This window comes from Notothenia rossii, assembly GCF_949606895.1.
Source record: "Notothenia rossii genome assembly, chromosome: 2".
In the NCBI taxonomy this organism is placed as follows: Eukaryota; Metazoa; Chordata; class Actinopteri; order Perciformes; family Nototheniidae; genus Notothenia; species Notothenia rossii.
Genome location: NC_136904.1, coordinates 50,320,626 through 50,464,804, shown reverse-complemented (window position 1 = coordinate 50,464,804; position 144,179 = coordinate 50,320,626). Strand labels below are relative to the sequence as shown.

The window sequence follows — 144,179 nt, the reverse complement described above, 5'->3', positions numbered from 1 at the left end:
TTTGTAAAACATTAATAAAGTAAATTAAAAGATACAAATTATGCAATTTTTTAAATCAGAAATGTTAAAAATAAAAATTGTACAGTGTATGGTTTTGACTTTGAAATATGAAAATAGAAATCTGGTGAAAATCTAAATCTACTGTGTACAGTGCATACCGAAGTGTATGAAATTATGCAAATGTCACAACTTGTGTTAGCTTCAATAAATTGGTGTTTGAATATTCTACAGTCTAGTTTGAAAGACTATTATGTAAAGTTTCTCATCTTATAATTAGAAACCACTTTGCAACTCTATCTTGGCGATGAAGCATGTGTTCATTTATAACACTTAAAATCAAGCTTCAGAATGTTATAATATCTTTCCCTAAGAGGTGTTTCCTCTATCTGTGTAATAATTCTGTATTACCAGCAGAGTGCACTGTTGTAATTTCCAGCTCAATCCACTAGGGATAGCTGTTGCAAAACTGACCTCTATTTAACAAGAAGAAGCTTATTTTCCTTAAAAATGGGAAGAAAATAACACTATGGTTAAACAACACAGCACAAAACACATTTGCAAACAACAATTTTTCAAAAACCGCCAATACACACTTGCAAACAAGAATATTTCAAAAACCCCCAATACACACTTGCAAGCCGAAATACTTCCAAAATCAGATTGGATTTTTAGGAAATACAATATTCCTTCCTTACAAATACCAAACTTCCAACGGTAAGATAACCTGACTATTTTCTAGTTCCAACTCTGACAAGAAGTATGATGTTCCTCACAAGATGGAATGCCTAGAAAAATGCCTCATCTCCTGCAACCAGCTGCATAAGAACAAACAAAGGAGTGCTTTGAATTTGCATTTCACAAAATGGCGACTGCCCTGTGTTTGTTTATCAACATGTGCGGTGTAAACAAGATGGCACCCGATTATATCGAATTCTGACCTGTAGACAAAGAGACCATGTGGCTCTCAGAGAGGAGTTTAAATAATGGCGGGGTGATCTTTAAACAAACTGTAACAAAGGAGACCACTGGTGAAGTGAGTTATAGTCTTAGTATGCGAGCCAAAACAACACTTATTTTAAAATAATAACATTTCTATCTAGTTTACTATGAAAAATTGGCTTTATCTTATTGATATCCTCTCTTAAAATTAGGAACCCTTACGCATAAGCCATAAACCTATCTACGTAAAATTTGACTTTTAAAAGCCACTATTGGTTATCTGTTGCTATTTAGACACGTTGAGACTTACCAGAGACAATTAACTGACCGTCGTCAAAAGTTAACGTAATGCTGCTGTAACTCTGATTTCCGTAATCCACAAACAATAGCTTGGTTGAAAACAGAACAGTATAACCACTGATAAAGGCTTACACCTTAATCAAGCCGTTTCCTCAAAAATGACTTTTTTAAAACAGTTCTCAACTGTTTTCGACTAGCACTTCCTCCACTTACTCAACCCCGAGTTGACTCGCTGTGCCTTGTTGGTTTTCACTTACTCAGTGCTTAACTGACTCGCTGTGTCTCATAGATCTTAAGAAAAATTGTTAAATGGGCATATATACCCTTACGTCATAGGCTAACTAACTACTAACGTAAGAGACACCTACATGAAAACGCAACACGACACCTACATGACGTAAAATGTCCATACAAGCCCTCTCCTCTACTCCCTGTTCATTCATGACTGCGTGGCCACACGCAGCTCCAACACCATCGTGAAGTTTGCTGACGACACAACCGTCATCGGCCAGATCACAGACGGCGACGAGATGGCGTACAGAGAGGAGGTCGAAAACCTGACATCTTGGTGACAGGATAACAACCTCCATCTCAACGTCAGCAAAAACAAGGAGCTGATTGTGGATTACAGGAAGCAGCAGAGAGAGGGACACACCCCCATCGCCATCAATGGGACTACGGTAGAGAGTCAGCAGCTTCAGGTTCCTCGGTGTCCACATCACTGAGGACCTGACATGGACTCTTCACACTACCACCATCACCAAGAAAGCTCGACAGCGGCACTCCTTCCTCCGCAGGCTGAGGAGGTTCAACATGGACTCCAGGATACTCTGCAATTTATAATCTACAGGTGCTCCATAGAGAGGATCCTGACCTTCTACAGGTGCACCATAGAGAGGATCCTGACCTTCTACAGGTGCACCATAGAGAGGATCCTGACTGGCTGCATCACAGCCTGGTACGGCAGCTGCACCGCCCTCAATCGTAAGACTTTACAGAGGGTGGTGAAAACTGCACAGCACATCACCAGGACTGAGCTGCCATCCATGGAGGACCTTTACTCCCAGCGGCTCAGGAAGAAAGCCCTCAGGATTATAAAAGACCCCCATCCCCCCAGCAACAAACTTTTCAGTCTGCTGCCGTCTGGCAGGCGGTACCGCAGCATCCGGACTAAAACCACCAGACTCAGGGACAGTTTCATCCAACAGGCAATAAGACTGTTAAACACCTTCACTTTTGAAACAACATCTGTTAAACACCTGAAACTGTTGAAACAACATCCATAACATTAATCTGGCTGCTATTTAGAAATTATTTATCTATTCATCTAATATATCATTCGAATAACTTGCATATAGACTCTTATTGCACTATTTCACTATTTCACTTTTAAAAACTATTTTCTTTTTGTATTTACGTTTTACTTGCACTATATTTTTCTGTTTACCTGTTTTATTGTGTTGCACTGTTGGAGGAGCCTGTGACCTAAGATTTTCATCATCATAACTACATTGTAGCTATGTTCGTATGACCAAAATAAAAACCTTGAACCTTGAACCTTGGATAGTGCTCAATAAAGGGATGCTTGGGATGCAACTTGTTATCAGGGAAAACTGTTAGCATCTGTCTGTGATCTGATATTTTTGATTGTAAATAACAAAGAGAGTCTGAAGTGAAATTATAGTTTAACAATAACTCCACCAAGTCTTTGAGCTCAAGGACTAATTCCCATGTCCTATCACCTTCTGGAACACGGTGACCGATGATAAGTGGAAAGAAACGAAAAAGACTCCAATTTTCGTGTCCATTGCCTCCTATAATCTTGATGCGTTGAAAAGTTGATGGAAGCTTCTGTGGGCAATTTGTTCTATCAGAGAATTTAAAAGGAAAGTGTTGTATTTCTATACTATTTAGCTCTTCTAATTTGAAATACTTATTGGAAATGAAATCAGCAAGACGTTAGGCTTGTTTGAGATGAGCTGAGGCTCGCCTCGAAAGTAGACGAGAATAGCCGATTGCAGCCGGGGGAGGTCTCAAAAAGCTTGCCTGAAGTCGGACAGGTCGGAGTCGGCTTGACTCAGTTTGCAAAGGCGGAAATTGCCTTGGCGTTCTACGTTGTAGATTAAGTGGATGCAATAGAAATCCCACAATTATTATATCATTACAAATGAATGACTCAAGTGTCTGTTCATTTTAAAACAAATCAAAACAAGGGGGGTTGAATCCTACGTGTAAAAGACAGAACCACTTATTACTTTTCAAAACTACTTCCGTCAGTGGTCTTGAGCAGTTTGCATTTATAAAGAATGCACAAATGTGTTTAATCATTAATGTCAGATATGTACTAAGTAAGACATTTGTTCCTGCTCAAGATTAGATTCAACTTTATTGTTAATGCACAGATTACAGGTACTGAGACAACGAAATGCAGTTTAGCTTCTAACCAGGAGTGCAAAAAGCAGTAAAGTGAAAAGTAATGTACAGAATCTACAGAATAAAAGATAGAATGAATTGAATGATGAATAAACAGTGAGGGGTAGGAATACACTAGATACACACAGCAGCCTGAGAGCAGTATGAACAGTGTGTATGAATACACTAGATATACACAGCAGCCTGTGAGCAGTATGAACAGTGTGTATGAATACACTAGATATACACAGCAGCCTGTGAGCAGTATGAACAGTGTGTATGAATATGTTAAGATATATAAAGTATAAAAACGGTAAGCAGTGCAAGTGTAGTATAACATATATAGATATTAATTGCATGATGATAAACATTGTGGAACAATGAAGACAAATGTGAATGGAAGTGGCAACGTAAAACTGACACAAAACAACAACAAACTTTTGCCGAGCCAATTGGAGAGTTTCATCAGCAGCACGTGGTAAAAACCACCAATGAGCGCTCAGCTCGAGATACCAGCGAGTCGTTTCCCATCAAGCATTTCGCTTCCGCAGCCCGTGGGGAGAAACTGCTCCGCCTCGCTCTCAAGGCTTCTTTGTCCCGCGAGATTTCAACGTCTGATGCAGTCGAGCCTCCAGAGTCGGACAAAATTACTAGCCATCATGCGACGCACTAGCAAGGCGGCGGTCGCAATTGCGCAGGTCTGCGTCGGTCTCGCTCATCTCAAACGAGCCTACTGACTTAGTTCTACAGGTACAATGCCTTCTAGAACATCATGTAGGAAATCAGGTAGGAAGCCTTTGCATGCATGAAAACCTGTCAATATGTTAAGAGGACATTCTCATTTTATACCATCAACAGACAGACATTCAGTCTGCTTCAAAACCTTAACAGCTTCATCATACAACTCTGGTGTCCTAAAAACAAAGTTCCCACCACTAACATCACATTTCTGTATATCTTCGCGGCTAATCAGACAAAACCTACAACGCTTCTCCACATTGAAGGACTCTTGGAATCCACCTAAGGAGTGTGCAGCCAAATTGTCAGCAGCCACATACAAGATTGTCCCTTTTACATTACAAGCAAGTTTCTCTATGAAAACACCAACTGTTTCTAGATATTGAATATCTTTAATCAGTGACTCCAAAACCTTTTTATACCCGTATAGTTTGATATGATTAGTCTTGCACAGTAAAGCAAGGTAGATTGAAGAAATCAATGATATTTTTGGCACATTTGTAAGAATCCAATACACAGCACAGACTTTGTGTTTTTTTCTCGATGTGCCCAAAGGGTTTCACACTTCAAAATCGTCAATGTACAATATTAGGGATAAAGTGATATTTTCACTTGAGAGAATTGGATTTTCTTTAAAATAGTCTGCATCCACATATGACCTGCAGTGACCGGACTGTTCAAATGGTTTGTTTATCTCCAATACTTGCAAAACCTTGTCTTTTTTCAATACTTCAGAGAGAAGTTTTAGAATAGGTATATAAACAACAGTATGCTTTTCTTTGTTCAAAAGATATTCAACAGGTTCAATGACAACAAAATATTTTTTATAAAAGAATTGTCTTTTATACTCTGTGCCTAAAGGCCCTTCTCTTGAAAACTAATTAAGTGGGTTTGCACTCTGTCATGCTTCAGTCAATGATGATATTAGTGATGTGTCGGTCGCGAACGAGCCGATTCTTTTGAACGGCTTTTTGGTACAAACGAGGGGAACCGAGTCGTACTTGGTGAGAGCCGTTCTTGTTATCGTTCAATCGTTGGTCCGCACTCACTGCCTGTCAAAATCCACTCGCCTTTTAAAAAGCTTGAATTTGTTCCCCAAACGTATTCTGTGAAGACCCGCCCCTACTCTTACTGGTAGGTTTCAGCACGAGGAGTGAGATAGGGTGGGTCTTAGCGGAATATGCGAGAGTGATAAGACATAACAAGTGGTACAGGATAGGTAGACGACGTGTTTTTCGGATGGAAAATGAGCCAAACGCGAAAACGCAGCAGGATTTGGATGCACTCAGGGCCACCCCTCCCTACAGGACAATCACGCAGGCTGCATGGTGCCCCGCCTTGTGCAGGGGGCCCCGCCCAGAGGGCCTCAGCTGCTGCGCGCAGTTCTCTGCTCAGTTCTCCGCGCACCCCCCACGAGAGTGAGAGGTGACTAGGGGAGCACGTCTGTAACCCGACACCGTTGCAATGAATCGACATCTGACCAATCACGGCTTTAATAGGGCCACTAGTGCAGGTGAAGAGATGTCGGTGAAAAGACAGTTTCAGTCTGGCGCAAAAAAGAAAACATGAAGAAACTAGAGCATCACTCGAAGGTGGGTTATTGTATGAGTCAAATGTACAACTTGCGAATGTTGTATAAGTCAAATTGCCAATTGCCATATTAAATAATCAGCTGCAATTCACAACATGAAGAAGGCAGTCTCTACATAGCATATAGGCTAATGGAGATGCAGTTATTTCCAGCATTCTTTATTTACCATTCATTCAAGTATGTTATGCCTTGTATCTGCTAATGTACAGGAGGAAGAGTGATAAACTGTCTGTCTAGTTGGCTTACATAACAGTTAAAATGTACAGCCTAAAAAACATGGAGCATTTTTTCCCCTTTTATTCATTTTTATGTCAATTTGCACATTTCATGGTGATGCTCAGCCTCGCCCCTTAACTCCTAACAGTCATCATCATGTCAACCACAACACAGAGAAATACTGATAGAAATGTGTGTGTAGTTGTTGATACATTGCTGACAGAGGGAACTACATTTGAATACAGATACACTCACTGTACGGAGGCTCAGTCACTGGTACACTTTTATCTATAAAGCTATGTTGGGCAAACTCCCGTATTATATCTGTTCATTGATAAAGCAGAAAGTTGCAAGCAGCTATTGTCTGCGATCGCAGGATATAGTCTTGTTAGATGTACCAAGAGTAAGGACTGTCTTAGGTAAGACAGCTTTTATGTGCGCAGCTCCACTTGCTTGGAACAGTCTACAGGCAAAATTGAAATTGAGCATTTTTATTTCTCTGAATGTATTTAAGGCACGTCTAAATGAAATGCTTTCTGACACTCTGGGTATTTGTAAATGTTGAATATGTAAATATGATATCCTCTGTTGTTTGTTTGTATGTTGTTTTTATTTTTCATGTGGAACTAAATGATGCAGGTCTCCCTTGTAAATGAGATCGATGATCTCAAGGGACCAATCTGTCTAAATAAAGGTTTGAAATGAAATGAATTTAAGAAATATCAGTTTTTGAGCATGTCATAAGCATGTTTTTCCTATATATTACAACTACATTATAATAAAACAATATAGTATTTGTATTAATGAATTGATTATGATTATCATGATTAGTAGAAGTAGTTTATTTGCATTAATTATATTTTAATCTTTACTTTTACTTAAGTACAAGATATGAGTACTTCTTACCCCACTGCCGATACGACCTATGATTGTGTGCTGCAGGATTAGCCAGTAAAAAAAAGCTAGTATTTGGCAGGAAATGCAGACGTATTCACCTGTAAATGCATACATTACACTACATTACATTACATTGCATTTAGCTGACACTTTTATCCAAAGCGACTTACAATAAGTGTATTCGACCAACAAGATACAAACTTGAAGAAAACAGAATCCTATAAGTACATCAGGTTTCAGTTTTCAGTATGCACCAGAAGATGTGTAAGCTTTCTGCTGTCCTGATTTCAATGGGGAGCTCATTCCGATTCCACTACAAGACTATCGTTCGACTCCTTCTGGATCCAAAGCCTTGATTACAAGTCTCATTGTTTCTTGTGAAACAACAAATCCCCTTTGAACAGCTTGTAGATGTAACCAACAATAGCCTTGTAGTCGGCCAGAACCAGCTATTTCTTCCTGCAGATAGGAGACAATCTTCTCAAAGTCTGTTTGGTTCTTTCTTCGAAATAATAGACATAGTTTATTGCACAACCTATTCAAAGTTCTAATACTTATGATAATCTGATGCTGATGTGCCAAAAGATTAAGTATTTAGTTATTTCGCACATCTTCCGGGGGAGACTGAAAACTCATCTCTTTCGACTCCACTTCGAGCGATAGAATTACTAACAAAGAATTATTAACAAAGCACTTATATACTAATAAAGGACAGGCTTATCTAAAGCCAGTTGAGTAGCACTTGAAATGTTTTAGCTCTATGAAACCTGATGTACTACTTATATGATTCTGTTTTCTTCAAGTTTGTATCTTGTTGGTCGAACGCACTTATTGTCAATCGCTTTGGATAAAAGCGTCAGCTAAATGCAATGTAATGTAATGTAATTTGAGAAACCTAAACTAAATTTGTACTGCTTCACAAGATGCTCCACATTCCTCATTATATTGCAGGACGCTGCTGTTGTCTCCTTCTCAAGTCACTTATGAAACTACGACTTTAATCCCGTAATTATGACTTTATTCTCGTAGCATTACGACTTTATTCTCGTAACTATGACTTTGTTCTCCTATTATTACGACTTTATTCTCGAAATCTCTCTGTGTTTTTTTTCAAAGTGTGGCCCTAATACTCCGTCGTACTTTATATCAACTGAGGTAGCAGCAGAAAACCTACTGACATAAGTCCTCCTGCTCGAGAAAAAAGAAAAAGTCAGTCCGAGCAACAATAACAAGGGCCAAATGGTTGAATTAAAGGGCATTCAGTGCACAACACCTGGCTAACTCAACAGTGCTTGTTGAGAAAAATCAGCATATCAGCCTTTTCTGGTAGTATGTGTGATCTTTCTGGGCAAATTGTATCTCCAGCAGTGGAGAAACCCTTCTCACTAGGGGTTGAGGAAGCCTGCACACACAAATATGAAAAGGCCACCTCTGAGAGCAAAGGATAAATGGTTCTGTTGTTCCACCACCAGCCAGGGTCATCAGATGTCATTGTTGGTGGCATGTCTTGGTACATCTTCAGCTCTCTGTCAGTCTGGTGCTGGGTGGACATGGTGCTGGTTGATAAGTTCTTTATCTTCAGGCTGTGTTCAGCAGCAAAAAGCTCCTCAAGCGGAGTCATTTTAGCCCTCTTGCTGCTGCAGGAAGGTGGCTGTTCCTGGTCTTCCTCACTCTCCTCTCCATCTTCTTCCTCCTCATTCTCTCTTTGAGTGAGAGACTGCTGCTGTGTTACACCATCTTCACCACGGTCCTGTTCTGTTGGCTGTTCAGACTCAGTCAGCTTACTTCAACCTTCTCCTTGACCCGGTCCCAGACAGTGCTGTCCTCCACATGGTGTTTGAAACGAGGGTCTAATGCAGTGGCCTCTTCAAGAAAGTTTCTGATGCCATCAGTTTGGTTCAGCTTGGAAAAGTTTCCCCAGACAGCCTGCTTCAGGCTGGGCACCAACGCTGCGTCTCCCTCTTCAACAGTGAAATGCTTCTCAAGCTTTCGGAGAATTGGAAGGCAAGTGGGGCTCTTTCAGAGGAAACACAGAGTGTGGTTGTGTATAAGACTTTCATCAGATGGATGAATTCCTCTGCCCTTCTAAAATCGTCCTCTGTCAGTCGCACAAGTCGGTCCCTCTCCATTGGCTTTCTCAGACGCTGATCGAGGCTGGCTGCTTGAATGGCAGGATATTGCTCAAGGAATCGTTCCAACATCATGTAGAGGGAATTCCAATGAGTTCTCACATCAAGAATTAGAGAGTGTTTTGAAAGATCTATAACACAAACCAGAAAATCTGATTGAGAAATAAGATTATTTTTGAACAGTTTTATTTATATTCTACGTGTGTGTGTTTAAATTAGGGCTGTCAAACGATTAACATTTTTAATCAGATTAATCACAGCTTAAAAATTAATTAATCATGATTAATCACCATTCGAACTACACTGAACAAAAATATAAATGCAACACTTTTGTTTTTGCTCCCATTTTTCATGAGATGAACTCAAAGATCTAAAACATTTTTCTATATACACAAAATAACCATTTCTCTCAAATATTGTTCACAAATCTGAAAAAATCTGTGATAGTGAGCACTTCTCCTTTGCCGAGATAATCCATCCCACCTCAAAGGTATGGCATATCAAGATGCTGATTAGACAGCATGATTATTGCACGGGTGTGCCTTAGGCTGGCCACAATAAAAGGCCACTCTGAAACGTGCAGTTTTGCTTTATTGGGGGGGTCTGGGGGGGTCCGATAACAGGCTGGGGGGGTCCCATAACAGGCTGTAATAACAGTTTGACCCGTGGGTCCAAGCCCTTATTGCTGGGTATAAAATCCACGTGCATCTCTCTGGTAGTCTGAGGCCCTAAGAGCAGCGACTCTGCTGTTTTTAACCTGCTTGTCCATTTGGCCATTCAAATGTTAACGGACGGACTTCTGTGCACATCAGTGGCTGTCGGATTAAAACAGTTTAGTGCACTTTTAACACTCATGTACCCAGGATTCCTGCTCCTGGATCTCTGCATCTGTGTGTGCCTGTGAGTCTGAGGCCCTGAGAGCAGCGACTCTGCCGTTTTTACCTGCTTGTCGATTTGGCTATTCAAATGTTAACGAAACGGACGGATTTCCGTCCATTTGGCTATTCAAATGTTAACGAAATGGACAGACTTCCGTGCACATCAGCGGCTGTCGGATTAAAACAGTGTAATGCACTTTTAACACATGTAGCCAGGATTCCTGCACCTTTCCTGGGTAACACAGTGAGCCTGTCCTCTGGGTGCACTCTGTGGGGGGGGTTCTCACAGAGCCGCTCCCTCCTCTCTGGCTGCTGCTGCGCCGCTCTCCATTCACACACACTACTGTTCCCCCCCCGCCTTTCATATAAAAACTAGTGTCCACAAAGCTGACACAAGATACCTGCATATAAGCACTGATCTGATGGGTAAAATAATCATCATTCTTTATAAATATGTTTGTCAATATCGTGTACATCTCATGATAAGTTGGGGTCCACAAAGCTGACACAAGATACCCGCATATAAGCAATGATCTGATGGGTACAATTATCATCATTCTGTATATAATCAGATTGTTTCAGCTTGCTTTCCATCAGCACCTGGAAATGATTTCAAACGGAGAGTGACTATGGAGGGGGGGGGGGGGGGCTGCAATAACATCTTCCCCGCCTTTCATATACCTATGTCTGGGTATAAAAGCCATGTGTATCGCCCTGGATCTCTTCATGTGTGTGTGCCTGTGAGTCTGAGGCCCTAACAGCAGCGACTCTGCTGCTTTTACCTGCTTGTCCATTTGGCCATTCAAATGTTAACGAAATGGACAGATTTCCGTCCATTTGGCAATTCAAATGTTAACGGAATGGACAGATCCACAGTTTTCCCCCTAAAAATGATTTTTTATCATTATCTTTGCATTTAAATGATTTATGTTATCGTTAATATGGTTCCTTAACACAATGCACATAGTCTGGAGCTCACTGGGGTCCTGCATATGCTTTAATCAGGCTTGTCCATTTGGCCATTCAAATGTTAACGAAATGGACAGATCCACAGTTTTCCCCCTAAAAATTATTTTTAATCATTATCTTTGCATTTAAATGATTTATGTTATCATTAATATGGTTCCTTAACACAATGCACATAGTCTGGAGCTCACTGGGGTCCTGCATATGCTTTAATCAGGAGTTTTAACACCTTTTCCCACGAAAATGATTTTTAATCACTTTTATGGGGCTATATAAATCAAATTCCGGGTAATGCGCAGCACAATTGTACCTTTTACTATTTTTATTTATTTGTATTATATATCTTTGGGCTATAAAAGTCACTTTTTTGGATGACTTTGTCAGTTTATGGAGTTTATCCCACAAATCCTGGAGGTTCCAGGCCATATGCAAGGGGAGTTGTCAGGGGACTCTTGCGGGCATATGAGGCACTATTTTCGGATACACTTTAACCATTTTGACCCTTTTTTATGGTTCTCCAAAAAGTTAACTCAGATTTTTTCTGAGTCTGGAGGAATATAAGGGATGTTGTCAGGAGACCCCCCAATCATGGTTCTTACTCAACTTTAAGTATTTGAACTGGTCTCTGGAGGAATGCAATGGGAGTTTGCTGGGACTCTACCTGCATTATGAGACACTATTTTCGATCGAATGGCAAACGTGACCCGCCATCGGAGGGCCTCCGCCGGCCCGGCCTTGTGTCGGTGCTCCTGGGAACTGCGGATTCGACTCTGATGGCCGGGAGTGTGTGCTGTGAGGGGGCAACCCTGCGTTTCACTTCCCTCCCGGGCCGACCGATATGAAGCGTGACCAAGACGAACCTTCTGACTCAGGGGTCCCACCATGGGTCCCGCAGCGGGGTGGATGTTCCGGGCTGGAACCTCCCCACCTCCGCCCCGGTGCGCCCGGCAAACACTGTTGTTTCTCGAACCCTCCACTGTTGCACAGCGGCCTTTGTCGGCTGCAGCATTCAGCAATTGGCCTTGCTCCGGGCACCGGTTCCCCCGGGGACCAGTGTTCGGTGGCTTCACATGATATAGGGTCGACCCTACTTCATCACAGGCTACCTGGTTGATCCTGCGTAAACACATATGCTTGTCTCAAAGGGATAACGGCCTGGTCCAGCTCGGGTGTTTCTCTACAGCTTGTCCAGCCTTAAAGGCCCAGTGAAGTGCATGTTTTTGCACCAAAATGAAATGGCAGTTTCATTCCTTACATATCATTGTGCCTGTTCATGGCTAAAATAATTTTTAATAATTCATAATTAATGAATTAATGAATTATTAATTTTGCCGTCTGAGCCTAACGGAAGTTGCAGACGATAGTGGCTGTGACGTCACAAGATGTACCCAGTTGCGATTGTAAACATGGCGGAGACTCTGGAAAGTGATACTAGTGTGAGAGAAATGATTGATTTGGACAGCTTTTCGGACAGGATAGATGAGGAAAGTGATCAATCTGGTGCACTTTGAGGGCAACATTAAGAGATTTATGGATACAGCTCTCAACACTCATATGAAACATATATTTCAATAATCAAAAAACATTGGAAGGATTTCTTAACCTATTTTATACAACTAATATTACATAGATGGAAATATTTGTTTACATAGATGACCAAACCCACTGAGATAACTTAGGCTACAGTTTACCTCCCTGAGCTGACGTTATCTCTCTCAGTCCCACAGGAGAGCACTCTCCCTCTCCTTATTGTTGAAACAGCTAATCTCCGTTAGCTCCGAGCTAGCACCAGATGCTAACAACAACCCTGTAACTCTCTCAGTCTCTCTTTCTCTCTCTCTCGAATCGACCAGTGGCCTTTATTTATCATGATCAATCAAAGAATCTACGAAACAATGACACCAGCCAGGCTCACCTTCATCTTTTGGGAACAGAAAAATCGCCACTTCGGCAGACTTGACATTACTACAGCCAGCGGCAATGCATTGTTTCCCCTGTGTTTTTCATCCCTCTTTCTTCACTGTCGCCTCCATTGTCAGGTTTTCTCGATTGGCAATCACTTCCAGTCGACTCCGACACACTTTCCAGGAAAATACTAGCTCAAAAACGTTGAGAAATTGGACTTTGAAAAAGAGAAAAAATGAACGGTGGTGAATGTAAACAGTGCGGCGGCGTCCATCTCGTGACGTAACGCAGTAGATCGCAAGCCACGCCCACGAAGGCGAAGGTCGACTGCAGATTTCCCCGGAAAATTCAAAACTCGTCAAATTCTTTGCTATTCCAACATCTTTTGATATGGGTTCCAATGGACAATTTTGGTCATTACTATACGTATTAGCATAACAGATCATGCACAGGTGCACACTTCACAGGGTCTTTAAGCTCTGATATGAGCAATTGGTTCTGCGGGAGCTGAAGATGACAGCAAACTGAAACTTAAAGGAATTAACGGAAACAAACCACCAGGAGTGGAGCCTACGTGGGTGTCGTTTGGGGAGAGATGGGGTGCCAGCGGAGGTTGGGTCTGGTCCGAGACCCACTCTAACGCCACAGCGGAGCACCAGACTCATGGGGAAGCTGTGAGCCTCTCGGTGCGTGCTGGGCGAGCCACGTAGTGTCGTCCCCCGGAGCGGCTCTGAAAGGAATAACGACCTGGTCCTGCCTGGGTTATTTCTCTACAATTTGTCCAGCCTTAAGCTCTGATATGAGCAATTGGTCCTGCGGGAGCTGAATATGACAGCAATCTGAAACTTAAAGGAATTGACAGACCACCATGAGTGGAGCCTAAGGCTTAATTTGACACAACACGGGCAGCATCACCCAGCCCGGACACTGAAAGGATTGACAGACATTCTCTATCACAGACACTGCTTCAAATGATACTTCAGGACGCGCTGACCGCCAGTCCACCACAAAAAAAAAGCTGAAACGGCTCTCTGATATTCTGGATGAACCTATTCCTCTAAATGCACTCTGGCTCGGATACAATTGTCGCCTGGAGACCCCCCAGCATGGTTGGGAAAGAAGTCCCAACTGGTCTCCGGAGGAACATAAGCAGAGTTGACAGATGACTCTGCCCAGTGCTTGTTGACCGAATGAGGGGTGTGTTTGAGAGGGGAGGGCTCTGGCTGTTTCTGCAGCCTCTGCTTCTACCTTCTCTCTCCCCCCCCCCCCAGGCCAGCTTGTGCCTCTGCTTGCCTAGCAGACATCTCTCGGTGGATGTCTGCTCATCACCTCAAGCTCAACCTTGACAAGACTGAACTGCTTTTCCTTCCGGGAAAAGATTGTCCCACTCTTGACCTAACAATCAACATCGGCACCTCTGTTGTTTCCCCGACTCAGACTGCTAGGAATCTGGGTGTGATCCTAGATAACAAACTGTCCTTCACTTCAAACATTGCTGCTACAACCCGCTGCTGCAGATACACGCTTTACAACATCAGGAGGATACGTCCCCAGCTGACCCAGACATCAGCGCAGGTTCTGGTCCAGGCTCTCGTCATCTCACGCCTAGACTACTGCAACTCCCTCCTGGCTGGTCTACCTGCATGTGCCATCCGACCTTTGCAGCTCATCCAGAATGCAGCGGCTCGTCTGGTCTTCAACCTTCCAAAATTCTCCCACACCACGCCGCTCCTCCGCTCCCTTCACTGGCTTCCGGTAACTGCTAGAATCCACTTCAAGACACTGGTACTTGCGTACCATGCTGCGAATGGATCTGACCCTTCCTACATCCAGGACATGGTTAAACCGTACACCCCAGCACGTGCACTCCGCTCTGCATCAGCCAAACAGCTCGCTGCACCCGCACTGCGAGGGGGACCCAAGTTCCCATCAGCAAAAACACGTGGGTTTGCTATCCTGGCTCCAAAATGGTGGAATGAGCTCCCCATTGAAATCAGGACAGCAGAAAGCTTACACATCTTCCGGCGATGACTGAAAACTCATCTCTTTAGACTCCACTTCGAGTAATTGAATTACTAACAAAGCACTTATATACTAATAAAGGGCTGGCTTTTCTAAAGCCAGTTGAGTAGCACTTGAAATGTTTGGCTTCATGAAACCTGATGTACTTATATGATTCTGTTTTCTTCAAGGTTGTATCTTTCTGGTTCGAATGCACTTATTGTAAGTCGCTTTGGATAAAAGCGTCAGCTAAATGCAATGTAATGTAATGTGCCTGCTGTAAAAGGCAGGTGCACAGGCTCTCACTTCCACTAACTCTGAGCCTGGCTCCCGAGCAGCACGTTCTCCCCGGCAGTCCGCCAGCAGATGAAAAACACCCACCTCTCCGCCTCTTCCGAGGGAACCGCGGAACCGCGGTCTGCTGGAGGCTCCTGCCGGGTGCTCCGTGCTGCGTTTCACCAGGACCTGGCTCGAAAAACTCGGAACCCTGACTCCAGTGCGGTGTGTCGGCCTCGCCCTGGCCGTCCACCGTTCGCCTCCGGGATGGAGCGCCCGGAGGTACTGTTGTCCCCACGTTACCATGTTGTCTGGAGGATAGCACCGATAGATGACAGGGATCTCTCTCGAGTCCCTAAATGGGACACCTTTCGCACAATGATTGCTGGAAACTGGAGAGATTTGACATGCGGTCTCTCCAGTTTGCTGATTGCTATTTTCTTGAATCTTTTCACGTTTCCTTCTCTGTCCCTGTTTCCATTCATTCCTTTTATCTGGTACACCTCCCTGTACTGAGTGTCCACAGATGGCCCGATTATCCACACACACATTGGCACAATGCTCCTGAGGAAACGACCGAGATATAACAGTTATCTCTGCCCGCCTAACGAGTGCCTAAATGGGACACCTTTCGCATGATGATGACAATTAAAAGAGACTGGAGAGATTTGACATGGGGTCTCTCTAATTTGTTGAGTGCTATTTTCTTGAGTCTTTTCACATTTCCTTCTTTGTCCCCCCCCCCCCGGGTTCTACTGGGTACCCGGTACCGAAATGCTATGCCTCGTGCCCGTGGTGTGACTCTGATCACTGGAGCCCCCCACCTCCACGCTATATATATAACCCTGGTGTGACTCTGATCACTGGGTACTATGAACTGAGACCTGTGGTCCTTTGTTGGAATGAAGGTGGAGCCCCCCACCGACGCGATATACAGATGTAGCGTTTCATTTCAGACGCCTACCTGTGCGGCTCCGTGATCTGCACAGGGTGGGCCCCTGCTGAAGAGGAAAACCCCCCCGCAGGACTTGATACGCCCCCTTGATAAATAAATGTAATTTTAGTGAAACCAGCTGCAATGGATCATGGATCCACCGTGATCAGGTGTGTGTTTACCAGTGTTGGGACTAACGTGTTACAAACTAACGCACACAACTACCTTTTGCAGTAACTAATAACGTGACTAGTTAACTATTCCCATTCAGTAACGGCGTTATAGTTACTGTGATTTAAATGGGTGCGACTGCGTTACATTATGTGATCCAACTGAACCGAATCTCCCTGCGGATGTAATTTACAGACGAATACAGCGATGTCCTCTCACAGAACCATGGAAAAGAGAAAGTGACCAGAGAGGAGTGATGATTGGTTAACGCGGTAACATTTCAGGGTAAGCCAATCAGAGACAGAGTTGGGCGGGTCTTGCCTTATGGGGAAAATACAGACACACAAACACTTGCTAAGGCTAACACACACACATACACGGCAACGCCCACCACCAGCACACACACTATGGCAGATGCAAGTATCAGCGAGAGCAGCAGCGCATTTACAACTTGGAGATATAACCACTATTTTCAATTTTTGGGGATAAAGGACGCAAAAAAATATTACGGTCAAATGTAAACTGTGTGCAGGACAGAAAGCATTGTCCACATCGAATAACAGCAATGCCGATCTCCTGAAGTCGCCAAAGACCACCCCACCGTCTCAACCACCGGCAGTGACCCAGATGGAGCAACACCATCTAAACATCCAAAAAACGATTTGTTTAAATCGCCACATGTCACCCAGAGTCAATTAAACAGATTAAGTGCTGAAAATAGTTTGTTTATCTTCAGTGTCAGTCTGACCCTTTATTATTTATCTAATTGTTACTGCCAAAAGAGTGTAGTTCTTGTTTAATTGTTACACTGCCAAAATAGTGTAGTTGTTGTTAATGTGTACACTGTGGTGATTGACATTATTCACCCACGGATCTATGGGTTGGGGTATTGTTCTGCACGGATATTTTAGTGAACCGGACTTCCTGTTTCCGCCGGTCTTCGCTTCCCGTAAACATTCAGCCACGTGACATGTCCTTGTACGTCACCGGCAGTTACCCCTACATTTTTCCGCCCCCATCACCTAGCAACCAGCTGCAGTCACAATTGCCGGTAATAATTTCTGACACTAGGCAAAATATTTTACAAAACTGTTTTCAAACTGTTTTCAAAACTGTTCATGATGGAGTCAGATCTAGCTGTACTTATTTTGGTGTCATATAATATGTTTAAATTATTTTCCCGAGGTCGCATCAGGCCCCCCTGAAGAGGGCTTAATTCTCCCCGCGCATCTGGATAAATTGCGCAGTCTGCTCCTTGCTCCCTATCAAAACAAAATTGTTGCAGTAAGATTTGTAGAACAAAAACAGTTAAATAAATAAATTAGCTTTATAATGCATCCCAACAATATGAAAACCAAACAGGGTTTAGAAATATTTTCACTTCATATTATTTTCTGTATGTAATAAAAAGAAGACATCTCCAATTGTCCGTATATTTAAATACACAAATTAAATAGGTTTACTTGTCTTTCATGTCGTTTACTATTTGGGTGAGTACATTTAAAAACGAATCCAGCTGAAACCGTTGTAGCCGTTGATGGGACGTTACAAGCCATATTTAAAAAAAAAAACTCATTAGTCACCGTCACCCGTTGCATCCTGGGATATGGTACACCGAGGAGTGTACATCAGATGTATCCTCTAAATCTGGGGAAAGAAGCCTGCATATGCGGGCCACATTCGGAGGAGTCTTGTCTTTTTTTTAAATTGGGACAGCCTTTGTTTGGTGGAAGTGACGTATGGGGTCTCCGAATGCATCCTCAGGAGGATGCGGCAGCTGAATTGGGACACAGCGTCTATCGTTGAAGAGAACCGCAGTGACGCGTCGTAAAACCCGGAAGTAAGTTAGCATTTTTAGCACTTCCGGTTCCTTCCTCAAAAAGCAATGCATTTTTTCCATAGGGTTTTGGAAAATAGCTCGAAATAAGGTCTGTGGTTGACACAAATTTAAGAGATGAATCACGTTTTGTTCTACGACATTAAATACATCAGCAGTGACCCCACTGGGGATTTTTGAAGAGTTTACGTGTCTGAAAAACGATGGTTGTTACCGAGTGGCTGAATAGGACTACAGAAATTGTCGAAGCCGTTGTACGTCATTACGCCGAACACGTAAACACTCCCGCTAAGTTTGTTTTCCCCTGTGTTCTGCTTGAAAGCAAGTACCTGCCTATCTTTAGTATCTGTATATCTGACCATTAGAATCTGTATCTTTGAAATTGTCGTTTTTAACACCGTAGTTTTACAAATTATAGAATAATTAATTACCAGTGTTTTCCAATTTTAGTCGGCAGTTCGTTTCGTTAGCTAACGTTAGCTAAAGCTAGCGCTACTAGTTAGCTACGCAATGGTTTGTTGCTTTGCTCCGGGTTGCAGCCACAGGTCTTCGCATGAAACGTGCTTGTTCTATCGTTTCCCAGCCAATGTTTTCCAAACGAGAGTCTGGATTCGTGCCATGAGGTAAGCTGACGTTACATTTTTGTCCATGTCACGGTGAAATGTAAATGATGGGTAGTGACTGTATCCCCGTTTTAGAGATGGCGCTGATGAAAAGACCGCAACATAATAAAAGATAATGAATACATCCTATTAAAACCTGTGTGGCTTATATGATAAGTCTAATTAGTATAAGTCAAGCAGCATAACGTTTCACCATGTAACTAAATATTGTAGTCAGGGAAATCAGTTGGACATATTGAACTAATAACAAATCACCTCTGGCTGGCAGAGAACTCTCTGCTCCATAGCTTCTCTTGGACGTAAAATCACATGTACATTTTACATTTATATTCAATTTAATATTCCATCCCTCACATACTTTTGTATATATAATAACTTATATTTTGTTTTTCTTGTTAAGCTGCTGCAACACAAACATTTCCCAAATTGGGATCAATACAGTAATATCTTATCTTAATTAATTAAGAAATATAACTATTATAATTAGTGTAGCAGCTGACACCTATTTTCAATATGGATTAATCTACCATTTATTTCTTTAGTTCAATTTTCATCTATAAAAATGTCAAAATAGTGAAAATGTTCACGAGACTTATCAAAGTGCAAGGTTATATCTTTAGATGTTTTGTTTTAGCCTATGTACTGTATGTCTTAATGCTCTTACAGTATATGTGAAGGTGTGACTTCCATGAAACTAATATTTTATATCTTCCCAACAGACGAGCTGACAGGAAACCTAACACTCTAACAACCACAACATTGCAAAGGCGAGTAAATGTAAATTAAAAACAATTCACAATTTTTTTAATTCTTCTTCCTTGCAGTGAGGTGAAGCTGACCTTGCACTTGGTGCCAGTAAGGATGTTCCTCACACAGGCTGAATGTTTCTCCTTCCGTATGTTAAATATGTTCTTTATTCTCGCGCCCAGGAGAGAAGCTTTAAAATGAGACTAAATGGAGTCTCTGAAAAGATTCAAATGGGATACTTTAATTAAAAAAGGCGCGGTAGTGTTACAGACAGAATATTGTTCCGGCAGAAAACAGCTGTGATCTGGCTCTCCTGAGCAAAAAGAGAAGCCCGAATCCCCCGTTCGGTGCCGTTATATATCCTTGATTGATTGATTGAATGAAACGTTTATTAACAGCTTGTATATTGGGTACAGTACAGTACAGCTCAAACCATCCTCTGCTGGCTCCTCCCCGCCAGCCGGCTCGCCTCGCCTCTAATGTCCGTTGTTGCATTTAAACAGAGGATTGGTACTTTTCACCTTCAATATATGCTTAACCCGCCTTTTCTCCTCATATTCTCTTTCATCACTTTTCATGTAACACATTCTAAACGCTGTAATCAATACTCTAAAACATACAGAAAATGCTTCACGGCTGGTTTGGTTTCCCTTCATTCCGGATGTTGTCACATGCTACTCTCGTCTGTAAACAATAATGTATTCAAATAAACTGTACTTTCATTTAATATTCAGCATGGTAGTATCTCGACATCTATAGTTGTAGTGTTAAATCAGTAGGTTTCGGTTTTCACCACACCACGTCATTTCGCTACTCAATTCACCTCTTTAGGAAATCGTATATTAGCCACATGCTAAATGCTAACCGTAGATGAAGGATTTTCAGAATAAAAGCTTAACTGCTTGTGCACAAGAATTTCTGGTTTTTCAGTAAAAGAGCATTTAACTTGACAGTATGTTTAAACTACATTATAGAATCAAAACATTGATTTTAAATTTCTAACAGTCCCTCCTTACACACCTAAAAGGTGTGTATAATACTGAAATCAATGAGTTCTTCATCTGAACTTCGCATAGTACATATCTCATATTACAAACATGAAATCTAAATGGAATGGTTCAACAGGCTTAACTTGACAGAAATACAAAATAAATTATTTGCCTGTGCTCACACCTAAAAGTTTCCCCTTGTGTATAACTTCTAGTGTTTGCATTCAATATCATTCTTCAAAATAGCAGCAATGGATTGGTATCAGAACATTTCTTCCTCCCTCCTTTCACAGAAACCGTTCTCATACCACGCTCAGTGTTAAGGCACTTGTTTTTACAAAGTGAAAAGAAACAAACCATTTCAGAATAGCAATGATTTATACAACATGAAATCTACCATATTAGAATAGTATAAAATAATAAAGTCAAATAAAATGGACTATCTTAGAATAGTGTAAAATTAATTGGAATAATAAAAATAAACTACATTGGAATAGTATGAAGTAAATTGAAATGGATTCACTCCATTTTAGCATTTTAATTTTGCTCACTTCTTCACATGATATCATTTAAAGAATCACATCGGCTGGACATTCATTGATCAATCTCATCTCCGAACATCCATATCATTTAAACTAACTCATCATTGTCATCAACATCTGTATACGGGGGTTGGTCGTCTTGTTCTGCTAGCATTTGTAACTGTCTCCTCATGAGAAATTTACCCTCCCTCCTTTCATACCATTTAAGGTATGAAAGTAATATGTTCTCTAGAAGGGGCCGTTGTGCGTTCTACTCTGGGGTACGGCATTCTAGACAGTCATTTCTGGGAGAAGATTTTGGTCAGTTACAACAGTTGTAGAATTTCATCACTTAAAAGTTCCTACTCAGTAACTTTGGGTGGTCTGTTCTAATGCAGTGATAAAGTCCCTGAAATGGTGTGAGAACCGGTGGAATATCAATAACTCATTATACTAATTTATTTTCAATTCTGGTCTACTTAAATAGCTATGCTAACCCCTTTTACAGTGTGTGGAACCTTGGGTAGCCGAGCATGTGATAATTACTTCCTCCTTTAACAAGGATTTTAAAAACAGAAGTAATTTCATTAATGGTTTGTAGTTTAATTCAGGAATTTACACTTATGGCATATATGTTTTTCCTTTAAATAACATCTCTAAATGTCAGGTCATCTGGTGAATGGATGACCATTAGGAGCTGGTGGCGCTTGTCTTTTAAAACTCATATTCTGGTGCCGTGCGCTCCCTGTGAAGCTGCAAGTAAGATTTAAAACATCTGCAGGGTGGGTCGAGCGACCCCTTCTCCCTGAACGATATTTGTTGTAACAAATATGCACCATCACAATGAGTGATCCAAGGTCCTGCATGTATTACTCCCAATGATATTAGTTTTAAAAAAATGTGACTTTGCTATCGCTCTTTGCCCAGTGTCTTTTTAAAACTACATCTTGGACGACAAACAAATGTTATTTCCTCCTTAACAGTTATCCTGTGGTAATAACCATGCTACAATGGAGAAATCAATACTTTAGATTGGAATACTATCTTTGGCTTGGTACTAGCTCTACCTTTAACATTTTCCATACAAATAAAGATTTGTCTGCTTTTATAGAGTGGTTACTAAAACCATCCCTTTAAACTGTAGGTCTATACTGTAACAAATTAAATCATCCCCGAATTCATACATGAATAAAAAATCTCTTAAAGAATAATTTGTTCATATGATGAAAAGATTGAATAATATGTTCTACCCTCAGTGTGTTTTTAGGGTTATTTAATAGTTTCCTCTTTATAAATTCAGCAATTGATTAATTCATGGCTAATAAATATTTTTCTTTACGTATTTCTCGTTGGTGAATAAGTGTGTTTATGTGTAAACTCACTCACTCCCGTTTTCCTTCTCTCCCCCTCTTGTTGTCCAGCCACGACCCCCTCACGTTCTGCCGGACCATGCCAACTCCTCCGTCCTGTTCTCAGGGTTCTTACACCTTTTCCAAAGTCAAATTCAAGCACTTTCCAAGCATTTTCAAGGTGCATTCTCAAGCTTTTCAAGCATCTTACAGCTGTTGTAAATTACATATTTACATACACATACTCAAATGATTATTTCCCTACCTCACATTAAATCAGATTATCTTTATGCTATAAACAACCAAATGTGTGTTTCGTGATAGCATTCTATATGAGGATGAAAAATTAAAGAAAAGCAAACTAAGTTTAATATTTCAAAATGAGTGGCCCATCTGTACGTAGACTGGGCCTCCCATATAACCTGGCTGAGCCAATATAAAACAATCAGCCAAATAACTTTTCAATACATTATTGATTACTATTTTTTAGGTACTTTTAGGTTGGCAGTAAACACAAGTCAGAGGTAAATGGTGTACTTTTCCTCCTCTACATGCATTTAATACCTTCAGTTACTTTACAGATGTGGATGAATGATGTGAAATATAATCAAGTGTTAAATCAGACTTTAGTTCCACCTGGAGTAAATCCACAAGCTACCCTGCAGTATACAAAGTCATTCAAACTAGCTGCACCTTTACCAGCTTTGAGAACACTTTCATGATCAATCATTATAAAACATATCATATCTATTATTCTGAAATGGACCAATCTGCACAATGACTACTTTTGCTGTCGCTACTTTCACTAGATTTTGATGAGAATACTTTTCTACTTTCACTTGAGGAACATTTTGAATACAGGGCTTTTACTGTAACAGAGTATTCCTACACTCTGGTACTTCTACTTTTACTCAAGTACAACATCTGAGTACTTCTACTTTTACTCAAGTACCAGATCTGAGTACTTCTACTTTCACTACAAGATCTGAGTACTTGTACTTTTACTCAAGTACAATATATGAGTACTTATTCCACCTCTGGTAGCGTATTAGCCTGAATTGTAGCCACAAAATCACGCAGAGCTGCATAAAAATAGACTTACAATGGTAACAAGTGGAAAATAATATTTACAAATGTGTACAATGATTTGTAGGTAATTTTGACTACTCAAGACACCTGACTTATACATATTCAAAGGAAGACTGTGTTCATTCTACAATTACATGGGATTAACACTAGCACCGCCATCGGGTCAATTTCACCCACAGCTGTTTTTTTATTGTATGTAACTTTTTTTCAATAAAATATTAAAGTCTCCCAGTCCGCGACTTTTCCTGAAAGTGTGTTATGTAGCACCCTCTGTTGTTAAAAAATGTCAATATGAAGTCAGATTGAAGAAATCGCCCAAAAAATTGCCATTTATACCTATTTCCGCCAGCGGGTCATATTGACCCCACCCCTTTTCACGCTATTGATTTCGCGTGTAAACCATAGGTGTAAACCTATGGTGTAAACATAAACATGACGTGTTGCTATAGCAACACCCTTTGTCTCCTGCGGTTCCTTATAGATTGAGAGATAGATTGAGAGAGAGGGAGAGAGAGAGAGATATAAAGATAGATATATATAGATAGATAGATAGATAGATAGATAGATAGATAGATATATATTGATAGTGACAGTCTGTAGTGAAGGAGCGCGCTGCGCAGCAAACAGCTGTTTGCTTTTCACCCAACAACGACAACCGCCTCACGAAACGCTATGTTGTAGTGTTAATAAACGAAACAATTTAACAACATTGCTTGTCAAAATACCAATACCACAGGACCATTTTTTTTTTAAAGCAATATTTTTTTAGTGGCCCGAGCGGGCAAATTGAAATTACGTTATGCTGGCCGGGGTGTCTAAATAGTGCTTCCGGGACAGCGGGCCATTTATAATGTCGAGCCCTGTATATCATATGAAAAGCTGAGAGTCCACAGATTCTATTGGTATACGTTTCATCCCTGTGCGATCAAAAGAATATTAAACTTGTTTCGGCAAATTCAGATGATAAATACAACTTTGAAGCTTCAGGGTTCTTACACCTTTTCCAAAGTCAAATTCAAGCACTTTTCAAGCATTTTCAAGGTGCATTTTCAAGTTTTTCAAGCAGCGTACAGCTGTTGTAAATTACATATTTATATGCACATACTTATACTCAAATTATTATTTCCCTACCTCACATTAAATCAGATGTTCTTTATGCTATAAACAACCAAATGTGTGTTTCCTAATAGCATTCTACATAAGGATGAAAAATGAAAGATAAGAAAACAAAGTTTGATATTGTAAAATGAGTGACCCATATCATATATAGTAGACTGGGCATCCCATATAACCTGGCTGAGCCAATATAAAACAATCAGCCAACTAACTTTTCAATAAATTCTTTATTAAGATTTTTAACATTTTTGAGGTCCTTTTAGGGTGGCAGTAAACATAAGGCTCTCCAAGGTTAGGACAAAACCATTGAAACACAATGCTGATATAAAAAAAAGCGTGTGCAGAGATCCTCTTTCTGTGTAAGGGTTTTGGAGGTTTCCAGGGAATTTTTTTCAGAATATGATACTTTTATTGCCAAAATCTCCCGATAAATACATGTTTGAAGCTTGTAAAGGGAAGATGACAGCTCTCCCTCCACTAATGCTTTTACGTAGCGAGGCTCCCCCCTCCCTCCCGCTGACAGTATGAATGTATGGCGTATAGCGGGGGTCGGCAACCTTTTGATATGAAGTGCCATTTAAAAAAAAAACTGTTATCAGCGTGCCAACGATCGATAATTATCAACGGGGGGGGAGGGGGGGGGTGAGGAGCTTGACGCTCGTCAACTATCAGCTGGAGGGCGGGGGAGCTCGCTGCGGGGAAGCAGTGTGTGGACCTGTCAGCTCAACTTACATGATGCCGAATTTAACAAACACATTTAAATAATTGGTTTAAACGGCATAATAATAAGGACGATCGTCCGTTCTGTGATTCTCCAGAACACACAAGTTATGATATTAGGGTCATGCAGAGTGAGATGAGATCGCTGTCCCTTTAAGAGAGAGAGAGAGGGGTGCGGCTTGTGCATGTGTGTTTGTGAATGGTAGAGCGACAGTGAGGGAACGTGTATATGTTTCTGGAAGTGAAACGGGAAAGCAGAAAAACAGAGGTCTGTGATGTATTTTGTGAAACAGAAGAACAGCTAAATAAATGCAACGTCCTCCCAAGAAGAGCTCGCCTCTCTCCAGTCATTTAAGCTAAAGTGGGTTATTGAACCTGAAGCTTGTTGCTTCTGCCCTCCTCGACTACGGTCTGGGAGCCGACAGGAAAGTTCAACACACAGATGGCCAGTCCGCCCCTTTGTAGCATATTATTTCGATGAGAGATGAGCAGATCGCCACTGGGCTTTCAACTAAATAGACACAGCCACGCAAACACTGCGTCATTTGTACAGCTCATTATGGGTACTGCAATTAGTGAAGTGCTTTCCTCCGTGGTGAAACGATCAGCACTGCACCACGGAGGAAAGCGGCAGAAAGTCAACTGGTGATAAAGAGAGCGGGGCTGCGTTGCGTGCATGGCTTCCTTCTGCAGGTAACGGGGAGACGAGCTCTGGCGGCGGTCCCGCGTTCAGGATCCGAAAATTAATTTAAATATTTTTGCACACTTATTCCACTTATTCCTAGTGTGCCACTGGTTATGCCAATGCTGGCACGCGTGCCAGGGGTTGCCGACCCCTGGCGTATAGTAATCATAGATAACACGGCAGGGTCCGTTACAGTTTGTTTTCATCTGATTTCAAATAAACAAAATCTTGGCTTTCAGAATATTAAACTTGTTTCGGCAAATTCAGATGATAAATACAACTTTGAAGCTTGTAACGGCATAATTACAAGCGGAGAACGGAGTAACTTTACGTCAAAGCAGGCATAACAACAGCCGATGTTTCTCGTGAGTGTTTTCCCCGGGAAACTAACACAATACACACAAACGCAAAAATACACAAACACACAAACACACACTCGCGAGCTTCCCCCAGACCAGTAATACAAACGAAAATATGTTTCCTCCGTTAGAAAGCTAGGAACATCCTCTTTCCAACAGTGTATAACTCAAAATGTGTCTTCGGGTCAATGTGACTGATTTCGATGGAGCAAGTTTAGGCACGAAAAATACTACCAGTAGAAATACATTGCTTTTATGTGCTTCATCCTCTGAAAACCACAGGATGGCGACTGTCGCACTGACATAGGTACGCTCCTTTTTATTATTGTCACCTGCATAAGCAATTATCCCACATCGAGTTCGCTAACGTTACTAGCTTAAACAAACGTAACATGCAACGTTAGCCTAATCCAAAATGCTCTACTACGGCTTACCTTTCATATTGCTCGTCAGCGCAGACTCTCCCATCGCGAATAATTGAAATTCTTTGTGGCAAACTGTGCAGAAGGCGAATCGTTGGGTTGATCCTCGTTTTAGCCACAGCTTGTATTTCTTTTCGGATAGCCAACGCTTGTTAAAACAGCAACCTCCTGGCATACTGTCATTCTCTCATTAGAATGCCCAAGTCACACAAATAAAACACTTGCAGGTCGCGCGCATAGCGCGGGAAGGCCGGAGCGGAGCTGTTTTATGTAGAAGCGAAGCAACTAAGCGCGCTCTGACTTCTTCATTTTCTTTTAATCTAAAAAGCGAACTATTCAGTCAGACAGCAATTTATTGTAAAAGTAAAGCATTTACAATTTCAAGCACTTTATCTCAAATCCAAGCACCATTCCCAAAATTCAAGCACTTTTCAAGTCATGAAAACACCTCGTAAAAATTCAAGCATTTTCAAGGATTTCAAGCACCCGTACGAACCCTGAAGCTTGTAAAGGCATAATTAGAAGCGGAGAACGGAGTAATTTAACGTCACAGCAAGCGTAACAACAGCCGGTGTTTCTTGTGAGTGTTTCCCCGGTACACAAACACAATACACACAAACGCAAAAATACACAAACACACACACACTCGCGAGCTTCCCCCAGACCAGTAATACAAACTCAAATGTGTCTTCGGGTCAATGTGACTGATTTCGATAGAGCAAGTCACATTTGGTTTAGGCACGAAACATACTACCAGTAGAAATACATTGCTTTTAAAATCGTTCTGTGTCGAATCAATAGATTATATTTTGTGACTATAACACAAAATGCCGTGAGACTGGGTTGAATTACAAGTGAGTGCTTCATCCTCTGAACACCACAGAATGGCGACTGTAACGCACATAACATAGGTACGCTCCTCTGAAATGATTGTCCCCTGCAATTATTATCCCTCATTCAGCTTGCTAACGTTAGCTTAAACAAACGTAACATGCAACGTTAGCCTAATCTAAAATGCTCTACTACGGCGTACCTTTCATGTGGCTCGTCAGCGCCGACTCTCCCATCGTTATTTTTTGCAAACTTTGCAGGAGGCTACTCGTGGGCTTGACCCTCGTCTTATCCATGGCTTGTATTTTTCTTCTTCTAGCCAACGCTCGTTGAAACTGCAACCTCCTGGCATACTGTCATCTATCACTTATCAGAATGCCCAGGTCACACACCTAACAAAAACACTTGCAGGTCGCGCGCATAGCGCGGGAAGGCCGGAGCGGAGCTGTTTTATGTAAAAGCGAAGCAATTAAGCTGGCTCCGACTTCTTTATTTTCTTTTAATCTAAAATGCGAAGTAAAGCATTTACATTTTCAAGCACTTTATCCCAAATTCAAGCACCATTCCCAAAATTCAAGCACTTTCCCAACCTTTAAAACACCACGTCAAATTTCAAGCATTTTCAAGGATTTCAAGCACCGTACGAACCCTGTGTCCTCTTTTCCGTCCACCTTCTCCTCAGTCCATCCGCTCTTGGATCCTTCCGCTGTAACTCTCTTCAGTGGCCCAACTGCTTTGCATTTCATCTCCTCCTTTACAGTCTCTACTGGTTGCATGGAGGGCGTATTCCGCTCTCATGTCCCACACTCTGCTGTTGTGTCCAAATCTTGTGGCTCAGCTTGGAACTTCATGTCCTGTGGGGGACCGATGAGAGTGTGCCTTTTTATGTAACCTGTAGTTCTGGATTCCTCAGGTGGAGATGGTTCAGCTCTGCTTCTCTGTCTGTTCGATGGAGGAGGAGGAGTCTTCCGTGGTGAGGTCTTTTGTCTGCTTGGAAGTTGGGGTCGTAGCGTTCTGACAGGTGGAGAGAGAGAGAGAGAGAGAGATCTCTGGACGCATTATCTATAGTTAATTCTAACACACTGAGGTACAAAAAATCCAATCTTTTCCACTCTATTTTCCTAATCTTACTATCCATTTTAGTTGTTAAATGTCATCTAAACACAATTCATGTCTACTAATAATTTTACCATATCCCTAAACATTGCTTTCACCCACTGTAACATGTTTACTCCAATTAACTCTTTCAGGAAACCATTTTTTTCTATAAATTTAAATACCTACATGTTTCAAGCACCACATATTTCACACACTATAAAAAACGTCTCCATATTTTCTCCATCACTTTAATCCCACTGTTATTTAGAACCGTAGTAACTTTTGTGACTGGACATATCTGCAATGTCGCCACTATCTGCTGGGGAATCTTGTTCATAGAGTTTGTACGTACAAAGCTGTACTTGTGGGTTAGTAGCCTGTGTCTAACAATCATTTTCAATAATAGTGCTCAGGTCACCGGTCGGTTGTTCATAGCTTAACAGGGGGTGTTTCTGGTACAGACTAAAACATGGATCCAGTATATTTGGAGATTCCCCTAATCTGTAAATCCCTATCGCTTATATATCCCGATCACTTAAACCCGTCTCACCATTTGATACAAGAACTGCATATAGGGGGGGTGAATCATCTTGATTATAACCGCCTCTTGTTTGGGACCGAGTATTTCTAACTCCTCCTCTTGTTGCTCAGCTGATCTTTTGGCTCTGGGGATAAGTGAAAGTCTCTGAAACACAGCTGGAGTCTTGTTAGTGATGTGGTCATTCTCTATGAGTGAACTAATGGTTCTATGTTTTACTTGATATTGTACTCCCCGTCCAACCAACAAGGTGCCAAGTGTAATGAGCACAATCAACAATGCTATTCTGATTCTTATCCCTAGGGGACCCCACAATTGGTTTGGCTTTGTTCTTGTCATCATCTCTATTTTATCCCTGGTTGTGTCCGTTACAGAATTTAAATAATGAGTACAAAAATAACATACACAAAAAATTGGACTCTTTTTCAGATGTAAAACAAAAAATAGGTTTTCACATGAATGTACAATCTATACAAATCTATAGACAATTTGTCTTTTGAGCTGTTTCTATCTTTATCTTATTTCTATTTATTGTTTTGTTCCAGCTCTGCCAAATCAGTCCTAACTCCCAATAATGTTCTGGAAGTTGCCAGTGAAGGGTGACAATGTGTGAGGTGGTGTCAATTTGCTCCTTTTTCTTTACCTTTAAACCGGAGCGCGTGTGAAGTTTGTTACAACTTTTCACGCTTTCGTCCACCGGGGATCAGCCCACTGTCTTTTGTGAACTTTCACCCTCACCCAATCACCTGGCCGAACAGGAGTCTCTTCTGGTGTCTCGTCTGGTATCTCTGTAGTTTTCCTAGCCTGCTGTGTAGACAAAACTTGCATAATATTACTCAGAGTTCTGACATATTCATCCACTTCTATTTGTCTAATATCTAAAACTGGACCACTCCCTCCTTGGGGAAGGCCCAAGCTTCGGCATACCTCTTGTTGTTATGAAACCTATTGTTGACTACATTTTATTATTTATTAACTACAACGTAGCTGAAATCAACATATATGTATAATCATGACACTCCCTCCTTTGAGCATAAAATGCTCAATTAATATTGCAATGATTACCGTATTATGAACAGGACATGTAAAACCCATAACGTTGCATTAAATAAATATAAATTCTCCGTGTACCCACAAGGCGTACAAAAATATCATATGATGTATGGCTTTCTGATGGCATAAATGCATATTCACAAAACATTTCCCATTAGCACTTTCAATAGTTTACTTGTTTCAATAATGGCTTTTGTCATGGTATTATGCATCATCGTTGCTGCAAAAAACAATAACCCTGGTGTCGCTAATGCGTCTCAATAATTCTAGGATTAGAGGATTGGTTGACACTGCTGAACTAACATATAATAAAATAATCTTTCTCCAAACTGGAGGGAAAATATGAACTATTCTCACAGAGGGTGACCTGCATGAAGGGCTGGTGCCCCTCACTCAAATGAGATATTGCCTTACGCACTACACTATAAATCAGTATAGTTACTCAAGAATAAATAAATAAAGACTGATTCTTGAAACTGTTGTAAAAACCCTACAACTTCTTCATCCAAACTCTCAATCAGTGTTATGTTATTTAATCTGCAGCTCACGCCTTAAAACAGATACTTCAGACCGATTATAAAATTGTGTTTATGAGAAAAATGTAATCTGACTCCATAAATCACATAATTGTTTGATTAAAAACTGCACTTCTGGCTAACAATAAATGAAGTTCCCCTTTAAACACAGCCCCGGTCTAATGACGGGGTCTATCTATGTACTGGCTGGAAAATGTTGGGCCAGTCTCTGTCGCTCCGTCACTGTTCTCCCGCTAACAGTCACTCTCTAGTTCAGCTGGGTTCTTGTTGACTTCTTCACTGGTTTGAGACAAGCGACCCTATCGGACACCTCCCTTTGTAGCCAGACTTCACCACAGCAGAATCGAGTTTCTGTTTTCAGGTCTGGACAGCTTCACGTCAGGTATATCGCCGCCCCTTGCATATTTTGGGTGGAAGCCCGTCTTCTTGACCTCACTAGTTGTGTGGACACAATAGTTTTCTGTGCGGGGGAACAACATCACTCGTAATGTATTTTCCTTCTCATAATTACAAAAATAGTCTGCTAAATGTTCTACTCTGCTACTTCTAATCTGTGGATGCTCTGTGTAAATGCAATATTCTACTCACTATCTTTTAAATAACATTCAACCTCTCCCTCCTGTGGTGACATATGTGGCTCTATGTAGCTGGATTTCAAAATACTCTAGTGCTGAAGATGCATCACCTGATGGTCTGGTCCTCTAAGCTTCCTCATTGTTGTGGTTGATACCAGGCTGTCTGTGGCATTTGGTTCATGTTTGGAAATCCTGTACGTCTTTGACATCTCTGGGACCCCCTGCCTCTGTCGTCATCATGGAAACTGCATGGTGGGCCGTTGTTTGGTGCATGTGGTGGGCATTTCATTTGTTGTTGTGGACAATCTCTAGCCCAATGGCCCAGCTGATTGCATATGTAGCATCCCTCGAACCGGAGAACTTTTCCTCTGCCTCTGCCTCCTCAGAAACCTCCTGGTTGTTGGTTCTCCATCTGATTCTCTGGCACTATCTGAGATTCAACTGTTTGAGATGTCTGCCCTGCATTCTCTGGTTCTTCCTGAGCTTGAATTGTTGGAGGAATCTGCCCTGCCTTCTCTGATGTAGCTGCCATTTGCCTTGCCGCTTTCTTGTTTTTATTAGCTTCGGTATCTTTCTCAGCCATTTGTATCTTCAAGAGTCTTAGTTGTAATGTTTTAATTTCTTCTTCTTTTTCCCTCTGGGTTGCTTGGTATTTCATATCGTGGTAAATGAGATGTTGTCTCCATTCTTTAATGGGTATAGCGTCTAATGCCACGACATCTCCCAGGCTTGCCTGCACTGATTGGGGAAGGGCGTTAATGACCGCGTTCTTCCACAGCATTACGACAGACGGTGAAACGTCATGTCGTTCTCCAGTGCAGTCCTCCCACACTCCTTCACATCTCTTCAGGAAGGCATACATGTCTTCCCCCGGTTCTTTTCTCAGGCTGTTGAGGGCATGTAAACTCCGTGTTGTTGGGTAGATTTGAGGAATGGCAGCCCAATACCTCTACCTGACTTTGTTGAAGAAAATGTAATCTGGAGAGTTGGTGCATTTGGCCTTGGAATCCACTGCTCTTGCCTCTAGTCTTCCTTCTATCCGTCCAAGCAGTGCCCTCATGTCTCCCAAGCACAGGTGGTCTTGGACTGTGTATTTCTCCAGATCATTCACCCACTTCTGACCTCCTTGTGTAAGTGGAGGTAGTTTTGCCGCTAATGCTTCCATGTCTCTGTGAGTCCATGATTGGTATTTCAATCCTCCTTCTCCAGCCGCTATCACCGGTAGCGTGAGTGTTGAGCAGTTCTTGAGTCTTCCAGCTTCAGTTAGTCTTCAGGTGTCTGGAGAACATTCGCCTTCTCTTCTCTTGAGTTGTGCTTCCATACTTTTTCTGAGGTCTTCCATCTTTCTGTTGAGCTCTTCTTCCATCTTTCTGTTGAGCTCACCAGATAGGAGTTTTACCTCATACTCCAAGTCTTTGACACGTGTAGCTGTGGGGAGACCGTCCAACTCCAATACTCCTCCTAAAACACCTAGAGTTGGAGCTTGTATTGGGGGTTGAAAGAAACTGTATTCTTCTGTCATGTAGGGAGGAGGCGCATCTGTCAGGCTTGGAAGGAGCTTTAAAGGTTGGATTACTGGAGCTTCTTCTGTCTTTTCTTTCTTATCTTCCTTTGCTGTGAGCTCTGCTCCTTGAGCCACATACATGCTGTTCGTTGATTCTTGGCTGACATATTTTAGATGGAGTACCAGACTTGTAACTCTAGATTTGATTTTTTCAGCTCTGTTTATAGCGCTTTTAGCAGGTCCATACCAAGGGGGTTGTCCGGCTTTGATCCATGCTTTTTCCTGTTGTAGGTATTCAGCATTCTCATGTTCAACTACAGCTTTTCTATGGGCTTTCGTTGGTCCAGGCTGATCATCTGCTGGAAACAGTCCTCTCGTTTGCCACTGTTCCAACAGTTTCTCCATGTGGTTCCATGTCTTTTGTCTAAGATTTGTAACTGTTATAGCATCTGATCTGATTTTTATCCTTCCCTTGATATCTGCTGTTGAGCCTGGCTCTGCGTCTAGTCTCAACTTAGTTTGTTTTGGTGACATGTTCTCTAATTATTTATTAACTTATCAAAGATGAAGCACTAATCTTCTGACTAGCACCTTCGTTGCTGTTCGTCCGAACTTTAAATTGTTTTTTTGTTTTTTTGCTCAAGGTTTTATTAATTTATTTTTAATTATAGATTTTTTTAAGTTTAAGGTAAAATATTAATAAAGTTAATTAATATATAAAAAATATGCAAAATTAAAATATGAAATGTTAAAATAAAGTTGTACCGTGTATGGTTTTGACTTTGAAATATGAATATGGTTCAAATCCAAATCTCCTGTGTACAGTGCATACCGAAATGTATGAAATTATGCTAATGTCACTACTTGTGTTAGCTTCAATAAATTGATGTTTGAAAAAGTATTATGTAAAGTTTCTTCTCTTATAATTAGAAACCACTTGCAATTCTATCTCGGCGATCAAGCATGTGTTTATTTATAACACTTACAATTATACTTCACAATGTTATGGTGTTTCTTCTATTGGTGTAATAATTCTGTACTACCACCAGAGTGCGCTATTTTAATTTCCAGCTTAATCCACTAGGGCAGGGGTTCCCAACCTTTTTCACCCAGGGCCCCCCTAAATGACTCCTGTTGGAATTTGCGACCCCCCAAAACTTTGAAACTTTAATTATCGCTGTTGCCGATCTGCCCCCCTGCCCGATCTGTACTGTGCATGTGCGAGATGGTCTGCCATACTGGACAACTCCGTACGGCAACCCAACTAGGACACTTGACACAGTGGCGTTTGCCAAAGCACAAAAAGAAAATGGATTTAACTTCTGTTTGGCAGTTATCATACTGAATAAATATTTACTGTGAATGTATGCAAAAATGTATGGCATATAGCTGTCTCACTTATTCTGACAATGTACTTAACCCCAAATAAAAGAACCCAATAAAAAGAGTTGTTAAATAAAAGTGAAGTCACGTTGTCATAACAATAACTCATCTCTCCCGGGTTTTTTTTGTTCTTTTTCTGCTTTGCCAAACGCCACTGTGTGAAGTGTCCTATTACAGTTGCCGTATGTAGTTGTCCAGTATGGCGGACCATCCCGCACATGCGCAGTACAGATCGGGCAGGGGGGCAGATCGGGTAGTGACAGCCGTGCCTGGTAACAGCGGAAAGTTTAAAAGTCTCAAAAATGCTACAACTACTGTCACAAACTGGATGAATGTGAAGTATTTCATTAAAGGAGGATGAAAGCGTAATGAAGGAGCACTATTGGAGTGACTTTATTGGTTATTGGACTCAGGATTAATGCATTTGGATGCCCGCTGTATCAAGAAATTAAAGGACGGCGCAAGTGGAAACAATTCACAAAGGGATTCAACTGTTTAAAACACATGCTCAAAGTAAGCCGGATTTTGGCGATGTGTTTATGTGGATTAAAAAATCGTAAATAATCTACAAAATGGAGGAGACCGATCTGATCGGAGCAACTGTGACAAATAATCCAACTGAAACCGGCACTTTACGCGCAGAAGAAACATTTATATTAAAGAAAAAATGATACATTTCTGTCTTTGTATGCTTTTATTAGCTACTAACTTGCAAATGTATGCATCATATTTATTTCAAATGTCGAAGAACAGGACACTTCAAAAGAATATACTATGTCTCATAAATAAATGGTAATATGTTTGCATAGGCCTATATACATTTTTTTTAAAGACTGGCATATTAAACAGGTAAATCAAATGCTTGTCTGCCATGGAACAGGTAGCAGAGAGAAGACGAGGTTCAAGTAGGTTCATTAATGTGAACCTTGGGCTTGCACGCCCACAGCCAGGGATGGAATGTCCTTTGTAATGTGAGTGACAGCCAGTCTAAAGTCGTTGTGAACGTCCAGTGTGTTGCGTGCTTTTGTCTTGATGGCAACAAGTGCGCTGAAGGCTGTTTCTGATAGATATGTCGTACTGAATGGGAGTATAATCCTGGTCGTGGCATGCAGTGTGATCTTTGGAGCGAGGCTTGGTCCTTTGAGAATCCCAAACTTTTTGAATCCTTTTTCCTGGAAGTATTTCTTTGACAGCGAGTCAGCTTGGATGTCGGTGAGCTCATCTTCGCAATCCAGGTATTCCACATCCTCAACTTTGGCAATAAAGGGATCTAAAACCCACAATTCCTTGGAGACATACTCGTCTATGTCAGCGAACCGTGATTGCATTTCCGTTTGCAGTGCGTTCATATGGCGGATGAACTCGCGACGTACAGACACAGGCACCGTTTCAGGATTGTTTTGGGATTGTTTCAGCAGTAGTGGAAACTGTTGCAGCTCCCCCCTCTCCATTTTCCCGACCCTGTACTCCAGTTTGCGCACAAATGCATCATTGGAGAATGTTGGACTCCACGCCTTGCAGACGCTTGTTTCTTTCATTGTAGAGACTGAAGATGTCGGCCAGGTATGCTGTTTTAATCCAGAATGATTCAGTCACTTGCTCTGACAGTGCGCGGTTACGAGTTTGTAGAAACTCTTCAATTTTTTCCTTCAGTTCTACAAAGCATGCCAGCACTCGGCCGCGTGAGAGCCAGCGCACCTCGGTGTGCAGGAGGAGGGTTTGGTGCGCTTCATCCTCGCACAAGTCTGCGAATAGACGCTTGTTGGTGGGGCGACCTTTGATGAAATTTACTATTTTAATAACAGTTGAGAGTGTTTCGCTGAGGTCTTCTGACAGTTTCTTGCTGGCCAGGGCCTGGCGATGTATCACACAGTGAAATATTGTGCAGTGTGGGGCCTTTTCTTTCAAGCGACTGTTAAATCTCTTGTTTTTCCCCATCATTGAGGCAGCTCCGTCTGTGCAACATGCAACTAAATTCTCATAGGGAAGCTTGTGGGATGAGAGGTAAGAATCCACTGCAGTAAAAATTTCCTCACCCCGGGTGGTATTGGTAAGGTTGACTGACATAAGAATGTCCTGCTTCAAATCTTCCCTATCGATATATTGCACAAAAACGATCAGCACAGCCTCGTCGGCTACAGTTGTGGTTTCATCAAGTTGTATGGCAAATGGCCCTTTTCCAAGCTTTTCGAGCAGCTGCAACTCGCAGTTACTTGCCATCTTCTCAATTCTGTCTTTCACCGTATTGTTTGACAGTGGTACAGTCTTTAGCTTCTCCGCCACCTGCGGGCCGCACAGTTTCTCAACCATCTTAATGCAAGCTGGCTTAATGAGCTGCTCGCCAATGTTGTGCGGTTTCTTTGCCTTTGCTATTAAAAGTGCACATTCAAAAGAGGCCTCGCTGCCAGCCCTAACAAACGCTGTTCTAATATCCATTGGCTTGTTTGCCTTTGCAAGGTGTTGTTTCTTTATGAAAAAGTCCCGATCACGCCCGACTGTTTCTGGGTGCATGGTCTGTTGGTGTCTCTTCATTTTGCTGGGTTTCATGCTTTCGTTGGCTAGCTTCTCTCTGCATATCACACACTCTGGGCGGGTTTTGTCCGTTCCCTCCATGAAACCGAAGTTAAGATAGCTCTCTAGGTAGGTCATCATTTTCTTTTTGATTGCAGATGAGCTTTACGTTTTTCAGACATTTTAAGACAAAAATATTCACCTTATGAAGTCGGTCGCTAGCTAGCAAGCGCAGCAAACTGTTATTATTATGAAAGCTGACACAGTAACGTCAATGTTGGCGCCAATCGGAGGAGTATCAGATTAATTTTTTGAATTTTAATTTTAGTTAATCAATTAATTTCTATATTTTATTGTAATGTAGACAAGGCTTTTAGCGCCAATCATGTATTGCGTTACAATATGTAAAAAAAAATGATATTTAAAAAAAAATTATATGTACATTCTTTTTTTTTTTTTATTCTAAATATGATATTAGGCCTCAAATCATCTGAGGTCTGGCGGCCCCCCTGCGATCTTTGGCGACCCCCCAAGGGGGTCGCGACCCCCAGGTTGGGAACCACTGCACTAGGGAATAGCTGTTGCAAAACTGACTTGTTTTTAACAAGGTGAAACTTATTTTCCTGTGAAAATATCTTTAAAATAGGAAGAACATTACACTATGGTTAAACACAGCACATAACCGCCAAAACACATTTGCAAACAAGAATATTCACAAAACCGCCAATACACATTTACCAGCAGAAGTACTTCCAATAGTTCTAACTCTAACAAGAAGTATGATGTTCTTTAGAAGATGGAATGCCTAGCCTCAGTGTGTTAAAGCAAACAGAGTACTTCAATTAGCATTTCATTAAATGGCGACTGCCGTGTGGTTCACTGTGAACATGAGGTCAAGACAAGATGGCAACTGGTTTTCCAACCTTTGACCTGAAGAACAGGGATTTGAGAAAACACCTGGAGTTGAAATAATGGTGGGGTGATATTTTGTCTAGTAAATTCAACACACATCACTGTAGTTTAAAATAACATTTCTATTTAGTTTACAATGATAAATTGGCCTTATACCCTTACGTAATAGCCCTCTACCCATGTACGTAAATGTTTTGACTTTAAGAGCCAGTATGGTCATCTCTTCTGTTTAAACACGCTATTTATGGGACAAAATGGGACGCTATCCAAACACAATCAGAAGAATATCGTCTATCTAACGCACGAATGTCGCACTTCCTGCCGTAATCCACAACGCAATGTCTTTTTGAAAACAGAAATAAGGTAACCACTGAAAGCTTCAAACTCCTCAGGCCTTTTCCTTGAAAAATGACTTTTTAAAAAAAGCCTTACACTCTTGTTAACACAAAACACTCACTCCAATAACCTTAGCTTCAAACTTTGGCTGTGTCTTTGCCTCAAGCAGTCCCGACTGCTTAATGGCCTAAAACCATTCACGTTAACTTAAACCCAACAAAAGACACTTATAGAAGTGATTGGCCTCTAGCCGACATGTAATAACAGACAAACGAATAGCATGCAGGGTTAAATAGAACAAAAGAAATTGAACTCACCCTGCCTGTGACAAAGCAACGCCACGTGTGGTAGGATACCAATGTTTATCAATTTAGGCTTGTTTTAACTTAAATTTAGGCAGTCTTTCTCAGGAGTCCAACTTACCAGACAGACACACACTCCTATTGTTTACTATGTAATCTATTGAAGATTTTGAATAAACAGGTACTTCTTTACCTTTCTGTACGGGCCCGAGTGTATGTCTGCCAGCATTGTTCAAGCTCCTTTGAAAACTGCAACTGCTCTCCCGGTGGTTCGAGATCACGTCCGGGTCCCCAATTGTTAAATATGTTATTTATTCTCGCGTCCAGGAGAGAAGCTATAAAATGAGACTAAATGGAGTCTCTGAAAAGATTCAAATGGGATACTTTAATTAAAAAAGGCGCGGTAGTGTTACAGACAGAATATTGTTCCGGCAGAAAACAGCTGTGTTCTGGCTCTCCTGAGCAAGAAGAGAAGCCCGAATCCCCCGTTCGGTGCCGTTATATATCCTCTGCTGGCTCCTCCCCGCCAGCCGGCTCGCCTCGCCTCTAATGTCCGTTGTTGCATTTAAACAGAGGATTGGTACTTTTCACCTTCAATATATGCTTAACCCGCCTTTTCTCCTCATATTCTCTTTCATCACTTTTCATGTAACACATTCTAAACGCTGTAATCAATACTCTAAAACATACAGAAAATGCCTCACGGCTGGTTTGGTTTCCGGTCATTCCGGATGTTGTCACATGCTACTCTCGTCTGTAAACAATAGTGTATTCAAATAAACTGTACTTTCATTTAATATTCAGCATGGTAGTATCTCGACATCTATAGTTGTAGTGTTAAATCAGTAGGTTTCGGTTTTCACCACACCACGTCATTTCGCTACTCAATTCACCTCTTTAGGAAATCGTATATTAGCCACATGCTAAATGCTAACCGTAGATGAAGGATTTTCAGAACAAAAGCTTAACTGCTTGTGCACAAGAATTTCTGGTTTTTCAGTATAAAAGAGCATTTAACTTGACAGTATGTTTAAACTACATTATACCATCAAAACATTGATTTTACATTTCTAACAATTGACACAGAAGCCCTTGAAGCCCGAAATCTGAATCTGACCAGCAAAATACCGTCCTTATAAACGCTGCATAATATACAATATAATAGTGCTTCTTTGTCAATATGACTGACGAGTGACGACCACACTTATGCCGTGCTGAGGTAATGTTAATTCATCATTTAATGTTAATTCCTGATGGATATAAGAGGGATACATTAGCAAACATCTGTATATACAGCCTAAATATAATGTTTCGTTTTTTTGTTTGTCATGTAACATGTTAACGTTTATTTAATATTTTTATAGACATTTATAATATGTTATCAATGTCTATTTTAACATTGATAACATATTAACGTTTTGCCATGTAAAAATGAAATGTTGGGACATTTATAAAAATGTATTCCTTTACATAAAAGTGCTTTTCAGAGGTGTAAGAAGTGATAAGATCTTGGACTTGAGTAAAGATACAAGACGAGATCATTGCGATCATGGCACATGTGTGTAAGTAACAAGTATGCTGTATAATCCGCAACAACTGTCAGGCGGTGGTATTGATTATCTTTGCAAAAGAGCCCCCACCAATATTGATTTTGAAAATATCTTTTAATTGAAATATGGGAGCAAAAACAAAAGGGTAGAATTGATCATACCATATTATGTTATTATTGCAACTGTTTTTATTATATTGTGTTGTTTTGTTTATATATATGTATGTGTGTGTGTACAAATTAATTAATATAAAGTGTATATATGTGAGTGTGTGTGTATAAATGAATGAATACATCTGTGTGTATAAATGAATAAATACACGTGTGAGTACAGATAAGTGTGTGTTTATATATATATGTTTATAAATGAATAAATGTGTGTATATATATATATATATAAAATAGTATCATTAAATAATGCTGTGTGTGTATAAATGAATGAATACATCTGTGTGTATAAATGAATAAATACATGTGTGAGTACATATAAGTGTGTGTTTTTATATATATATATATATATATATATATGTTTATAAATGAATAAATGTGTGTATATATATATATATATATATAAAATAGTATAATTAAATAATGCTGTCAGATAAATGAAGTAGGCTACACAGTAATAGTCAAGGTTATATTCAATATTCTGCACTTACACCAGCGGAGATGATAAAACACCAGTAATACAATCTCAGGACTCTGGATCGTTTACTTTCAGTCAACAAATCCTTTGGAAATACAAAAAACAACTATTCCATATCCTGCTTTACACCGCGACCGCTATAACTGCTGAAGATGATGTCTATGACGCTAAAGCTACGTTCTTGCGTAATGCGGAAGTGGGCGTGGTTAAATCAAAACTGGGTTGGAATTACGATAGACGCTCCCGGGCATGAAGTTGTTTACAATGATTTTCAGATGCTAAATAAAAGTCTAGCTTTTACCTTTGATACCCCGCCTCCGACTCCCATCTCTCGGCACCACAACACTGCCAAAAGAGTGTAGTTGTTTTTATTTCATATTGCACTACTTAGAACTTGATTGTTGAGGCCACTATAAAGATGCCTGCTTTATTGTTATTGCACAGATTACAGGTACTGAGACAACGAAATGCAGTTTAGCTTCTAACGGTGCAACAAGCATTAAAGTGAAAAGTAATGTACACAATCTACAGAATAAAATATAGAATTAATTGAATGATGAATAAACAGTGAGGGGTATGAATACAATAGATATACACAGCAGCCTGTGAGCAGTATTAACAGTGTGTATGAATATGCTAAGATATATAAAGTATGAAAACGGTAAGCAGTGCAAGTATAGCATACATGCCAACCTTTCCAAATCCAAAAGAGGTAGGTTTGCGCGTGGCAAATGTGCACGCCCAAATTAGGTAATCAGAAGAAATGGAACCCCAGTAATTACATGTAATAATAATAATAATAACAAATGGGATTTATATAGCGCTTTTCTAGACCCAACAACGCTTTACATTATGAGTCAGGTCGACAAACAAAACAAGAACAAAAACACAAACAAAAACAAAACAAAAACAGAAAAGCAGTCAGGAGGATGTTGGTTCAGAGGGGGGAGGGGCGGGTTTAAGGATAAGCAGAGTTGAAGAGGTGGGTTTTGAGACGGGACTGGAACAGGGTGAGGGAATCAGACTCACGGAGGTCTTGGGGGAGGGAGTTCCAGAGCTTCGGGGCTGCCACAGAGAAGGCTCTGTCCCCGAAGCTCCGGAGTTTGGCCTTGGGGATTGAGAGCAAACCGGCTGAGGTGGATCTGAGGGACCGGGCTGGTTGGTAGAGGATGAGGAGGTCAGTGAGGTAGGGGGGGGGGGCCAGATGGTGGAGGGCTTTATAGGTGAGGACCAGGAGTTTGTAGTGAATGCGGTGTGAGACGGGAAGCCATTGGAGTTCTTTGAGGACCGGGGTGATGTGATGCCATGATTTGGTGTGGGTGAGGAGTCTGGCGGCTGCGTTCTGGACACGCTGGAGTCTGTTGAGGGATGTTGTGCTGATGCCGAAGAGGAGTGAGTTGCAATAGTCAAGGCGGGAGGAGATGAAGGCGTGAATGAGTCGCTCAGCTGCGGGGCGGGTGAGAGAGGGACGGAGTTTGGCGATATTGCGGAGGTGGAAAAATGAGGTTTTTACAACTTGACGGATGTGGGGGTCGAGGGAGAGGGTGGGGTCGAATATCACGCCAAGGCTGCGTGCCTGGGTCGAGGGGGAAACAGGGGTGCCATCGATGGTCAGTGTCAGGTTGGGGGTTTTGCTGAGGGTGGATTTGGAGCCGATGAGGAGGAGTTCAGTTTTATTGCTGTTGAGTTTGAGGAAGTTGTGTCGCATCCAGGATTTTATTGCAGTCAGACAGGATTCGATGTGTGTGAGAGGGGGGTTGTGGGGGGATTTGGTGCTGAGGTAGATCTGCGTGTCGTCAGCATAGCAGTGAAAGTCCAGGTTGTGATGGCGGAGAATCTGACCAAGGGGGAGGATGTAGATGATGAAGAGGAGGGGGCCGAGTACTGAACCTTGGGGAACACCTTGGGTGACTGAAGCTGTGGTAGAGGAGTGATTGTTGAGGGAGATGAAGTGGGATCTGTCGGAGAGGTAGGACTGGAGCCACCTGAGTGCAGTACCTTCGATAGCGATATCCCGGAGTCGGGTAAGCAGGATGGTGTGGCTCACGGTATCGAAGGCTGCACTCAGGTCAAGGAGGATGAGGATGTTGAGGGAACCGGTGTCAGCAGAGGTGAGGAGGGAATTGAGGACTTTGATGAGTGCCGTTTCTGTGCTGTGGTGAGGACGAAAACCAGACTGAAGGGGTTCAAAAAGGTAATTTCTTTGGAGATGGCGGTGGAGTTGTTTGGAGATGATGCGTTCTATTGTTTTAGAGAGAAAGGGGAGGTTGGAGATGGGGCGGTAATTACTGAGGGAGGAGGGATCCAGACCGGGTTTCTTGAGGATGGGAGTGACAGCAGCAGTTTTGAAGGCAGAGGGAACGGTTCCTTGGGACAGGGAGGAGTTGAAAAGGTTGACAATGTAGGGGCAGAGGACGGGGAGGCAGGACTTCAGAAGAGGGGTGGGTAGAGGATCAAGCGAGCAGGTTGTGGGTTTGGAGGAGCTGATCAGTTGGAGTATTTCAGGGGGGGTAACCAGAGTGAACTGGGAGAGAATGCCGTGGGGAGGAGGGCTCGGGAGGTCAAGGGAGATGGAGGGAGGAATTGTGGCGGTGGATGTTGGGGGAGATGTTTGTGTGTCAGATGCAGCGGATAGGGAGTGATTAATGGCAGTGACTTTGTCAGAGAAAAACTGGAGGAATGAACTGCATGTGGAAGTGGAGGAAGAGAGGGTGTCAGCACGGGGTTTGAGGAGCTTGTTGACGGTGGAGAAGAGGGTCCTGGGGTTACAGGAGGAGTCGATGAAGATGGTGGAGAGGTAAGCAGATTTTGCGGCATTGAGGGCGTCTCTGTAGGTAGTGAGATGGAGTTTGTAGGAATCATGGTGAACTGTGAGGGATGATTTCATGGTTAGGTCGTTCAAGCTGGCGGCCGGTTTGCTTCAGTTTACGGAGTGCAGGGGTGAACCAGGGTGAGGAGGTTTTAAAAGTGACATTTAAAGTGATGTTCCTGGATGGGGGGGGGGGGGGGGGGCGGCGGACGGGGGAGGCGGTGGTGAACTGTATGAATTTGTGGTCAGAGAGGGGAAAGGGGCAGGGGTGGAGGTCGAGTACTGTGAGGTTGGTGGAACAGACAAGGTCAAGGATGTGTCCTTTATCGTGGGTGGGGAAGGTGACATGTTGTGTAAATGAGAAATTGTCCAGAAGGGAGGAAAATTCAGAAGCGTGTTTGCAGGTGGTGGAGTCCATGTGGATGTTAAGGTCGCCGAGGAGTAACAGACGTGGGGAGAGGGATGAAGCAATGGTTAGGAGTTCAGTGAGATCAGAGAGGAAGGAGGGGTGTGGTTTAGGGGGGCGGTAAATGAGGATAACTGTCAGTGAGGGAGGGGTTTTGAAGGCAAGAAATTCGATGGATGGTACTGAGGGGAGGGTGAGTTCTGTAGTCCGGATGTTCTGGTTGTAGATGACAGCCAGCCCACCACCACGGCTTGAGGGGCGGGGTTTAGTGATGTAATTAAAACCAGGGGGGGATGTTTGATTGAGCGAGAAGAAGTCATTGGGTTGTTGCCAGGTTTCAGTGAGCAGAAGGAAGTCGATGGATTTGTCCAGGATGAGTTCGTGAAGGATGTGGGCTTTATTGTTGAGTGACCGTATATTTAGAAGGGCAAAATTGGTCAAGTGGGTGGTTGGAGGGGTGGTGGCAGGCTGGAGAGGTATGAGGTTGTCTAGGTTAGCAGCGCAGGGGTGGGCATGAGAGGGGGGGCAGTGGAGCAGAGGAGGGGGGCTTGATGGTGGGGAGAAATGGCTTGTTATATGTGTTGGGAGGCGGAGGGGAGTGGGATCCGCTCCAGGTATTCCGTGCAGCTGGGAGTGTAGGTGAGCGGGGGAGAATGTAACAGGAGCAGTAGGAGTTGCGTTCTGATGACGCGTCAGTTGTGCGACAGTGCGTTGCGTGGAGCAGATGGATGCAATGGATTGTCCGTGCTGAAGGTAAACAAAACTGCGGCGGGTGCTTCGGTGAATGTAGCGGGGTCGACGAAGGAGTCCAAGATGTCTGATGACTGAGATGGAAAACGGAGTGGAGGAGTTGGTCAATGACAGCAGCTGTGAGATGGAGTATTTCAGCATGATGACAGGCGGAATGGCTGGGAGCAGTGTGATGGCAGCGATAGCAGCTAGCGGGCTAGGTTCACAGAGATGGAGGATTGTTGTGGACGAGGATGTGAGCAGCGGGACGGGACAGATGCACCCCAGAGATGAAGGCAGGAGGCAGAGAGAGTCCACGGTTGTTGCGTGGGACGGAGACAGACAGTAGGCGATGTAGCAGATAGCAATAGCCACCCGGCACGTTGATGGCTACGTGAGGACAGCCGGCTACAGCCAGCAACGGAGGCAGAAGTCCAAAATAAGTAAAACATTTAAAAACAATGTGCATTGCATTAAAGATGTGTAAATGCAGGGCAGTGGTCCAATTTGAAAGATTGAAGAACGAATGGTAGCTGAGGGTGATAGAGGGTGACAGAGGTGGAGAAGCGGCGAACAGTCAACGCCAGCGTCTTCTCCAGCAGCGAAGCTCGATTCATGTAAAAACCATGTATTTAACATATATTGCATCATTTTATGCATTTTTCAGAAAAAGTGGTAGATATGTCTGGTCTGTAAAATGCCCGAAAAGTAAAAGAATGGGAGATAAATATCCCAAAGTCTCCACATTTTATTATATTTTTAATGTGTTTCTGGTCCTCTTTCAGTTGAGACAGTGTAGATGAAGGATGTGTCAGGATGTAGAACTCTTGCGTGAACATTGGATAAAGCCAGGTTCATATTCTTGTTTCATGTTGTTGACATATTAGAGTCAAAGGTTTGCACAGAGCGAAATATCTTTGTGTTGCGCCATAAATCAGAAAATACTGCATTAAAAAAGTCATTTCCTGCATTTTTATACTGATAAAGTGTGATATAAATAATGTACAGGCTTTCAGATTGCTGTAGTTCACTAAACACATTAACGACATGTTTGGTGTTGAAAATGTCAGAAAAAGTGAAAGAATGGGAGATAAATATCCCCAAATCTCAAAATTGCATTATATTTTGTGTGTGTTTGTGGTCCTCTTTCAGTTGAGACACTGTAGGATGCTTCCGAAAAACACCAAACACTGGATGTCTTTCAGTCGCCAACATGTGTTTACGAGACACTGATAATAACGGGGAAATCCTGCAGGACTCAAAGGCAGCATTACCCCCGGTCTGCACGTTGTTTCTCTTTCAGAAACACAGAGGACTACTGTTTGTATGATGCGATCACGCTGCAAACGGTGTCCACCAAAATTCGAGTCCAGTGTCTTTGGAGTGTCATTTTTATTTGTTATAGTTTGGGAAGATTGAAAATCGGTAGGGAAAGCCAGCTAAGGCGGTAGGCGGTAGAAACATCTCAAAAGCGGTAGACTACCGCCCAAATCGGTAGGGTTGGCATGTAGTATAGTATAAAATATATGGATATTAATTTCATGATAAACATTGTGGAACAATGATGAAAAATGTGAATGGAAGTGGCGACGTAAAACTGACACAAAACAACAACAAACTTTTGCAGAGCCAATGGAGAGTTTCATCAGCAGCGGGTACAAACCACCAATGAGCGCTCAGCTCGAGATACCAGCGAGTCGAGAGAGTGAATTATATCTGCATTTTCTCTTTTGAGAAGCCCCCAACCCCCATGTTGCAAACTCTTTGTTTAAAGCTAATTGGCCATCGGAATGTGTGGAGTAAGTCTCCCAAGGGGGATGCTCACATTCCACAGCTCACCCCCCCCTCCTGTGATCTCCCAACCCCCAGTCTGTAAGTTTGTGTTCGCTGCAGCATGTCTGTTAGGCCCCGCCACCCGGCACACAGAGAGTCACAGGGAGACCGCTCTTCTGGAGTGAAGAGAGCGGAAATAAGGATATTGCAAGTTAGAAACGTAAGATGCTTTTTGACAGACAAGATGGCCAGTCCGCCACTGCACCCGGCCCAGCCCACGTAAACTGTCAACGGGGGGAGCCTCCCTGCTGGGGGAACGGTGGACCTAGTGTCCCGATCGGAGTGGGAATAATAATAATAATAATCCGTGCATTTTATCCATTAATTTCACCAACATTGTGGTAAAAACACCACACGTTTAATCCATGTTGGTGTACTACAACTACAAAAAGCATCGGTTTGTTATCTGATCAGGAAATGCAGACCGGCTCAAACAAACAATTTTTAAATCATCATCCTCACGATCATTTAATGTATCATATTTTCGCCGAATTGACATGAAAGCACTAATAAATGTAGTTTCATCCACTTGAGTTTACAACTACAAAAATAATCGATTTGTTTTTATATCACATCCTACGGGAGGAAATTCAGCAGCTCTCACTTCCGATTTTTAATCCTAATTTAATCATCATTTTCACCACGATCATTTATATTTATGTTCGCCGAATTGACATGAAAGCACTGACTTTGAATATACTGTAGTCAACTTCATTAAAACGTTATTAACGTGCCTAAACTCAGTAATTCACCTTTTCTACGCATGACAACACACTTTGTCCATGTTTGGTTCTCTCGCCGCACAGTGAAGCGTTCCCGCATTGATGTCACTTCCGGCTTCCCCCAAAACTTCAAAATGAGTCGAAGGAATTTCCCCGCAATGTTCGAAATTATTGATATTTATCGGAACGGTATCGCACCTTCTTTTTTAAACTGACGGTTCGAGATGACTAGTAGCCCAATATTTCATTGCACAACAGTTGTTGGGATGCTGTTACAGGCTCTTTAAACTGTCGCACTTTCTGTTGTTTCTATCGCGCATTGCCGGTATGAAAGGGTCTTTGCCGGAAATATCAAACATTTAATAAAAGTAAAAAACAATGAACAAGACTTAACGTATTAATAATAATTAATTATATTTATTCCGTTTGGATATAGGATTTTTGACTTTGTTTAGAGCAGCAGTGATCTTCAGCAGAGAGCTAAGCAAGCGCTGTCAGACCGGACTTAACCCTGAAAAGTATTATCATCTGAAATTAATCATTATGTTATTCATATTAAATACATATTGTATTTTTACAACTTGTATTTAGAAATACTCTGTTGTAATTATTGATGCATAAATGTGTTCATCCATTCAATGTGGCATCTGCTATAATGGGGTTAATGTATGATATTACTTAATAATACAATACATTATAATATATGATATGATAATTATATTTTAGTTTTATTCATTTCTTATTTCATAGTTTCTCATTATTATTATTTGTATCGTTCATCTTATTTTTGATTTTATTTATCTGTGTGAATCTGTGCTATCCTGTTTTTCACTCTTACCCTGTTACTGTTTGAACTACTGAATTTCCCCATAGGGATTAATAAAGGTCCAGCTTATTTTATCTTAATGTATAAATTGATTTACTTCAATCTACTGTACTGTGTAAAAACACCCCAACAATATTACAAAAAATATACTGCATAAAGCAAACTATATACTTTATTTGATCTAAAATATTGATGTTTTTTTATTATAGTAGCCTGTGAAAACCATAACAAATAAGTGATTAAATGCTACAGTATTCAGCAAACACAACTGCAGAGCTGCAAACGTTGCAAACAGAATAAGTTCTAAGACACCCAGTTGTCTTTGTGTATTTGTGAATGAAGCGCCATCTCATGGTTAAATCCTGTAATTGAACAAATGGGGAAATTTGGCAAAGCCCTCTAGCAATTTGGCAACACCCCCAGCCACTGGGATCCGCTGGGCTTTTGACTGGGACACACCCATGTGAGTCCTATCTGGAGTGCTACATCTGTACATCAACTGCATATATTCAATGGATTAAACAAACAATACGTTTCATCCATACAGATAGAATGGCGAGCGATTGCCCGATCTGTAAGAGTTCCTACCGTGCCCTGACCAAGCACCTGCAGAGGAATCATAGTGTGCGTAACGCAGAAGAAAGAAAAATTCTGCTGCTGATGGCAAATGGGCGGACAAATATTAGGCTCCATCCCTGCATCATTGCGGGATGTGAGTACATCGGGACAAGGCTGGACCGCTACTTGGACACAGAACATGTTGAGCTGTCCCGGGAGAAAATACATGTGGCTGTTAACGCAGTCAAGCTGACAGTGGCAAAAAAGGAGCTTTGTGCACTCCGCCTGACAAACCCCAGAGTAGCAATGATTTCCTCTTTCAATGTGGACACTGATGATGATGGGGTCCTGGAACAACCTCCACCCTTGTCACCGGTGCAAGAATGTGACAACCCGGACTGTAAGGAATGGAGGATGGAGGCAAACACAATGAGGGCTCAGAGGGACAAATATGCTGCTGAGGTGAAATCCCTGCGCTGCAAACTGCAGCAGAGGATAAAAAAGAAGCGACGACGTATGAGGGAACAGAGGGCCGAGGACATGCATGAGTTCAATGAAGAGGATGGGGAGGAACAAGAGCGGGTGTTTCTAAGGAAACGACCCCGGACAGAGTCAACACCAAAGAGGCAGTCCAAGTCCCCCGGTCGTTCCTGCAGCCAGTCCCCCGGTCCCTCCTGCAGCAAGTCCCCCGGTCCCTCCTGCAGCAAAAACTCTCAGACACAGACACATATGTCCAGCTCCTCAGAACCATCCAGAGATACCGACGACTCGTCAACCTCCCCTCCCATACATTCCCCCTGGTTCTGCGGCAGGGGCAGGGGGAATATAATGCGGGACATCACATTCCCACGCATCATTGGTAAGGGTGTTGAATATGTCACAAATACAGTTTCTGTAACACACAATGTGTGATGTTGTCATTAAAGTACTGTATTATGTTTCACAGAGGAGTATCTGCAAGGCTACCGGAAGCATTATGAAGGCATCGACCCTACAGTGAGGCTCCAAGAAAACGCAGTCTCCAAGATAAGCAGAGTGAAATCGTTCCTAGTCTTCATGGCACACAGTTTCAAGTGCCTGTCTGACTGGCTCTTTCTGAGAGATTTGAAGAGGATACGTTGGTGAGTAACATCAATTACTGTCCATGATGTCAGTATCATTGTGTGTGTTCTCCACATTGAAGCGAATACGATATACTGATGCGTTTTCCTTTGTCAACAGCTGGTCCCGGAGCCTGATAAAGTCGAGCCTACAGGTCACGACCTCTGACTTTTGTATAAAGAACATAGCGCACTTTGTCAGATACATGACAGCCACACCATACAAGGGGAGCAGGCTCAACCAAAACGACATGTTCTCAATCACACGGGAAATTAGTGCCATCCTGAAGTCCCTGAAGAAGAAGGTGGTTATCCACCAGATGCAGGTGAAGCGGGACAAGATGGAAGGTCTGCCGAGCCACAAAGACATCATCGCATGTTTGACTGCTGCCAAAACCCGCATCCCTCAGCTCCTGGACGTGATGGCCAGCACTCCGACTACCTCAACCCGTCTATTGCTCTATGGGTACCTGACCCTCCATTGGAGCTGCATTTATGGCCACCGTCCGGGGGTCTACTCCAACATGACCAACGCCGAGGTCCGAAAGGCGGAGACAACTGGCACTGCCTTTGGCTACCTCATCCACGTGAGTGCTATTAAAAAAAAATTGTTTATTCTGGCAGTGATAAACATGTTGTGCATGATGGATGATTGATACTTGTATTGGCGCTCTCTACCTCTGTCATAACAGGTAAGCCACCACAAGACGGCCAACGCGTTCGGCGAAGCGCAGCTGTACCTCACCATAGAAGAGTTTGGATGGATGAAGAGGTGGCTGGATATCAAGGGGAAGCTGACCTGCAACCAGAACCGCTACTTCCTATACACAGCGGGGAAGAACCCGTCGAGGAACCTTGCCTACTTCCTGAGGTTGGCATGGGCTGATGTGGGACAACAAGGTTCCATTAACTTGACCGACCTCCACGCATTCCACGCAGATAATGCGAAGAAGTTTCAGGATACAGGCAACCGCAAAAGAGTGAGTGATTTTATGTGTCACAACACTGCAACAGCGGACACATTTTATGCCAAGAATCCTTCTTTGAAGGAGGCTGCGGACATACGGCTGCTCTTCACTGAGTCACTGCAAGCAGCGGCAGCAGCAGAACATGAAGAAGGGGGGAGTGAAGATGATTTTAGGGACATTGACATTGACAGCTCTGGAGAGGAGCATATCCCCACAGACATGGGTGAAGAGAGGGTGCCAGACTCTGCACCAATTTCACCCGATACGGAAATTGGTACAAGCCATTGACCAACTTGTACAATGTGTTGTTCAAATCAGTCCCCTTGTCTTGGATGATTGGATAATATAATAAAGTGTCAATGTATATATATATATATTTCTGTGAATAAAGTTTGTTAAAATTAGTGACTTGGTCCTGTCCTCTTTTTTAAAAACCCACCAACAACTGCAAACACATGTTACTATATATTGCTGAATGTTATCCTAATATTACACCATAGTTGAGTTGGAACCGGATGGGAGTGGAAAATGATGAGTTGGAACCGGATGATGGGCGTGGAGAAGGACGAGTTGGAAACGGATAATGGGGATGGAACAAGTGGAACATGTGGCAATAGTGAGCAGCATGAGAGGGGAGGTAAATTGGTGCGGACATCTCTATGCTGAACATCTGGGTGTTCCCCCCTTTAAGATTTCTTTAAGGTCCCCAGGGGCACGAGGTTCTGGTGGTGTGCATGGAGGGGTTTAGTCCGAGTGAGGAATGCTCAAGTGTTGGAGGATGTGCAAGGCAGAGGAGGGTAAAAAAAAGTTAAAGTGTGAACCTCCAGCAGGGCAGGTGGTGCTGTGAAGAAGGACGAATATTGATGCTGGTGGGCGGGCGGTTGAGCACCACACAATGCACCCCCTTTATGTGTTACCATGGCCATGAGAACATCCTCCACAGTGCACAAAGTGCTCGCACCTCCATGCGCACCGGGACAGGGGCAGGGACCCAAACTTAAGCACACATCCTCTGACAAAAACCCAAAATGAATGACTTCCATACAAATATGCCCCTGGTCACCTAGAAGTGTCTGAATGTCTGGTAGTCACGTGTCCTCTGTAGGAAGCTTAAGGGCGGACGATAAAGCACTGCAAAATCCACCCCCCCTTTAAGGTTCCCAGGGGCATGAGGTTCTTGAGGGTGTGATAATCTGGGTTTATTCCGTGGGGGAGTGCTTAAGTCCGGGGGCCCGGGCACCCATGGTGCGCGAGGTTATGGAAGTGCCACTGTTGCCGGAGGTCCTGAGTCCGTCCTTTGGGGCTCTGTGAGGGGCTACAGAGAGGTGGTCTTCCCGGTCTCTCTCCTGGAGGTGTGAAATAATCAGAGTTCAATGTCAAGTGCACATGCTGGGGGTCATTAGTCCGTCCTTTGGGGCTCTGTGAGGGGCTACATAGAGGTGGTCTTCCTGGTCCCTCTCCTGGAGGTGTGAAATAATCAGAGTTCAATGTCAAGTGCACATGCTGGAGGTCATTAGTCCGTCCTTTGGGGCTCTGTGAGGGGCTACATAGAGGTGGTCTTCCCGGTCCCTCTCCTGGAGGTGTGAAATAATCAGAGTTCAATGTCAAGTGCACATGCTGGAGCTACTTAGTCCGTCCTTCGGGGCAACAGAGAGGTGGTTTTCCCGGTCTATTTCTTGGAAGTCTGACATGAACAGAGTGCACATGTGATGGAGACATGCTGGAGCTACTTAGTCCATCCTTCGGGGGTCCTTTGGTCATATTTTAAACACTTATTTGCAATGTCCATTTCATGGACATCACTTTATGCATTAATGTACGTGAAAATGACAAATGATCTTGTACACTTTATGGACAATGAGGTCCACTCAGTGTACATTACGCCTCCTGGTGAAATTGTCCTGAATTACACAAGAGACCCCAAAACTTTAACATTTTATATCTCTGCGGGGAAAGCTCGTCCGTCTCCGGTTCTTTTTCCACGTGGAAGGTCCCTGCACTGGCTATCCATGTAGCACCCTTGCATATTTCCATTACACTCTGGAGCCGAGCCGCATGTCTGTCCACTTGGAGTACCGCGACCTGTAGTAAATGTCCACAAAGTGTACACCAATGTTCCTAATGTGTGTTAGGGTTAGGGTTAGGGTTAAACCCTAAAACATTCTTTAATGTGTCAGTTGGTGACATGTTAGGGTTAGGGTTAAACCTGACTGGTTTTCGGACCCCCCCAGACCCCCCCAATAAAGCAAAACTGCACGTTTCAGAGTGGCCTTTTATTGTGGCCAGCCTAAGGCACACCTGTGCAATAATCATGCTGTCTAATCAGCATCTTGATATGCCACACCTGTGAGGTGGGATGGATTATCTCGGCAAAGGAGAAGTGCTCACTATCACAGATTTTTTCAGATTTGTGAACAATATTTGAGAGAAATGGTTATTTTGTGTATACAGATGTAGTGATTCATTTCAGACAGTTTGAAACGCGAGGGCCGTGATTGGTACGTGATCTGCCCTCGCTCAAGGGAAAACCTCCAGCTTGACTTGAGACCGCCCCCGTGATAGATAAATGTAATTATAATGAAGCCAACTGCAATGGATCATTGATCCACCAGGGGGTGCAGTGGAGTTCCACACTGGAGCTCATGTGAAATAAAGTCAGATGCAGTACGCTGGATGCACAGCGGAACTTTGTTAAGATCCATATGTCACGGATATCATACTCTGTGCTAAATAAGAGACATGTAATCATTTACAAAACATCACCATGTTGTTATTTAACAAAATAATGTTGTTTAGTCGAAAAAAACCGAACAGGAGGAAATGCAGCCCGGCTCTCAATTTTTAATCCTAATTTATTCATCATCTTCACCACGATCATTTATGTTTATGTTCGCCGAATTGACATGAAATCACTGACACATATGAATATACTGTATTCAACTTCATTAAAACGTTATTAACGTGCCTAAAGTCAGTAATTCACTACAAATATTTATATAATAATGGAGCCTTGTCGGCAGATCAGGATCCCAAAGCGTGGCGGAGGGATCCTGATCTGCATGACGGGTGCTATTTTCCCCATAAGGAACAAGTCGCTGCAAATTATCCCGCTTATTACACGTCCACATTCTCAACAAAGTAATGACATGACTCCCAGTATTAATTGAAATGCTTTTATGGATTTAGAAAATGTTTTTATTGATTTAAAAAATAGTTGTATGTATTGATTTAAATTGACATGCATCCGCTAAGAAAAATTGTCCGTTGTTACCGTTTTTTAAACAGTCTGAATGAAACGGCAGCTCTCAGCTGTGTATTTACACAACTAATGGCCCATCAACCACAGCTCTCTCCCCCCCTGATCTTTCTTCTCCAGCAGCTAAATTAACTGTAGGTTACTCTGAGTGACCATAGACTGTATGTGACAATCTTACAGTTAGTGACGTAAAAACACCATAAAAGCTGGTGGGTTGAAAGCAATACGGGAGGTAAAAATAACTTGAATAATTGTGATTCATTTATTGTGGCTTTTATGTTTTCAGGTATCAAATGTTAGGTAATTCAGGCTTATAGTTCACCCTTCTCTAAAAGCCTTAAACAATGACAATATTCATTGTAATTTAATAAATCCTTCCAACACACATTGTAAAAAATAGCCTACTGTAAGTTAAGAAATCATTCCAATATGTACATCTTCTGATGTAACAACAATAACATTATAAATAGTAACATAGCTGAACATGGTATTGCACATTTAGCTTTGAGTGTTACTGACCTGAGATGATTTTATTACATGAATTAAGGTGACTAACATACAGGGATGCAAACTCATCAGGTATGAAAAAGGTGACAATGATCCGAGCCCCCGGCTCCCCCACCCCACAGAATATCGGCTTTAAAATGAGGAATAGCAGAGGATATTAGCAGAACAACTAAAGCAGCAGTTTTAATAATAACAGAAACGCCAAAGAGTCACATCTAATAGAAATATATAAAAGCATTTATTTTAAATTGTGTAGCAGTCAGTTTATAATTTTGGCAGCACTGTTGAGCATTTTGAAAATGTATTTTCATGCCTCTGTGCAAGGCTTAAGTCTTTTTATCTTTATAGCCACATGGTGTAAAGTAACTAAGTTCATAAACTCAACAAGTACTATACTTGGGCACAATTTTGAGATACTTGTACTTTATTTAAGAATTTCAATGTTTTGCTACTTTGTTCTTCTACCCCACTACAGTTCAGAGGTACATGGTGTACTTCTACTCCCCTCAATGTATTTAATACCTTTAGTTACTTTACAGATGTGGATGAATGATGTGAAATATAATCAAGTGTTAAATCAGACTTTAGTTCCACCTGGAGCAAATCCACAAGCTACCCTGCAGTATACAAAGTCATTCAAACTAGCTGCACCTTTACCAGCTTTGAGAACACTTTCATGATCAATCATTATAAAACATATCATATATATTATTCTGAAATGGACCAATCTGCACAATGACTTCTTTTACTGTCGCTACTTTCACTATATTTTGATGAGAATACTTTTCTACTTTTACTTGAGGAACATTTAGAATGCAGAGTATTCCTACACTCTGGTACTTCTACTTTTACTCAAGTACAAGATCTGAGTACTTTTACTTTTACTCTAGTACAAGATCTGAGTACTTCTACTTTTACTCAAGTACAAGATCTGTGTGCTTCTACTTTTAGTCAAATACAAGACCTGAGTGCTTCTACTTTTACTCAAGTACAAGATCTATGTGCTTCTACTTTACTCAAGTACAAGATCTGAGTACTTCTACTTTTATTCAAGTACAATATATATATATACTTATACCACCTCTGTTTATAGCCTTTGAAACAAACTATTAGAAATAGAAGGCTAAAGCTAACGTTAGCAGATAGTGACAATGTATGCTAGCCAGCTAGCTCAACGATTCCTTAAATAATATTGCCACAGAAAAACTTTTCAGTTCGCATCATGCTATGCCGCTCCAACAGGGAGCTCTGCTCTGAACACCTGAACGGCCCGTTCTAACAGCTGTTCACCAACGGTCCAGTCTGTGCCACAGTGACTCCGGACGCACAGTTAATATTAACGAACGCACCCGTCTCTGCTGAAGCTAGACCATCATGTCGGAGCAGCAGAGCCTTATTAGATATCCACCATGAGCAGAGCCGACAGGCAGGAAGACTCGAGCACACAGCTCGCACTTCATTATAATATATATAAAAAAGAACACCATGCGTGTCATGATGGCACATAACAGCTCACGGCCGCAGATTACTCCGGGTCCCAGACCCCCCCATACCCCAAAAATATTTTTATTGCAGATCTACATGAATCACACAAACGACCTATTTTGGATTCAAAACAGCGAATTTCACCGAAAGGTGACAAGTTTGCATCACTGAACATAGACAGAGCACAACTGAAAAGTAACATATGAAACGATGTAACAACATAATACACTTGTGGGGATGCAGCTTGGGATGTGAGGAGTGAGGGACACGGCTTAGAACCATAGACTGTATGCTTAGAACGGGCGTGTCGCCTGGCAGGACAGGAGAGTGTGTGCACCAGTCTGCCTTGATCTATGAATTCATGTCTGTGACACTCACTGCTGCCCACAGCTGTTTTATAGAAGGAAAACCTCCTTCACTTCATGAAAGTGTTTTAACCACACACACCTCTACACACACACGACGGGTGTTATTTTCCCCATAAGGAACAAGTCGCTGCAAATGATCCCGCTTATTACATGGCCACATTCTCAACAAAGTAACGACATGACTCCCAATATTAATTTAAATGCTTTTATGGATTTAGAAAATGTTTTTATTGATTTAAAAAATAGTTGTATTGATTTAAAAAATAGTTGTATGTATTGATTTAAATTGACATGCATCCGCTAAGAAAAATAGTCCGTTGTTACCGTTTTTTAAACAGTCTGAATGAAACGGCAGCTCTCAGCTGTGTATTTACACAACTAATGGCCCATCAAACACAGCTATCTCCCCCCCTCCCCCCCTGATCTTTCTTCTCCAGCAGCTAAATTAACTGTAGGTTACTCTGAGTGACAAGCTTACAGTTAGACACAACACTGTCATTGCAAGTGACCCTCAGTTAGTTGACTTTTATGTTCAACTGCTAAATTCGTTACTGATAAAAAAGGGCTTCTACTGTACCTAATTACCTTAACACTAGAACCACCAGAGGTTTTTGTATAGGCCTACCTAAACCTGTCAAATCCCGCTATTAGAATGCAATTTTTAACAACATAGGGTGCTACATAACACACTTTCAGGAAAAGTCACGGACTGGGAGACTTTAATATTTTATTGAAAAAAGTTACATTGCACACACACAACACACATCACACAAATTGACCCGATTGGCGGTTCTAGTGTTAAATAAACTCACTAATTAATGAAACCAGTTCAATACGCATTATTCTTATTCTTATCATTCTTTATGAGCGCTGAAGTAGTCTTAAAATCCGATCTGTTTTTTAAAGGACATCTGACGGCAGGCAGTTAGCTCTGATCACCTATGATAAATGCGCCACACCTAATCGCTGGCCATTCAGCCACAGAGGTCCCTCTATACAAATCAAACTGTAGACGGTGTGAAAGCACCTATTGTTTTAAATAATGGTCGGAATGTGACCTGTGAGCCTTCGGAATTACCGTGGGACAGCACATTCTAAACTAAAATGTTCAATCAATAAAGTAACATCTTATCTTATCTTAATAATATCTTCATATTAATAATAATAATAAATCATACAGTATGTGTCCAAAAGGGAGCAGGAGGAAGCAAACACAAAAATAGACAAAAAATATACTGCATATTAAAGCAAACAATTGTAAAGTTAAAAGTATGAGCATAACAAATAAAGAAGTGTAATGTAAACATTTACTTTATAATTATGATTATTTAATATATAAAGACTATATATTATTGAATCACAAGATTAGATATACTTACTAGTTGATCTAAAATATTGATGTGTTCAAATGCTCTTCAAAACACAACTGAAAGTCCATAAAACTTGTCTTTCTGTATTTGTGAATGAAGCGCCATCTCCTGGTTAAAACCTGAAATAGAAAATCTGGCAACGCCCTCTTGGAAAATAGTGGGAGGGCTTAACATTCCTCTATACTGGTCTTAGGCAGGTCGTAGGCAGGAAGCTGTAAGCTGGAGTCTGAAATTCAGTGCTACATCTGTATAGAAAATGTTTTAGATCTTTGAGTTCATCTCATGAAAAATGGGAGCAAAAACAATTGTTCAGTGTATGTCCAAAATATGCCATTTCTTTATGTACAGTATATTGTTGTGGGAATGGAAAGATAGATGAAAGAAGGCGGATATATCCATTTAAAGGTGACCTATCATGCAAAATGCACTTTTGTATGTCTTTTATACATGAATATGTGTCCCTGGTGTTCCAGGGAACTCACCAAGTGTCAGAAAACACAACCCTCTCTATTTTCCTCCATACCCAAATCTCTTAAAAAGGGGCTGCAACGGATCTGATACAGACTGATCCAGATTTGAACACTTCTATGACATCACAGAATAGGCACTACCGCTATTGGGCCAACTCCACCAATCAGGAGGAGACAGCCACGGACATTGCCGTTCGAAAGCGCTGGAGACGCTGTAGTAAATATGCCAGGCCTCTAGATGGTGCTGTTCTCATAGAATCAGCCCATGCAAAGACAGTGTTAAATTGAGCGAAATGAGGAATGGCTAAAATGCATGATCTGTTTGGTATTTTGAAAAATAAACAGTATAAATATGCCTTATATAGGTATGGTCCTACACTATATTATTCAAATATAGCATAATAGGTCCACTTTAACATACAGTATGTATGTTTATTATAAAAAAATTCTGTGTGTCAAAATGAAAGACAGCCCACACACCTATCAATCATCAAACCGTGGGGTCTCAATTCATTACGTGTTGATTTCTATCAACGGGGGATCACTTCAGGAAAGTCGAAGGGGTGGGGGCTAGTGGAGTACTTCGTGACCACAGAGTGTGAACGTTGTGATCAGCTGTTTTAGCGCAGTTCTCCAGTGAAGGGGGGGGAGTCTCCTTACGCAGCCGGTTGGCGTAGTTTTGGCACAATTCCGTTGTAAAGACCGACATTAACAGCAGCCATGTCTGTGCACACGGAGGCCGACTCTGTCGTCCGGTGATCTAACCGCCTTCTGGAAAAGCTTCACAAGTACGTCGGTACGCAAATGCGCTTTGTGACACAAGTGACGGTACGCATTTCAGATTACGCACATAACCTGCGTACCAGTTATGTCACCTAACGTGGTGTTATTGCAGGAAGTCCCGATTGAGAATACTTTTGCTGTAGTACAGGGGTGCACATAATGTGCACCCCTGTACTACAGCAAAAGTATTCTCCGTCGGGACTTCCTGCAACAACACCACGCCGTTATCTTGATTCTGATTGGCCAGAAGACATTATCAAAGATGTTCTATTGAGAAGACGATCACTACGTGACAAAAGTTTTCAAAACCGTTTCTGGTCTTCGGTATTTCCAGACAAGGGGCTACTGAAATCAATCTTAATAACTGCTGTCTCTGCAATTCTCGGCGCGAGTTGGCAGACTTTATTTTGCTTACTTTAACATCATTTTTCATCGTGGGGCTAAGCCATTTCTTGGTATGGGTGTAGCCTACCCCAGCCATACCCTGGCGCTGCCACTGGTGGGATGTATGGGGCGGGCCATTCTTCACATGCGTTAAATGCGTTAAATATATTTAATGCAATTAATTAAAAAAAATTATAACGCGATAATTTTGACAGCATTAGTTTAAAGAGCAACTTCCAGGTTTTTTTTTTACTACATTTATGCTCAACCTTGCCTGAAAATTACAATTAAAAATGTTAATGCAAGATTTGATATGTTTTACAAGACATAAGGGCAGGAATTCAGAGGAAAAGGAGCCGTTTTGAGCTCTGCTACTAAAAACAGCTTTTTTTTTTACGTCAAACACGTCATATTACGTCACATGGGGGAGCAACTTTCTCGGACTCGTTCTCTGCTCAATCCGCGGTAGTAGTTTGTAGTTGGTTTGAGCGGTTGTGATTTAGTCAGCTGGTATTTTTTCGGTAATTTTACATTGCATTTCACCATTTGTAATCATGGTGAGCTGCAGGTTGCACAAACTCCAGCCTTTCAGGACATCGAGTCCACAGTTTCCCTCACGGGAAAAGGACCGGAGCTAGCTTTCGTTCCTGGGTGCGTTGTGCATCCACCTCCCTGCAGCACATACTCTCCACAGCTTTAGCAGGAAACCGTATTACATCTCTCTCCCCCCCTTCGCTGCTCTCTCTCTCTCCCCTCCGGTACACAGCACCGTAAGACTAGTGTGGAGTTGCATTAGGTAACGCTGTGGTGGCTGTACTGCTCCAGCCGTCTACTTTGTGTTTGTTTCCCCCTGTCTGTGTTGTTTGTGTGGATGTGGTGCAGTGGTGTAGTGGTCCCTGGAGAAGTGGGTATACTCTTAGTTTTGCAATTTTTTTTAAGCAGCCCATAGTGCAAAGGATTATCGCCCTGTTTTATAGTGACATACTCTATTTAGTTCACCCCAAAAATATTAACCCAGTATAGTTACTCAGTATTACTTACACACAGTGGTGGACAGTAACAAAGTAAATGTAATTCGTTACTGTACTTAAGTACTTTTTTGAAGTATCTGTACTTTACTTAAGTATTTCCATTTTGGGGGACTTTTTACTTTTACTCCACTACATTTCAAAGTAAAATATCTTACTTTTACTCCACTACATTACGGGACATCTGTCGTTCCTTCTCATGAGTGAATTATTTGTTATATAAATAAGCAGAGCGTTCTACAAGGTTTAGGAGTGTGTTTATGGGAATTTTTTACCATTCTTCCAGAAGCGCATTTGTGAGGTAATTTAACCAAGAGATTTTGGACAATTCCATACTCCCAACTTTGAAAACAGTTTGGGAATGGCCCCTTCATGTTCCAACATGACCGTGCACCAGTGCACAAAGCAAGGTCCATAAAGACATGGATGACAGAGTTTGGTGTGGATGAACTTGACTGGCCTGCACAGAGTCCTGACCTCAAACCAATAGAACACCCTTGGGATGAATTAGGAGCACAGCCTGAGAGCCAGTCTCTTCATCCAACTTCAGTTGCCGCTTCTGGAAGAATGGTCAAATATTTCCATAAACACACTCCTAAACCTGGTGGAAAGCCTTCCCATAAGAGTTGAAGCTGTTATAGATGCAAAGGGTGGACCGACGTCATATGAAACCCTATGGATTAAGAATGGGATGTCACTTAAGTTCATATGCACATCAAGGCAGGTGACCCAATACTTTTGGCAATATAGTGTATATATATATATAAATAAATATCACCACAAATATTGAATATCATCATTCAAATAATTCAACAATAAATTCAAAACGATATGTTACAAAACAACAATATATAGTTAACAATGAACAAAAATATATACATTTTACAACATATCCATGAAAACCAAAGTGACTCTCTCAACCCAGTGCTGGGTTTCTAAGTAAGTGCTCATATTACAGTATTTTCCAGACAGACTTGCTTTCTGCAGGAGTTTTCACACCGCATTGCCTTGAACGCATAGAAGTGGCAGCACGGTGTCTCTTCAACCAGGTCCTCATATACTTTTGAGGATCAAACATAGAAGTAGGGGGGCCGTTGATATTAATCATCATCAAGTTTGATATGTTTGAGATCAGTAGTACAGCCCTTTTGTCTGAGCTTATATTGTTCATAAGGCTAAAGTTCCTCTCACACTCTGCTGTGCTGACAGGGAATGTCTTCATACAGTTCATGAGTGGTTTTAGGTCCTTGGGCTCACTATTGGGCTCTTCCAGTAGGTCTCGCATCCCATTCAGTGCTTGGTCTGTGCACAAGTGAAATCGCTTGCACAGTCGCTTAACCTGGTCTTCACCATGGCGAATGCTGGGGTTTGATGGCCATTTACTCTGATCAAGGATGCTGAAGTCCTTGATGACCGCATCTTCGAAAGACAAGCGTTGCTCAAGATTGTTCACAAGGCTTTGTAAGAACTGGCCTGGATTGATTGACTTCAGCTTTGCATTTCCTACTAGAGCTATAGAGCGATACTCCCCAGCCTCTTTTGCCTCTAAAGCCTCACAGTATTTTTCACCTGGACTCTCTTTGAAAGACTGTATCACTCTGAATGAGCGTTTCAGCAGATGCTCTGCTCTGAGGAGAGTTATAGAATGAGCTTGAAGCTCCAGTGACAGGTGTTAGAAATTAAAATCAATGTTTTGATGGTATAATGTAGCTTAAACATACCGTCAGTTTAAACGCTCTTTTATACTGAAAAACCAGAAATTCTTGTGCACAAGCAGTTAAGCTTTTATTCTGAAAATCCTACATCTCCGGTTAGCATGTAGCATGTGGCTAATATACGATTTCCTAAAGAGGTGAATTGAGGAGCGAAATGACTTGGTGTGGTGAAAACCGAAACCTACTGATTTAACACTACAACGATAGATGTCGAGATACTACCATGTTGAATATTAAATGAAAGTACAGTTTATTTGAATACATTATTGTTTACAGACGAGAGTAGCATGTGACAACATCCGGAATGACCGGCAACCAAACGAGCCAAGAAGTATTGTTTAGAGTATTGATTACAGCGTTTAGAATGTGTTAAATGAAAAGTGATGAAAGAGAATATGAGGAGAAACGGCGTGTTAAGCATATATTGAATGTGAAAAGAACCTATCCTCTGTTTAAATGCAATAACGGACATTGGAGACGAGGTGAGCCGGCTGGCGGGGAGGAGCCAGCAGAGGATATATATAGCAGCGCCGGGGGAGAGATCCGCTGTCTTCTTGCTCAGGAGAACCAGATCACAGCTGTTTGTCTGACGGAACAATATTCTGTCTGTAACACTACCGCGCCTTTTTTAATTAAAGTATCCCATTTGAATCTTTTCAGAGACTCCATTTAGTCTCATTTTAAAGCTTCTCTCCTGGACGCGAGAATAAAGAACATATTTAACAATTGGCGAGCCAGCCCAGGATCTCGCAAAACCGGGAGAGACTACAGCAGGCTGCTTGCTGGACCCGCTGGCATCCGTTCAGCACACAGAGAGCTCAAATCAACTAGGTATGGAGAAACCTGTTATATCGAATTCTTCAAGAGTTAATGTAGGACAATGTTAGTTCTGTGTGTTTGACGGCGGCCAGCGGATCCTGAAAATAGCTGTGCAATTTAAGTTAAAACAAGCCTAAATTGATAAATATTGGTAGCATTACCACGTGGCGTTGCTTTGTTACAGGCAGGGTGAGTTCAATTTCTTTTTTTCTATTTAACCCTGCATGCTATTCGTTTGTCTGTTAGTACATGTCGGCTAGAGGCCAATCACTATATGTGTCTTTTGTGGCGTTTTACGTTTTACGTGAATGGTTTTAGGCCATTAAGCAGTCGGGACTGCTTGAGGCAAAGACACAGCCAAAGTTTGAAGCTAAGGTTATTGGAGTGAGTGTTTTGTGTAACAACAGCGTGAGGCTGTTTTAAAAAAGTCCTATTTCAAGGGAAAGGCCTGAGTAGTTTGAAGCTCTCAGTGGTTACACCATTCTGTTTTTCAAGACATTGCGTTGTGGATTACGGCAGGAAGTGCGACATTCGTGCGTTAGATAGACGATATTCTTCTAATTGTGTTTGCTTAGCGTCCTATTTGTCCCATAAATAGCGTGTTTAAACAGAAGAAATGACCATACTGGCTCTTAAAGTCAAAACATTTACGTACATGGGTAGAGGGCTATGACGTAAGGGTATGAGGCCCATTTATCATTGTAAACTAAATAGAAATGTTATTTTAAACTACAGTGTTGTGTGTTGAATTTACTAGACAAAATATCACCTCACCAATTTCAACTCCAGGTTTTTTCTCAAATCCCTTTGTTCTTCAGGTCAAAGGTTGGAAAACCAGTTGCCATCTTGTCTTGACCTCATGTTCACGGTGAGCCACACGGCAGTCACCATTTCATGAAATGCTAATTGAAGTACTCTGTTTGCTTTAACACACTGAGGGTAGGCATTCCATCTTCTAAAGAACATCATACTTCTTGTTAGAGTTAGAACTATTGGAAGTACTTCTGCTGGTAAATGTGTATTGGCGGTTTTGTGAATATTCTTCTTTGCAAATGTGTTTTGGCGCTTATGTGCTCTGTTGTTTAACCATAGTGTAAATTCCTATTTTAAAGATATTTTTGAGGAAACTAAGTTTCTCCTTTGTTAAAAACGAGTCAGTTTTGAAACAGCTATTCCCTAGTGGATTAAGCTGGAATTTAAAATAGCGCACTCTGGTGGTAGTACAGAATTATTACCCAAATAGCGGAAACACCATAACATTGTGAATATTCTTCTTTGCAAATGTGTTTTGGCGGTTATGTGTTGTGTTGTTTAACCATAGTGTAAATTCCTATTTTAAAGATATTTTTGAGGAAACTAAGTTTCTCCTGTGTTAAAAACGAGTCAGTTTTGAAACAGCTATTCCCTAGTGGATTAAGCTGGAATTTAAAATAGCGCACTCTGGTGGTAGTACAGAATTATTACCCAAATAGCGGAAACACCATAACATTGTGATTTGGTTAAAAATAATAAAACTTTGAGCAAAAAAAAAAAAAAAAATTTTTAAAGTTCGGACGAACAGCAACGAAGGTGCTAGTCAGAAGATTAGTGCTTCATCTTTGATAGGTTAATACATAATTAGAGAACATGTCACCAAAACAAACTAAGTTGAGACTAGACGCAGGGCCAGGCTCAACTGCAGATATCAAGGAAAGGGTAAAAATCAGATCAGATGCCATAACAGCTCCAAATCTTAGACAAAAAACATGGAACCACATGGAGAAACTGTTGGAACAATGGCAAACAAGAGGACTGTATCCAGCTGATGATCAACCAGCACCAACGAAAGCCCATAGAAAAGCAGTAATTGACCATGAAAATGGAGAATACCTGCGAGAACAACAAGCATGGATCAAAGCCGGACAACCCTCTTGGTATGGACCTGAAAACATTGCTATGAACAGAGCTGAAAAAAGAAAAGCTATGGTTGCAAGTCTGGTATTCCATCTGGAAGATGCCAGCCAAGGATTGACAAACAGCTTACATGTGGTAGAACTCAGCAGAAGAATGGAAGAGGAGACCAACAGAAGAATGGAAGAACTCAGCAGAAGAATGGAAGCAGAACTCTGCAGAAGAGAGGAAGAATCCAACAGAAGAATAGAAGAACTCGGCAGAAGAATGGAAAAGGAACTCAACAGAAGAATGGAAGAGCAGCTCAACAGAGGAATGGAAGAGAGACGAAAAGCAGATGAAGCCCACAATAACATTATTGAAAAGAGACAAAAGGCAGTTGAAGCCCATAATGACATTATTGCCGAAAGACAAAGGGAGGTGTCCGATAGGGTCGCTTGTCTCAAACCAGTGAAGAAGTCAACAAGAACCCAGCTGAACTAGAGTGACTGTTAACGGGAGAACAGTGACGGAGCGACGGAGACTGGCCCAACATTTTCCAGCCAGTACATAAATGGACCCCGACAAAAGACCGGGGCTGTGTTTAAAGGGGAACTTCATTTATTGTTAGCCAGAAGTGCAGTTTTTAATCAAACAATTATGTGATTTATGGAGTCAGATTACATTTTTCTCATAAACACAATTTTATAATCGGTCTGAAGTATCTGTTTTAAGGCGTGAGCTGCAGATTAAATAACATAACACTGATTGAGAGCTTGGATGAAGAAGTTGTAGGGTTTTTACAACAGTTTCAAGAATCAGTCTTTATTTATTCTTGAGTAACTTTACTGATTTATAGTGTTGTGTGTAAGGCAATATCTCATTTGAGTGAGGGGCACCAGCCCTTCATGCAGGTCACTCTCTGAGAGAATAGTTCATATTTTCCCTCCAGTTTGGAGAAATATTATTTTATCATATGTTAGTTCAGCAGTGTCAACCAATCCTCTAATCCTAGAATTATTGAGACGCATTAGCGACACCAGGGGTATTGTTTTTCGCAGCAACGATGATGCATAATACCATGACAAAAGCCATTATTGAAACAAGTAAACTATTAGAAGTGCTAATTGCTGATTTTTTTTATAGTGAATATGCATTTATACCATCAGAAAACCATAAATCATACGATATTTTTGTACCCCTTGTGGGTACACGGAGAAGTTATATTTCTTTAATGCAACGTTATGGGTTTTACATGTCCTGTTCAGAATAGGGTAATCATTGCAATATTAATTGAGCATTTTATGCTCAAAGGAGGGAGTGTCATGATTATACAGAGATGTTGATTTCAGTGACGTTGTAGTTAATAAATAATAACATGTAGTCAACAAGAGGTATGCCGAAGCTCGGGCCTTCTCCAAGGAGGGAGTGGTCCAGTTTGAGATATTAGACAAATAGAAGTGGATGAATATGTCAGAACTCTGAGTAATATTATGCAAGTTTTGTCTACACAGCAGGCTAGGAAAACTACAGAGATACCAGACGAGACACCAGAAGAGACTCCTGTTCGGCCAGGTGATTGGGTGAGGGTGAAAGTTCACAAAAGACAGTGGGCTGATCCCCGGTGGACGGAAGCGTGAAAGGTTGTAACAAACTTCACACGCGCTCCGGTTTAAAGGTAAAGAAAAAGGAGCAAATTGACACCACCTCACACATTGTCACCCTTCACTGGCAACTTCCAGAACATTATTGGGAGTTAGGACTGATTTAACAGAGCTGGAACAAAACAATAAATAGAAATAAGATAAAGATAGAAACAGCTCAAAAGACAAATTGTCTATAGATTTTTATAGATTGTACATTAATGTGAATACCTATTTTTGTTTTACATCTGTAAAAAGAGTCCAATTTGTTATGTTATTTTTGTACTCATTATTTAAATTCTGTAACGGACACAACCAGGTTTAAAATAGAGATGATGAGAACAAAGCCAAACCAATTGTGGGGTCCCCTAGGGATAAGAGTCAGAATAGCATTGTTGATTGTGCTCATTACACTTGGCACCTTTCTGGTTGGAAGGGGAGTACAATATTATGTAAGACATGGATCCATTAGTTCACTCATAGAATGCCCACATCACTAACAAGACTCCAGCTGTGTTTCAGAGACTTTCACTTATCCCCAGAGCCAAAAGATCAGCTGAGCAACAAGAGGAGGAGTTAGAAATACTCGGTCCCAAACAAGAGGCGGTTATAATCAAGATGATTCACCCCCTTATATGCAGTTCTTGTATCAAATGATGAGATGGGTTTAAGTGATTGGGATATGTAAGTGATGGGGATTTACAGATTAGGGGAATCTCTAAATACACTGGATCCATGTTTTAGTCTGTACCAGAAACACCCCCTGTTAAGCTATGAACAACCGATCGGTGACCTGAGCACAATTATTGAAAATGATTGTTAGACACAGGCTACTAACCCACAAGTACAGCTTTGTACGTACAAACTCTATGAACAAGATTCCCCAGCAGATAGTGGCGACATTGCAGATATGTCCAGTCACAAAAGTTACTACGGTTCTAAATAACAGTGAGATTTAAAGTGATGGAGAAAATATGGAGACGTTCTTTTATAGTGTGTGAAATATGTGGTGCTTGAAACATCTAGGTATTTAAGAAAATGGTTTCCTGAAAGAGTTAATTGGAATAAACATGTTACAGTGGGTGAAGGCAATGTTTAGGGATATGGTAAAATTATTAGTAGACATGAATTGTGTTTAGATGGCATTTAACAACTAAGATGGATAGTAAGATTAGGAAAATAGAGTGGAAAAGGTTGGATTTATTTTACCTCAGTGTGTTAGAATTTAACTATACGTAATGCCTCCCGAGATCTCTCTCTCTCTCTCTCTCTCCGCCTGTCAGACCGCTACGACCCCATCGTCCAAGCAGACAAAAGACCTCACCACGGAAGACTCCTCCTCCTCCATAGAACAGACAGAGAACCAGAGCTGAACCAACAACTCCAACGTTGCATCCAGAACTATCTCCACCTGAGGCACCAAGAACCAAAACCAGGTGACATAAAAAGGCACACTCTCATCGGTCCCCCACAGGACATGAAGTTCCAAGCTGAGCCACAAGATTTGGGCACAAGAGCAGAGTGTGGGACATGAGAGCGGAATACGCCCTCCATGCAACAAAGTAGAGACTGTAAAGGAGGAGATGAAAAGCAAAGCAGATGGGACACTGAAGAGAGTTACAGCGGAAGGATCCAAGAGCAGATGGACTGAGGAGAAGGTGGACGGAGGAGAGGAAAGAACGGAGGAGTTGGCATGGTCCGGCAGAATGTGAGGGGGTCGTGGCTTGACAACCAGAGGGGGAGAGAAGGAAAACGGGAGTGAGTGAGTTTACACATAAACACACTTATTCACCAACGAGAAATACGTAAAGAAAAAGATTTATCAGCCATGAATTAATAAATTGGTGAATTTATAAAGAAAAAAGAGGAAACTATTAAATAACCCTAAAAACACACTGAGGGTAGAACATATTATTCAATCTTTTCATCATATGAACAAATTATTCTTTAAGAGATTTTTTATTCATGTGTGAATTTGGGGAAGATTGAACTTGTTACAGTATAGACCTACAGTTTAAAGGAATGGTTTTAGTAACCACTCTATAAAAGCAGACAAATCTTTATTTGTATGGAAAATGTTAAAGGTAGAGCTAGTACCAAGCCAAAGATGGTGTTCCAATCTAGAGTATTGATTTCTCCATTGTAGCATGGTTATTACCTCAGGAGGGAAGATTAAGGTGGAAATAACATTTGTTTTTCGTCCAAGATGTAGAGTTTTAAAATGACACTGGGCAAAGAGCGAAAGCAAAGTTTAATTTAAAAAAAAAACTAATGTAGTTGGGAGTAATACATGCGGGGCCTTGGATCACTCATTGTGATGGTACATATTTGTTACAACAAACATCGTTTAGGGAGAAGGGGTCGCTCAACCCACCCTGCAGATGTTTTAAATCTTACTTGCAGCTTCAGAGGGAGCGCACGGCACCAGAGTATGAGTTTTAAAAGACAAGCGCCACCAGCTCCTAAAGGTCATCCATTCACCAGATGACCTGACATTTAGAGATGTTATTTAAAGGAGAAACATATCTGCCATAGGTGTAAATTCCTGAATTAAACTACAAACCATTAATGAAATGACTTCTGTTTTTAAAATCCTTGTTAAAGGAGGGAGTAATTATCACATGCTCGGGCACCCAAGGTTCCACACACTGTAAAAGGGGTTAGCATAGTTATTTAAGTAGACCATAATTGAAAATAAATTGGTATAATGAGTTATTGATATTCCACCGGTTTTCACACCATTTCAGGGACTTTATCACTGCATTAGAACAGACCACCCAAAGGTACTGAGTAGGAACTTTTAAGTGATGAAACTCTACAACTGTTGTAACTGACCAAAATCTTCTCCCAGAAATGACTGTCTAGAATGCCGTACCCCAGAGTAGAACGCACAACGGCCCCTTCTAGAGAACATATTACTTTCATACCTTAAATGGTATGAAAGGAGGGAGGGTAAATTTCTCAGGAGGAGACAGTTACAAATGCTAGCAGAACAAGACGACCCACCCCGTATACAGATGTGGATGACAATGATGAGTTAGTTTAAATGATATGGATGTTCGGAGATGAGATTGATCAATGAATGTCCAGCCGATGTGATTCTTTAAATGATGAAATCATGTGAAGAAGTGAGCAAAATTAAAATGGAGTGAATCCATTTCAATTTACTTCATACTATTCCAAGATAGTATACTTTTATTATTCCAATTAATTTTACACTATTCTAAGATAGTCCATTGTATTTGACATTATTATTTTATACTATTCTAATATGGTAGATTTCATGTTGTATCAATCATTGCTATTCTAAAATGGTTTGTTTCTTTTCACTTTGTAAAAACAAGTGCCTTAACACTGAGCGTGGTATGAGAACGGTTTCTGTGAAAGGAGGGAGGAAGAAATGTTCTGATACCAAGCCATTGCTGCTATTTTGAAGAATGATATTGAATGTAAACACTAGAAGTTATACACAAGGGAAAACTTTTATGTTTGAACACAGACAAGAATTTATTTTGTATTTTTGTAAAGCCGGCTGTGAAACCATTCCATTTGATTGTATGTTTGTTAATATGAGATATGTAATATGCAAAGTTCAGATGAAGAACTCATTGATTTCAGTATTATACACACCTTTTAGGTGTGTAAGGAGGGACTGTTAGAAATTAAAATCAATGTTTTGATGGTATAATGTAGCTTAAACATACCGTCAGTTTAAACGCTCTTTTATACTGAAAAACCAGAAATTCTTGTGCACAAGCAGTTAAGCTTTTATTCTGAAAATCCTACATCTCCGGTTAGCATGTAGCATGTGGCTAATATACGATTTCCTAAAGAGGTGAATTGAGGAGCGAAATGACTTGGTGTGGTGAAAACCGAAACCTACTGATTTAACACTACAACGATAGATGTCGAGATACTACCATGTTGAATATTAAATGAAAGTACAGTTTATTTGAATACATTATTGTTTACAGACGAGAGTAGCATGTGACAACATCCGGAATGACCGGCAACCAAACGAGCCGAGAAGTATTGTTTAGAGTATTGATTACAGCGTTTAGAATGTGTTAAATGAAAAGTGATGAAAGAGAATATGAGGAGAAACGGCGTGTTAAGCATATATTGAATGTGAAAAGAACCTATCCTCTGTTTAAATGCAATAACGGACATTGGAGACGAGGTGAGCCGGCTGGCGGGGAGGAGCCAGCAGAGGATATATATAGCAGCGCCGGGGGAGAGATCCGCTGTCTTCTTGCTCAGGAGAACCAGATCACAGCTGTTTGTCTGACGGAACAATATTCTGTCTGTAACACTACCGCGCCTTTTTTAATTAAAGTATCCCATTTGAATCTTTTCAGAGACTCCATTTAGTCTCATTTTAAAGCTTCTCTCCTGGACGCGAGAATAAAGAACATATTTAACACAGGACACTTAGTTCATGGCAGCCTGTCCTCCTACAAAAAACGACCAAATAGGTCGATTGTTTAAGCAGTGTTGATCACGATATTACGACCCATAGCCACGTAGCTTTCCCATTATTCATTTCTAGCAGCAGTTTATTACAACCTTTTGTCACGTTTTGTCACGATCGTAATCCCGTGAACTTTAACCTTGCGCATCAATAAAAGTGCGACGAGCCAAGAAGATGAAGATGAAGAAGAAGATGAAGAAGAAGAAGGATTGTTAAAGAGCGTCAGAGCTTTACAAGTGGTAAATCTGATTTCTGTATTTCATTTGATTTGTTTACGCTTTTAATTAATCCTGTCGTTTTTCTACTAAGCATGTTTAACCACGATATTTCAGTTTTACGTTTTAGGGCTGGCCCGTGGCATAGGCAGTATAGGCGAATGCATGTTGTTAGCAATAGCATGGCTGTAAAGGTTAGCGCTTAGCGCTTAGCTTATATGCGCTAACGGATATGTATTGCAATATAAGAAGGTTCGTCTACAACAAGTTGTAGGGAGAGTTTTCTCCTTCGCACAAAAGGAGCTAAAATCTTGCCTAAAAACAAAACCCTTGGTAGCACGTGACATAACACATAACAATGGCAAAAGTATGTATATTCAGCTTACCAGACCAGGACATGATATGAACGTAAACAATGCGAAAGGAAATGGCACTTTAATAATAATAATAATAATAGTTGACATTTACATGGCGCTTTTTATAATGCACACACTTTTTCTTTCTTCGAAATGTCACCTAACATGTTGCATTAATGATAGTTAGGGTAAGTTCAACACTTGAATATCATCAGGTCATAGTTGTTTTACTACTTTAAACATTCGCTAATTCAACTTAAGTTTTGTGAAAGCATCACATCTAGTTAAAAAGAGAAATATATTTCCCTGTAATTACTGATTTACCTGGGACTTGATTGATTTTGGTGCCTGTAGTTTTATTTTGGCGAATGCTTATTTATGAAGCAACAATTAAATTACATGGTAGCACAGCTAATCTGAGTTCATCTGTTTGGTTTTTTTCAGGTCATCTATCAATTCAATTATATGAAGTAGCCTATTATCATAAAAAAATCAACGGTTCTTTTCAGAGCCATATTCCTCTTCCTACTCTCTTTCACCCCTCTCGTTTTCTTGTCTTTTGTTTTGTTTTTCTCCCTCCCTGTATGTCAGTTCATCCTTTGTTTGTTGTTGCCCTTTTTATCCTCACTTAAAAATGGCATCCAAGCAACTGAATGAATGGCTAGAGATAGGGAATGCCCTCGCAGATGAGTTGGCAAATAAGGCAAGTACAACATTATCCAAAAATGTATTATAACATTTACTCAAATGATAACAGACACACACATTACAAAGATGTGTGTGCAACAATTAAGGGAAATATATAATCTCTTTTATATATTTATATATTAAGATACCAAAGAAACCAAAGAAACCGAAGATACAGAAGATACCAAAGAAAATAACGCAAGGATCAAATGTTTCCTGGAGGAAGAGGGACCTGGATGGGAACATTATAGCCCAACATTGGAATAAGAATCGATCTGGTCTGTAAAATATAATCTAGTTCTAGTGTTTCATTAAGTTTTAATGTCGTTGGTCGGTCCTCAATAATGTTTCCCATAAATTCGTACTTTGTTTTATGCAGTTAAACCTTCCAGCTCTCAGAAGTCCCCAGAGGTCGAGGAGACACATGAGATTCCTCTACAGGTCCCAAGTCTTGGTATGCACAATGAATTCTTAAATTATCCTTCAACTTGAAATGTAGGTAATTGTTTGTAGTATGTAATAGCTTTGTTCATGATACATTGTAAAGTGAAAAGCCATGTATGGAATATCTTTTTTAAATTAAACTAAATTCCATGATTTGTTTTATATTTTGTTATTTTAGATCAACATCTTCAGACACTGAGAAACCTGTTGGGTTCTCTCACTGTCCCTGCATCATCAGAAGAAACACCCACTGCATCAACATGGACCCAAAGACAGTTGAAACGTGAACAAAAATTCAGAGCTGCAATGCCAGAGCTCCTTAATTTGAAATTGGCTGCAGAGATTGTCACTACACGTTCCTGTCTCCAATGCAAAACTGCTGATGCTGTGGTCCGGTGCTTGGACTGTGTTCCACCAGGAACTCCCTTTCTTTGTCCGGCATGTGACCCTATTATCCATGGTAAACATGTCTTCCATGACAGGGAAGCCATGTTTGATGGGTTTTACAGACCTATTCCTCCCACATCCTTAGTGGTTGTGGATGAAAGTGGCCAATATGGACTCTGTGAACAAGGTGGGTTCAAATAAGGTATTACATATTCCCTTACCATGGTTTCCTAATGTGCACTACATATACAGCGGCATCATTTTCACCATGTCGGAAGTTTGCTTTAACAGTTAAAATGTCTCAATTTGTATTGACTACATTTCCTAACATGTCCTAACATGCATATGAATCTCTGAAATTGTCTTTGCTGCAGTGTGTCTGCTTCCAATTCCTCCGCCATCCCAAATCTGCTTCTGTGGTCCAAGCCAAGATTTCACCATCATCCCAGGAAAGCAGACCGTGTTGGTGACTATCAATGGTTTGTTGCCACCAGAAGACGATCAAGCAGAAATACAGGATTACTATTATACTTTTGTCCTACATTGCATAGATAGCTGTCAAATTGCACATTTATATTTTTTCTCAGGTCCATACAACGTTCGTCTGCCTTCTGTGTGCTGCCCAATTTGTTCCGCCAAATGGTCCCCGAGCATAGGTGACTTGCTGGGATACAAATACTGGCCAGCAACCGACAGCTGCAAAATTATTTTTAACTTTGATGTGTTCACATCATTCGAGCAAATGAAATTGGCCAGCCCAGCATTATCCCAGCAAGTATTTATAAAAATGCTTGAACATCGATCGTTTTCCACAGGAAGGGTAAGAATAAAATGTGGTTTTCAAGATTTTTGAATACCAAACTTTTAATTAACCAAATGAATACCATTCTTTTTTCCAGACAGGCAGAATCTGTAGCGATATCTTCCACAGAGTCTTTCGGGAGTTTGCCTTCTGTAATTACAGACAAGAAGATCTATGCCTGATGGAGCCCTTTAAATGCCCAGCATGCACACCTGACATGCTGGCTATTGCTGTAGATGGCAATAGAAAGCATTATCGCTTCAAGAAGTCCAGAGGGTCAGTGAAATCATATTCTCATTTTAGTTGTTGTTTTATTGACTAAGCTGAATGTCTTTGCTGAAATGTCTAACTTTCCCCAACTCTGCAATTTCTTTTTCCAAAGTTTGTAGACCATCAGAAAACAATAGTTGGTTTGAAATTACACATAATTATATAAATCCAATTCATAAAAATTATTATATATGACGCCTGTAAAGTTAACTCAACTTTAAAATGTTAAATGGTTGACGTTAGTTGGATATGTTGGAGCTAAGAACCAGTTTTGGATATAATCGCTTCATGAAAAATGTATTAAATTGCCCAGGAACCTTTTTCTATGCCTTCCTCTGCCCTATTCCATGCCCATCAATATAAAGGATGTACTTTTCTTTTTACCTTTTTACAAGAAGTCAGTAAACTTTTCACTAATGTTAAATAATGGTGGCAAAAGACTTTACACAGAATTACAGATCAAATTCACAAAGACCTTTTCCACATTTATGAAAATGTTATGGCAAAAGCAAATTGGCCACATTAAATAGAGGACACAATCAAACTTATGTATGTATGATAATGTTGCTTACAATGTCTTTCTCGAATTTCGCAGGACAGATGAACCGTCTCTATTTGATGGACTGTTCATTGCCCAGGACAGTAAAGTGTCTGCCTTTGTCGACAAAATCAGGAGCCAGATGACGATTGTAAGAATCTATTCAATCCCTTAACCCTTTATTTATTTTTCTTAGCACAGGGTTAAATGTAACAGATTGTGTCTATTTCAGAAAAGTGGTCGTGATGTTTGTGGACCGGCAACATTCACAGCTTGCAGAGAAACCTCACACAAGTCCAGGGCCAAGGTGGATGAGGAAGGACTGCAAATAGCTGTGTGCAGACATGGCATCTTACTACAAGGCCTAAATCACTACCGTGGTGAAATATATGCCTACCCAATGTTCCTGCAGAAGGAGCTGGCTGAAGTTGCGAATGCAACATTCTTTTGTATGGATGTTGCCTGCAGGTAGTTATAACTATTGCAAAATTGGAAGTGTTTGTGGGAAACGTGTTATCTATTTAATTCTTGCACATCCAGTAGATGTAAAGCAAAAAAAACATTCATTTGGATAAATGCTGATGTTGGTTACAAGGATTGTACTGGTAATTTTAAGGACCTGGTTTATCTTTTTACTATTATGCCATCATGCAACTGGAAAAGCTAATTGATTTTGTCATTACAGGTACTGGCCTTATTTGGAGAAGATGGCAGCAAAGTTGCCTGAGCTCCAACCACTTACAGAGATGAAACCTTTTCTCTCTGTAATGCACGCCAAGGCCCACACAGGCAAATGCGAGGTACAGTATGCAAGTTAAACATTTGTGTCACTAGATTCAAATGTTTTAGAAATTGTAGTGCACATAAGAATATCATGTAGTATATTCTATTCAAGCCTGTGGAATAATTGTAATAGTTACAAATGTTGACAAAATTGTTACAAAACAGACTGTCACAAGGATAGGCTTCCAAAACCCATTATGTTTATTTTAGTAAATATATCCGCACTGTAGAAATAATGAATGAATAGAGCTTCAAATAACTGCAGTTGTGACATTGTAGTTCAAAGCATAATTCAATATCAGAACATTTTAACTTTCTGAAATTGCTCCTGACACTGATGATAACTAAAGATGTACAGTACAAGAAATTATAATATTGAACTAAATAGCTAGATCTCATTGTTTATGATTCTGAGCAGGTGAAGTGGGGTGGCAGAAGCCAGGAAGGTGCTGGAAATACTGTCGGCGAGGAAGTGGAACAGGTTAACAGCTTCCTCTCAAGGGCAGCTCTGACAACAAAATACATGACCAAATCAGGTTGGTAGAGGAAAACAAATAGTTTTAAGTAGTGCCACATTGTAAAGCTCATATGAATTTTCATGTTTTTGTGTTTACAGCTAGAGCAGATATGATAACTGTGCTGGCTATGCAATGGAACCACAGGAAGGTGGAGAATCTCCACAAGACACTCTCAAAGAGATTTGTCAAAGTAAGACGTCCATGCTGCATTTCAAAATGTATATTAAGACTATCCGAGTTTGTTGTTGTAGTAATTTAACACCATCCTTAGCTACATGTTGTTGAATTGAATGTATTCTGCAATCATTTCATTATGATGGTGCTGCCATGGCACACTGTTCTGCCAAGAGAGTCTCTGTTCTGTTTGTTTTTAATAAAGCACTATAGGTTGATTCATCTGAATTTCTGGATAATAATAATAATAATAATAATAATAATAATAATAATAATAATAATAATAATAATAATGTTAATCCTGCTTGATCTTGAAAAAAAAGGGAAACTAAGGTGATACTTGCCAACCTTGAAGAGAAGGTGTTTAGCATTTCATGTTGTTGTCTGGTCAGTTAATGTGCATAAAGGAATTCAGTAAAAAACAACCTTCTCAACCAACTGGAACGCATATTCACTTTTTCCTTTTAAACATTCTAACCAGACTACACAGAGAGCACAAACTGAAGTGGACAATCTTGAGAGTCTCAAGCAAGAGCTGAACATCTCCCTGGAGGACACGGAGCAGTGGGTGTTGGAGGTCAAGCAATGGGCAGCCACTGGTATGTTATATGATCACTGTGGTATAGATTTGGTTCCATATTTCCAAACATTTGGCTTCATGTTTTATGATTACACCTTGTTGTTTCTGTTTTCAAGAGAAACATGGAGCCCAGAGTAGCCAAGAGGAGCTCCAGAGAGAAATAGATGAAATTATTTATTCCCTCCGAAGAAAGAAAGAAACACGACCTCTATCGACAAAATGGTATTTATTATTACGTTATCTAGAAACAATATTTGTTTCTTGTTGTTGTTGTTTGTATTATTAATATTAGTTTATTTGTATTTTGTTTTACTTTACAGACAGCAACCAAACAAGGCAACACAAACGGAGAAGACTGACAGAGCTCAAGAAGAAACTCAGAGAGAGGATACTGCAGTACAACACCATTGATGCCTGTTCAGAGAAAATTGACACAGAAGCAGCATGCGGTCTGTCTGAGGATGTCATTCTGCCCTGAGAGGCGCAAGGAGATGGTAAGAAACAACTTGTTTTTGTTTGCCCTAGATATTCCATAAATTCAGTTGAAGTACTAGAATACAATCACCAATGTAACACAGAGCTATCAACATAGGTGTCACAAATCATCATGATCACAACAAATCATTTTAAAATAATTATATTGAAAGGTCTGTATGATGTTGCCCTATCAAGTCTTAATAGTCTAGTCTCACTGGGACAGGCATATCTATGGAAACAGTAAAACCCTTCCTGACCACCCTGACCTGCATACTAATGTTGAATCTCAAGACATACTGAATGTAATTCTGCCAACATAGACAGAATTGAAAAAATTCAGCAAGCGGCGAGGTTGAATTTTTTTTTACCAGATTTTAAGGTTTTGGTCAATTTAAGTTAAAAAGATTGAATACAAACTGATATTATTTGTTTTATTAGCCTTACCATTGTGGTTGTTATATTTTGTGTTTTTTCCATTATAGTGGTGAACCTGCGCACAAAGAGGCGACTTTTTGACCAGGTTATGCTGGTCAGGCGTATGGAAGAGGAGAAAGTCATCATTGTGAAGGAGATGACCCAGCATTGTCAAAATCTGAGGCAGGCACTGGACAAACTGGACCGCCTCCTTCATCAGACAAAAGACGACATCAGAAACCAAAGTATGTTCCACAAATACCGATTTATAACATTTGCCACTGCCCCCCTCCCAGTGTCAAATGTCTATCACTGAATAGCATCTGTAATGATTGCATTTTTTCTGAATCACAAATCTTTTTAGCTAATATACAGCCTCGGAGTTAAACATTCAAATTGCTTATATGGAACCAACATCAATGCTAACTAAAAGTTGCCTTACATAGACTGTCATTTTGTCTTTTTATTTTAGTTTCTCCAAGCGATATAACAGAAGAGGGATACAGGGGACTGCACTGCTGTATTTTACACCATCAATATCTTCTGGAGCAGAAACTGAGCAGAGTCACCAGCACCTACAGCTGTATTGGCTCGGACTCGTCTTTTCTCATGATGGAGGAAGACATTGAAGACGGTAATGAGGACGACGAACAGGACGGTGATGAGGACGGTGGTGAGGACAACGAACAAGACGGTGATGAGGACGGTGATGAGGACAACGAACAAGACGGTGATGAGGACGGTGATGAGGAAAACTAACAGGACGGTGATAAGGACAACAAACAGGACAACGAACAGGACTTAACAAGTCTATTGTGTTGTATGCATGTCAACGTATTAAAACGAGTATTACGATTAAATGGCTTGTTTATTACCTTTTTTTTTATATGATCCTGCTTTGCATTTACTATGTCTGGTATTCAAGTAAATGCCATTAGCAGTTATCAGTCACCTTCAGATCCGAGTTACCTCGAGGGCCAGAGGTTCCCCACCCCTGGTATAAGGTTTTGGTGATCACCCTTATTATCATCATGTCATTTAATCATGATCTGTTTAATTAGCCAATGCTTACATCCAAAGAATGTGTCTAGACTTTACTCCTACAGACACACACTAACAATACAAATTGAGCTAAGTAATACACTCACGAGCCACTTAATTAGGTACACCTTGCTAGGATGGGTTGGACCCCCATCTGCTTTCAGAACTGCGTTAAGTCTTCATGGCATAGATTAAACAAGGTACTGGAAGCATTCCTCAGAGATTTCACTCAATATTGACCTGATCGCATCACACAGTTGCTGCAGATTTGTCGGCTGCACATCCATGACGCAAATCTCTCGTTCACCATATCCCAATGGTGCACTGTAGGATTTGGATCTGATGACTGGACTGTGACATTTGAGTAAAATTCATTGTCATGTTCAAGAAACCAGTTGGAGAATATTTGAGCTTTGTGACACGGTGAGTTATCCTGCTGGAAGTAGCCATCAGAAGATTGGTACACTGTTGTCATAAAGGCATGGACATGGTCAGCACAACCCGGTATCACGGCAAGACGTGAACATGTGACGATTTACCATGATGGGAGACGTGAAGCTGTCACGATTTCGTCCCTTCAAACGTGACAATTACACAGTATTGTTAACGTGGCCCAACCAGTGGAGATATACCCGGAAATGCCAAGCAAATGCTACCCCGACGGTCGGTTGTTATTATTATCAATATTAATATAATAATGATTTCATTTGTAATAGTCACACTCAATTTCGCCAATTTTCTGTTGCCCCAGCTGGTCGGCACCTCTTTTAGCAGATACAAAGGCTATAGAGCTCCTGCGGATGATGTCACATATGCTGGTCACGTGACGAGAAACGAAGGGGGCAGCCATTTTGGCAGTAATCGCGTCAGTAAATTCATTGGCAGGCACTGGCAGACTGTCGAGGATGGTGGATAACTGCTGTGCACCAGGTTGCACAAATAGGCGTGGGAAGAAGAAAGGTGTATCTTATTATCGCATTCCAAAAGACGCGGAGAGGAGGGAAAAGTGGATCGCAGCGATTAAAAGAGCCAGGAGCCGTCTGAACAAGACTGAAAGATGGGACCCCCCGGCCGTTTGCTTTCGCTTATGCAGTGATCACTTCATATCAGGTGGGTGAAGGAATACAGTACAATGCTACAAAAAGTTTTCAAAAAGCAAAAATACAAACTAGTTTCAGACGCACTGCAGTAGCTATCCAAGCTAATAAACAAACATGCTAACGTGACACTGCCGTAGCTAGACAAGCTAACAAACAAACAATGCTAACGTGACACTGCCTATCAAACTGGAATAATTTAATACTTACCCTTGCAGTGATGATGCCGAAGTTTTTGGATGTAAGACTCCACAGTTGAATGTTGTTTACGAAGCCGGACTGACACCATTTGTAAGCCTCCAAGCTTTTGTAAGCTCTGAGGGAGTCTCCTGAGTACACTGATGGAAAGCTTACAAGATAGCTGTGGATGTCCGCGTAGCGCAAGTCGGGTACATCGTCTTCAGAGCAGGAGGTTATGCTCTTGAAAAGCACACCGGGTGCATTCTATGGGTCGCTTATATTTAATCTTTCTAATTTTGTACTATAAAGCCGAATTTCACTTGAATTAAAATGAGATGTATACTCGCACGGTAGGAAAACGCTGGCGCCGGTCGTCATGTTTACTGCCAAAATGGTGGCTGATAACCAAAAGTCACGTGACCGCAGGAGCTCTATATTCATTTATTAAATCGATGTGTGTGGATGTGGAATTAACGGACGTGACGTTGCACGATTGCGTTACCAGGCAACAGCTTCGGTTCATGTTAATTTATAAACTCTTCAACTCGAACCGTAGTTATATTTTAAAACATTTTAGAAAGCCTCATGAAATATTTTAATGTACATTTTAATTTAAATGTGAAGGAATGTGTGTATAACAAAATACATCCGTCAAAAACAATACCGGAAACAGACGTAGGCAAGATCCTCGGTTATGGCTAGAAAGGATCCTTCTATTGTAAATATGACGTCACGTTCTCGTTGTAACTCTCGTTGTAATCGGAGCGGCTCGGAAACACATCTACAGCAGTAACATGATGCAACATACACATTAATGCAGCAGCAATATTAATAGAGAAACATCAGACATAATAGTAAAACACTGCAAGGGAACATTTTATTGCACCAGGAGCTATCTTGGGACTTTTACTGCGACAACGTTGACTTGCCTGTGAATAAAAAATAAACCATAGTGTTGGTGATCTACAGTGTTGTCATTCTTCTTTGAACACCAGCAAGACCGCTTTTCAACGATCACACTCCCTGTCATTGACATAATTAATAGATAGTTTAGCTTCTCACCATCATTTGCTGTGGCCAACTGATGTTAACGATCCTAACTGAAAGGCTGCCTGCCAAACGTAAACATTCAGCCACGTGACATTCAGCCGAACTCTCGCGAGAGTTTTACACAAGACGGATCCTTTCTAGCCATAACCAAGATCCTCAGCTCGGTGATTCATGGTTTAGCCGCAATGCACGTTGGGAAATGGTGTTTATGCGATGTGAAATCCGAAAACATTTAAAAAAATAATAATAATACTTTATTCCGAGTTTGCTTGCTTTTCTCTTTGGAGCTAATCACATAACGGCATTGTAATACATGGTTCGGCTGCATTACATATTACATATCTGCCGTAGTTATCTATTTATAGAGCCCTGATGAGAAGACTTCTATACAAACAGGAAGAACTGCCGCCAAAACTGAAAACGTGACGTGGATCACAAATATATCAGCCATTTAACAACATCTTAGATTTATTTTCACACAATATGTCTCCTTGCAATATCAACAGTAATTCGGCTGACTTTTATATTGGATCCAATTGGTAGATAGGCAGTATTTACACCATAACGGTGCACAGCTGATAAACGGGCACCTAGTGGTTAAAGCATGTTATTGAATTTTATTATTATTATTAACTAACAGAATAAGAGACCTGACAGGTGATGGTCAGACGTTGACCTGGCTGCACAGTCACAGAGGCTGGCTGTGTCAGCTGTTCACACTTCACACCTGTACAAATACAAAAAAAAGTTATATGACAGATTATCCTGTTAAACAGCAGTATAATAAGTGTTGACTCACTTCCAGCTGCCAGCAGCAGCAGCAGCAGCAGCAGAGAGAACATGATGATGATGACTCTCATTTCATTTAATTTCAAACCTTTATTTATACAGGTGTATCCCATTGAGATCATTGATTTCTTTTTCAAGGGAGACCTGCTCAAGTAGGTTCCACACGAAACATAAAAACATAAACAGAACAACAAAAGGACATCATACAGCACCATTTACATAACTATCCACATAAACAGGTACCAATAGCTTCCGATTGAGTAGCATCCAACCGAGCTTTAAAAACATTTAGTGGCACCAGATTGCTCAGTTTCCATTTAATTTGCAGACTATTCCAAGACAGAGGAGCTGCGCATCTAAAAGCTGTCTTCCCTAAGACAGTCCTAGCAGTTGGCACATTTAATAAAACCACAGCATTCGATCTCAGGCAGTAGCCACTTACAATTTTCCGTGAGATCAGGGAGCAGATATAAGATGGAAGTTTCCCTAACATGGCTTTGTATATAAAAATGTACCAGTGACTGAGCCTCCGTACAGTTAGTGAAAGCAAACCAGCCCTTGCATACAGGGTACAGTGATGGGTTAATGCTTTACAGTTTGTCACAAATCTCAGTGCACTGTGATACGCAGCATCTAACTTGACCAGGCAATTGGCAGGTGCATTCATATAGATCAAATCACCATAGTCCAGCACAGGTCAAAAGGTCACAGTGACTAGCCTTTTCCTGGCCTCAAGCAGAGAAACAGGGCTTGTTCCTGTAGAAGAAACCTAGGCTAACCCTCAGCTTTTTAAGCAGGTTATTGACATGAAGTTTAGAAATGTGAGACAATCATCAAGCCAGATACCAAGGACTCTGAGAAGACGTGAGCTCCTGATCCCCTTTAATCTCCACTGACAGTCTCTTGTGAAGGCCTTATAACTGTATCACAATGGATATTACTGAGTTTGCATAGAACCAAACGTGTTCACGTGTGAATGTGAACATTAATAGAATATCACCTCCCATCTTCAGAGCAATCTGACTATTATAACATTAGCGTTAAGAAAGCTTAATTAAATATCTGCCACAACATAAGTAACTGGATCAAAGTAACAGTACAGTCCGCGGCATCACATCATAATGTATCATATATCTCCTTATCTGAGTCAGCTGAGCCGTATCTGGCCGTGCAACACTTACAGTGTCACATACTGTATGCAGAAGTATTATTTTAAGCAACACATTACGAAACACTCGAGTCAAATGTAATTAAAGTCAGATCGTGTCTTAGACGGGGCATATCATAAACCTGTTAATGTACGCATTCAAACACTTTTTCTTTTACCAGCTGTGTTCACCTTGCAGGTGCAGCTATGTGGCTTTTATCCTGGATAAAGTGTTTGAGTCATGGATGTTTAAAGTCTTCATATTTGTCTAATTATATAGTTGACTTTTCATTCAGGAAGTATACGCGCTGCGCTGTCAGTACGCTTCTCCATGTTTGTGATTGGTCGAATGCTCCAAATACTACCCCTTTTATGTGAACGCGCACCTAACTAGATAGGCACGGCTGGCTTGAGCGATCCACTTGATAACCCGTGTCGTAGTGCCGTTTAGCGAGAGGGCGTATGTTTTGGATTAGGCCAACCGGCTAACTCAAACATATCCAGGTTAGGTTGAACCAGTTTCGTGGTATACCCCCCAGGTCTTGTCCTGACTGAGCACAGGCACCTGTAGCCTTGGCTACTGTGCTCTCAGTGTTTTGTCTCCCTGTTCCTGCCTATTGGCGTCAGCTGATAGAGGTGTTGGTTTTATCTTGTTATGCACAATGTTGATTCTTCTCTCAGAACTAGCTAAATATGGGTCTGGGGTAGAGATCTTCAGAATTGGTTTGGCATCTTTTGTGTCAATTCGTGGCACACAACATGTCTTGTGAATAAACCATCAGTTTGCCATCAAAGTTCCTGCTCTCCTCGTGTCTCTCTGACTCCTGTTTCCATTGCTTCAGAAGTTTCCATCGCATATGAAAGATTTTCACATGTTTGTAAATTATTTTGGTTTCAGTGTGTGTGTTTCACATGGGTGAACAGTATATTTATATGTTATGGAATGAAATACAATGTCAGATTAGGGGAAAGTTAGGGGAGTGCATGTTAATGTGTCTGGAGGTGGCGTGTTCCAAAAGTGTTTGGGTTTGTCTGCCGTGTGTGGGCTGCGTTCCATTTCAAATTGCCGCCTGTACAATGTATGCACCAGTCTGTGATATGCCGATGTGCAGGCCCGCCCCTCCATACACGCCGATCACACAGACTGCGTCTGCCTCTCGCCCTCATCTTGTGGAGGGAGCCTCATCTGATGCGCAAATGCGGCGCAATTGAGCGCGCCACAGTTTCTGCTGCGAGGCTCCACTAGCTGTAATCGGCTTGGTGTGTCCAGGGTTTACACACCACCCCCCCGTCGACGCTCGCGAGGGCCTCATCACATCACAGTCCTGCCGATGTGATATAATGTATAGGACCTTTTTCCTCATGGGTGTCATTCACAACAGACCAATCATGACAGTTTTAGAGAATGAGTTTGTATGGATACACTTCAAACATATTTGTATTTGTCTTGGCTTCAGCTCACTGATAACATAAGAACACAAATAGGCACAACACTTACATAGATGTTTTTTTATATGTATTTTATTACTCCAAAATAGAAAAAAAAAAGTCAGCCATATTTAACTGGAAAAGTTTTCCTTTGGCTCCCAGGAATTTTTCCACTTCGCCCCACTGTAAAACAGAAACAGTCAATCAATCAATCAATCAATCAATGTTTATTTATATAGCCCAATATCACAAATGTTACATTTGTCTCAATGGACTTCACAGTTTGTACAGAATATCAGTATGACAATACTGACACAGCAAAAAGTATTACTTTTTGGAATATGTAGTTCTACAGTATGTTGACAATGCTATTTCAAATGAGAAGATATACTAAGTCACTCAAAAATATCATGATGAAAGTGCAGTATAATGTATATATTTATATATAACACGTACATCATATATAATACAAGGTACATTTTTTATTTCAAAGTCAATGTTTCATTTGACCAATTCTTTGAATTTGCTGTCTTATCAATGCCCAAACATACAGCACTAAACTTAGACAACTGCCTGCAAGACTGCACACAGAAATAATACTACTTATTACTACTAACTATACTTATAGTATAATTGTTAAGAACAAATGTAACAAGTCAGTAATTACAAAAGAGATCAAATACCATCCAGCCTCACATATCAATCATTTAACCTTTAGTGATATTGATCAATGATAAACTCTATTGTATATTTTAATTTCTATTTCAATGTAGGCTACTTCCCTGCTTATGTGTTACAATCAGACAGCGTTTCTAGGGCGCGATGTCTGAATGACGAAGGGCAGAGAACTTGGATGTCTTACTTTATGGCGCAAACGTCTGATAGAGCCATTGATGACATGGCTCCCCACCCCCATGTGATCAACTAAATTCAATTTACTGCTGAGGAACCCAAAATGTTTAAGTTAGTGATCTCAGGGTTGATGAAGTTGGTTGGTAAGACTACTTTGTGGCCCCTGTTCTGCCAGACCCATCAGCTACACTGAAGGAAACTTCAGATTAGATACATACCATCCAGAGCAAGACTGCCACTGCACCAACACCTCGGTATGGCCCTGAGTAAAGAAACACAGATTTTAGGTAAACTTCATTTTTTTCAAATGTCATACATGTAAATACAAAAAGTCCAGTGAAATCAAATGATAATTTGAAATAATAGTAGGTACGATTAACTCAAACATATGAAGGACTGTAACATAGTCAATAGCATTTTCCCCATCAGTTTAATATTTTGGAATACTATTATTATTTAAAAAAATATTTGTACTGCCAAGAATAGGAATTCACCTACAAAGGATTACAAGAAAAAATGTAATATATAAATAAATGGCTGGACATGATGCATTAATGCGACATGAAGCATTACACAAGTACCTCAACCTTAAATTAATAATAAATTATTGTTACTGTAATTTCAATATTTACATTAGCAGTCATGCTTAAGACTGAAACACTCCTTTTAAACAAAGTATACGAAAATCCAATAAGATAAGACTTGGTTCCACGGAAACATTATTGTCATTGTTTATTTATTTAAAAATATTTTCTAAACAAACCTCCCTGATTCGTTCCCTCAGTAGTTTTTTGTAGGGGAAAGTGTCTGACCCTTGATGAATGGGACATTCTGCAAGGAATTAAAAGATGGTAATAAGTTGAAGTTCAGCAATAACCTCCTAAACATTGCCTAACATCACATTGTGCTCAATTAAACTGTTCAAAATGGCACTGAGACTTTTGATACTGCAAAGTCTTAAACAAAACAAAAGGTGGTGTATTCTAATTGTACCGATGATTGTTTTCTCTCTCTTTAACTAATTCAATGTGCAAAATCAAACACAGTTTCAGTCGATGTAAATAAGATAATTACTAATTAACCCGCACATACCATTAATTGCCACTTTATTCCTCGTTGGTCTTCTTTTCTGTGAGGAAGACACTGAGGAGAGAGCAGGAGTCAGCCCGGAGGAGAGAGCAGGAGTCAGCCCGGAGGAGAGAGCAGGAGTCAGCCCGGAGGAGAGGGCAGGAGTCAGGCCGGAGGAGAGAGCAGGAGTCAGCCCGGAGGAGAGAGCAGGAGTCAGGCCGGAGGAGAGAGCAGGAGTCAGCCCGGAGGAGAGAGCAGGAGTCAGGCCGGAGGAGAGAGCAGGAGTCAGCCCGGAGGAGAGAGCAGGAGTCAGGCCGGAGGAGAGAGCAGGAGTCAGCCCGGAGGAGAGAGCAGGAGTCAGGCCGGAGGAGAGAGCAGGAGTCAGCCCGGAGGAGAGAGCAGGAGTCAGGCCGGAGGAGAGAGCAGGAGTCAGCCCGGAGGAGAGAGCAGGAGTCAGCCCGGAGGAGAGAGCAGGAGTCAGCCCGGAGGAGAGAGCAGGAGTCAGGCCGGAGGAGAGAGCAGGAGTCAGCCCGGAGGAGAGAGCAGGAGTCAGCCCGGAGGAGAGAGCAGGAGTCAGCCCGGAGGAGAGAGCAGGAGTCAGCCCGGAGGAGAGAGCAGGAGTCAGGCCGGAGGAGAGAGCAGGAGTCAGCCCGGAGGAGAGAGCAGGAGTCAGCCCGGAGGAGAGAGCAGGAGTCAGCCCGGAGGAGAGAGCAGGAGTCAGCCCGGAGGAGAGAGCATGAGTCAGGCCGGAGGACACAGGAGTGAGGAAGAGAGTGAACTCAGTGTCAGTCTCGGTGGTAAGAGGTACAGACAAGTCTGATCCTGGGTCTGCGGCCATTTCTGCCTGTGTGGTACAAGGGCCCTCAGGTTCAACTGCCAAAGTCACTATTGAGAAGAAAAAAAAGTAGACGCATGGTGAGTAAATGACCAAGTATAATCCGCCATATACATTTATAATCTGAGTAATTACAGCTAAAAATGAAACAGCGGAACATCAGTGATTCTGTGTTACAATGGCGTTTGTTAGCAACCAGGAAATGACACCAGTAAGGACAAACAGATGAGAATGCTGCGTGGGGTCTGGGTGCCGTGTTGGCGGGACGTTGGGGGGCTCGCTGCTCCGCCCTTTGAGGCTCGAGGAGCAGACAGTGTGAGCTGGATTACTGGTGTTGTTTCCTGGTTGCTGTGTGGGGTCTGCGAGACAGCGAGGAACTCAGCCTGAGCGCACACACACACACACACACTCACAGCCAGGCTGTGAGTGTGTGTGCGTGTGTGCGTGAGGAGATCCGCGGAGCCTCGGCTGAGAAAAGATAAGGCTGAGTGAGTGTGTGTGTGTGAGCCGGTACGTCACTATGCCCGTTACGTCACTATACTCAGGAAGAAAAAAATTGAAAAAGAGCAGCATAGACAGGTATTTTCTGTGTTAGAGTTTTACTCGCTACAGGGTGTACTTTGAGGGTTTGTGACTCTGCAGACCGTTTACATGCAGGAAAAGCTTCATAACACACAAGGGGACGGGTAATAACCAGAAAAGCATGACATGGGCCCTTTAACTGACAAAACAAGACATAACGACATATTTGTACTACTTGGTAAACAGTGATTCACATTTTTTTACATTTAAAACCAGATAACTGAGCAACTAATTTACAAAACATGTTAACAGATAAATTGCTGAAATATAGCATGCAGATTTGTATACTTTACCATTAATTAGGCTTTCGTAAATCCTCTTTATGGTAACAAGTGCATTGTTACCATCTTCTGTCTCGATTTGCCATGGACAGATGCAATCGGCAAAAACCATTTGTGCCTCTCTTGGCAAGAAGGAGGATGGGACGCCGATCTAACATTTTCCATTTGTGAAGCTGGAACACAATGGACACAAAAAAACAAGAAATATTATGTACACAACAGTTCTAAACATTTTCACACACCTAAAGCCATTATAACTCCATTTATTTTGCATAAGTGAAAAATGCACTGATGTGATACGTGTGCACATTGAGGAAGGCACCCCACAATTAACCAGGTGTGATTTTAGACCCCTTTTAGGGGAGCCCCTAAAAAAGAACTGTAAAAAAAAAAGAAGTTTATCGAGCTCGGGTTCACTTTGAGTTTTTTTTACATGGGCATAGTTATTTTTATATGGGTTAGGGATGCCAGCGATTATTCTATTTTTCGAATATTCGTTACAGTCTCCATAATCGAAAATTATTTTTAAAATTCGATTTTATTTATATATATTTTTATTATTATTTATGTATTTCTTTTTTTTCCTGGCTTAGTTTCAATTCGGCGGCGAATAATCAATTAATATTCGCCAGGGCTGTCCGATTTTGATCATGGTCAGTTTCTGGCATGCCTAATATTTGTCCATTTAATTCTCACATTCAGATATCTGAATAAGCTACATTTAGCTTTGAAACATGTCAGCAAGCTATAACCTATATCATTTCAGGTTCAAAGTTCCGCATTAACAGCACTTCAGATGTAAAGCTGGTGTTACAGGGGAATTTTTAAAGGACTGTTCGAACACGGCTCAAAGTCAGAGACTCTGGTAAGCTTAATGAAAGTCCTTTTAAGGGCCTCTTTATTAATACTAACTCTTTCCAGGTCTTGATTGTCTTTCAAGCACTATATTAATATGGGCTGGTTTTGATTCTGTGACATTCTTGGTTTTACCATTTATTCAAAAATGTATATGATATTTCATTTATTTTACTTTTGGAAACCATAGTCACATAATTATGTGTTTTCCATACCATGAAGTTCCAAAATAAAATATAAAACACCAAAATGCAGGTTTTTTTGTAAGATATAATTAGAAAAACATGTACATTGAAGCTCTGATTCTAGGAATTACCACTGGCCTGAACTATGTTACTTCTGGTTAAGAAATAATGTTTTACTAAAACTGGGTGCTTGCAAGTACAAACACTATCTAACATCAGTTCGAAAAAATGTGTTATGCCTTTACAGCTTTAAATACAACGGTGACAACAATTTTGCTTAACACATTACATGAAGTGCAGTAATCGTGCACTAGTCTGTACTTCTCACATAAACTTACTTAAGAAATTAGGATTATTTTTAAAAAGTAAATGAGGGCGACTGTTGGAAAGTATAAATCAATTCAGTAATTTAACAATTTGTATAAAAAGATTAAGATCAGGGATTATTTACACACTTTTTTATGATAACTGACATCTGCAAGAGAAAAAAGCTTACCAGTAAATGTGTCGAGTCATACACTTTGTTGACACTGTGGTTTTTCTGTTGCGTGGCCTTCCACTCCTGTGCAACCTTTTCTTTTTGCTTGGAGAGTTTCTCTTTGTAGGGTTGGATGGCACCACATTGTTTGCATTTTTTACTTGCTACTCCTATGCTTTGCCTGCATGTCTGGCACACTTTTTGAGTAGGCATCTGTAACAGAAACACAGATAATGTCAGGGAATACCAAAAATAAGAATACTATACTACAAATGTTTACAGGATTCATGTATTTTATTATATCGTGAAAAATCTTGTTAAAACAATGAACTCATGTTTTTTTATCTTTTAGATAGGATGAACAAAAATCACAAGAGTAAGGAAAACAATGTTATACAGAGTCAGTCACATGTTTAAAGTGACTGTTAAGGACAACCCTAATCTGTCAATATCTGGTTGATCCAAAAGTTGATGCTCCATCATCACAGAAAATAATACTAAAATCATCATTAGCAGGGGTGTATTGCTAATTCTATAAGTTCTGCACGTGTGCACGCGCAGTTGTGGCTTGTTTTGAAGCTTATGTAACTACTGTCAATTAACACTCCAGCCAGAATCAACAAAGAATGGTCATTTATTAAGTCTGCATTATTGAATAAATGTGTGATTCTTACAGTAAATGCTGCACACAGCTGCGTGATCAGTGAAGGACCTTTATAAACTAACTCCCTCCTGCTGAGGTACAAAGGTTACTATATAAAAAGTGTGCACATGTATTTAGTATCCTATCCATGTGAATATGTTTTAAGTGGGGGTGGACCTCATGTCCTCTAGGGGGGTCCGGAGGCCCCCGTGAAGTTAAATGCATCAATCTTGTGCACTTGAGGGCAAAATTAACTAAATCTATGGATACATCTGTCAACACCCATATGAAACTTAACTGTATACATTTCAATAATAAAAAAAATGATAAGAATAATACTTTTTTTAAATGTATCTTTGTGCATATTTAACTATTTACTGTTTTGTTTTTTTATGCATTTGTTGTATGTCCAATAGTATGAATTGTAATGATTTCATCGATGTTTTAGATTCATTCGATTTTTTTTAGGGTGCTGTGTGACGTTGAACCTGCGACCTGCAACCTGTGACCTATGAACCTGTATTTGTATACTACCAAAGGAGCTATTGAACCTAAGAACTTGAATTTCCGACTCCTATTGTGGAACATTACAATAATATAAAAGTGTGCCTTGGAAATATGTATTTCCATATATGGTGACCAAACTGTTTCAGACCCACTGAGATAACTTAGACTAAAGTTAACTGTGTAAACATTACATTAGGTACATTAGCCTCTTAGCCTATCCGTTATCATAGCTAGCTAGCACCAGATGCTAACAACCATCCCCGTTTTAGGTGCCGGAGCGGTGTTCCGGCAGTATTACACCCCTGGTCACTCTTCACTTAATAGATAAATAGTATTTAATATAGTTATAAAGAATGTGACGTTTGATAACATTTGGATCAACCGCATGAACCGATGGATCACATAACTTCCATGCTCACGTTAACGTTAGCTGATTCTACTTTTGGCTAATTTAGCTTTGCTATCATTATTCCTAGGTAAACATAGTAATCTTAGTCACTGTACTAGACGACAAAATAAAACAACATAATACATATCCCAAAATGAATATACTTTTGATATCTGACTACTCACGTTTATTAGCTTGTCTGGGAAATAAATGGATGTTGTCTGATGCAGTGACGAGTCCAAAACCCCGGTGAGTTAGCATTTGACCACTTCCGGTTCCCTCGCGTCAGAACCAATGAGATTTCTCCATAGGATTTGGGAAAATAGCTCGAAATAAGGTCTGTGGTCGACACAAATTTAAGAGGCGGATCACGTTTTGTTCTACGACAGAAAGCCGTGATTTTTGAAGAGTGTACGTGTCTGAAAAACGATGGTTGTTAACAGAAGTTGTCGAGGACGTTGTACGTCATTACGCCGCCTCCCGTTGATTTAAAACGCGCCCGTGGGTCGTAAAGGTATACAGGCTGACGCACCCGTTGATTGAAAACGCTGCTCTGGGTCGTATTAATGGGTCGGAAAACGAGGAAAACAATCGACCTATTTGGTCGTATTAGTTGGAGGACTTGTTGTTCATGGAGAGTGTCATACATGAGCCCAAGGTCACAGATAAATTCAGGACTTTGAAGACGGTATAATAAACCTCTGTACATTTGTTTCTCTTTGGTGGACCTCATCTCATCGGAAGACGCATTCTTAAAGTGCTGCACAAGACCTCCCAGGGATGTCCACACAGCACGAACAGTACGAAAGCTACTGTCCACCCAGCGTACATCTAAAACTCTGCCAATGCGAAGAAGTTGTGAGCCTACTTCAGCTGCTGCATCTTTGAGTTCACGCTCATTTTTGTTCGACATACTATAAAGTGAATATAGCTTCTGCATAATTATTTTAAAGTGGTTGACACCCGTCACCTCATCAACAGCATTTGACACAGCTAGTTCCAGCCTATGGTTCATACAGTGCAACACAAAGAGCCTTGGGAATCTCGAGGTCAACCTGGTTGCTACTCCTGACTTCTTTCCTAGCATGACACTGGCTCCATCAGACACAAATGTTACCCAGTTTTCAAGAAGCCACTCTTCTGTAAAGCCAGCCTTCATTAAACAGGTGAGTAAAGCCTGTTCTATGCCATCTGCTCTCTGATTGTCTAATTCAACTAGATCAAGGAATATGAACTCAGGGCTTGCTCCTTCAATTGACGCTTTTACAGAAACTGTCATGACAGGTTTGTGACTTAAAGAAGAGGCCTCGTCAATAAGGACAGCTAACTTCGTGGATGATGCTATTATGTTACTCACAATTTTGCTCTGCATCTCACTGGCAACATGTTGTATGATTTGTGTTGCACTGTAACGTGAATGAAGTATTGAGCCCATCTTAACACCATTCAGTTCCTGCAGCTCAATGAGGCTCTCATGGTCAGAAAAGGGTCTGTTCTTTTTGGCCAAATGGTAGGCTGTTCGGAACACAGCATCAGTTTCCTTCTTGTAGGGCTCAGTCATAACCTCCACTGCATTCTCAATGGCCGATTCTTTTTGTTGTTCTGCCACCTTCACAGCCTGAGAGTGTGTCTTGGACAAAGCATGTTTCCTGATCTTATTTCTCAAGACTGACAGACTTGTTTCTCTACTTCCCTGAGAAGACACTTGAATTTCAAAGTTCATCCATTCTCTTGAGAGTGATACACCTTGCTCCTTGTTGATCCCAATGGAGTTCACACTGCTACAAACCAGACATCCTGTGAAGCATAAACATACAATGTAACTACTGTATCCACAGCTGTATGTGTGCATGGTCTATTTTTCCCATATACATAAAAGGACACACACACACACACGCACACAATATTAGTGTGTGTCCACTGTTTCAGAAGCTACCTAAACTAACAAGATACCTAAACTTACCAAGTTTTTTGTTTTTGGATCCCAACCAGGGGTTCTTGGATTTAAAATCCTCTTTTTGATTGACAGTCCACAGGTCAGGCCAGTCATTATTGATGTCTAAGGGAAGAACAACAAAAGTGATTGAATTATAGGCTATAAAAGGGGAACAATGACCATAACCTATTCAAAAGTGTAAAGTTGTCACCTTCATAATCTGCATTATTAGATTTTTTCATTTTAGCCCCCAAATAGTCAAATAGTCAATTACACAGGGCCTAGCTGTAGCTTTATCCATGGCTGTGTCAATACAAAGTGTGAAAACTCTTCTAAGAAAAGGCGTTATGACGTGACTCAATGTTGCACACAAATTAGACCTAAACACAGACAAACCTTGTGCCCTTTTCAACCAGGTCCTTGGTAAACAACAGCACGTTTCCTTTCGTGAGGAAGACGCACTTTTAAACTTTGACCGTCATATACGTCTTTTACTTCCTACCGCATCCTGCCTTCAAAATAAAAGTACCCGTTTTCATAATGTATCCAAATTCGTGGATTCCACGTAGCGTCGCTATGCCCGAATCTGGCTGTGCGTCGCACAAGGTCAAAATGCCCTTGCTATTTTTAAGCTGTTGGCTGAAACAACAGTCGCCAAAGTAACACAGATATAAGACTTTATTCAATCCTAAAAGAGGTAGATCGGCGGGATAAATGGCTGTCTTTAATTAGAAGAGACCACTGGCAGCCAACATCTACCCTCAGATTGTGCAGTCTCCTATAAATTAGCACTAGCTACATTTGACCTCAAATTATGTAGCTGCTAGTGATAGCTAGCTAATTTTTTATCTCCATTTGACAGGAAAACGCTGACAATCCAAAACACTAATCTTCAGTTGCCACAGCTAATGTTACAATTAAGCAGATAGCTGTGTCACGTCACCAAACACACGATGATCTTAGCATTATGGTAGCTAACGTTAGCTAAGCGCTAATGTTCTTCAGATTGCGTGGTACCTAGCTATGCTCTTGAAAAGCCTTCAGGCTATCTCTGGTGTATGGGGATGGATTTTGTGTACAAGATAAATGTAAATGTCGTGAAAATAAAGTTGGGGCAGACACTTAGCATAAGGGACACAATAAAGTTCAGAGTAATAAATATGGATTGCAGCAAATAATGGATGTATTTTCCAAATGTCTTTCTGTCTCACTAAGGTGTGCTGTGCTCATTGCCATGAAGCTATAATAGCTAACTAGCGCCACTAGAATCAGAAATACTAAATTTAAAAGTTGAAACCAACTATTAACGAAAATAATGCTATTACTACTTTTATGTTAGTATATATGACTACCTAGCTACGATTTGTTACAAAAATCTTAAAATATAGAAGTGAGACCCACCGTTATTGTCGTCTTCATCTCCTTCCCTGTCAGCATCCTCTTCAACGGATGAGGGGGACGGAGGGAGCGCAGGTGTTGGGCTGATGTCAGGGCTGATGATAACAGGGCTATCAGCTAACAGCTCCGGTGTTCTAGCCTCACTATCTGTAGCTGAGCTGCTGGCCGATGTAGTTCCACAAGGATGTTTATTGTAAAAGGAAATTTTAGTCTGAATGGCTCGCTTCATTCTAACAGTTCATACAATTTTTGTAATGGCAAATAGTTGAAAGTAAATTAACATTTGTCTATATTCAGTTTTTTTCCTTTATTAAGACCCGCCCTACTCTGCCTCTGATTGGTTTTTCATCAGTTCTCGCGCTGAAAACCTGACCAATCTAACCAGCGAAGGCATAGAGTTAGCCAATATGAGGCAGAGTAGGTTTGTGTCATGAGTCTTCACAGTACTATGAAATGACATTGAGCCACTACTAAATAATGTGCACCAGCGGTGATTGAGAAGTGGGTATACGCCATTCTGTCTGAAAAATAAGTGGGTATACGCCGTATACCTGCGTATACCCTGGACTACACCACTGATGTGGTGGCTGTCACTCCTGGCTCCCGGCTCAACCTACACTCACCTGCTGCAATCAGCTGTGCACCCTTCCCGACTACACACCTGCTTTCCATCAAGCCATTTACAACGGCATATCAAAGGAGGCTCCACAACCTTTCTCCGCCAGATCGTGAAGTATCAGCCGTATCTCGCGTCTCCCCTCCGGTACACAGCACCGTAAGACGTAGTGTGGAGTTGCATTAAGTAACGCGAGATACGGCTGATACTTGCGCATTAGTTTCTGTTATGGATCAGTATCAACAGTCCTGCCAGTAATGTTACTATATTATCAATACTACTTTAGTTATAGCCTGATATATGATTGCTAACTTTACAATGTTGTGATGTGACCGACGTTAGCTAACATTAAACGTAGCTAACGCCGGTCACTCACCAAGACAGCTGCTCTGTTCTCCACTGGTTCTCCACACACCAAAGCTCCATTTCTCTCCGATGGCCGTTATTTTTTCTAACCCTTTGCAGCTCCTGGTCTCTTGGACGCATAGCAGGCTCATAATTATAATCATATGCATTCGAATATATATTTTCAACCTCTTCTGTGTCAAAACTAGCATTGTGATCCATGTTTATTCATACGTTACACCGGCCGCTCTCCCCCATGTTACGTCACACGCGGGAGGTCACTTGCGGAGGCTTTTTTATGCGGAAGTGAAAATGTCTTACTAAAACGACGCCAGATGTTACTGTAGTGTATATTTCTGTATATTTTTTTGAAAATCTAGTGTATTCATCATTTTCCTACACATTTATTCACTGGTGTCTCTAACCTGCAAGTTGCTCTTTAAATGCATTTTAAATATGCATTGTTTATGTTTGCTCTGTGACAAACAATAAAGTTATCTTGTCTCATGGTGAATCATGATCATCTATATAAGAAAATTCAGTTTTTATAAGATATATATAATGTTTCTTGCATTGTGTTAAAAAATCAAGACCTTCAGAAATGTACACAATGCACAAATGAAGTAATCTGAGGGTTGCTTACTTAGGAGTTGTTGCTTTTCCCGGAGCACAGTCTTTCCCATGGATGAACGCTTCATCCAGACAACAACATCCCTGACCTTTGCTGTCCATTTTGTCACCGATGCCAGAGAATAGACACTTTGTGCCCCAAGATTGAGTGTGTGTGCAAAACAGCCTAGCTTCATGAAATGTAGCCTTTTTATGGCCACATCCATGTTCGCTGCATTATCAACCGTGACAGCCGCTATTTTATTGATAATGCCAAATTCTTGCAGAATTTATCCAATTTCTTCAGCCACCACTTGTCCTGTTTGGGCTGTGTATGGCTTTTGTTCTGAGAACTTTTTGTCTCATCTTTCCCTCGATGATATAGTAAGCTATCACTGTAAGACAGTGGCGGGGAACCTCTGGCCTCCGGGCCGTATACGGCCTGCGAGACCATTTGGTACGGCCCTCGAGGTAATTTATAAACACACGCAAAAAATAAAGAAATTAAAGTAATCTTGACCGCAAAAGAATTAAACAAGCGAGTGCCTGTTTTTCCTAGCCAAGGTCAGGATCCTTGAACACAACACGAGCCTAACGTGTCATCACGTGGTATATGTCTCGTCTGACAGGGGTGCAGTTCTGACGGAGAGCACCAGAACCGCTCCGGCACTTCAAAAATTGCAGTACCCATAAGAATCCGTACACATGCCGCAGTGTTTGCGTGGCTGTGTCTTTAGTTGAAAGCCCAGTGGCGATCTGTTCATCTGTTATTCTGATCATACGGACAATAACTTTGTTATTAGCATCTGGTTAGCTAGTTATGCTAACGAATATAAGAAGCTTTTTCTACAACCAGTGAGGTAAAGGCACATCTTTGTATGATCATCATAGTTAAAAAAAAACAAGAGAATAAAGTAAACAGGTATAACATACTGTTTACTTTAGATGGTGCTGTTTTCCACAGCACCATCTGTACTAAAGTAAACATGTGTCTATCTGACAGTAAAAAAAGTTGTTATTAATAAACAAGAATACAGTTTGAAAGGGGAGTTAATTGTAAAATATCCAAAAATAAAAATAAAATCTGCTTACAGTTCTGTTTCATATGGATGTTGCGAGGTGTTTCCATAGATCTCCTAATGTTGCTCTCAAAGTGAACCAGATTGATGCTTTTAACTTCAAAATTTAAAAAGCCGAGCTCAGATCCGCTTCACCACCTCTGGGTGAAGCGCCCACTCGCCTGGCAGGGGTCCGCCCCTCGACATGAAGTCGGCCCCCCTGTTTTCCGGACCCGGAATGTAGAGGGCTCTCAGAGATAACACCACCTCTGCAGCCCATAACCACAATTTCTCCGCTGTGGTCAACAAAGCGGCGGAGCGGACTCCGCCCTGCCTGTTGATATCTGCCACTGTGGTGCTGTTGTCGCTCCTGACCATGCTAACCACCTACATGTTTTCCCTGGATTAAGGGTTTGAAATGTTGGAGGACTAATATCACTGCCCGTAGCTCTAGGAGGTTGCTGTGCCGCATTTCTGTTAGAGACCAGCGCCTCCCTATAGCTTTCCCCAGGCAGGTTTCCCCCCATTCCGTTCCGGATGCATCCATGAACACTGAGATGTAGGAGGTCACCCGTCCCAGCGGGGACCCCTTCCGGAGGTGATCCGGGGACCCCCAGAACCGGAGGTTGCCCCCCACCGAGTGGTGGATGGTCACCAGCCGCTGTTTGTGTCTCTTTGGATCGAAACACAGGCTGGAGAACCACCTCTGCAGGCGGCGCATATGCAGTAACCCAAGCGGGACCACAACGTGAGCCGCCGCCATGAGACCCAAGGTCTGCATGACAGTCAAAGCTGTCACTGTTGCCCCCTGTCGCAGTCTGCAAACTGCCTGTAGCAAGGATGCCTGTCTGCTCTCTGACAGGGTGGCGCGCAGCCTGCCTGCATCTAGCACCACTCCCAAATACAACGCTTGTTGTTGAGGTATGGGGGTGCTCTCTCGTGCGACAATACATTTTATTACACAGGGCGTTGCCCGCACATTTATGATTGGTCAAGACTAGATGAAGAGATACCATGATTTAGACTCGGTTCTCTTTGGTTGGTGCGCAGACTCAGATAGAGTCTCTTGGCAACACGACCTTCCAATCAGCATTCTGCCAGCCTGTGGAAGTCCCTCCCTACTCTGGCACCATCATACGTAATTTGTTTTCGCTAACGTTTCTTCAGATATAGTGAAAAACCATAATGTTGCTTCCTAGCTTTGTGGGGGAGTGAAGTTCCCATACATCTCAAGGCCGGTGCGATGTGCTGTTCTGACTACCTCTTTGTATTCTCTCAGTCTCTGCACCTGACCTTGCTACTTTCAATATTGCAAGCTAAACACTTTCTCATGTGACTTTTCCCTTCGTTCCTTTCCTTCCCATCAAAACTTGGGGGGGGGGGGGGTGATTGAGACTATTTATTCCAAAGTCACAGCCACATAAATGAGCACAATAAGCTTATAATGTAATAATAAGAATCAGTCTTTCTAATGTTATATAAAAATTGCCTTCACATCCTCCACCGGCGAAACGTAGCACCCCTGGAACAGCGCCACTCTGTGAAGGCGGCTGGATCGAGGCAATAAACGGCAGGTACTGCAGACTGCTGATGAAGGCAGATTAGCCGCCGTGTGGTCAGACCCCAGACACTCGATACACCGGATATGGGGGTCGTCACCCTTGATGGACCCCGGACACGAAGGACACGGGCGCTCCACAGGTGAGTCAATGTTCGTTCACTTGAAAAAACCTTATTTTTTTCTTTCTTTGTCCGTCTCTCTTCACTCATTTACGACAATGCTGCTTCGCTGAAGAGAAAGGGATAGCAGTGAGGGGGCGAGGCCGCCTCTTATGCGGTGAGGTGCGCGCGCATTCAGGTAGGCCCGCCCAGGGGCCGGCTACATCTATGGAAGTCTCAGTGAAGAAATGCGTGCACGAATAGGATACACGGTAGTACCCATAGAGTCCAGTAGAGGGCGGAGCCTTTGAGAGATATAACAATAATTACGTCTTACCTTTGCTGTTTTGTGATCAAACGTTGTGTTCAAGGGAATAAAAACGCTGCTGAAGGTTAATCCAATGTCTCTGTGCCACTTTAAAATGATTACTGATAATCCATCATAACATTTATGTCAAGAGTAGTTTTCATATATAACTGCTATGAGAGCTACGAGAGTGTATGAGAGCTTCCGGTTTTGGGCTTGCTGGCTGCACATCACTCATTCACCAATGGGTAATGTTTAGATACTTTAGGAACTTCCCCTCGATTCTATTGGCTCTAACGGTTAAAAAGTGGTATCAATCACCAAAATCGACTGATGGGTTCCAGAGTGAAACGGGTGCTCAAAGCAGTGAACCCCAGGAAGGCTGCTGGTCCAGATGGAGTACCTGGGAAGGTGCTCAGAGCGTGTGCCAACCAGCTCTCAAAGGTTTTCACCAGCATTTTTAATCTCTCCCTGAAACTCGCTGTTATCCTACCTTGCCTTAAAACTGCCACTATCATTCCTGATCCTAAGAAAGCAACCACCTTAAAGAGCCTTAAAGAGCAACTTCCAGGTTAAAGACACCTGTGAATAAATGTGTAGGAAAATGATGAATACACTAGATTTTCCCAAAAATATACAGAAATATACACTACGGTGACATCTGGTGTCGTTTTTGTAAGAAATGTTCACTTCCGCATAAAAAAGCCTCAGCACGTGACCTCCCGCGTGTGACGTAACATGGGGGAAAAAAGGGGGAGAGCGGCCGGTGTAACGTATTAATAAACATGGATCCCAATGCTAGTTTCGACACAGAAGACACAGAAGAAGTTGAACATGAATATTCGAATGACGGACCACAACCTTATAATTATGAGCCTGCTAGGCGTCCAAGAGACCAGGAGCAGCCAAGGATTAGAAGAAATAATGGCCATCGGAGATAAATTGAGCTGTGGTGTGAGGAGAACCAGTGGAGAACTGAGCAGCTATCTTGGTGAGTGACCGGCGTTAGCTACAGAATGTTAGCTAACTTCACATCACAACATTGTGAAGTTAGCTATCATATATCAGGCTATAACTAACGTAGCATTGATAATATAGTAACGTTACTGGCAGGACTGTTGATACTGATCCATAACAGAAACTAATGCGCAAGTATCAGCCGTATCTCGCGTTACCTAATGCAACTCCACACTACGGTGCTGTGTACCGGAGGGGAGACGCGAGATACAGCTGATACTTGACGATCTGGCGGAGAAAGGTTGTGGAGCCTCCGTTGATATGCCGTTGTAAATGGCTTGATGGAAAGCAGGTGTGTAGTCGGGGAGGGTGCACAGCTGATTGCAGCAGGTGAGTGGAGGTTGAGCTGGGAGCCAGGAGTGACAGCCACCACGCACACACAAACAACACAGACAGGGGGAAACAAACAAACACAAAGGAGACGGCTGGAGCAGTACAGCCACCACAGCGTTACCTAATGCAACTCCACACTACGTTTTACGACCCACACCAGTTTGCCTACAGAGCAAATAGATCCACTGAAGACGCCATAGCTCTCTACTCTGCACTGAGCCACCTGGAGCATCGTGGGAGCTACGTCAGATTGCTGTTTATTGACTACAGCTCAGCGTTCAACACAATCATCCCGGACATTCTAGTTTGCAAACTATCAAACCTAGGCCTTCCCCCACCCACCTGTTCCTGGATCAAAGATTTCCTCACTAACTGCCCCCAGCGTGTGAGACTTCGCCCCCATCACTCCAAGCATTTACTATTATCTCATTGTACGTATAATGACATTAAACGATTCTATTCTATTCTATTCTATTCTAGATATGGCAAATACACCCAAATGACCCCAGAAGCGGTTTTTCTTTTCTAAACCTTAATACAAAGGTCAAATGTCACTTGTTTTGCGTCAATCTTGATACAGGGTACTTATTATATGTTATAGTTTGGATTCCTAAAGCGTTTTGTCTACTATCCCATCAACCAAGGGTGGTTTTCACTATAAGTAATGGGTTTGTTTTGGAGGGAAACTATAATTTACATTTTTTTTCTATGTTCAATCGGAATTTACTTTAAAATAAAAATATCTATATTGATTCTGATTTTTCTACATCCAACTCTCAGGTTTATCATTGCTTTGAGAAAAAAGATTATTAATCTACCCATTCTAGAAGTGAAGTTATAGTAATTTGTTCTGGGAATGTTATTTTCAAGCCTGAGACCTGAAAAGCAGGCTCAGGGCTTAACAGGTTAACCATTGTGATGTCCTTGTGTACTTTCATTCACCACAAATTGTGTGAATACCTGAGTTTTCCCTCTTCACATGGCAGAAAGACAGCATTTATTCTATCACTTGTTTCTATGACACTTTCATTTGTATTATTTTGTACTGTTTGGTGGTAAGCAATATTTGTATAGTATTTCTATAGCAGAAATTTGCAAAAAGTAGTTTTGAATGCATTTTCTTTTTTTACCCAATAAGTTAGGTTTTTTTTGGCCAGTGAACGATGTAAAAAAATATATAAAACAAAAATGTGAACATGTGAACCAAACAACATAACTCAGTCAACTAAGTAGCACATGTAGGGCAGTATGAAAGTGCACAGCCTTTGCAAATATACTTCTTACATTTCTTACACCTACACAATTGTGTGTAGGTATAAGTACACATGCGGTACACGTGTGTACCGAAGTGTACCGAACGAATATAACATTAAACGTAAAAAATTGAGAACGTGAACAACTTTTTGGAAGTAATCTCAGGTGCTGCGTCGCAGCATTCAGAGTAATTTGCTCACATTGGGTTCAACGCGTCATAGAGCAAGTTATTTCATTGGACGAGAGGCATACAGATGTAGCGATTCATTTCAGACAGTTTGAAACGCGAGGGCCGTGATTGGTACGTGATCTGCCCTCGCTCAAGGGAAAACCTCCAGCTTGACTTGAGAACGCCCCCGTGATAGATAAATGTAATTATAATGAAGCCAGCTGCAATGGATCATTGATCCACCAGGGGGTGCAGTGGGGTTCCACACTAGAGCTCATGTGAAATAAAGTGAGATACAGTATGCTGGATGTACAGCGGAACTTTTTTAAGATACATATATCACGGATATCATACTACTGTGCTAAATAAGAGACATGTAATCATTTACAAAACATCACCATGTTGTTATTTATCAAAATAATTTTGTTATTCGAAAAAAACGAACGGGAGGAAATGCAGCCCGGCTCTCGATTTTTAATCCTAATTTAATCATCATCTTCACCACGATCATTTATGTTTATGTTCGCCGAATTGACATGAAATCACTGACACATATGAATATACTGTATTCAACTTCATTAAAACGTTATTAACGTGCCTAAACTCAGTAATTCACCAAAAATATGTATATTTTAATGGAGCTTCGTCGGTTGATCAGGATCCCAAAGTGTAGCGGAGGGATCCTCATCTGGATGAAGGGTGTTATTTTCCCCATAAGGCACAAGTCGCTGCCAATTATCCCGCTTATTACATGGCCACATTCTCAACAAACTAACGACATGACTCCCAATATTAATTGAAATGCTTTTATGGATTTAGAAAATGTTTTTATTGATTTAAAAAATAGTTGTATGTATTGATTTAAATTGACATGCATCCGCTGAGAAAAATAGTCCGTTGTTACCGTTTTTTAAACAGTCTGAATGAAACGGCAGCTCTCAGCTGTGTATTTACACAACTAATGGCCCATCAACCACAGCTCTCTCCCCCCCTCCCCCCCTGATCTTTCTTCTCCAGCAGCTAAATTAACAGTAGGTTACTCTGAGTGACCATAGACTGTATGTGACAAGTTTACAGTTAGTGACGTAACAACACCATAAAAGCTGGTGGGTTGAAAGCAATACGGGAGGTAAAAATAACTAGAATAATTGTGATTTATTTATTGTGTCTTTTATGTTTTTAGGTATAAAATGTTATGTAATTCAGGCTTATAGTTCCCCTTCTCTAAAAGCCTTCAACAATGACAATATTCATTGTAATTTAATAAATCCTTCCAACACACATTGTAAAAAATAGCCTTCTGTAAGTTAAGAAATCATTTCAATATGTACATCTTCTGATGTAACAACAATAACATTATAAATAGTAACATAGCTGAACATGGTATTGCACATTTAGCTTTGAGTGTTACTGACCTGAGATGTTTTTATTACATGAATTAAGGTGACTGAGGCTTTTTAACATACAGGGATGCAAACTCATCAGGTATGAAAAAGGTGACAAGGATCCGAGCCCCCGGCTCCCCCACCCCACGGAATGACAGAGGATTTTAGCAGTCAGAACAACTAAAGCAGCAGTGTTAATAATAACAGAAACGCCAAAGAGTCACATCTAATAGAAATATATAAAAGCATTTATTTTAAATTGTGTAGCAGTCAGTTTATAATTTTGGCAGCACTGTTGAGCATTTTGAAAATGTATTTTCGTGCCTCTGTGCAAGGCTTAAGTCTTTTTATCTTTATAGCCACATGGTGTAAAGTAACTAAGTTCATAAACTCAACAAGTACTATACTTGGGCACAATTTTGAGATACTTGTACTTTATTTAAGTATTTCAATGTTTTGCTACTTTGTTCTTCTACTCCACTACAGTTCAGAGGTACATGGTGTACTTTGACTCCACTACATGTATTTAATACCTTTAGTTACTTCACAGATCTGGATTAATTAAGTGAAATATAATCAAGTGTTAAATCAGACTTTAGCTCCACCTGGAGTAAATCCACAAGCAGTATACAAAGTCATTCAAACTAGCTGCACCTTTACCAGCTTTGAGAACACTTTCATGATCAATCATTATAAAACATATCATAAATATTATTCTGAAATGGACCAATCTGCACAATGACTACTTTTACTGTCGCTACTTTCACTATATTTTGATGATAATACTTTTCTACTTTTACTTGAGGAACATTTTGAATGCAGGACTTTTACTGTAACAGAGTATTCCTACACTCTGGTACTTCTACTTTTACTCAATTACAAGATCTGAGTACTTCTTCTTTTACTCAAGTACAAGACCTGAGTACTTCTACTTTTACTCTAGTACAAGATCTGTGTGCTTCTACTTTTACTCAAGAACAAGACCTGAGTGCTTCTACTTTTACTCAAGTACAAGATTTGAGTACTTCTACTTTTACTCTAGTACAAGATCTGTGTGCTTCTACTTTTACTCAAGTACAAGATTTGAGTACTTCTACTTTTACTCTAGTACAAGATCTGTGTGCTTCTACTTTTACTCAAGTACAAGATCTGAGTGCTTCTACTTTTACTCAAGTACAAGACCTGAGTGCTTCTACTTTTACTCAAGTACAAGATTTGAGTACTTCTACTTTTACTCTAGTACAAGATCTGTGTGCTTCTACTTTTACTCAAGTACAAGATCTGAGTACTTCTACTTTTACTCAAGTACAAGACCTGAGTACTTCTACTTTTACTCAAGTACAAGATCTGAGTACTTCTACTTTTACTCAAGTACAATATATATATATACTTATACCACCTCTGTTTATAGCCTATGAAAAAAACTATTAGAAATAGAAGGCTAAAGCTAACGTTAGCAGATAGTGACAATGTATGCTAGCTAGCTAGCTCAACGATTCCTTAAATAATATTGCCACAGAAAAACTTTTCAGTTCACATCACGCTCTGCCGCTCCGACAGGGAGCTCTTCTCTGAACACCTGAACGGCCCGTTCTAACAGCTGTTCACCAGCGGTCCAGTCTGTGCCACAGTGACTCCGGACGCAGTTATTATTAACGAACGCACCCGTAGGTAATATAGCTGCTGAAGCTAGACCATCATCTCGGAGCAGCAGAGCCTTATTATACATCCATGAGCAGAGCCGACAGGCAGGAAGACTCGAGCACACAGCTCGTACTTCATTATAATATATAAAAAAAGAACACCATTCGTGTCATGATGGCACATAACAGCTCACGGCCGCAGATTACTCCGGGTCCCAGCCCCCCCCCCATACCCCAAAAATATTTGTATTGCAGATCTACATGAATCACACAAACGACTTATTTTGGATTCAAAAAGGCGAATTTCGCCGAAAGGTGACAAGTTTGCATCACTGAACATAGACAGAGCACAACTGAAACATAAAATCTGTAACAACATATTACACTTTTCGGGGATGCTTGGGATGTGAGGAGTGAGGGACACGGCTTAGAACGGGCGTGTCGCCTGGCAGGACAGGAGAGTGTGTGCACCAGTCTTCCTTGATCTATGAATTCATGTCCGTGACACTCACTGCTGCCCACAGCTGTTTTATAGAAGGAAATTCCTTCACTTCATGAAAGTGTTTTAACCACACACACCTCTACACACACATGACGGGTGTTATTTTCCCCATAAGGAACAAGTCGCTGCAAATTATCCCGCTTATTACACGGCCACATTCTCAACAAAGTAACGACATGACTCCCAATATTAATTGAAATGCTTTTATGAATTTAGAAAATGTTTTTATTGATTTAAAAAATAGTTGTATGTATGGATTTAAAAAATAGTTGTATGTATTGATTTAAATTGACATGCATCCGCTAAGAAAAATAGTCCGTTGTTACAGTTTTTTAAACAGTCTGAATGAAACGGCAGCTCTCAGCTGTGTATTTACACAACTAATGGCCCATCAACCACAGCTCTCTCCCCCCCTCCCGCCTTGATCTTTCTTCTCCAGCAGCTAAATTAACAGTAGGTTACTCTGAGTGACAAGCTTACAGTTAGACACAACACTGTAATTGCAAGTGACCCTCAGTTAGTTGACTTTTATGTTCAACTTCTAAATTCGTTACTGATAAAAAAGGGCTTCTACTGTACCTAATTACCTTAACACTAGAACCGCCAGAGGTTTTTGTATAGGCCTACCTAAACCCGTCAAATCCCGCTATTAGAATGCAATTTGTAACAACATAGGGTGCTACATAACACACTTTCAGGAAAAGTCACGGACTGGGAGACTTTAATATTTTATTGAAAAAAAGTTACATTGCACACACACAACACACATCACACAAATTGACCCGATTGGCGGTTCTAGTGTTAAATAAACTCACTAATTAATTAAACCAGTTCAATACGCATTATTCTTATTCTTATCATTCTTTATGAGTGCAGAAATAGTCTTAAAATCAGATCTGTTTTTTAAATGAAATCTGACGGCAGGCAGTTAGCTCTGATCACCTATGATAAATGCGCCGCACCTAATCGCTGGCCATTCAGCCACAGACACTGTTTGAAATGGGGGGGAGTTAGGGGGAGCTTGGCTCCCCCGAAGAGGGAGGGAGCTCCCCTGAAGGCTGACTTTGAGATAAATAGGGGGAGCCCAAAACAATCGTGCATATTTGTGTCACACAGATTAGAAATGTTGAGTTTCTGTAAATAACAGTTCTTGAAATAAATAATAGTTATTGTTCATTACAGTTTCTGAATATTTGTTTTATATTTGTGAATATTTCTGGGTGTTGCCATCTGTACGTGGCGGCGCTGCATTCTTACTTACGTTGCTATGGTTATGGCGGTGATGCCGGCGCGGTATTTGAAATGTTCATATTGATATTTTTTTAACTCTGGCTGTGTAATAAAAAAATATGGCAAAACGAAAACAGCCAAGCGTCACAGCTTTTGGATTCAAAAGCAAAGAAGCGAAGGAGTCTAAAAATGACAACGTGAACGGAAAACAACTTTTAGTTGGCCGGATGTAAGCGGCGTTAGGGTCGAGCTTGACAGCTCCACACCGAGGGAGAGGCCTGCCGATGCGGAGCCTGAAGAGGCTTCAACAACGGCCACATCCGCCGGCATAGTGACAACGCCTGTATTAGTAGAAGAGTGTTTTTATAGCAATTGATCGCATCCGCGCTGCTGCGCCAGTCAACAGAGCGTGCGTGTGACATATTTAGTAGCAGGATGTGCTCTGAGAAATAGGGCTCTCCAAAAGCAAATGGGTAATTCGAAAACTGACAGAGCTCCCTCTATACAAATCAAACTGTAGACGGTGTGAAAGCACCTATTGTTTTAAATAATGGTCGGAATGTGACCTGTGAGCCTTCTGAATTACCGTGGGACAGCACATTCTAAACTAAAATGTTCAATCAATAAAGTAACATCTTATCTTATCTTAATAATATCTTCATATTAATAATAAATCATACAGTATGCGTCCGAAAGGGAGCAGGAGGAAGCAAACACAAAAATATACTGCATATTAAAGCAAACGATTGTAAAGGTTAAAGTATGAGTATAACAAATAAAGAAGTGTAATGTAAACATTTACATTATGATTATTTAATATATAAAGACTATATATTGTTGAATTACAAGATTAGATATACTTTAGTTGATCTAAAATATTGATGTGTTCATATGCTCTTCAAAACACAACTGAAAGTCCATGAAACTTGTCTTTCTGTATTTGTGAATGAAGCGCCATCTCCTGGTTAAAACCTGAAATTGAAAATCTGGCAACGCCCTCTTGGAAAATAGTGGGAGGGCTTAACATTCCTCTATACTGGTATTTGGCAGGTAGTAGGCAGAAAGCTGTAAGCTGGAGTCCGAAATTCAGTGCTACATCTGTACTATGAGAGCTGGTCACAGAGATGCATTCAATTGTAGTCAGTAATTTGAGGAACTGTCGAAATGGTGAATGCAGATAAAGTTGAGCTCGAAAATCCTCCAGCATCATTGAAGTCTCCGGTTTGGGAACATTTTGGTTTCGCAGTTACGCACAAGGATGATGGACAAAGAAAGGTGGACCGAACCAAAGCTGTTTGTCTGCATTGTTCAACTAAAATTGGGTACGCGGCTGGCAATACATCAAACTTGCACACTCATTTGAAAAGACATCACCCGAACGTGAATATCACCGGTACCAAAAGAAAAATGACTGAAGTGCAAACCCAACTCCCACTAGCATTTAAAGAGCCTGTGACACGATTTCCCCCCATCATCCAAACCCATCAATTTGAGTAAATATTGTCCCCTTGAAAAGCGTTACTGAACTGATTTTGGATAGTTGTACTTTGATAACCATTAATCTGCCCTTCAATGTTGACCATTTCCTGGATCTTCTCGGGGATTCTTCAAATCCCGCCAAATTATGGGTGACGTCAATGCGGGCACAGCGCTCCAGCTGCACCGTTCAGGATCCCAGCATCTGCATGTAAACGCACTATGGGGCACACAGCAGCAAGCTCAGACAGCGATGACAATTTAATTTTGAACGTGTCTTTGAGCTCATATGAGGCTGAAGGATCGGTTTATTTTGTATCTGTTAGAAGTTTAGGAATTAGGTGCGTCAATATGGGCGATCATACGGTCATGTAGCCAGTGGTGGACTGGGACTAAAAATCAGCCCGGGACTCTCGACCGGCCCACTTCGTTACCACTAGTAAATTGTCAATGGGGGGAGTGGGGGATTGGCTAGTGACTTATCCGACCGGCTCACTTCGGTACCGGCCCATCGGGATTCGTCCCGATGGCCAGTCCGCCACTGCACCCAGCCCAGCCCACGTAAACTGTCAACGGGGGGAGCCTCGCTGTGGGGAAACGGTGGACCTAGTGTCCCGATCGGAGTGGGAATAATAATAATAATAATAATAATAATAATAATAATAATAATAATAATAATAATAATAATAATCCGTGCATTTTATCCATTAATTTCCCAACATTGTGGCAAAAATAAAACACATGTTTAATCCATGTTGGTGTACTACTACAACCAGTGGTGTAGTGGGGTGTGCATGTTTTTACTGGGTGGACGGGGTGGTGGGTAGACGGGAGACACTATGGACGCGCTCGTGAACTGTCAACGGGGGGGGGGGGGGGGGGGCTTGGGGACCTCTGTGTCGCCTGTCAGCGCAACTTACATGATGCCGTTTAGACAATATAATAATAAAGGGCGGTGCCGGCTGTCAGCGAACCGATCCGGCCTTTCTGTGCGACCATCACTCAAATGCGGGACATAGTCTCAATGTGTGGGACGCAGGGCAAATAATAAAAATGCTGTGTGTGCAGTCCGGGACACCTGGTCACCCTACACACACAGTTCTGCCCCTCACACACACACGCTTCAAATCAAGTTGCATAAATGCTTGAGCTACGTTTTTATTATAATTACTGTGAAATCTGCCTATTATGTTTTCGTCATTATTACAACAAACACACACTTGCAACTGATAACACTGGCAATGATTTAAGATGTATTAGACTATTAAAAAAAGAAATCATGCTTCAAATAAGTGTGGGTACGGCGTAACCCCGCGTCCAACGCCCACTACACCACTGACTGCAACTGCAAAAAGCTAAGGTTTGTTTTCTCATCAGGAAATGCAGACCGGCTCAAACAAAAGATTTTTAAATCATCATCCTCACGATCATTTAATGTATCATATGTTCGCCGAATTGACATGAAAGCACTAATAAATGTAGTTTCATCCACTTGAGTTTACAAAAATAATCGATTTGTTTTTATATCAGATCCGACGGGAGGAAATTCAGCAGCTCTCACTACCGATTTTTAATCCTAATTTAATCATCATCTTCACCACGATCATTTATGTTTATGTTCGCCAAATTGACATGAAAGCACTGACAAATATGAATATACTGTAGTCAACTTCATTAAAACGTTATTAACGTGCCTAAACTCAGTAATTCACCATTTCTACGCATGACAACACACTTTGTCCGTGTTTGGCTCTCTCGCCGCACAGTGAAGCGTTCCCGCATTGACGTCACTTCCGGCTTCCCCCAAAACCTCAAAATGAGTCGAAGGAATTTTCCCGCGATGTTCGAAATTATTGATATTTATCGGAACGGTATCGCTTTTTCTTTATTAAACTGACGGTTCGAGATTACTAGTAGCCCACTATTTCATTGCACAACAGTTGTTGGGTTCGTGTCACAGGCTCTTTAAGCCTCCACTGTTTTGTTTGTTGGTCCATTAATGAACTGACTCGTGCTCCATGCTAAAGTCTTAGCAAAGTTTTAATCAAGAGGTCTTGTTCGGGTCCCTTACCGTACATGTGGATTTAAACATAGGTCACAACTATGTGGCGACACCTTGTGGTAGGAGTGTGTATCTATCTAATCAACACATCCCCCTGTCATGAGGTAATATAAACAAATAGTGCAACATACATTTTAACCAAACATTTTGATTTCTCTACCATGCCATAACAACATAAATAAACATATGGTCTAAATGTACTCAGAATGCTAACTAGCACAAACTTGGAAATTGTCTAAACATTTACACCATTTTAACATCCATTAAACCAGTCTCTCAATTACAGATTCAGTCTATCTGGTTTTCTGATTTCCCTTGTTGATCTTCTGACCACATGATCACTTGGAGTGTTAGTATCACAGTCTGTCTGAGGTGAAGTTGCGGACTCAGACTCCATGATGGATTCACTGAGCTGTTGACCAGCCTCTTTTGTTTTCATAAGACTGCAACGATTGCGTCTGAAGATTTGTCCTTCCTCTGTCCTCACAGTGAAGGATCGCGGTGCTACTTCCTGAAGAACAGTGGCTTCTGTTCTCCATCCATCAGGACCCTCAATCCTGACTGTGTCATTACTTGATAGTAATGGAAGCTGTTTAGCTGTTCTGTCATAGCATGTTTTCTGCTTCATCTTTTCTTGTTGTAGTTGGTGTTGCAGCTTTGGGTGTCTCTTTTGCTTTGAATAGCTTGGCAGTGTGGTGCGTAACTTACGATTCATCAGAAGTTCAGCAGGTGACAATCCACACTCCAGAAGTGAGGCTCTGTAGCTGAGTAAAGCGAGGTATGGGTCTGAGCCACTCTCATCAGCTTTTTTTAGAAGTTGCTTGAGAATGTGAATTCCCTTTTCAGCTTTCCCATTTGACTGTGGATAATGAGGACTTGAGGTCACATGCTTGAAGTCGTACTGTTCTGCAAATTCTTGCCACTCTCTGCTGTTGAAACACGGTCCGTTGTCACTCACTACTGTGTTATGTATGCCATGTCTGGCTAAAATTGATTTTGAATGTGTTATGACACATGTTGATGATGAGTTTGACAGTAGTGCCATTTCAGGAAAGTTTGAGTAATAGTCAATGACCACTAAATAGTCTTTACCTTTGATATGAAACAAATCCATTCCAACTTTATCCCATGGTGCTGTTGGCACATCAATCACCATCATGGGCTCTTTAGTCTGTTTGTTTCTGTGTGTCTGGCATGTGTCACACGTACCAATCAGTCTCTCGATGTCTTTATTTATTCCCGGCCAGAAAACACTGTCTCTTGCCCGTCTTTTGCATTTTTCAACACCCAGATGACCTTTATGTATTCTTTGTAGTACTTCCTGTCTCAATGCGCGTGGAATGAAAATCCTGTGTTGTTTCAGTAATAGTCCATCAACGACACTCAGTTCACCTCTGATGTGGTAGAAGAGCGGACAGGAACCTACAGGCCATCCATTTAGCATATTTGCAATGACACACTGCAGCTCTGTGTCTTTTGCTGTTTCTTCAGCTATCTTTCTGGACTTTGTGTCTGATACAGAAAGAGAAGCAGACACCATGTTCACATGACTTTTCACATCCTCTTCAGTTGTACTCACATAATCCACTGTAGGTGCTCGTGAGAGAGCGTCAGCAAGTATCAGGTGCTTTCCATGTGTAGATCAGCTCAAAATCATATCTCTGCATCTTCATCATGAGACGCTGTATCCTTGGTGTCATTTCACTTAAATTATTTTTAATGATGGATACAAGTGGACGATGATCTGTCTCTGTGAATGAAAGTAGGCCATAAACGTAGCTGTGGAACTTCTCCAAGCCATAAACCAGTCACAGACATTCTTTTTCTATTTGAGCATATCTGCACTCAGTCTGTGTCATTGACCTGGATGCATAGGCCACTGGTTTCCAATGCTCATCTTCAACTTGTAGGAGCACTGTGCCTATTCCATCCTTTGAAGCATCTGTTGAAACTTTAATCTTCTTTGTTGGGTCAAAGAGTGTGCAGAAAGGTGCAGTTGTGAGTGTCTGTCTGAGTGTTTTCCACTCTTGCTCATGTTTGACTGTCCATTTAAACTCGTTTTATTTGTGCAGGAGCTCACGGATGCAAGATGTCTTTGCAGCTAGGTTTGGAATAAATGTACCTATGAAGTTGACCATCCCCATAATGCGAAGTACACCTGTCTTGTCTGTGGGCCTTGGCATATCCTGTATGGCTCTGATCTTTTCTTGGTCAGCTTGTACACCTTGTGCAGAGAGCTTGTCTCCGAGAAAGACAACTTCTTGAACTCCAAACTAGTGTTGTCACGATACCAACATTTTGGTTTCATTACCGATACCAAGTCAAGAATTCTGATTCCTATTCTTTTTCGATACTTTTCTTTTATTATTTTCATGATAAATAACATTGTAGTTTATCTGTTAAGTGTTTTCTTACAACATGGTCTCTTCTTTATACTTGAGTTTATGTGATTTCTTTGATAGTTAACTTTATATTTTATTAACATGTAATAGTAGGCTACAGTAATATAAATAATTATTGACAAAATGTACATTGCAGATTTTAGCCACATTGGTAAGTTAGCTAAAAATATATCCATATTAGACAGTTATCATTGCCATTAATTGCCTCGTCAAACTACGAAAACGTTTGTTTGTCACAAAATAAATTACACTTGTTTGACATAGATTTGAGGGCATGGGCTTGAACATGATTTAATTATGTTATCTATCACATTCGCTAACCTGTCTGTCTTTAAATTCTTTAAACAGCTCTGAATGCCGGTCGGCGAGGTTGCTTGAGAGGGGAGGGACTGCAGGCACGGCTGCAGTGCAGGGAGTGGAAGCAGAGCGCTGAACACACACAGCTCTTATTAAAACAGCGCTTTCTCACCTGAGTACTTTTCCCCCTCATTCTTAAAGTACCGATACTAATGAAACGGAGGAATTGTAAAGTTTTTAACGGCAGGGTATCGCGGTACCTTTCGAGTATCGGTACACCGTGCAACATTACTCCAAACTCGCATTTGCTCTTGTTAAGCTTGAGTCCATACTTGTGTATGCGCTCCAGCATCTTTTTCAGCCTCTCATTGTGTTCTTGTAGTGTAGAGCCCCACACAATTATATCATCAACATATGCTCGAACACCATCCAGCCCCTCAATGATGTGCTCCATCGCTCTGTGAAATATTTCGGATGCTGAGATGATCCCAAAGGGCAGTCTGAGGAAGCAATATCTGCGGAATGGTGTATTAAAAGTGCAATATTTGGTGCTGCTTTCATCCAGTTTCAGCTGCCAAAAGCCTTGAGACACATCAAGCTTTGTGAAGAGGCTGGCACCTGCCATTTCACTTGTGATTTCCTCACGCTTGGGTATCTGATAATGTTCACGGTTCATGCTTTCATTAAGATCTTTTAGGTCCATGCACACTCTTAAATCACCACTTTTCTTCTTTACACAGACCATCGAGTTAACCCAGTCTGTTGGCTCCTCAATTTTTTGTATCACTCCGAGCAATGTCATTCTGTCGAGCTCTTTCTTTAAGCGATCTCTGAGTGGCGCTGGAACTCTTCTTGCAACATGCTCAACTGGCTGTGCATTTTCTTTGAGCTGGATTTTGTATGTGAAGGGTGTTGAAGCAGAAGTCACACTCTGGCGGGGGCTCTGAGGCCCCCCCCCCTCTGCTCCGCGTGTCCTTTTGGGAATGGGTCAGATTAACAGAGGAAGAATTCGAAGCAACCAGGGTAAGGTTATAACAAATATGCTGTTTTAATGGTAAAATATACAATACAAGCTTATCAACATCAATCACGAAGTAATCCGGATTACTCCGGCTCTGGTTCCTCTCGCTGGGAGAGATCTTACCCCTTGGACATCATGAGGAAGAAGAGAGCGAACTAAAAACTTCACAGAGCCATATTGTTGGTTACAGCGGGAGGAGTTATACAGAGAGATTCAAGAAGGGGCTTTTTCATTGGTGTACAAATACGATGGCCTTGTCGCAGCCAATCAGCGCGAGTCAGCCAGGAGACCCGGAAACTAGAGTCTCTAACATTTGAGGCGAACCAGATCATTCGTGTCCGGCACGAACCTGCTCCAAATAACAAGTTTGTTTATCTTATCTTACATCTTGCAGCCAGCACACACACATTCCATAGGCTTCCTTCTCTGCTCCCTCTCCCCCATCAGTTCAACCCACACACAGTCTCACATACTCTTGGCATTTTTAAGATAGGTTTAAGATATAGTTTGTTTATAGTTGGCTAATACAGAGTAATACATTTTCAGTTACTTCAATCCCCCTTTTGATCTCATATCAAAGAGATCAACTTACTTAAGACATTTTAAACATAACCACTGTCATTCTTTGCTACTGTGTCTGTACCCCAACCTTATATAAATCCATCAGAAGCTGGGATTCAGAGCACTTGAAAACTTTGGGAACAGAACACAACTTTCCATGGCAGTGAAGGAACTATTAGAGGGGTAGCCTGAGTGCAAGAACGCAGCATCCTTGTGTGTTGAATCATCAGGCCCCCCCCCCTTCCTCCTCCTCAGAGGAATACGCCAACAAGGGCAGCTGATAGGGAGGGGGAGATGCGGCTTTCCTTTCCATGGTGGAACTGATCAGAGAGAAGTAGACTCCTCTGCTTCCTCGTGATTTCCCCCAGCCCGCTGACGGCCGCTTCAGAGTCGTCTGTTGTAGGGATGTCCTCGTTGACGATAGCCAGGTCCGTCCTGATGTGTCTAGGGTCCTTCCAGGTGATTTCCCCGCCGCACACTGGCTCCAGTAGTACCAGCTGTCCCCCTTTCCTCCTAGGCGGACGGCATGAGATGTCTTCTGGGTCACTCAGTGGGGGCCGGAGAACCTGGGGTTGAGCCACCTAGACCTGACGACCTTCAGCCAGACGAACTCCGCTGTGTCGGCCTCGTGCTCCTCGGGTCCCCCTTTGGCGTCAGCAACCTGTGTGGAGAAATCTGATACCCACCCCTCAAGCCTACGCTCAGGGCTCCTGGGCCCTCAGGTGTTTGACCTACCACTGCTTAGGCCGCTTGGAGCCTGTTGGTGGGCTGTCTTAAAACAACAGCCGTCTGTGAACAGGTTTTCTAAAGTAATTGTAGACCTCCTATCTGCCAGTGCAGCTTCAGAATCTTAATACTTGGCCCGTGCCAACAAAATAAAACCCCAACATCTTTCCAATTATATGGCTTTTTCAAAATCAAATGGGCTGTTTCTACTTTTACTCCATTTTAAACACTACATTCTGGACTACAAACAACAGTTACTTCCCCCTAAAAAGTTCTCCTATAGTAATATATGCCACAATGGTGAAACCAATACCTCAAAATGAAATGACATTTTTCAGAACTAGTTTTCCCTTCAACATTATCCATACAAATAAAGATTTGTCTGATTGGTTACTAAAACACTCCCTTTAAACTGTAGATCAATATTATAACAAATGAGATCACTTCTTTATTCACAGGTGAATACAAATCTGTTAAAGAATAACTTGTTAATATGATGAAAAGATTGAAGAACATGGTTCTACTCTGTCTTGTCCTCCCCCTTTCTGCCTCAGTGTGTTTTAGGATGATTTTCCCATTGTACTTTAACAGTTTCCCCTTTACTGCTATTTTGAATTTACCAATTGACTAATTTGTGGGAAATATAACTTGTCTATCATTACTTATTTATCAAGTCAATTCAATCTCTTTAAATTTAGTTCTTTAAAATACATTAGTAAATACCTTGTGAAGTATGCACAATATAACTAATCCTCTCTAGGATATGAAATCCGTGCATCTTTAAGCCGATACTATTTCCCTATTTATGTTTAGTTCATGATAATAATGGTATAACAACCACACGTTTTACCCCTAGCTAGTTTCTATGTCAAGATTATTATGTGTGACATAATGATGAGATGTCTTGTTTGCCAAACAAGGTTATTAAACTTTAATATTTTCAGTATTCCAGACCATCATTAAACAATCAGCCTCCCTTCCTAAACACTAAGCATATCGTTCTACACCACCTTCTGGTAAACTCTTGCACAGTTATGCTGTAAAATCATTGCATGATTTCTTCAGAGTCTGAACAGACTGAGACTAGCCTGTCTCAAGATCTTGTCATAATGAGAACAGTCAATGATTCATTGTCCTCTTCAGCTGTAGTCAGTGGCAGGGTCCCCAAAAAGCTAGAACCGGCCCTGGTCAGTGGTCTTCAAGGAAACTCTCTCTGGCATTGGGATGAGGGAAGGAATCACTTGGCAGACACACATTGTCCTCTGTACAGCAGAAATCGCCCCAAAACCGCAGTACCTCTTCACACCGCTGTTGCCTTGACAACAAGGCACAAGCAAACTGTCAATACCTCCTCAGAGATGCGTTCTTTGCACACTTCTTCTGTTTCTGTAATGAGCAACATTTCACCACACACTGATTCAGAGTACAACCCAAAGGTGGCGCACAACTATCCAATGCTGCTGTAATCACAGAAAATCAGCTACTGAGAAAAACTCAATTTAAATCTCTCCTCCAACGGGTCATACAATGGCTGAATGTCTATATGGTCGGGAATGCTGAAACATGTGAATGCTTCATTACTTCAGCTCTAAGTCAATAGGCAAAACAAAGACACCCACCCCAACCACTATATATTCAACCTTTACTCTTCTTGCTTATTCTATTGGTTTTCAAATTGTTTATCTAAGTCGTGTTACAAGCATGGTTAGATTTGTAACAGAATACAAAACTAACTGTATTTAGCACTATATTTGAGAAACAAGTAATCTGATTACAGTTAATGAATATATTTTTGGAACACTTAAAGGAATTATTGGTGGAAAGGTTTCCTCACAAAATATAATCTTCATTACTAAAGGTAAAACCTAAAGAAATAATCATGGAACAGTTTTCTGTCCTTATTACTTAATTGTTTCAATAAAAACTAAAAAAGGCATTGTGAAAAACTCCCATTTTTGAGAACATCTCAACACTTTATTCCATCTAAGCATGAATGTTTATGACAAACTCGCCCTATTAATCCAAAACGGTCTTTAATGTTATCAATTGTGAACTTTCTTAATATTAATTGTAAATGCAACGTATGTTCTCTTTAGAACAAAGACAGGACAGTTGCAGCTGAAACTGGTTAATAGCAATTTTTTGTTAACCTAGATAAGCCTGTTGTTCTTATATCTAGTAAATATATATATATAATGTTTTATTTTATGTTACTCATAAAACAATATGACATTCTCCCGAATAGTAGTTAACTTTATATAACTTTTACTCTCTATATTTTTCCAAACACCTTACTTTTCTCTCTCTCTCTCTGCGCCCTGCAGCTGCCTGCTCCTGTCCACAAGCTTCTCATAAATCACCCCTTTGTGTAACCGTGTGAGATGGCTGGAGCAAAACCTCGTGCAGGACCTCTGTCATGCTTAAACATTAACAGATTCCTTCTGATTGACAAACTTACAAAAACCTTCTGTTTACTTTCTACTCTTTCTTCATAAACTTAAAAACACAATTCTGGTGAATCGTTTACGTTTTCAGTTTCCTATCTACTTTAAACAAGCACCAAATGAGAGTAACTTTATATGATAACAACTCCTAAATAACCTTACAATATATATTTCCTCCGGTGAGTTTGTTATCTAATGTTTAACAAATCCTCCTCTGTCTATGTCTAATCTAGGTGGAATCCACTATTATATTTAATTTTTATAGACATTACTTTCTATAGGTACGTCATATACTCAGTGAACCACTTTTCACGTTTCCCTAACGTTCCTGTATTTAATATAAGCTGCCCCTTATCAAGCCTGGAGCCCTTGACAATATACTGTAATTAAGCACATTTCTTAGTCAACGACAAATATCATGCTCGGATTGGTCAAATTCTCCTTCCATTCTGACTCCGTTTCTATTTATCTGACTAAGGCTTTTCGTATGTTCACTTTAATTTATTAATATACTAGACAATTCTTGTCGTTACTCTTAACGTACTTATTCTATTTATTTAAATGCCCTGTCCATGATTCAGACATGCAAACAGTTTGAGTGTAAGGCTAAGTTTCAGACAGAAACAATATAAAATTTGTTTGGCAAATGGAGCCAAAAATCTTAATTCAACAAAGGCCCTGTTCGACTAGCCCCACGTCCTTTCAGCCACAAGATGGCAGCATCAGACAAGAAATGAGGCTCTGAGGCCCCCCCCCCTCTGCTCCGCGTGTCCTTTTTTTTTTGTGAATGGGTCAGATTAACAGAGGAAGAATTCAAAGCAACCAGGGTAAGGTTATAACAAATATGCTGTTTTAATAGTAAAATATACAATACAACAATATAGACATCAATCACGAAGTAATCCGGATTACTCCGGCTCTGGTTCCTCTCGCTGGGAGAGATCTTACCCCTTGGACAGCATGAGGAAGAAGAGAGCGAACTAAAAACTTCACAGAGCCATATTGTTGGTTACAGTGGGAGGAGTTATGCAGAGAGATTCAAGAAGGGGTTTTTTCATTGGTGTGCAAATACGATGGCCTTGTCGCAGCCAATCAGCGCGAGTCAGCCAGGAGACCTGGAAACTAGAGTGTCTAACATTTGAGGCGAACCAGATACATTCGGTGTCCGGCACGAACCTGCTCCAAATAACAAGTTTGTTTATCTTATCTTACATCTTGCAGCCAGCACACACACATTCCATAGGCTTCCTTCTCTGCTCCCCCTCCCCCATCAGTTCAACCCACACACAGTCTCACATACTCTTAGCATTTTTAAGATAGGTCTAAGACAGGCCTATTCAACTGGCGGCCCGCGGGCCGGATGCGGCCCAGAACGAACTCCCGAGTGGCCCAGCCTCCCGTAGCCAAATTCCTACACTAGTACAGACCATGAACGCAACACTCCGCGTTGCATAGAAACCACCAAACCACAACGCAGCACGTTTTTTGAAAGTGCATCTAGTGGTGCTAGTAACGGTGTTCCTATGATAGCAACTCTAAAACATGTCCCTCTCAACTCTGAAGCGTAAACAGAGACAAAACGGTAATTGATCTTGTGGAGCAGATCCAAGTCAAGCTGGACCTTTTCGCTACCGACTTGAGCACGGGTCGGATGCTGCATTTTCCGACGCTCCCCAAACACATCACATCTCCGGCACAAATCACGGATGTGATGACAGATTTCATTGCGAGGTTGAAAGAGAACTTTAACGGTTGATTGGATGGACTTGCTCTGCCCACAGACGTGATGATGGGCTTTGCCAGAGACCCCTTCACTGTTGTAATAGAGGGGGACGTATCAACCAGAGCAAAGGAAGAGGTCCCCTGCATCGACGAGGGGAAATATACACTGGAACTTATTGACATGCAGCGCACTAAAGGGCCAGCGAAGTTTTGGAGTGATGTCAAAAAACAGCAGTTCCCTAACGTTCAGAAAGTAGCGATCCGTGTGCTCAGTATATTTGGATCAACATACACATGTGAATCAAGCTTTTCACACATGAACTCAATCAAAAGTAGCACTCGCTGCTCCCTGACTGACAGCACTCTTCACCAATGTCTTAGGATTGCATTGACATCCTATGAGCCAAAAATCACTGCTCTTGTTCAAAACAAAAAATGTCCCTCCTCCCATTGAGAAAGTCATCGATGACAAATCACAAATGAGGTGATAGTAAGCACCTAGTTTACTATAGTAGACGTGTAGTGTAGTATTCATTCATATAGTTACCCGTATCCCTTGTTATGGGTTTGTGCACTGAAGTGTTTGACAGTTCTTTCTGTATTCATTTAAGTGCACTTTGTAATGTGTCTGGGACAAATGTGACCAAAACGTATGATTTTTTTGTTATTACTTGAAAGGTGAAAAAATATTGCTACAGTACTACCTCTTTGTGTTGCATTGGAGCTCTTTAGCTGTTTTTTTTGTATGTGAGCGCATTTATTAAGACTGCTATTATTGTATTCAGTAAATGCACTTTGTGATGTGCCTGGTTCAAAAAAAATAACCTGAATATTTGACTTCTAAAGCAAACAAATGTAATGCTACAACTGTGCACTTTTTTTTTCAGATTCTGTTAAATTAATGCTAATTTGTTGTGTTTTTATGCACTTTTTGACCTACCTTTGTTAGATGAACAATGAATAAAAATTGCATGTTTTTCATCACAGTAATATGTGTTGGTTTAAAATGTGTCACTACCCGCTTTTTACAGGCCGCTGAATGTCTGGCCCAGCTGAATTTTGTAGTTATAAAATCTGGCCCAACTGAATGTGTAGTTGAATAGCCCTGCTAAGATATAGTTTGTTCATAGTTGGCTAATACAGAGTAATACATTTTCAGTTACTTCATTTTCAGTTACTTCAAGGGCAACACACCAAAACCCTTACACACATCTGCATAACTCTGTACTATACAATCAATTGAGTCATTTGGTTTACTCACAGTTGTGCTGATGCAATACACTCTCTTGACAAGTTCCAAATCTTCACATGCTTTATCACTCAGCAGTGAATCAAGTCCATCAGCGACAAAAGAGAAAAATAGGTGGTGCACTTTACCTTTTGAGGTTACCTTTAATATGCACACGCCCAAACTGTTGATTTTCTTTCCATTATAATCTTTTAGTGCCTATGTTCTTTTTTTAATTTGTGGCTTATCTTTCATTGCCTTGATGTCAGACAGGCTCATCAGGTTTGCTTTTGCACCAGTATCCAGTTTCATAGTTATTATTGTCCCGTTAATCATCAGTGGAGCTATCCATTTTTCTTCTCTGATTGCATTAACCTCTTTTTGCTCAGTTTCACAGTTCACCATGCCAACAAAAAATGTCTAACTTAAATAATCGTCTTCCACTATGTTTACAGACTTTCCTTTCTTCCTCTCATTTCCTTTTGAGAAGCACTGCTTAGCAAAATGGTTCTGGCCCTGGCAATTAGAGCATTGCTTACCAAATGCCGGACACTGTCGTGGTTTGTGCTTCGAGCCGCAGCGCTTACAGCTGAATGTCCCTTCTTCCGACCGCTGTGTAGGCCGCGTCTGTGCGCGCCATTTGCCTTGGCTGGAGACCGCACCAACTGCTGTGCCATCACTCACGTTAGCCGCGCCCGCCATCTCACTGAAAGTCCTGACGTGCATTTGGGACAGCTCGCTTGCATGGCAGATTTTTATAGCTGCTTCACATGTCAGCTCCGTTTCCCTTAGCAGCCTTTCTCTGACCTTTTTATCCTCCACGCCAAAAACGACCTGGTCCCGTATCATGGAGTCCCTGAGCGTAGCAAAGTTGCATGACTGTGCTTTTAGCTTCAGGTCAGTCAGAAAGCTATCAAAAGGCTCATGCTGCTGCACACGTGAACGGAATACATATCTCTCGTATGTTTCGTTTTTTCTGGGAGAGCAGTGGGCATCAAATTTCTCGAGCACTTTATCCAGTTTGTCTTTATCATCCTGCTCTTCATACACAAAAGTATTGTACACTTCTATCTCCTGTGGTCCTGCTATAGTTAGCAGTAGCGCTACCTTCCTAGCATCCGGCTTAGTTTCCAGCCCCATGGCCGTGATGTAAAGCTGGAACTGCTGCTTGAAGGTCCGCCAGTTGCTGTCGACATTTCCTGAAAGTTTTTGCGTCTACGGTGGCTTTAATGAATCCATGTCGCTTGTCACAACTCCTCACTTAATGTGTTTTTATTTTACTTCATAATTTACTCCTGGTACCATGTTTTGTTTGTTGGTCTATTCATGAACTGACTCGTGCTCCGTGCTAAAGTCTTAGCCAAGTTTTAATCAAGAGGTCTTGTTCGGGTCCCTTACCGTACATCTGGATTTAAACATAGGTCACAACTATGTGGCGACACCTTGTGGTAGGAGTGTGTATCTATCTAATCAACACATCCACCACTCGCAAAAAGTTCAGACCGAGCCAAAGCTATTACAAACGCCAAATATCCTTATGTTGCCATGTTAGCAAAGCGCTACCTGGCTGTATCTGCTACCTCTGTCCCTAGCGAGAGGGTGTTCTCCACAGCAGGAGACATTGTTAGTGCCAGCAGATCTGCCCTTTAGGCAAGCAATGTGGACAAGTTCATTTTTCTTTAAAAAGACATGAAAATACAATGACAAGCAAGTCATAATGTCAAGCTGGCTGCTTAGGTACTAGTACAGTACAATTCAAATACAGATTATTTCAGTTCATCGAAATGCTGCACCTTAATGTTTATTTTATTATATTTTGTATTTATTTGAGTTAACACATTATTCATAGATAATAATAAAAAAAAAAACCAAAAATATGTTATGTTTTGTAATCATTTTTTCTGCTGTACCGAAAACGTACCGAACCGAACCGTGACCTAAAGTTCGAGGTACGTACAGAACCGAAATGTTTGTGAACCGTTACACCCCTAGTGTCGGACTCTCCCAGTCCTTCACGCTTTCACTGGGTGTGACACCGTCTCTGCCATCACTGGCAGAGGGAAGAAGACTGCCTGGAAAACGTGGAAGTCTTTCCCAGAGGTGAATGGTGCTTTCAATGAACTCCTGCATGCCAAGTGAGGTCAGTGAAGGATCAATGTTACTGCTGGAGCGATTTGTGATGCTGATGTACTACCGAACCAGTGAGAGCATGGAGGTGAATGATGCCAGGAAACAGCTCTTCACACAGAAGTCTAGATCTCTAGAAAACATTCCTCCAACTAAAGCAGCACTGAAGCAGCACTGAAGCAGCACATCAAGCGCACTTGCTACCAGGCCAACTGTTGGAACCAGGCATTGGTCCTGGATCCAGAGAGGCCAGAGCCGTCTGACTGGGGCTGGACAGAGGAAACAACTGGGTGGCAGCCACTTTGGACCACTCTAACTAAAGCATCAAAATCGTGCCATGAATTGATCCACTGTCGCTGCCAGAAAGGGTGTACTGGATGATGCAAGTGTGCCAAAGCTGCATTCAAGTGCACTGCACTTGTTTCTGTTCTGGAGACTTTTAGATTTTGATCTGTATTATTATCATCATTAAAATAGAATAGCAGCATGGGTCTATTCTTTTGTATTATTATCCCTATAGTGTCAAAATTTACGCACATTTCACTATATTGCATGGGTCCAATCCAAACGTTTTTAACCCGTTAAGCCCGGTGTCCCAGCGGGGGGCTTAACAACACAACAATAACAACATAACAATATTCACGAAACTGTGTCTCAGGGCTTCTTAACATTTAACAACCTATTAATCGGTCATACCCACTTAACGGGAAGAAACTCAGCTAACTGACAATATGAACCATTTTTACCGAAACAAAACACAACTCTAACGCCAAGCGTCTGAATTAGCACTAAGCGAAAGAGTGCTAACGTACATAACTCACGGTAGAAGTATTTTATACTTCATCGGATCTGCACAAACAAGATATAGTATGAAAGATTCCAATGGTACAAGTAAGATTCCAATGGTCATCACCAGTGTTGGGCAAGTTACTTTTAAAAAGTAACTAGTAATAGTTATAGTTACTGCTCTCAAAACAGTAACTAGTTACTTTATTAGTTACTAAATTATCAAAGTAACTAGTACGTTACTTTACTTTACTTTAAAAATAATAACAATACAAATACAAGTTTTTGTGTTGTTCTGTGGCACAGTAAAAGGCAACTCCCCACATGTACATTAGTTAGGTGTTTCAGGAGATTGGCATTGCTGTTATTTGATGTGGACAATGCTTTCTGTCCTGCACACAGTTTATATTTTACCATAATATTTGTGCGTCCTTTATCCCCACAAATTGAAAATAGTGGTTATATTTCCAAGTTGCAAATGCGCTGCTGCTCTCGCTGATACTTGCATCTGCCATTGTGTGTGTGTGTGCTGGTGGTGAGCGTTGCCGTGTGTGTGTGTTAGCATTAGCAAGTGTTCCTGTGTGTGTATTTTCCCCATGAGGCAAGACCCGCCCAACTCTGTCTCTGATTGGCTTACCCTGAAATGTTACCCCGCGTTAACCAATCATCACTCCTCTCTGGTCACTTTCACTTTTCCATGGTACTGTGAGAGGACATCGCTGTATTCGCCTGTAAGTTACATCCGCAGGGAGATTCGGTTCAGTCCCATCACCTAATGTAACGCAGTAACGCACTCATTTAAATCACAGTAACTATAACGGCGTTACTTAATTGGAATAGGTAACTAGTAACGCTATTAGTTACCACAAAAAGTGGTTGTGTTACAGTAACGCGTTACTTTGTAACGCTTTAGTCCCAACACTGGTCATCACTGTGCGACCAAAATTCAGGGCAGCGAAGGCAAGCAAACACACAACTTCACTTTACGTGGCCGAAACGGCACATACGTCTTACCTTTGCTGTTTTCTGATCAAAAGTTGTGTTCAATGGCATTAAAACGCATATCTCCTGAAGGTTAATCCAATGTCTCTGTGTCACTTTGAAATGATTACTGATAATCCATCATACCATTTATGTCAATAAGAGTAGTTTTCGTATAGCTGCTATGAGAGCTACGAGAGTGTATGAGAGCTTCCGGTTTTGAGCATGCTGGCTGCGCATCACTCTCATTCACCAATGGTAATGTTTAGATGGATTTAGGAACTTCCCCTCGATTATATTGGCTCTAACGGTTCCAAACCGGTGTCAATCACCAAAATCGACCAATGGGTTCCAGAGATATGGCAAATACACTAAAATGACCCCAGAAGTGTTTTCTTTTTTCTAAACCTCTCTAAAAAGGTAAAAAAAATGTGCATCAATCTTGATACAGGGTACTTATTCTATGTTATAATTTAGATTCCTAAAGCTTTTAGTTCTACTATCCCATCATTCAAGGGTGTTTTTCACTATAAGTAATGGTTTTCTTTTGGACGGAAACTATAATGTTCAATCCGAATTTACTTTAAAATTAAAAAAATCTATTTTGATTCTGACTTTTCTACATCCAACTCATGGGTTTATCATTGCTTTGAGAAAAAAAGATTATTAATTTACCCCTTTTAGAAGTGAAGATGTAGTCATTTGTTCTTCACTTAAATGCATTTTCTTGAATTATGGCGATCTCAAAAGTATCAGCAAATGATTGGGCATCCCCAATTTAGCTGGATATGACACCTTAAATGTTTTTCTACAACGTTTGGTTCCAAAATTAAGCGTGTTTGCACATTTGACCCTAGAGACTGGCGGCCATCTTAGATTTGACCTCTCACGGTCATGGATGTATAATAAGTAGGGCCGGGACTCGATTAAAAAAAATTATCTAATTAATTAGAGGCTTTGTAATGAATTAATCGAAATTAATCGCATTTTTAATCACATATAAATATTTGACCTGAGAACAGTGAGAAGCAATTTTTTTCACATGGATTTTAGTATACCATTGAATAATGACTGAATACATAAGCTTAAGCAACACAACATTGTTTATTTTTTTCAAGGTGGTACTTAACCAAGACCAACAGAAAAGTGAAATTTTTGCCATAAAGTGTAGCAATAGCATATTTAGGAATATAGTACATTTCCGAGATTCAGGTAGCCTATAGGTAGGTAGACCTTCTGTAAACTATAACACTTTGTTTTTTAAGTAAAACACAATACTTTCAAGTACATTCAGAACATTGGAAACCCTGACTATTAGAAAACATCTCTCTGTTGCTTCAGAGGCCATAACAGACTTTGTTGATTTACCAACAGTTTAAAAAAAAAATCTAATCAATTTCAGTCCAACTCTCTCAATAACCTTGGCCAAAACAATAAACAGTTCAACATAAAGTGCCAGTTGCACCAACAACGTAATAAATAGTTCAACATAAAGTGTACCATTTAAAATAAAATTAAAAAGTGCCAGTGATTGACCTCAATCCCTCCTATTCTTCCAATATCCTGATGAAAAATAAAATCTCTCTGTTGCATAGGCCACTGTTTGATCAACGCGAATTGGGTGTGGGTCCTTGTACTCCGAGTCGGGCTAACGTCCACGCTAGCTTCCACGCTAGCTGCTATATGTTTTGCATTGAGGTGATACTTGAGGCTTGATGTGCTGCGGTGATATGCAAATTCCTTTTTGCATAATTTGTAAACAACCGTGCTCTTATTGACGCTTCCATCCGTCCGTTTTTTAAAACAAAATGTCCCATTCACGGGGCCAACCAAAGCGGTCTCATCAGCTTCTTCGTCCATGTTTGACAATTGTTCACTGTGGTTTGTTGTTGTCTGAAGTCATGAACGTTAGTTGGTGCTCCAGTATAATCGGTACCCCTGAAACTCATCCAGTGAGAAACATTCCGCGGTGCAAAAATAAGTGCGATTAAAATGCGTTAATGTTTTTAACGCGTTAATTTTTGTTTAATTAATTAATCTTAATTAACGCGTTAAAGTCCCGGCCCTAATAATAAGAACTGGATACAGCGTGGGAGGCGGGGCCTCATTCATTCCTATGAGAGCTGCTTATTGGCGCATGAAGACAAAATGGCCCAACTTTTGAGAGAGCGAAACGTCACAGATTACCCAGCATGCCTGAGAAGTACCCGTATGTGCGCTCATAGAGCATGCGCAACTTTAACCACGCCCCCCAAAAGGCTCGTCAGAATAAGTGAGAAATGTAACTTCTGTTGGACAGCTATCATACTGAATAAATATTTACTGTGAATGTATGCAAAAATGTATGGCACATGTCTAACAGAAGTTAAATCCATTTCTCACTTATTCTGACAATGTACTTAACCCCAAATAAAAGAACCCAATACAAATAGTTGTTAAATAATAGTGAAGTCACGTTGTAATAACAATAACTCATCTCTCTCGAGTTTTCTTTTTGTGCATTGCCAAAAGCCACTGTGTCGAGTGTCCTACTTGGGTTGCCGTACAGAGTTGTCCAATATGGCGGACCATCTCGCACATGCGCACGGCAGATAGGGCAGGGCGGCAGATCCATGGATGTATAATAAGAACTGGATACAGCGTGGAAGGCGGGGCCTCATTCATTCCTATGAGAGTTGCTCATTGGCGCATGGATGACAAAATGGCCCAACTTTTGAGAGAGTGAAACGTCACAGATTACCCAGCATGCCTGAGAAGTACCCGTATGTGCGCTCATAGAGCATGCGCAACTTTAACCATGCCCCCCAAAAGGCTCGTTCACATCAAGCACGTCAATTTGCGTACATGTAACAGCACTGCATGTTCTGGATTGTTATGATGGATTTGATATAAACGAATAATGAGGCGGCCGCGGCAGTTAGCAGCAGAAGCTAGCGGCTAGCGGCTAGCTAGTGTAACGTCTGAGCCATTAGTAATTATGCTAATGCACACATCAATCGTTATGTACTTTTATATTACGCTGATGTTAAAGGATCTAGTGATGGTTTTGTTCAGCATTGCCAGCTTCACTGTTGAGCTTTATGTTGTGCCCAGCATTCTCCTGTGCTCTGAAATCAAAATGTGGATAAGCATAAAACAACACTAAAATAAACACTACAATACAACTTGTTATTTGACATACACAAGGTTGTTCATTTGTGTGTATAAATATACAACACAGGCTATTTACATATATATATATATATATATATATATATATATATATATATACATATATATATATATATATATACATATACAAGTATAATTAATACAACTGTTAATTTGATTAGAGCTTTGACACATATATCTTTATTTATATATGTATAAGTATAACGACTTCCTCGGGCGATATCATATGGTATAGCTAATTAATCTGGGTCAAAACGTGTTGTGCCCACATGCAAAGGTTGTAAACTCTGGCTTATCCCTGCGTGGCATTATAGTAATAGCAAACAGCAACATTCAAATCCTTTAATGGTATATTGCAAGTGCAATAAGAAGCTACAGGGATGTTAATCTACGTCGGTAATATTAACTTTATTTAATACAAGATTTACATCATACAGCTCATGTAGTAGCCTATAATATTTTTAAAATGATGAATTACAGCAAACATGTGCAATATATCCATTATTACAGCTCCGTGGGCTGGCAGTAAGGCGATATGGGTCTGTTCTTATTGTGCATCAATGGGTAAAGGTAAAAATGGGGCGAAGCCTGCGAGCTAGTTCAGGCAGTCAACTCGAGCACTTATGCTGCATTCATACATAACGCCCCTTGCCACTCTGCAACCAACCAAACAGAGTCTCCTTAATATGTCGCTCTATTTAACCTGCCAGTTCTCTCTCCATGCATTGCTTTCTGCTCAGGCGCGCCGGATTCATTTTAGAAGTGGGGGGGGCCAAAAAAAGTGCGTGTGTATGGCCCAATCCCAAACCACACCCTACACCTTACCCCTACACACTCCCCCTCCGTGACGGAGTTCACTCCGTGGAGTGACACATGAGGCTCCCTCCTGTCCGATGGCGGGAGTAAATACAGCGGCAAGCTTTGGGACAAACTCTGTTACAGAATGGTTTAGGCTAGGTTGCAGCTCCACCCTGTGGACGTATTGTGCCTGTGTTATATATATATCTGCCTCACGTGACTCTACCCCAGTTGTATGATTACCTGCTTAATGTGAATACACGGCGTTGAGACACAGCCTGATTTGCCTTGTTTATTAATGCACCTACATCTACAAACATGGTGTCAGAAGCTCAAATAGGACCCAGCTGTGGACTGCATGCTACTGTCCGTCGCTGAGACGGCGTGCATTTATTTGTTTTGGTGAGGTTTAGCAGTCTCAGTTAGCCTGTTAGCATTAGCGTCACGTTGGAACAATGGCATCCAGCATCCCACCTCCGGAGCCTATGAAGATGGCGGGGGACATCCACGGCAACTGGGTGAGCTTTCGAGCAGAATTTGAGGATTATCTGCTTGCGACCGGGCTCAGCGAGAAAGAAAAGCCGGTACAAGCAGCTGCGCTAAGGAGGCTAATGGGGAACGACTGCCGCCATGTTTACAAACACAACCTGGGACTCACCGCGGACCAACAAAAGGATGCGGGTGATATACTGGTGGCACTGGAGCAATACTTCACGCCCGCAAAGAACGTAATCTTTGAGAGGTACGTTTTTGGCAACCTTAAACAAGAGGATGGAGAGCTCTTGGATGCGTTTGCTACCAGGCTGAGGGAAAAGGCTGCCTCTTGTGAATATGGAGCTATAAAAGATGAACTCATAAGGGACAGGCTTGTTCTCGGGATAACTGACGAGGGTGCTAGACGTCGTTTACTAAGGGAAAAGGACCTTAAATTGGACGAGGCCATTAAAATTTGCCGTGCAGCCGAGGTCATGGACAGCAAGTTAAAAACCATGTCACTGGGCAGCTCTGGACCTGGGGACAGCATTAATGCCACACAAGGACAGCGATATGGACGGAGGTCTGCCAGCAGGCCATCCGAGTCCACCAACACATCTGCACAACCACAGGGCATGAGAGACGCTGGCGATTGCAAGTACTGTGGCACACGGCACAAGCGTGGGCGTGACCTGTGCCCTGCTTTTGGTAAATCGTGCCGCTCGTGTGGCACTGCTAACCATTTTGCAAAAGTATGCATGAAAAGAGGCCAGCAGGCACGCCAGTTGAATGCTGTGGATGACCCGTTGCCAGGGGAACTGGAGGACAGCGATGAGAGAGACGTGTACACAGCGGAGAGCGTGGGGGCTGTGAACACTCAAGGTAAAAAGTGGTTTGTCAACCTGCCACTGCAAAGTGGGGTTCAGAGGTGCCAGCTCGACTCTGGAGCCACTTGCAATGTGATGAGCATCAAGGACAAGACGAGACTGGCTTCTAGAACGCCTCTTCTGAAGAGTCTCACCAGATTAAAACTATACAACAGTGAGTGGATGAGCTCATTAGGTGTGTACAGCACACAATGCGTCATTAGGGGTAAGACGCACAGACTGGACTTTGAGATCGTGCATACTGGCCAGAGGCCCTTGCTTTCGGTGAGACATGTGAGAGACTTGGTCTGATACGCTTCACCATTCCTGAGGAGCTGAATAAGGTGGAGCACTGCAGGAAGGGAGACCTGACCAAGGAGTGTCTTGTCAGCACCTACCACGACGTGTTCACCAGCCCTGTTGAGTCTCTGCCCGGTGATATTCACTTTGAGCTGGACAGCAATGTGACACCGGTGCAGTGTGCTCCCAGGAACGTTCCAGTGGCCCTCAAGGCAGCTGTGGCAGCTCAGCTTGATCGATATGAAGAGGAGGGACACTTGACCACAGTCACTCAACCCACGGACTGGATTAGCAATCTAGTCATAGTAAAAAAGCCAGACAAATTGAGACTATGCATTGACCCGAAGCATCTCAACCGTGCTCTGAAACGGTCCCACTACCTTATGCCCACTTTAGATGACGTGTTGTATAAGCTGCCAAAGGCACGTATATTCACCCTGGTGGATGCACGTGATGCATTCCTGCAGTGCCGCTTGGATGAAGAAAGCAGCCTGATGACAACATTCTGGACACCGTGGGGTAGGAAACGCTGGCTGAAACTCCCTTTCGGTGTGTCAGTTGCCCCGGAGCTGTATCAAAGGAAGCAGCATGAGCTGCTGGCTGGCTTGACAGGGATTGAGCCCATAGCTGATGACATCCTTGTAGTCGGCTGTGGGGACACAGAGGATGAGGCCAATCGCGACCATGACACAAACCTCATCGCTCTGATGGACAGATGCAGGGAAGTAAAGCTGAGACTGGGCCTGAAAAAGCTGCAGTACCGAGTGAAGGAGGTCCGCTTCCACGGCCACATACTGTCCGCGGAGGGCCTCAAGGCTGACCCTGACAAAGTCAGGGCGGTGCTGGACATGCCAAACCCCACAGACGCAAAAGGGGTCCAGCGGTGTGTCGGATTTGTGAACTATCTGTCCAGATTCATGCCACGCTTGTCAGCGGTATGTGAGCCGCTGAGGAGACTGCTGGACAAGGATGTGATGTGGCACTGGCTGCCCAAACATGATGCCGCCATGAAGGAAATCAAGGCACTGGTCACGGCGGTGCCAGTCCTAAGGTACTATGACGTCCGCAAGCCAGTCACCGTACAGAGCGACTCCAGTCAGGCGGGTCTGGGCTGCTGCTTGCTTCAAGGGGGACAGCCTGTCGCATTCGCCTCCCGGGCATTGACCCAAACAGAGCAAAATTATGCACAGATTGAAAAGGAGTGCCTGAGCATCGTATTCGCCTGCCAACGCTTCCACTACTATCTATATGGGAGGGGTGATGTGACTGCAGAGACCGACCACCGCCCGCTGGTGTCCATCTTCACCAAGCCCCTCCTCAGTGCGCCAAAGCGCCTTCAGAGCATGCTCCTCACACTTCAGAATTACTGCCTTGCGGTGGTATACAAACCAGGCCCTGAGATGTACATAAGTGACACGCTCAGCAGAGCCACCACCCCGCCACAGAGAACAGACACACTGTACCAACGTGAAATGGTCTGCAGCATGCAGCAGGAGCAGTGTGACACGGCGGCCATTCAGCAGGCAGACTATTTAAATGTCAGCAGCCAACGCCTGGCACAGATTCGGACACACACTGAGGAGGATGTGTGTCTTCAAACACTTAAGTCTGTCGTGCTGGAGGGATGGCCAGGACACAAAGAAGAGACCCCTGTAGCCGTCAGGGACTACTGGGCCGTCAGAGATGAGATAAGTGCACAGGATGGCGTGCTCTTCAGGAGTCAGCGCGTCATCATTCCAAAAGCTATGCGCCCGGAAATGCTGAGACGGATCCACTACAACCACGTGGGGGGCGAGGCGTGCTACAGGCAGGCCCGTGATACACTTTACTGGCCCGGTATGCAAGGGGAAGTCAAGGATTATGTGCAAAAGTGCTCTGTGTGCAATGAGTATGCACACGAACAACAGAAAGAGACTATGATGTCACACCCGCTCCCCACACGTCCCTGGCAGCTAGTAAGCATGGATCTGTACAGCTACGCAGCACAGAACTTCTTGCTTGTGGTGGACCATTATTCTGACTTTTGGGAGATCGACCTGCTCCCTGACCTATCAGCGGACACCACGATCCGTAGATGCAAGGCACAGTTTGCACGCTACGGTGTCCCAGACAGGGCCATTTCTGATGGTGGAGGCCAGTTTGCCGGTGGAGAGTTCCGGGCGTTTGCGAGAGAGTGGGGTTTTGAGCATGTCATGTCCTCACCGAGGCACCCAAAGGCTAATGGCAAAGCGGAGTCAGCAGTGAAAATTGTAAAGAGCCTGTGCAGAAGGGCAGACCGTGCCAAAGAGGACCCCTGGAGGGCCATATTGCATTGGAGAAATACGCCCACTGAGGGTATGCATTGCAGCCCAGCACAGCGGCTTATGTCGCGGAGACTGAGAACCCTTCTCCCTGTGGCCGACCAGCTACTGGTGCCTCAGGTCATCACGGGTGTTCCTGACAAGCTGAAAGTGAAACATCAAGCAGCAAAGCTGACATATGACAGATCTGCCAAGGATCTGCCGGAGCTGAACGTCGGCCAGCCCATACGGATGAAGCCGCTCCCGGGAGACAGGACGGGCCGATGGAGGAGAGGTGTGTGCCTTCAGCAGTTGGGACTCCGGTCCTATCTGGTCGGTGTGGAGGGGACCACGTATCGGCGCAACAGGGTTGATCTTCGACCAGCAGAGGCGGCCCTTCTCCAGCCGTCAGTTCTCCCAGAATCCGCCCCGGAGCAGCCTGCGAGTGGGGGGAGCGCCAGAGAGGTCGTCTGCGTCCCCGAGGAGTCTCCAAGGCCATCACCCCCGAGGTCGTCGCGGTCTTCCCCGCAGACCTGGGGTACACCATGCCGTGAGTTACAGGGCAGGGCCTTCTCCCGGAGCGGACGGCTGATTAGACCTCCTGACAGACTTGACCTCTAGGTCACACACACACACACACACACACACACACACACACACACACACACTTGGACTGTGCGCACTCAAACACACATGGACGATAAAGATTTTAAAAAAGAAAAAAAAAAGGAAGTGGAGAGATTGTAAAACAAATGTGATTGATTGTTCTGAGTTTATTGCTGATGTGTTCTGATCCGGCTATTATTGAAGTGTCTTTGCTAGGTGCACTATTTGTTGTTGAAATCATTTGATTAATGTTCTGTTTAAAGGTCAACAGTTTAATGGCAGTATTGATCCTGTGTTGTTACTTAACAAAAGGAAGGGAGATGTTACAGAATGGTTTAGGCTAGGTTGCAGCTCCACCCTGTGGACGTATTGTGCCTGTGTTATATATATATCTGCCTCACGTGACTCTACCCCAGTTGTATGATTACCTGCTTAATGTGAATACACGGCGTTGAGACACAGCCTGATTTGCCTTGTTTATTAATGCACCTACATCTACAAACAAACTCCCCTCTCTCCGGCAGAAACAGGAAATGCCGTAACTGTATGTAACAACGGTTTCAAATCAGCATCTCTTTGACAAAAAATGTAAATGAAGAACTCAAATAAAACTCCAAACATCTTTAATTGTGTTACTTTTTTGTAAAGCTCTTTTAGTTTTAAACCTGATGTTTATAAGCTTCTTAGTTTTTGCAACAGTCTGTAAATATACACAACTTTATAATAAAATGCACACATTTACCTTTTTCTAGACTAAACACAGGTATGATCCTAAGTAAAAAATAAAAAAGAGGTTATCATGAACTCGTTAACATCGCAATTTATCACTATCGTTTAGTGGTTTTGCAAAGAATTAACCACTCTCTGTTTTAGTACAATTCTGCGTTGAAGTAGGCTACCTTCTCTTTGCCAAAAGAATCTACTAGCGGTCTCCTTTTTTTAAACAGTTAGCTGTACAGCTTTACCCGTCTCAATGTCCCGACAACAAACCTCCATGCAGCCTGTTTCGGTTCAACGGCAGCGGTGGGGGCGGCGGCGGTTTTGACCGTTTCTGCGGCCGCAGAGCCGCTGCTTTTGGGTTCATCTGGCTTCGCTGTTTCTATGATTGAAGAAGGTCCATGCTCCGGAGATGTGGATGTCAGGGATGTGACCTCCCAGTTGTTAAATTTAAGTTTAGATTGACTGTATTTAGTTTTCTTCTGCGTTGGTTCTTCTGACATGTTTGCAAGTGTATATTCTTTCTATAGGTTAATGGCTGACACACACAGAACAACTTAACAAATAAAGTAAACAATGTAACAAATATAAGCTTTTTTATTGGTTGTAATTTACATGGATACATTTGATTGGTGAATGGTGTGACAATGTCCTATTTGATTGGGTTAAAATGTACATATTCTTCCTGTTATGTCTGCCTGCTTTATTTTACCTAGGCTAATGCAAAGTGACCTGCTCCATTGAAATCATTCGCATTGACCCGAAGACACATTTTGAGTTGTATACGGAGTTGGAAAGAGGAGATTCCTAGCTCTCTAATGATATCAGGATTGTTTTTGTACTCCAAATATTAAGCAAAATATGTCACATTATATAATGACTGTTACACAGTCATCATTTTGAGAAAAGGGCCTTTAAAGTTTCCTCTTCTCTGGAATCCATCGATCTGATTGATTATTGGCGGAGCAAATGATCAAAATACTACGGAGGGAAGATATTTTCGTTTTGGATTACTGCACTCACGGGAAACACCGGCTGTTGTTATGCCTGTTTCACGTTACTCCGTTCTCCGCTTATGCCGTTACAAGCTTCAAACCTGTATTTATCATCTGAATTTGCCGAAACAAGTTTAATATTCTGAAAGCCAAGACTTTGTTTATTTCAGAGGGCCTAGGTATAAAAGTCATGGCTCGCCAATGCTATGATTACTATATGCCTTACATTCATAATTTCAGCGGTAGGGAGTGGGAGCGGCGCTGCGGAAGAGCAGGGTGGCCAGTGAGAGGCGAGCTGTGGTCTTCCCTTTGCAAGCTTAAAAAATGCATGTAGCTAATGAGATTAAATATATAAAAAATAACAAAATATACACAGCTAGATCAGATTGCGTTTTAGATGCTACTTTAGAGTAGAGGGGAATTATTGAAACGGGATTTGTACAGTGTTCCGCGCCGCATGTATATACGTGTTTGTTTGTGTATTTGTGCGTTTGTGTGTATTGTGTTTGTTTCGAGAGAAACACCGGCTGTTGTGCCTGTAGTGACGTTAAATTACTCCGTTCTCCGCTTGTAATTATGCCGTTGCAAGCTTCAAAGTTGTAGGCCTATTTATCATCTGAATTTGCCGAAATAAGTTTAATATTCTGAAAGCCAAGACTTTGCTTATTTGAAATCAGATAAAAACAAACTGTAACGGACCCTGCCGTGTTACCTATGATTACTATACACCTTACATTCATAATTTCAGCGGGAGGGAGGGGGAACGGCGCTGAGGAACAGTAGAGTGTCGAGTGAGAGCTGTCATCTTCCCTTTACAAGATTCAAACATGCCTGTAGCTAGTGAGATTGAATATAACAATCAAAAATAACAAAATATACACAGCTAGATCAGATCGCGTTTTAGATGCAACTTTAGAGTAGAGGGGAATTATTGAAACGGGATTTGTACAGCTTTCCACGGCATCTGCTGCTGCTAAAATGTGGGGCAGGGCTGAAAAGTGGGGGGGCCAATGGCCCCCTGGCCCCCCGCTTCCGGCGCCCTTGTTTCTGCTGCTATTGCCGCTGCTACCTTTACGTCGCTGCTGCTTGCCTGCCCGCACTCAAGACTGAAGTTTGCACTGAAGGAGCCAGGAGTATTACACATGCTGCTATTTAAACGTTTAAAAACATGACAGGCCCCTAGCCTAGTGCTAGGATGAATTATTCTAGCAACGTTTCTTTATTGAGCTGTTAGTTCCTCACGATTATTCTGTCAAGAGTATTAATAACTACTAAAGATTTTCCCGTTTCTATGCTCTGTAGATGATATGGCAGGGAAAGCAGACATCCCATATGCCTCTGTGGCATATATATTTTAAAGTTTTACACTCAAACGTGCATTTGGTTGCCGTAGTAGCCCACGTTTCTTTGACACCTCGTCAGAAGCATTATGCTGGATCCTCTGCAATACCTGCAAGCACCCCTTGGTGTCCATCTTTTAACCATTTCCTAGTAGTTGACTTTCCCAGTTAAAACAGCTAGGCCTATCTCTTTCAGAACAGGAACTGGAAGCCCTTCCACACATCTAGAATTATCGGTATCATTCTCGATAGTGTGCTGATGCAAGCTTCACTGCCACCAGACAAGCTGTCCCGCATCAGAACAGCCATAATTACAATTCATGTTATTTATTTAGCGCCTTTCAAAGTGCTCTACGTTACAATACATATTAGACTTGTAATACATTCAATACTGATTACTGCTTTAATCTGGTCTCCCACTGGTAGTCTCTCTAAAATAGATGTTTTATATTTATACCTTAAGGCACCATAGTCTTAGGTCGCGTTCACACCTGCTTGTTTAACTATTGAATCGGTCCCTGTAGCGTTAACCCCTTGATGCGGTTCGTTGGATTGGTGTGGAAGCAGTCCGATACCTCTGCTCCGCCTAATAGAGGTGGTCTCGGGTCGCTCGCTAGTAAACTCCAGAGCGGTCATTGCTGGTGTGACGTAGTCCGGATCAAAACATGGGAAACAAACTATTTGCGCGTCATCGCCTTGTTTTGCTATCTATGCTGTGTGCAACATCCAGTAACCTATAGGGTCATGCATTCATTCTGGTGACTGCTTACCTCACTGGTCCCCTGTGCACATAGAAAGGCAGTGGTACAATCTCATCAGAGCCACCTGTCATCGGTGAAACCTCCTCACTGCATAACGTCTCATTTTATGTGTTATGTTTTTAATGCACGTCGTCTGATTTATAATCCTATGCGCTGGCCGCAGAGTCTGTTGATACACTCTCCAGATTAACAGCAGTATGAGAATAACTGCCAATGCGCTATGATGCACGCTACTGTAGAAATTGTGGGATCTGCATTTTATCCGCTTAATTAATGTCCTGCATTGTCGAAAAAAGCATCTCCGTACAATGACTTTAGTTTACAGTTCATAGTCCGTTTGAGGTTGCCTGGGTGACGCAAACCCAACCTTCTGCAACTGAAACGATGTAATACACTTGCGTCTGGTGTAAAGACGCGGTCTATTCGGCATGAATGCAAACTTAGAGATGGTCATTGCTCGAATCTTGGTCCTTAGCCCCTCTGCGACGATTGGAATGTTATGCTCATTCTTTTATAATGACCTTGTGGTGTCTTCAGATCCTCTAGTTAATTACAGATGCTGCGCCTTCTGCTGGTTCGGGGGACTTCACAATGAGTGGTTTGCCCCAGCTTGCCATGCCCTTCGTTCAACCAAATGACTCTGGATCTACACGTCAAGCCCCTCAAGGATTTCCCATATTCTGCCTCCAACCAAGAGCATGATTCAAAGCATACAATTCAGCTTGGTACTTTTATCTTCTTCTGTCCCAACCTCCTCTGTGTACTTATGCAATAGATATAATAGTTGTTCATGCATTAATTGCATTTTCTTCAAATCCTGCATCTTCAAGTGCTAAGTATAAAGCCAAGCTAGAGTTCATTCATTTGCTCCTCAAGGGCCTAAAGAAGGCACGTCCTCCACGCAATGATAAAGACTGCCTCTTAACTTTGCACCCGTGCAAAGGTTAAGGTATAAGTTCAGGCAAAGGGGTTTCACTATACATTGATAAACGTCAGATGCAGTTGTTACAGCTTTCTATGGGTTTCTCAGGTGGCGAATATACACAGACCTCTCACCTTTTAATCCTCAGCATAATCTCGCCCTTACTGAATTAACTTTGTAGATCAAATATACACTGTTTTGAAACATTCAATGTCTGACAGTTCTGTTTGGGGAGTCACGTAACCCCGAATGGGAATGGCTTTTCAGGGGCTGTACCCGGGCCTTCACATAGCAGTCACTAGGTAGTATATTCCCCTCAAAGCCGCTGTGCTGGGGGGGGTGGGGGTGGCTTTTCGGGGCGTTCCCGGGCCTTCACATAGCAGTCTCGCTAGGTAGTATATTCCCCTTAAAGCCACTGTGCTTAGGGGGAATGGCCACATGGCAGTTCGCCAGGCACTCTACTTGTCAGATTTACATCACCAGCGTCAGGCTCGGCCTACGCAGTTTTGGGGGTTAGTTATTTGATCATCACTCATCGTGCTATGTATATCTATGGAGTGATGATGCCCGAGCCTAGTCGCCAAACTCAACTATATGCTGCTTCTAATAAACATGTTAAAATGAGTTAAAGTGAGTTGTCTAACTTAAATGGGGCGAAGCCTGCGAGCTAGTTCAGGCAGTCAACTCGAGCACTTAAGCTGCATTCATCCATAACGCCCCTTGCCACTCTGCAACCAACCAAACAGAGTCTCCTTAATATGTCGCTCTATTTAACCTGCCAGTTCTCTCTCCATGCATTGCTTGCTGCTGCTATTGCCGCAGCTACCTTTACGTCGCTGCTGCTTGCCTGCCCCACCACTACCCCAGCTTCCACCCCAGCTTCCACCTGTAGGCTCGGGGGTTAGTTATTTGATCATCACTCGTGCTATGTATAACTATGGAGTGATGATGCCTGAGCCTAGTCGCCAAACTCAACTATATGCTGCTTCTAATAAACATGTTAAAGAAACACGTGAGTTGTCTGACTGAACTCATGTAGTGCTGAACACGTCACATCACATGAACGTGCCGGGCTGCGCGGTCCCGTGGGTTTGATGCGCGTTCATAATGCAGAGGGAAATAACTCTCATAATAACGTTATTAGCACATTTTTACAGCTTGAGGAACGAATGTTTTTAACAAGTGTTCATACTGGGTAGTTTATTTAGTTTAAAAAAAATTATCCAACGTTATTGGCCGCTATAAGTAGGTAATCTACCCATATCAACAGAATAACTCTTTCGTTCTCAGAGTCTTTTCTGTAGACACAATGATCAGCATCATTTTGCACAAACCCATTCTCTGTAAGATGATCATGCAGTAACTTGTTCCAGTTTCGCCCGGATTGCTTTAAACCATACAATGACTTGTTGAGTTTGCACACTAAGTGTTCCCCTGTTTTGGATTTTGCCTCAAAACCTTTGGGCTGTTCCATATATAACTCACAGTCTATTGGTGCATGGAGATAAGCTGTCTTCACATCCATTTGGTGTAGGATAAGATCCTCCTGTATAGCCAGCTGCATCGATGTACGTACAGAAGTCATATTTGCTGTCGGTGAAAAAGTGTCCTTGTAATCAATTCCCTCTACTTGACTATAGCCTTTAGCTACATATCTGGCTTTAAAAATCTCAGATCCATTCGGGCTTTCCTTTACTGCATATACCCAACGACCTCCCATTGCTTGCTTGCCCTTTGGCAGTGTGGTCAGACTGAAGGTCTCATTCTCTGTTAAAGAGTTTATCTCCTCTTTCTGTCACAGTCTGCTTTCTCACTCACCTATTTTCTGCATTAACCTTCCTTAGTCACCTGGTAGTCACACCCTGTCTCTCTCCTTCACTCTGTTACACCCATCAGCTCCATTAGTATTTAGGCCCACTTCACTTTCACCTCAATGCCAGATCGTACTTTGCAGCATGCCAGTCTTTCCCGCATTATCCTCCAGATTGCTCTCCCGGTTTCGACCCTGCCTGTCCCTGGCCAGCCTGCTTCCTGACCCGGTCTGTACCTACGACTCCCGTCTTGCTTTCTCCTGGAACCCTCGCCTGTCCCTGACCAGCCCTTTGCCTACTATCTGCCGTTTTATCTCCTACCAGCCTATTGCCTTTAATAAAGCTGGTTACAGACTATCCCTGGTTTCCCGTGTGTTGCATTTAGGTTCTCAGCTCATTTGTGACACTTTCATTGCATCAGCCCACATTTTTGATTTCTTAGAGCTACAGCCTGCATGTAGGCTATGTTTTGGGTACGTCGCAAGCAACTCTGTAGAAATAATCTACATTTTCACCTTCATCATTACAATCAGCTTTACACTGATACTCCAATAAATATTCTGGAGCGTTTCTTTGTCTAGTGCAGGGGTCGGCAACCCGCGGCCCGCGGGCCGCATGCGGCCCTTTAAGCCCTCTGCTCTGGCTCCCTTGAGTTTAGACAAAAAATAAGAAGGAAATAAAATAAAAGTATTTGTAGGACTATTTATATTTTGTTGCATGGTTGAAAATGTTTCGTATCCTGTATTTTGAGGTGATACTGTGACACATAAATAAAAAACAAAACGGTTTTAATTAGGTCAACTAAAATATGCGTCACATCCTGCTACGCTCCCGCGCGAGCGCCTTTTCCTGCGGGTGAATAACCTGACTCCCGGCTCGATGAGCGATCTATGGATAAATCAAAGAAAAGTACCGGAGGAACACAGGATTTAATTCTGTGTGGACAGAGTTATATGCTTTCACAGCAAACGATGCTGGTTTACCGGTATGTTTGATATGTAGAGAGAAGTTGTCAAAGGTGCTGCACTGCAGCCTTTAGGTATCGAGAAACAACGGGAACAACACGGAGAGGAAGACAGCTGACGATCTTCAGTCATAATTCAATGGGGTATGTAATTTATTTCAGAAAACACTTTTTTTTATATTCCATGGAATACTCTTAACATCCCGATAGCAATGAATATATTAAATGCTTTGACAATAAATACATACACAAATTAATCTCTGGAAGCCGTAGCGCTGTAAAAAGCATGACCAATCATCTGAGCCGGCCCGGCTAAAATAACTGGATGACCTACCTGCCTGTCAGCCTGTCAACCTGTCAGCCTTCCATCTGTGCACACATTTATCTCGTGCCCTCATTGATCATGTGCGCGTTCATGTGTGTTGGAGGAGGGGCTCTGTGAGGAAGTCTGAAGGAAGAGGCATATTTTTTCCGGTTGTGTATTTTCAAATTCTAGCGCACTCGAGCTGGTTTCTCCATTCTTACCTACCCTACCTTTAACTATTTTTAGGATGCAGCTATATGTTTTATTTATTTCAAAGTGGGCCCATTTTAATAATATTTGTTTTCCTTCAAATGTGCAGAGGACTCTCCAAGTGCTGTGTTTAATTTATTTTAAAGTAGGCCTGTGTATTCTTTTTAATTCTCCTTATAGGAGTTATTTGTTTCTTATTAGAGGTTAATAGTTTTATATAATGTAATAAATAGCCTAATAAATGCAAAAAAAATGTAGTTTTTGTCTGATATAACAATAAATACAACTTTATTAGCTATCAAGCTATGAAATATGTTTTGCGGCTCCAGACAAAAAAATGTTTTGGAAAAAGGAGCAAAATGGCTCTTTTGGTCAAAAAGGTTGCAGACCCCTGGTCTAGTGGGATAGCGTCGTGCACTCTCTCCCTTTTCTCTTTGAGTACCATCTGTCTGGATCTGACTAGCCTCAATATTCTCCTCACTATAGGACTGTACACCCACATTAGGCTCTCTCTGATTGAGAGAGCTGGTGTTGTGGGAATAGTTTTCCATAAGTCTCATCATCCATATAATGATTTGTCTGAGTCTGACTATCTGCGCTACTCTTGGTGATAAATTTTACCAGCCTATGTTTCAGGACTTTCCCTGTCTCAGGATAAAAATACTTGGAATACTGTTGGGCTACATTTGTCGTATCCTACAAAAATACCCTTTGCACATCTCGAATCTAGCTTCTTCTTATTTTGCTTATACCCGTAGCATTCAGAGCCAAATATTTTCATGTTGGACAAGTTGGGTGTTTTGCCAGTAAAAACATGGTATGGTGTCTGCTCTCGACGCTTACAGTAACTCCTGCTACGTATCTGTGCTGCTGTCTGTACAGCATATGTCCATAACTGCTTTGGGAGGTTACTCTCCAATAGCATGCATCGTGACACCTCAAATAAGGTCATCCAACCTCTCTCGGCAGTACCGTTCTGGTGAGGTAAGTAGGGTGCACTTGTCTCGTGCCTTATCCATTTCGTCCTAAGTAAAGTTTGAAACTCATGCCTGGTGAATTCAGTACCGTTGTCAGATCTTATGCACTTATTGTGTCCATATGGAGCAGTATCCGCTATGAATTTTTCAGTAGCTTTTGCTGTATCACTCTTTGCTTTGATAAAGTAGGGAAAAATCATCCCACTTGTTGGAGATTTGGAGGATGTTTAAAACCAACCTCGTCTCCGCGTGTCGTTTGATAAGCTGGGTAAATTCGTAAAAAGGAAGGGATTAAGAAACACCAGAATACAAGTTAAACAATAATCTTGCTTTAATGATACAAGGTAACAATACAAATACAAAGGAAGTACTTCCTGCTCTTTCTCCTGTCTTACTCTCCTGGTCAGCCTGAAGAAAAAGAGATCGAACCCCTGGAAAACACAGTGTTTCATACTAAAAACACAGGAGGAGGTGTGTGCGTGCTTTCCCCCAGAGGTCATCTTATTGGCAGAGACCAACACATGGCCTGTCGCACCCAATCAGTGCGACACAGCAGAAGAAACCCGGAAACAAAAAGTCTCTTTCAGTTTGACGAAGACCAGACACCTTTTGGTGTCTGGTACGAACCTGCTCTCAACAACAAGTTTCCTTATCTTATTTCACATCTTGTAGCCAGCACACACACATCCCCTTTATGGCCCTTTGTCCCTGAGTCCATCTTCCCGCCTCAGGCTGCCACACACAAGTTAAAAGTATGTTTTAAGATATAGTTGTTATAGTTGGCTAAATATACGTAATACATGTTAATTACTTTCATATCAATAATAACGAGGAACACATTACCTATGCTCTTAAGCAGTATTAGAGATGCTTTTCAAATAGTCAAACTTCACACAGGCCTAATATAGAGAACACACTCATTTGTCCTACCGCCTTTCCATTTGTTTGAGCTATCGTTCACATCTTTACTTCAAATAAAAGGTTTCACATTGTATATTTCCAGCTTCCTTTACACATACGGTTATTATTAATACAAAGTAACCAACCACACACATCTATTGAAAACAAGTAGATTTCCCTGATAATTGACATGCTGAAAATCTTCGGAAGAATGTCCCCTCCCCCAGCTCTCTCGTCCCTATCATAAAAGCTGCTTCCATTTCATATAGAGTAATAAAACATGTTTAAGCTAATTTCTCCACAATGTTTGTAGCCATTTAGTACCCACACATGAAAGAATAAGAACAGAGGTATAGTTGAACAGTAATCATGTAGCACATATATTTACTGCAATGAAAACACACACATTTGCCCCAAGCATGTGTAACGCACCCTCTTTTTTTACGAGGGGCACATTCCAGAGTCTTGGAGCTATCCCTAAATTAGGATGTCCCCTGCTCCCATCCTTCTCTAAACACAAAGACTTCACCTCAATATATTGGGGAGGGAAAATATACTTTGTCCCTTCAAATCTAACACACATGAATATATATATAAGGTGACATTAAAATGAATATACCAGATTTAACTTTCCTGCCATACCACGTTACTTTAATACTTCAAATAATTCAACTTAATCCTGCATTTCCCCCTTTTGGTCTCCCTTCACGAAACAAAACTACTGTCATTCTTTGATACTGTGTCTGTCCCCCTTCATTAAACCTTTGGGAACAGAAAACAACTTCCAATGACAGTGAAGAAAGACCAAACTATGTAAAAAAATGGTGTCCTTGTTTGCCGAATCATCATACTCATCCTCTCCCTCCGCATATGCCAACAAGGGCATTTGGTACAGTGGGGGAGGAGCAGCTTTTCCTTCAATGGTGGAAATGATCAGTTTGACACACAAGGAGCGGATGCACGGCACACAACAACAACCACATGTTATTAAAATGGCCACAAAAGTAGCTACAGAAATAAAGACAGACATTATTAAACCTTTCCATTGACCAAACATGTTAGCAAACCACTCCTCTAAGAAATGTTGTACCCCTGATTGTTCATGCATAGTTTTAGATAGGGTGCGAAGGCCTTCTAAAGCCCTTGTGACGGAACCGTCTGGAGCCGTGTTATTGGGAATAAATGTGCAGCACATCTCCCCAAACATTGCACAAACTCCACCCTTCTCTGCAAGAAGCATATCCAACGCCATCCTATTTTGCACAGCCATAAGGGACGTTGGACCCAATTGTTCAGCCAGGCCCTCTACCGCGTCCCTAGTGAGATTGGCCAATCGGAGTATGTTGTAATGTACATAGTTGATCCTTTCTACATTTTTGATAGGGGTCACAGGGAAGAAGGCAGAGATAATTGGCAAACTTTCAAACCCTGAAGCTATTTGATCAGCTAGTTTGTATTCGTTAGGGACCCCTCGTGGGATTCCGATGGAATCGATGTAGGTGGGAGAGTCGACAGACAAATCGAAGGAGCCCGGGGCGTGGCGTTTGGACAGCGCGTGTCTCCTACGTCGAGTGATTAGGTTGGTATTAAGTGTGTCTTTAGGGTCCGTGAGCCCCAGTTTTTTGCCTAATAACATTAGGGGTGCCTGGAGGCGCACCATAGCACACAATCCTACAGATAGTTCGGGAATACGGGTGAACAGGCGGTGACCCCCACAATAATAGTAGAGCCCAGCT

The 144,179-nt window shown here is 41.7% G+C and overlaps 3 protein-coding genes and 1 long non-coding RNA gene across 5 annotated transcripts; 1 reads left to right on the top strand and 3 right to left on the bottom strand.

Annotated features, from left to right (window-relative positions):
- The first annotated feature begins 61,841 nt into the window (after positions 1-61,841).
- Positions 61,842-78,202, top strand: LOC307029481 (uncharacterized protein). 2 transcript variants are annotated; one of them, XM_079665556.1, is made up of 18 exons: positions 61,842-70,942; positions 71,866-71,977; positions 72,107-72,239; positions 72,341-72,415; positions 72,584-72,979; positions 73,167-73,271; positions 73,380-73,612; positions 73,692-73,870; positions 74,460-74,553; positions 74,635-74,870; positions 75,088-75,202; positions 75,604-75,721; positions 75,802-75,893; positions 76,359-76,476; positions 76,574-76,679; positions 76,778-76,951; positions 77,417-77,593; positions 77,821-78,202. In XM_079665556.1, coding segments are annotated over exons 2-16 (2,070 nt in total). In that variant the 5' UTR covers positions 61,842-70,942; positions 71,866-71,908; the 3' UTR covers positions 76,779-76,951; positions 77,417-77,593; positions 77,821-78,202. The 2 variants fall into 2 exon arrangements, with proteins under 2 accessions (XP_079521682.1, XP_079521683.1); XM_079665557.1 differs by having other exon boundaries at positions 77,795-78,202.
- A 1,934-nt stretch (positions 78,203-80,136) lies between these two features.
- Positions 80,137-121,536, bottom strand: LOC307029552 (uncharacterized protein). The gene is made up of 2 exons (XM_079665628.1): positions 120,694-121,536; positions 80,137-81,443 (listed from the first exon to the last, which is right to left on the bottom strand). Exons 1-2 carry the CDS (start codon positions 121,292-121,294, stop codon positions 81,346-81,348), a joined length of 699 nt encoding a protein of 232 aa, XP_079521754.1. The 5' UTR covers positions 121,295-121,536; the 3' UTR covers positions 80,137-81,345.
- LOC307029818 lies at positions 86,728-91,354 on the bottom strand. The gene is made up of 4 exons (XR_013805411.1): positions 90,940-91,354; positions 89,235-89,429; positions 87,711-87,871; positions 86,728-86,885 (listed from the first exon to the last, which is right to left on the bottom strand). It is a non-coding gene; the product is annotated as an uncharacterized lncRNA (long non-coding RNA).
- Positions 91,586-94,479, bottom strand: LOC307027908 (E3 SUMO-protein ligase KIAA1586-like; the record flags this gene model as incomplete). Its single annotated transcript, XM_079662602.1, has 4 exons — positions 94,092-94,479; positions 92,718-92,813; positions 91,718-92,551; positions 91,586-91,593 (listed from the first exon to the last, which is right to left on the bottom strand). The coding sequence occupies exons 1-4, from the start codon at positions 94,315-94,317 to the stop codon at positions 91,586-91,588; spliced, it is 1,164 nt and encodes a 387-aa protein (XP_079518728.1). The 5' UTR covers positions 94,318-94,479.
- Positions 121,537-144,179: the final 22,643 nt, after the last annotated feature.

Coding starts and splice junctions, on each gene's coding strand:
- LOC307029481 (XM_079665556.1), top strand. CDS start 71,909: ATGGCATCCAAGCAACTGAATGAATGGCTAGAGATAGGGAATGCCCTC. Junction 71,978..72,106: donor CAGATGAGTTGGCAAATAAG/GCAAGTACAACA, acceptor TTATATATTAAG/ATACCAAAGAAACCAAAGAA. Junction 73,613..73,691: donor GATCGTTTTCCACAGGAAGG/GTAAGAATAAAA, acceptor TCTTTTTTCCAG/ACAGGCAGAATCTGTAGCGA.
- LOC307029552 (XM_079665628.1), bottom strand. CDS start 121,294: ATGGGGCTGGAAACTAAGCCGGATGCTAGGAAGGTAGCGCTACTGCTA. Junction 81,444..120,693: donor ACGACAGTGTCCGGCATTTG/GTAAGCAATGCT, acceptor GTATTTGTACAG/GTGTGAAGTGTGAACAGCTG.